The 144,179-nt window shown below is 36.7% G+C and overlaps 3 protein-coding genes and 1 long non-coding RNA gene across 12 annotated transcripts; 1 reads left to right on the top strand and 3 right to left on the bottom strand.

Moving 5' to 3' along the window:
• Window positions 1-61,009: 61,009 nt before the first annotated feature.
• LOC114310190 (zinc finger protein 7) lies at window positions 61,010-61,606 on the bottom strand. Its single transcript, XM_028256133.2, has one exon. It carries the CDS (start codon window positions 61,604-61,606, stop codon window positions 61,010-61,012), a length of 597 nt encoding a protein of 198 aa, XP_028111934.1.
• An 18,623-nt stretch (window positions 61,607-80,229) lies between these two features.
• LOC114310201 (uncharacterized) lies at window positions 80,230-99,400 on the bottom strand. Its single transcript, XR_014328199.1, has 3 exons — window positions 99,063-99,400; window positions 98,794-98,912; window positions 80,230-80,439 (listed from the first exon to the last, which is right to left on the bottom strand). It is a non-coding gene; the product is annotated as an uncharacterized LOC114310201 (long non-coding RNA).
• Window positions 99,401-102,342: 2,942 nt separating this feature from the next.
• Window positions 102,343-134,784, bottom strand: LOC114310206 (uncharacterized). 4 transcript variants are annotated; one of them, XM_082867287.1, is made up of 3 exons: window positions 134,602-134,784; window positions 103,247-103,617; window positions 102,343-103,143 (listed from the first exon to the last, which is right to left on the bottom strand). In XM_082867287.1, the coding sequence occupies exons 1-3, from the start codon at window positions 134,660-134,662 to the stop codon at window positions 102,547-102,549; spliced, it is 1,029 nt and encodes a 342-aa protein (XP_082723413.1). In that variant the 5' UTR covers window positions 134,663-134,784; the 3' UTR covers window positions 102,343-102,546. The 4 variants fall into 4 exon arrangements, 1 of the variants encoding a protein (XP_082723413.1); XR_014328198.1 differs by lacking the exons at window positions 102,343-103,143; window positions 103,247-103,617 and adding exons at window positions 118,722-119,699; window positions 119,812-119,953 and having other exon boundaries at window positions 134,602-134,780; XR_014328197.1 differs by lacking the exons at window positions 102,343-103,143; window positions 103,247-103,617 and adding exons at window positions 118,725-119,707; window positions 119,817-119,953 and having other exon boundaries at window positions 134,602-134,780.
• On the top strand, window positions 127,030-132,805 carry LOC114272360 (protein ILITYHIA). 6 transcript variants are annotated; one of them, XM_082867291.1, is made up of 16 exons: window positions 127,031-127,344; window positions 128,064-128,149; window positions 128,408-128,558; window positions 128,681-128,781; window positions 128,903-128,938; window positions 129,488-129,610; window positions 129,708-129,764; window positions 129,861-129,971; window positions 130,074-130,265; window positions 130,420-130,593; window positions 131,303-131,413; window positions 131,511-131,580; window positions 131,725-131,803; window positions 132,065-132,128; window positions 132,243-132,324; window positions 132,573-132,805. In XM_082867291.1, exons 9-15 carry the CDS (start codon window positions 130,224-130,226, stop codon window positions 132,267-132,269), a joined length of 567 nt encoding a protein of 188 aa, XP_082723417.1. In that variant the 5' UTR covers window positions 127,031-127,344; window positions 128,064-128,149; window positions 128,408-128,558; window positions 128,681-128,781; window positions 128,903-128,938; window positions 129,488-129,610; window positions 129,708-129,764; window positions 129,861-129,971; window positions 130,074-130,223; the 3' UTR covers window positions 132,270-132,324; window positions 132,573-132,805. The 6 variants fall into 6 exon arrangements, with proteins under 6 accessions (XP_082723415.1, XP_082723416.1, XP_082723417.1 ...); XM_082867289.1 differs by having other exon boundaries at window positions 127,030-127,344; window positions 132,065-132,324; window positions 132,573-132,741; XM_082867290.1 differs by having other exon boundaries at window positions 127,030-127,344; window positions 128,050-128,149; window positions 132,065-132,324; window positions 132,573-132,741.
• Window positions 134,785-144,179: the final 9,395 nt, after the last annotated feature.

The raw sequence follows: 144,179 nt of genomic DNA, 5'->3' as shown, positions 1-144,179 counted from the left end.
CTTCAGCTGGTTTCACCGCTGTAGTCCATCTTGTCAGATTGGGCCGTTTGTTCAGAATTTGCTGTGTGCAGAATGAAACGAATGCTGTGTTATGGGCTGTATGCAGATTAATCCCCAACAGAGTAAGGGCTGTGTGTCCAAGAATCAGGCAGTGGGTTGCTTGGGTTATTTTGCTGTTGGTTGTTTAATTATCTGATTATTACAGTGCAAGTGTTCAATTTTCAGATAACCAATCAATTTCATTTACATTGAGGTGTAACATGATGGAATGCGATGCAATGCATGAGATATGTAAATATAACACTTTTTAAGCAAAAATCTGTTCATTTCATAATCTTTTTCAAGTACAAAGTTTTGAGGAAAACAAAATCTGCCTGCGGCAGTACAAGGTAATCTAACTACCAAAGAAAAAAGGAAAAGTACAAGAAAGAAGAAAAACAACAAAAATCCGCATCTGTGTCGAGCACTCCAAGGGCCATCAGTCTATCCTGGTCCTCTTCCTGGACGAGGGTCCAGGAGCATCATCAGCATCGTCGTCAGAGCCCGAGCTAGAACCGCCTCCGGTCTCCTCCTCCGATGACTCGGACTCCGCCTCTGACTCCTCGTCATCATCATCATCCGGGACTGGAGCTCGCGAGCTGCTCCCGACATGAGCACGCCCCGCCTTGGAGCGGGGGAATACTCGGCCCTCCTCATCTCTCCCCCGGGCAGGGACGGAAGGTCCAGCTGGAGCACCTCCTGCCATGGGAATCTGGAAAGGGGGCTGAAAAAGTACATAAAAGGGAAATGCATCAGTATACTGTAGACAGTTTATCAGTGCAGAATGCAATGCAGAGTACAGTGTATGAATACCGTGAGCAGTCTATCAGTGCAGAATGCAGTGTATGAGTACAGTATGAGAATGCCGTGAGCAGTCTATCAGTGCAGAATGCAGTATATGAGTACATTATAAGAATGCCGTGAGCAGTTTATCATCGCAGAGTGCGGTGCAGAATGCAGTGTATGCAGTGTATCAGATACTGTGAGATCAGTGTATCAGGTGTTGTGCCGTGCATCAGATTATGTAAAGCAGTGTATGAATGGTTTGAGGCCAGTGTCAGAAGGACATACCGGTATGCTGTAGAGGGCTAGGAGGTCAAATGTCCGCTGAAGCATCCCCATCATCGAGGCATTCATCGCCAACGACTGACGGGTGTACTCAGAAGAAGCCTGCAAAAGTATTAGATGCATTAATATTCTGTGGAATATCAAATAAACTGAAATGACATGACTATACAAAGTGCAGTAATACATACCGGAGGTAAGTCGGGGACACCGACGAACTCGTGATCAGCTGGCGGAGGGGCGAAGGGGATCTGATAGGTCGCCCCACCCTGCCCTTGGAAAGTCAGTACAGCCGGCAGGGCGGGCCAGCCAGTCCCCCGTCCTTCTTGAGCTTCGCCCCTGCCATGGACTCGGGCCCTCCTCGCAGCCCCTACTCCAACTCCCGCTCCGGCCTCAGCCGCGGATGCCACAGGCCTGGCCCCCTCTGCTCGATGGCCGCCGCTCAGAGGTTGCATCAGGTACGTCTGCACGTACTCCCGATAGTCTCCGGTGCCTCTGAAGCCGGCCTCCTCCCAACCAATGGTGTAGTCATCCATCTGCTCGCTGGTGAGCCTCTCGGTCTCCCTCATATGCGCAGGAGGGTGAACCGGGACTATCTGCTCAGGTAACCCCAGGGTCTGGCGTAGGAAACGCTCCCCTAGGTACCAAGCCCGACAGACCGGGCCCTCTAGCAAGATCCAGAAACGTGAGGTCTCATCGGCACCGGCAAACCGATCTCGAGTCACAGCTGGCAACGGAGCCCACGGCCGCCAAGTGATCTGAAAGTGACAGACAGTTTGTTATCTACTGTTATTGAAATATACAGTGGGAAAGCGAAGCTTAAATGAACTGCAAGTAAAACATACCTCGGTCGGGGTAATGGTGTCGAAGTATCGGCGGAAAAAGCCGAAAGTCTCTCGCGGCCGCCGGGTGCATCTCCCGTCAAAGCGCCGTGAGAAGGGGACGACCAGGGGAGTCTCTGTGACTGGTACGGGGGCAAGCCTAGGAAAGTAGGCGTAAACCCACAACTGCAAAACAGATGTCAGTATGACTATCGAATAAAGCAGAATACAGAATAAAGCAGAAATGGCAGAGCCGTGTGTTGTGCAGTGTATTGTGTGCAGTGTACAGTGTGAGCAGTGTACAGTCAGTGTGAAGCAGAATGTATGTGTGTGCCATGTGTACAGTATACAGCAAGTATAAAGCAGACTACAGTGTGTGCAGTGTACAGAGTACAGACAATATCGGACAGAAATGAAAAGCGGAGAAGGAATGTACCTCCCAAGCTCGCCAGTAGCCCCCGAGCAACTGGCTGCTGCTGCGCGAAGCCGAGCTCATGTACCCGTAGAGAGTGGCTAGAGCGGCGCCACCCCAGTCATAATGCAAAATGTCCCGGACGTCCACCAGTGCGCTGAGTAAGCAGAGAGGCACGGTGTTCGCCCGGTCGGCGAAGATGGTCGTCCCGAATAAGAACATCAGGAAGCCGCGGGCGTACCTCTCCATGTCCTCCTGAGTCATCTGCGCCTCCTCCTCCAACACGGGCTGGACCCTAAACTGTACCTCGAACCAGGAGTACCGCACGAAGCCTGGACGAGCAAGAGGTGGGGCCTCCCCCAGTAGATGGACCTGAGCGGCGGTCCACTCATCCATGTCGATATCGAATGGGATCGGATCACCCCCTACCCCGATGCCAGTGAGCATCGAGAAATCGTAAGGGGTCATCGTCATGTCCCCTGCAGCGGAAAAGTGAAACGAATCAGTGGTGTCCCACCATCTCTCCGCCAGAGCGGCAAGGAGAGGTCTGCATGTGGAAAGCCTGGAGAGTCCTCGGCAGAAGGCGCCAAAGCCCGCCCGGTCCACTATGCGTCGGACCGCGTCAGGGAGCTCATCGTACCACTCCCGAGCGCCAGTGTTCCCATACCCGCGGATGGTATGGGAACCCTCCTGTAAACAGAAAATAACAATTGCAAGACAACATTCAAAATGCAGTTTTGAAAAAGCAGATGAAGCATGTGTGCAAGTTTGTCAGATTCAGACAAATACCGGGTGCCGGTGTGCTTACAGTGAACTACAACGTGTGATGTGTCAGCGTGTTTGGGTGTTTCAGAACAGATATAGCATGTGTGCAAATTTAACAGATTCAGACAAATACTGGGTGCCAGTGTGTATGCAGTGAAATACAGTGAGTGCAGTGTGTTTGAGTGATTCAGGGCTAGTGCAGTGTGTGTGCATGTGTCAGTCTCGAGCAGATGTCAGTTGTATGTATGTTTACAGTCAACTACAGTCTACGGTATATCAAATTCAAGCAGTTAAAGAGTACAGCTAACTATGACAGTTTTGTATCCTACATTGCGGAAAGTAAAGCAGAAGAAAGAAAGTTACCTCGGAAACGCTGAAGGAAAGGTGGGAGGTAGGCTCACGCAGTAGTAGCTCAGGCGTCACGTGCCTCTCGAAGCTCCGGAACTGACGCAGGCCGTCGGGGGGCAGAACATGGATCGCCGGTCGGTAGGTCGCCGGGTCGAACGGGCGCTCGCTCAACGGTAGGAGCTCGACCTCGGGATCCATCTCGTGGTCCGGAAGAGTCCCGCCACGTGGAATGTCGTCCGCCATATCGAAAATGATGAGAAAATGGCCGGAGGAAGGAAAACCGGGCCGGAATACGAAGAGTCAACCGGAAAGTCAACTCCCGAGAAGGTCGAAAATGGCCGGGAAGGCCGGAATGTGAAAAGGCACGGGAATGAAGAGGAAAACAAGGGGAACAAACCCCGAAAAGGCGGGAACGCCAAACGAGGCACCGAAACAAAAATGTGATCGGTTGAAAATGTCCGAAACGCGAAGAAAATCGCGAATCCGACGACGAAACGGGCGTAGAACGCGAAGAAACGGAGAAACGGGGAAGGAAAAACGCTCTAGAGAGAGAAAGTGAAGGTTTTCGGCGGTGAAGGAAGTGAGGATTAGGGTTTGGGAACCCTATTTTATAACACCCGTGGTGAATTGTCAAAACTGCCCCGACTCAGCAACTTTTTGCCGGTCGGCAACATTTTGTGCCGGCCGGCAGTATTTTGTGCCGATGGATTTATTTTTCAGCCGGTGGACAGCCGGTGGCCTCCCCTTCCGGCCGGTGGTGTTCCCACAACCTTGTTTAGGCCATATGAAAAGTTTTTGGTCTTCATAGCTCAGGAAAGTGCAAGAAAGAGCATCTCCGATGCTCAACCGGCCTCCGTTTTGACCTCGGACTGCGGCTTCCGTGCGTGGCACTCCAATTCATACAAGGTGTATCCTTTTCGTATCCTTTTGACTTTTACAAGATCCAAAAGTTGCCCCATGTGTATCGCATATCAATCGCACTGTTTTGTGCATTTCAAACTGGCGCACTGTTTTGTGCATTTCAAATCGTCGCACTGTTTTGTGCATTTCAAACCTGCGCACTGTTTTGTGCATTTCAAACCGTCGCACTGTTTTGTGCATTTCAAACCGGCACACTGTTTTGTGCATTTCAAATCGTCGCACTGTTTTGTGCATTTCAAACCTGCGCACTGTTTTGTGCATTTCAAACCGTCGCACTGTTTTGTGCAATTCGAATCATCGCACTGTTTTGTGCATTTCAAACCGTCACGCTGTTTTGTGCATTGCATTCCGTTGTGCGGTTTTGCGCATGTTAATTACATTACCTGCGTAGACCGCATGTTTGTAATCATTTCTTTACTTGCGTAGACCGCATGTTAATTACATTACCTACGTAGACCGCATGTTTGTAATCATTTCTTTCTTTGCGTAGACCGCATATTTATTGTTCAATTTCTTTACCTGCGTAGACCGCATGTATTGCTTGCGTAGACCGCATAATTGTTCAATTTCTTTCTTTGCGTAGACCGCATATTTATTGTTCAATTTCTTTACCTGCGTAGACAGCATGTATTGCTTGCGTAGACCGCATAATTGATCAATTTCTTTACCTGCGTAGACCGCATGTATTGCTTGCGTAGACCGCATAATTGTTCAATTTCTTTCTTTGCGTAGACCGCATATTTATTGTTCAATTTTTTTACCTGCGTAGACCGCATGTATTGCTTGCGTAGACCGCATAATTGATCAATTTCTTTACCTGCGTAGACCGCATCTTTATTAATTTCATCACCTGCGTAGACCGCATGTTTTGATTGCGTAGACCGCATGTTTTGATTGCGTAGACCGCATCCATATTAATTTCATTACCTGCGTAGACCGCATGCTTTGATTGCGTAGACCGCATATTTATCAATTTCTTTACCTGCGTAGACCGCATGTTTTGATTGCATAGACCGCATCCATATTAATTTCATTACCTGCGTAGACCGCATGTTTTGATTGCGTAGACCGCATATTTATTAACTTTCATTACCTGCGTAGACCGCATGTTTTGATTGCGTAGACCGCATCTTTATTAATCTCATTACCTGCGTAGACCGCATGTTTTGATTGCGTAGACCGCATATTAATTTCATTACCTGCGTAGACCGCATGTATTGCTTGCGTAGACCGCATATTAATTGTTCAATTTCACTACCTGCGTAGACCGCATGTTTTACTTGCGTAGACCGCATATTTATCGTTCAATTTCTTTACCTGCGTAGATCGCATGTATTGCTTGCGTAGACCGCATCATTGTTCAAATCCATTGCTTGCGTAGACCGCATTATATCATTACCTGCGCAGACCGCATGTTTCGTTTGGGTAGACCCCGTATTAATTTCATTGCTTGCGTAGACCGCATGTATTGCTTGCGTAGACCGCATAATTTGTTGATTTCATTACCTGCGTAGATCGCATGCTTATGATCAAATTCGTTGCCGGCGTAGACCGCATGCTCCACTTACATGTTTGTATTTCCACAGCATTGTTATGCTCCCCACTTGCTTTGCGCTGTCACGCATTTCGAGTATACTACTATGCATGTTGCTAACGATATTGTACCTGTTAAGTTTGTTTTCTTTTCAGGTACGATATTGTATGTACGGTTCATTTGAGGCTGGTGCAACCAGACGAGCCGCACAGGTATTGTATCTTCCGAGTGAGACGTATTGAGAATTGCATAATTCTCTTACATCCTTTCTGCATTGTAGTGTAGTTCGGTGTACGCTAGCTTAAAACTGTCGTATGTTTGCTTCATTACAGCTTTTTTTGCATGATCATAAGTTATGCTCGGCTCTGTGCATTGTCTTGCATTTTGCCCCTGCCTTCGGGCGCATATCTTGTCTGTTTTTCATGTTTGTCTGAGTCTTCGGCCTTGTCAAAAATGGGTCGTCTCTGGGCTTTGACATTCACTCCCGTCATTGTTATGACTTTCGAGTTCTGTCAAAGAAGGGCAACTGTAGACACCCCATTTTTTACCGTCCTCAAGATTTGGACGTCACCGCTTGGAACACTCGGTGATTATCCATGTTTGTGTTCGTTTGGAGTTCCCGGAAGTCTCGGCTCGCGCGCCTTGCCTTAGGATCTCCGAACTTGACTGTTTAGTGTCTGGTTTTACACCAAACACTTGTGTTTTGCCTTGGAGAGGCAGGGTAGGGCTTGTAGACCATCCCCACCCACCACCGGCAGTGGCTAGAGGCCACCGACTGATTTTTGCTTCCATCGGCACTTTTTATTGCCGGCCGGCACTTTTTGTTGCCGGTCAGCACTATTTAGTGCCGGTCGGCACTACTTTTGGCCAAGATGGCATTTTTGGCCGGCCGACTACTTTGCATCTGCTTTTGCAGATATTTTAAGACAGTTGTCTTGCTTTTTGCTCCCCTCCATTGTATGGAGGGATCTCCCTCTTATGAAGCTTGTCTTGTAAGCTTTACAAGACAAGAAGTTCCATAAAGGGAGGGGCTTGTCTCTTGGCTTGGGAGGTTAGACACTTGAGATATTTTGAGAGCTTAGACAGCCATTGTTAAGCTCTGGTTTTAGGGTTAGGGTTAGATACACATCCTACCTCTCTTTCCCTCTCTTTTGTGCTCTAGGTGTTTTGTGTCTTACTATTGCACATAAACACCTAGTGTTTCACCTTTGTCTAGCTACTGAGGTTCTAAGGGACTAATTTTGAAGTTTTGGTGTTGGATTTAAGCCAAGGGAGGCCATTGGAGCACCATTGTTGAAGGGGTCATCAAGGGTAAGAAACTAACACCTTTATTTCCCATTTTTGCATTGATTTTCTACCTATCTTAGAGCTATTTTCGTGCTTATTGTATAACACAAAAAAGTTCTGTTTTTAGGCCCTCTTGATTGTTTATTAAGAGTGTTTTGTGGTTTGAGGGTGTTTGACCCCTCTTAGGCCTTGAAAGGCCTCATTTTGTGCTATTTTATGCTAGTTTCGGGACTTTGGTGTTTGGGCCTCTTCACCACCGAAATCTTGAGGGATTTCAGTGGTGGAGATGGTGCCTTGAAGTCTCTAGAAGGAGAGGGCTACCCCCTCTCCTTGTTGTCCTTGAAAAGGGCATGTTTTGGCCTCTAAAGGGAGCCTATGTTTGAGTGTGTGTTGAGCATGTATAGACTGTTTTTCATGCTTATTTTTCCATAATATAACATGATTTTAAATTGGTTTTGGTACTCCATGCATGCTTAGCATAGTTGCCATGAAATGCCTTGTGATCCCTTAACATGTCTTAGGTTGTGTGCCTTTGTTTCTAGCATGTTTTAGGCTTACATTTGTGAAGATTTTGTGCTTATCTTGACATGTTTTAGGTCTGTCCATAAGTGTTTGGGTTGATTTTGGCATGCATCATACATCCCCTTTGCATTTTGGCTTGTTGGCCTTAAGTGTGTGCGTGTGTAGCATGCCATTCTTGCATTGATTTGGTGATTTGGGACCATCCACCATGTCATTTCAGACCTCATAGTATGCTTGCATGCTTGCTTTAGTTGTCCCTTTAACGCCTTGTAAGGTTGTCATCTCATGCTCCATGTTTTGGTGATTATGCATGCCTTTGTTTTTGAGTCATTTGGATGCCATCTAAGTGATCCTTAGGCCTTGTATTAATGTCCTAAAACTCTGTTTTTGGTCAATGAGTTCATGCCATGTTTGGTCTTGCTAAGTGTAGTTCAATACTCCATTGGTTTGTTTTGAGCACTTAGGCCATTTGTTGCATGCTTGGCTTGATTTATTGCTTGGTTTGGCACCATGTTTTAGCATGATTTTAGAGCTCATGTTGCATGCTAATCGTCCATGAAATCTCTTGTCAAGTGTGCGTGAATGTTGCTTGCTTAATGCTTGAGGTTTGGACCATAACATGTGTATGTGTGCATGTGTGTTTAGCCTCCATTTTTGGGCATTTTGGCTACTGTTTTGGGCCTTATTAGAGCTGCCCAAGTCTTGTATAAGTCCATCTTTACATCCATTTGCATGGTCCCATGTTTGCTTGTATGTTTGCATAAGCTTGTTGCCATGTCATGTTGCATCCTTAGCTTGCATGCTTAGGTTGCATTGCATCTTGCATGCATGCCTTGTTCCTTGACTTGATGATAGGAATTGGGCCTTAATTTGTTTGATTGGTTTGCATTTCATTTGACATGAAAGTTGCATACTTGATTCCTTGGGCCATCATGCATGGAAATGCGTGATTGGTGGTCCGAGAATCGAGGCACATGCCCCTTTGAGTCATTACCATGATAAGGGACATGGTTGGTGCATATATGCCTTGAAATGTGCTGCCATGCTTTGCCTTGCCCTCTGTTGCTGTCATTTGCAGATTCTGCAGGAACACTCTGCCGACCGGCAGTGTAAAGTGCCGACCGGCAATCATTTCTCTGCCGACAGCTCCACTTTGTGCCGGTGGCCACATCCCACTGCCGGTGGCAATTCCATGCAGCCGGTGATGTCTCCCAGCATCCAAGGAAGCAGTCCTGAGGTTTTGGCAACCTCCAGAGGAGTGAAGGAAGGAAAACAGAGGCAGCTCACGCATGGCGGCGCATTTCCCAAGGCGATTTACTGTTTTCTTAGTTTAATTAAATTTGCTTAGTTGATTAGGCAATTTGTAATATTTAATTAGCTTGCGTAGTTAATTAATTTGTAATATTTATTTGATCCCTCCGAGTGAGGGTAAATCTGTAATAAGTGTGTGTGGGTGGTGTGTATGTCTTCCAATCCCCACTTCTTTCTTCCCTTTTATTTACCTGCTTATGATGGTAGATTAGGGCATCTTTAAAATTAGCATACCTTATGCTATGCATGCGTGCATCCATACATTTGTATTACATACATTAGGCTCGGTACATCACGCTAACTGCATCTGTACTTCAATTCACAAATTGAATATGTGGTAGTTGATCACATTTCACATGCCACGTTTAGGGTTAGCCGAGCCTGCCTAGATTGCATTTTTGCATGTGATGCATTAGCCATTTTTAACATGAACTAGGACATGCGTGTTTGCTGACTAGTTTACTGTTTTGGCACGGAGTACGACGTAAGTATTTATGCTTTAGCATGCCGCATGTGTGTGAGTGTTGCCATGACAGTATGCCTGCCATGCGGCTAAGTGCTTATGTGTTAAAATGTTTTAATGCCTGTGGGTGGAGGTTGGATTGTTTGAGTTGGAAAAACTCGTTGAAATCCGTATTTTAGCCTACTTGCGAGTAGCAAATTTCAAAGCGCTTTTCAAAACAAACGGATATGCAATGCTTATTTCCAAATTAGGCAATCTAGTCTATACTTGTTTGCTGCGCGCATAACATAGTAATTCTAGGCTAATAAATGGAATAAGAACACGTAACGTTTTCAAAATCGGATATCATGGTTAGTAGAGGCCGGTCTTCGGACTGGGCGAAAGGGGGTGCTCATAGCTGACCTTCCCGATCGTACCCAAGCTCCCGAGCCGAGACAACTCCGGTGATGACGGACATGTGGCCTTCGGCACCGAGTCAGGGTTTCCTAAATTTCCCCATTTCAAAATATTTAGGTGACGACTCTGTATCTGGCAAAGCAGTCCATGTTTGGCACTACTTTTTCAAAAAAATCTGTTTCTCAAAACGATTTGTCAGATTTGGACTCTTTGGTTCAGATTAAGAACCGCGACAACAAAATCGCGAGTCCGAACTGTAGTAGCATAAGGCCCCCCCTCTGCGGGCGCGTCTACAGTTTGGTTTTCTGTGATAGAAACCAAAGTTTTAGCTTTGGCTAAAGAGTAGTTCTTATTTGTTCAGAAATGACAACTAAGATGGATTTGGTTTCAAACCTTTGGAGTTTGAGGAAGTCTTTGGGTTTAATCATTTTATTCCCAAAGTGTTGGAAAACCAAATTTGGAGAAAGTCTTTGGTTATAATCTGATTATGTCCAAAGTGTTTTGGTTTTGAGAAAGGAAACCAAATTTTAGCATTAGCTAAAATATTTTTGATTTTATTCAGAAATAATGGGCTTAGTTCCGGGAGTACCGGTTAACTTTTATGAGTGGTGTAATTCTGGTAGCAAATTTTATTTGCTTGGGAATCGGTTTGTTATAACTTGGTTTATCTTCTGGGAATCTTAATTTTTAAATTGTTTCCTATGGACTAGGAGTCAACATACTCTTGAATATTTTGTCAAAAGGTTAACTGGGTTTTAAGTGGGACCGATGTGGCCCCTCCAGTCTTCCTGGGAACATTCCTGACCATGTTCGATTCTAGGTTAAATGGTGAGACTAGTTTTGAATTAAATTTCTATCTAAGGGATTTTCTAAGGGTTAAGTTTATTTTCTGGAATCACAGAAGTGAAATTCTGTTGTGATGTTTCAGAAATGGCTTCAAAAGGTGACAAACAGAAATGTTGTTCCACCTGACAACCTTAGCCTCGCGAGATTCTTAAAGAAAGATCTTAAGAGATCAAGTATGATTAAAGGAAATCATAAGATTGTATTAAAAATTTCTCTGATTTGATCAGAGGCAATTAGTTTGGTATCCTTGTGATTGCTATGTGACTCTGCTTGAAAGCAAAGATGAGACAACCTGTTATAGTGGGTGAATATTTTTTTTGGATTTTTAAATTCCAAATATATTCTTAAATTGGTGGTTCCTAGTGAGTACAAGATCACTGATCACAGAGATAGAAAACTGGTGGTTCCTAGGAGGTGTTAGACCACTGGCTACACAGTTTTGAGATTGTGGTTCCTAGTAGTGAACAGATTACTGATCACATGTCAAGACATCATGATTCCTAGTAGTGGAGAGGCTACTGGTCATATGTCAAGACATGATGATTCCTAGTAATGAAACAGTCTATTGACCCTATGTCAGGACGTTGTGATTCCTAGTAGTAAAGTGACTACTGATCACAGGTTAAGACATTGTGATTCCTACTAGTAGAAAGTCTACTGACCAGATGCTGAGAAATTAGTGATTCCTAGTGATAAGACTACTGGCCATGTTATGAAGTTCTGAATAGTAGACTATTGAACACTGGATTTGTGTTTCCTAATAGTAAGACTATTAGCTTCAGAGTGATAGGTTGGACCAAATATATTTAGGTGCCTAATTCGGTTGATGACATTCTGGGAATGTATTTACTGTGATATGATTTTGAGAGTTTCATAATCATTGTGACATAAGGATTTGTTTAAAACTTTGTATAAATTCTACAAAGAAGACCTGATTATCCGACTCCATAATGAGGAGGATAATAGAAAGAAAGGAGGAAGTACCTCCTCAGTGAAGGCCAATGTCTTTGAGCATGGCAAATTTTCTGGGATGAGGAAGAAGCCCCCCCTTGAACAAGGGCTCTTAGCTGGGGCCAAGGGGTGGTGTTGCAAAGAAGCTGGCATACAAGCCGCGGGAACCTGGTTCTCGGTTCTTTGGGAAGTGCTACAATTGTGGTAGCGAGGCTTTTAGTTTTACTAGGGCACATCTGTTCCGAGAAGGAACTATTTACAACTTTCAAACCGGTTACAAACGGTGAGAAGTTGTTTATGGGAAACTCTACTACCTCATTTGTTGAGGGAAATGTGGTCCTGATGTTAACCTCAGGAAAAGAGCTAACCTTGAACGAAGTCCTGTATGTTCCGGACATTCGTTAGAATCTTGTCTCAAGGTCTTTTCTCAGTAAACATGTTTTTCGCATGGTTTTTTTTGAGTCCGACAAGGTTGTTCTGACGAAACACAAGTGTGAAACTTGTGTTGAAGCGAAGTGGACAAGATCCCGTATGAGTTATGGAAAGGCGTTAAGCCTTCTTATAAATTCTTACGAATGTGGGGGTGTCTTGCAAAAGTGGCGATTCCTACACCCAAACGGGTTAAGATAGGCCCGAAATCTGTGGATTGTATATTCATTGGTTATGCACATAATAGTAGTGCATATCGGTTTCTTGTTCATAAGTCTGAAATTCTAGACATACACAGGAATACCATTATGGAGTCAAGGAATGCATGTTTCTTTGAAGACATTTTTCCTTGCCGAACCCATGCAGGGGTTCCAAGGTCTTTGGAGCAATTTGATGAGCTTGCTAGTGAGGATGATCATGTTGATGATCAAGGTGATGAACAAATTGAGGTTTTAGATGAGCCTAGACGGAGTAAAAGGGCTAGGACATCCAAATCTTTTGGTCCAGACTTCTTGACTTATATGGTTGAGAACGAACCTCAAACTTTCCACGAAGCTGTGACTTCTCCTGAGAGTCCTTTATGGAAAGAAGCGATCAAAAGTGAGATTGACTCCATCTTATAGAACCACACCTGGGAGTTGGTAGATTTACCTCCAGGTTGTAAGCCTTTAGGCTGCAAATGGATTTTTAAACGAAAGATGAAGGCCGATGGGTCTATTGACAAGTATAAGGCGAGGCTCATTATCAAAGGGTACAGGCAATGAGAAAGCCTGGATTACTTTGATACGTACTCACCTGTAACTAGGATAACATCCATTCGCATAGTGATTGCGATAGCAGCTTTGCGCAATCTTGAGATACACCAGATGGATGTAAAGATAGCTTTCTTAAATGAGGATTTGAATGAAGAAATCTACATGGAGCAACCTGAAGGGTTTTCAGCTCTAGGACAAAGCAAGAAAGTCTGTAAACTTGTCAAATCTTTGTATGGTTTGAAGCAAGCGCCTAAACAATGGCATGAGAAGTTTGACAATGTAATGTTGTCAAATGCGTTTCGAATCAACGAATGTGACAAGTATATTTATGTCAAAGACACTGACAGAGGCTATGTCATTTTGTGTCTATATGTTGATGATATGCTCATTATAGGTAGTAACGATGAAATGATCAAAACTACCAAGAAGTTGTTAAACTCTAAATTTGACATGAAGGATATGGGCATTGCAGATGTTATTCTGGGAATTAAGATTACCAGAATCTCTGGCGGAATTGTACTTTCTCAGTCTCATTATGTTGATAAGATACTTGAGAAGTTTAGTGGATCAGATACGAGTGTGTTATCGACACCTGTAGACTTAAGTCTACACTTTACCAAGAATAATAAAGAGAGTGTCTCTCAGTTAGAATATTCTCGGGTAATTGGAAGTTTAATGTATCTGATGAGTTGTACTAGGCCTGATATAGTTTACTCGGTTAGCAGGTTTAGTAGATACACAAGTAATCCTGATGCTTCTCATTGGAAGGGCATTGTGCGGGTGTTAAGGTATTTACGCTACACTCGGGATTATGGGCTGCATTATACTCGATATCCAGCGGTGCTTGAAGGATATAGTGACGCGAATTGGATATCAGATATAAAGGACTCAAAGTCCACTAGTGGATATGTGTTCACTCTTGGTGGGGGCAGCCGTGTCTTGGAAATCTTCCAAGCAAACGTGTATATCTAGATCAACGATGGAATCAGAGTTTATTGCTTTGGATAAAGCAACGGAAGAAGCAGAATGGCTTCGCCATTTCATTGAAGATATTCCACGTCGGTCTAAACCTGTGCCAGCTATTTGTATTCATTGTGATTGTCAATCTGCAATTGGTAGGGCACAAAGTAATATGTATAATGGAAAGTCTAGACATATCCGTCGTAGACATAATTTCATACGACAACTACTCTCGAATGGAGTTGCCTCTTTAGACTATGTAAAGTCTAAGGACAACATTGCGGACCCGCTAACCAAAGGGTTAAGTCGAGTGTTAGTCGAAACGTCGTCAAAAGGAATGGGGTTAAGGCCTTTGGAAGTTACCGGAATGGAAACTCAACTTAGTTGACTGGAGATCCCAAGATCTAGGTTCAATGGGACAACCTAATTGCGTGTAACGGTGGTATGTCACTGAGGAGGTTAAACCTCCAGCCATTCCTTCTATTAGTGATACCTGCAAGTGTAGAGGATAAGCTGAGCTTTTAATGACTCTTATGTGTTAAGCTGTTGAGCTAAGTATTGCTGGATACTTTAGTAGAGTCACCTATGTGAGTTTGAAGTGGGGCCGCTTCTAGAAGAATTGGGCAGGCCAAGATTCTTTGAAACCACTCGCTGAACCAGGCTAGTGTCCAGGGCCACACAGGGCACACCAGTGAGAACATAATGGTGGTAGGAGTAATTCCCGTGTGAGATCTATTGTCTCAGTTTACATAAATGGTAGAGCAGTTCAAGATGTCTTATTCATTGATCTGCCAGTAAACTCGATAGGTTTTCACTGGGAGAGGTTCAAAGCCAAAAGCTACCTTCTCTGATGTCGGGGTTAGTCCGTTGTACTCTCTCTCAGAGTCTTTATTGTTGAACGATGTCCGTTTGTTGAGTCATTCGGTCAATTTTTATTCATGTGGGGGATTGTTGGAAAAAAAATGATTTTTGGGGACTTTAATTTAATATTAAAGTGTGGTGACTTTAATTAAATATTAAAGTGGGTTCTAACCATTTTTTGTGTTGGGTCCAAGTGAGCCAAAAATCATTGGGTTTTGAATAAGAAATTGCCAAGAAATTGCTTCATGATGTTAGATTCATGAATAGGATTTTAAAGAGTATTTAAATTTTTTTTCTTGGCTAAAGGGTGTGAATCCTTTGGGTATCCATACTTTTCATTTTGTGGAAAGGGGCTATGGATGCTTGGTGTTTTAATGACTAGCTTTAAAGGCTGGAGGCTTTTCCTCTCTCCCCTATACATGTATAAATTGAGACCCTCCTGTCAAGTTTCAATATAGAAATTTTTGCTTCCATTTTACAAGTTAGTTTGCTTGATAGTTCCTATTGTGAGAGAGTGCTGCCATTGTTTTGTTCGCTAAGCTAGACAGATAGTGCTTCTGCCGTAGCTGGTTTTGACCGTTGTATCCTGGGAGACAGACGCCAGGTTTCCTCAAGCACTCGACCCGTGAGGCGGCGAAATCTGTTTTAAGGAAACTGCTTTCGTGCAGGCTTCGGTTTTGTCTCTTTACCCTTTATTGTTTTTTGTGTATTTCTGTTGAAATTTAGTTGTAATTATCAGCATATGTTCTTGGTATATAATTTGTTTTCTTCATAAATCTATTTATTTAATTTCACAATTTTGAATAACAGGTTGTTCACTATTGGGAGTACGGCGAAGAGTGGTTGTAGGCTTGCGTAATTCCAGTTCATTAAAATAATAATCATAATAAAATATAAAAAAATTACACCACTAACTCGTGTGCTTTGATTCTTATGTCATTTTGATTTTTATTAGTTTTATTTGCTCGATTTTGACTTTGTTTTTGACTTTATCTCAAATCAGTCCAATTGATTCTAATTGTTAGCAATTTTTTTAATGATAAATGTGCACGTGAATTGCATGTGTTACATTTTTAATGACAAAATTATAAATTTGATCAATATATTAAATTAATCTCAACCAACTCATTGAATATATTTTCTACTAAAAATCCTAACAACGCTATCAATTGGACAAAATTAAAAAATTAAGCCAATAAAAACTGTAGGGATTTAAATGATATAAGTGAAAAAATATAAGAGTTAGGAGTGCAATTTGTCCTAAAGAGAAAAAGAAGTTCTTGATATTATGGTTGAGAGATAATAATCTATTGATACCATATTCCTAGACTATCTTTTAATTTTAAATTTGTAAATAAAAAATATTTCGTTTGTTTCAATATAAAATATGTGATACCCAAAAAATATTTTGAGTGTAAATTGATTTTGCACCCAAAAAAAAAAAAAAAGTCATTTATTTTCCTTGTGTTTGATTGACACTTGAAACAAATCTTTCTAATGTATGCATTGGACAGAAGCCACTGAAGAACCACCCTTCACCTTTAGAAAGATTAATATGTTGAACGGGTCAAGCTAAAAGTAAATGTTAAAAAAATTGACTTACAAAATTTTTAATATAAGTTATTTTTTGGCACTATAACGAAAAGTATTTTTTTAACAAATGTTTTATTTACTTTTTATTTAACCTAACAATGAAAAATGCTTAAAATATTTTCAAATTAAACTTAGCCTAAATGAAAAGATAGAAGAAAAAATAATGTATAAACTATATATATGCTATGTATAGAGTCAATTGGCCATTGATCTCTAAAAATATATATGATATGTGTCATTTTAGTTATCAATATTTTAATTTTATCAATTAAGCCCTCAATTATGCTGTAAAATTTAGATGAAAATAACATTTGAAACCATTTGCAAAAGTTAATGAAGAAATCAGCACAACTAAAATATTACGGACCAAAAATAAAATACAATGTATATTTTAGAGAGTGACAATGTATTTAACCCAAATGAATGTATACTTGCCAAAAAATTTTCTTTAATTATCCAAAAAAAATAAAAATAAATAAATAAATAAATAAGCATGCATGAGTGATTATATATTAATTTTATTTTTGTCCCCTCAACCACTTCAAAATATAAACATAACTTTAGTTATTTCCAATGAATTATAACTTTTGATTTGTCATATATTCAATTATATATAACAAATTCTTTTGCCACACATCATTGTGAATGAAATTAAAAAATATAAATTAAAAAACCTCTAACATTTGATATATTTATATATTTTGGGAGCCAGAAATTTTGTATACAAGTCAACACGAGTATCCTCTTTCTTTTCATGGCCATGACAAAAGGCTTCAAACTAAATTGTAAATAGTAAATTGTTTCACGAGTCCTTAGAAAAATTTACAAAGGACTCCACTTTTAGATCACTAATTCTAGAAACATATAATTTATTTACAAAATTAGATGCACAAACTCACATGCCTATGTCTGGGTGGGTGACGCGCACATGTATATGCGAGTATTTGTATCTAATTTTGTAATAATAATTTTTTAATTGTTTTGACAGAAAATAGTATTCATTGTTTATAGTATGTAGTATGAGGAGGAATGGAAATCAATTAAAAACATTTTTCCTAATCTATAGAAAATGAGCTTATTTTTATAAATTAAAATTTAAAAATATTTTCAAATTAAAATCTCACTAGTACAATCATCTTACAATTGTCTATCCACTGTCACCAGCAAACCACTAATACTAATGCCACACAACCTCCACTCACACCACCGCTGCCATACTATCAACACTAATAACTATTGTCACTGCTATTGTCATTGCTATGGCTACTGTTAACATCAACACCATAATTGTCAATTACAACTAGCTCAATAACCGCAACCAAGAAAAACATATTTTTTTAAAAAAAAAAGAAGATTTGTTTAAAAAAGAAACTTTTTTTCTAAAAACAATATTTCTATTAAAATAATGGAGGGTTAAATTGTAACTGAACAAGGCTAGTACGTACTTGGGTTAACCTTCAATCCAATGTCTCCTCCTTTCTTGATAACCTCAAATTCCTTGGTTTATTAGTGTTCATATTAGAGAACCACTGTTGTTAATTCAAAACCAAAACAGAAGATTTATGATTTTTATCCACAAGATGATAGATGAAGAAATTTCGATGCATTTTCGCCTCATATTTGCCCTCACCATTGGTCATGACAGTGATGATTGGGTTTTTTTGGATGTCGAAATTTTTGAATGTCGACCTCCCAACAACTACTACTACCGAAAGTGACTATTAATGTCCCCATCAAACACAGAGTACGTAAAGCTGAAAACACTTCAAATGTACTCATGCTACTTTATGTGGTGCTATATCTTAAACATGTGCATGCATGTATGTACTCTTTTGGTAATTATAAGGGCTTTTGTCAATCTATGTCGGTATTGTTTGGTATAATTTATTACAAGTTAAAAATTAGCCTTCGTTTAGAAAGTGGGTTGGCTTTTTGGCTTTTTTGACTATTTTAGCTTGGGTTAAAAAGCTTGGTTTGGGAAGGGCTTTTTGACTTTTTGGCTTTTTTGACTTTTTTTGTGAGAGAAGAATGTAATGATTATAGGTTGGATGTGATGTTTTGTTTGTTATGGCTAAAATAGCCTATTTTGTTTTTTGTGGCTAAAATAGCCAAAAAAGCCTGAAAAAGCCCTTGCCAAACACAGGCTTAATTGTCAGAAAGTAGAAATTAAAAGTATTCATTTTCTAACTTTTAAATAATCAACTTTTCTCAACTTATTGTAATTTGGAATGTTTTAAATAAGTACACTTGTTAACTTTTTATATAAAAAAAATATGTAAAAAATTAGAAAAAAGTGAGTAGAAAAGTAGAGAGGAGATGCTCATAGATGTTAATTGATGTGATCTAAATAAGTGTATGTATGTAAAAAAAAATATAATTTTTTAATACATACCAAACACCTACTTAAGTTATATCTGCCTAAAAAATTATAAATAGAAATTTCACTAAATAATCTAACACAAATTCTCAAATTAAAATGAGTTATCTCACCGTCTATAATTCACAACAAAGACTTCCCTCATAAGGGCACATTTTAAAAAAGTATTAAATTAATGCAACGGAGGCAGAAGCCCAAGCAAGGAAAGCAAAAAAACAAGACTGAAAAGGACAAGAAACTTAAGCAACAGCAGAACTGGCAGACCCGACACGCTGCCCAGCTCACTATTACAAGAAATTGTAAAAACTTAAATGTTGTGTAAATTAAATAACGATCATGCTACGTAACTCGAATGTCGCGGTTTGAAACGCGGCTCGATACTAAAACGACGTCGTTTTGGTGTCGATTTTGTTTTTTTGTTTTTTTTTTTCCCTGGTTTTGCAAAACGAAGAAGAAGAAGAAGAAGAAGAAGAAGGGAGAAGAAGAGAAGGGAGGAGGAGGAGGAGGAGGAGGAGGGAGGGAAGGGGGCCATAAAAATCGGTTTGAGGAGAAGGGGAGGCTGGGCTGCGACGGAGGCGGGGCTGCGACGGAGGAGGAAGCAGAGGCGGCGGCGGGAGCTGCGACGACGGCGGAGCGGGGCGGGGAGCTGCGACGCCGACCTTCTTCCTCTCCCTCCCTTCTCTTTCTCCTCTCCCTCTCTTTCTCTCCCTCTCCCTCTCCCTCTCTTCCTCTCGAGCCATTTCGAGCCTGGTAGCTTCGAGCTACCAGGCATTTTCCATTAAATAATTGCTTTTTATAATAAGACCAAATCACCTTTGTTGTTTTTCTTTTTATTTATTTATTTATTTATTGGTATAAAAATAATTTTTAAAAATCTGAAAACATTTTTTTAATATTTATTTTTATTAAATTAATTTCTAATTTTTCATTTTTTTTTTTAAAATTCAACCAAACAAAAATAATTTCCAACTAAAGTTCTTTTTAATTTGGATTAACTTGTTATAAAAATAATGAAAGATACCGTACATAAAATTAAAAATAAAAAATAAAAGGGAAAATAAATGGTGAACAATTGAATAACCATTTATTGTGAAAGCTTGTTGGGCTCTCACATGACGATTTTAGTTTTTTTTTTAATTTTTTTTTTAGTTTTAACTAATTTTTATTATATTTAACATTACACTGTTAAAAACTTACCATCAATTTTATACCGCAAAAATGCGGTATTTTGGACCGTGCTATGTAGCTCGAAAATGCATTCCCCCGAATCCCCTTAATTTTTTTTTTTTTTTTTTTTTTTTTTTTTTTTTTTTTCAGAAGCAGGGGAAGGAGGAGGGAGGAGGAGGAGGCGGGGCCGGAGGTGACGGCGGTGGTGCTGCGACGATCGGCGGTGGTGAGCAGACGATCGGCGGCGGCGAGACGACGGCGGTGGTGAGCAGACGATTCTCTCCTCCTCTCTCCCTCTCCCTCTCCCTCTTTCTCTTTCTCTCCCTCTCACTCTCCCTCTGCTCAGACTCGACGAAGAAGAAGAAGAAAAAAATAAAAATAAAAATAATGCCCAAAACGACGTCGTTTTGGGCATTAGGGAGATTGGGGGATATTTTCGAGCTCTCAAACATTATCCCAGTATTTTTGTCCACATAAAAGAAAATATCAAATTTATTAACTTTTTTAAAAAACATTAAATTTATTAATATTTTTGTTCAACATTCCCCATACTAGTGGAAGTTATTACTTTCTTAACAAGACTCATTAATGAGTCTTTTTCTTTTTTTTTTTGAATTAAAAAAAAAATAAGACTCATTATTAAGTAGTTTCAAATTATTATGCGGTTCTGTTTGTTTGGAGAAATTAGTAAGGTTTAGACTATGGGATAAGTGTGGCTCATGATTTAAAATTTCTCTCTTTAAATCCTTCTAATCTAAGCATTTATTTCGCCAAATTTATAGCCCAATCCGAATTGTTAATCTCTCAATGTGGGAGACTATTGAATCCCACCCAACAAATACCAACCTCATTCAAATCTTGTATCAAATTTTTATTTTTATTTTTATCTCATTCTAATCAAACAATTGTTTAAATCTGATTATATATTTTATCTCACTCGAGTCAAACAATCTCATAGAATATATAACATCATCTAGTACTGCCATAGTATTAAACAAAAGCTTGTAGGGTTTGTGTTATTTTCCATCCTTAATTCAATACTTCCAAACAAACATAGCCTTACTATTCTAAACTACTGACATAATGAAAATTTTTATGAGTATTTAAATCATGACTCATTTTTATTAAGCAGTTGAGAAACAAAAGAGAAAATATTATTCCATCATAATTTATATATAGAATTTTGAATCAGAATGATATAACAGTGATATTTGTACAATAAAAGACATCTTAATGGACTCTTTGTTCAAGAGTGGTAAGCTCAAAAACTAGTCAAGTCATTGTGTATGATTTTTTTTGTATAAATTTTTTATTTGTATATAAGCAACACAGTGCGTTGTGTGATTCTTTATTTATCGATGATATCAAATAAACAAAACAACCTCATATTTCAAAACTATCTAATAATTTTTGCTATACTTCACCCACCTTAATCCAGAAGCTTCAAATCAAATATATTTCAATTTGATATAAATATATAGATATGTATGACTTTTTTACCTTATTGTTTGGGTGTAAAGGAGCATCGTCAACCTTGTTTGTCTGGGTCTGAATTGGACTATAAAGACAGGTAATCCTATGGTTTTTTAATTTAGTCTAATTCACCAAATTCAAGTTCTTGCCTTGTAATCAACAAATTTGAAATTTTTGCACGATGTAGACTTTTTGGCATTAGGCTACAATTTTGCAGTGACAATTCGTGTAATCCATTAGTCATTTTGTTTTTCTTTTTTTGGCGAATAAACAAATTTTCAGAAAAATAAAAGAATAATTTAGCAAAGAGAAAAACTTTTTCAAGAAATTTTATTTATTAAAAACAACTGATTTGACTCAAAGTCTTATGGTTAATTTATAATAAATGTGGGTTGAGTTTAATTAACAAAAGGGTGATGTAAAAAACTTTTGTCAATTACTAATATATATTTTTTACACGCAATTAAGTTCATAACTATATGTCACAATTACGAGTAAAAAACTTTTTGTGGCTTGGACAACAATTTATATACCCAAGCAGTATTAAAAATTTAGAAAGAAAGAAAAAAAAAAAAAAAAAAACCCAAAATTTCAAATCTATGATCAAGATGAGGTGGCCACGCAACAAGAACTTCAAATGTATTCAATGTAGATTGTCTAATTAAAAAATTTCTGGTGAGTATTCTGATTCCCTACGTGTTCTTATGATTAATTTAGTTAAGCACATATGTATTCAATGTAGATTGTCTAATTAATTTAATAATTCATACAAACAAAAGTGACTTTAAACAAAGAATATGAAAGGACAAATTCATATATTTGAGTAATTCTTGTACCACTCGATAAAGTTTTAGTGGCAGTCCTGACAAGTACGAGTAGTAGTGGACACATGCACGATTGCTTTGCTGGACCCCCTCAATAGGTATCTTTTTTCACAGGCGTGATACAGGTATGAATCTTGGAATGGTGAAAAATGGTTATTTTTTTATCCGCTTACTTTTGAGATTTTGCCTATACTCTGATCGAAATCTGAGCTCATTTATGGTGCATGGTTGAGCTTTGTTGGTGTCTCGGTGGTAGATTATTCCTATGGGTTGAATTAAATCAGGCCGACAACCGATTATCTCGAGACCTAAGCCCACAGATGCTGTGACGACATCTCAAAACATCTTTTTTTACTCGTTCAAAAAAAAAAAAAAAAAAAAAAAAAAAGGTTACAAACCATATATCACCAAATATATATATATATAACCCATGAAAAATTAAACATTACAAACTTTATATAATTAAACATTACAGAAATATATAATTAAAGTATATATTCCCTACGTGTTCTAAAATACAAACTACAAACTTTATATATATATATATATATACCAAGGATTCTTGTATAAAGAAGTAAAAGAAAAATGTGAAAGTTCTTGTCAATGGAAAATAATGAGGTGTAAAGTTAACACATAAATTATCGTATAGTTTAAAATGGATTAAAAAAGGGATTTTATTCACTCAGTACAATATTCAAATAACCGGAATGAATTTGGACAACAAGAGAATATATACAAAATAATGGCTGCTTTGCAGCTATATGGGTTCATTTTGGGACTCATTTTGATGATCTGAATCATTTACATTTTAGAATATATTATTGAGTAGAATATACTTATAAAAAATTAAGTTAATCGGATATCGTTAACCATTTTATTGAATTAAATTTGTATTTACAAAAATAAATGACGATTGTGATTTAGAATATAAAAATAAATACAAATGTGAATGGATGAATACAGATAAGTTCTACCCAATATATTTTAAAATGCGAACGGTTCAAATTATCGAAACATATTTCAAAAAAATGAGCTTATATTGTCAGACAATCACATCTCCATTTAGATCAAATTTCGCTTGTAATTAATTATGTCAATGATATACATTGAAAAACTGAAACATATCTACAAATAGATACAATCTACAAAAAAAAAAAAAAAAAAAAAAAAAAAGAAAGAAAAAAAGGGTGAACTATTTCTGCAACTACTTTCGATATTGTTTGATTAGCTGAAAACCTTTTGCCGACAAAAATGAAAATTTTGATTAGACGGCCAACTTGGTGAACGATTCTCCACTTTAGAGCGATTTTCGTTTACGGGTACCCGCATAAATGTGAGAAATGAAAGTTCAGTCATGTGGTTGTCTGGTTATTTTTGTTAGTAACATATACCAATATATATATATATATATATTTGTTTTTAATTTTATTTTGATGGTACCTCCCTGACTGCCCAAGGTGCATAAAGAAACGCGTATTTTTCAAGTAAAATTTTAATTTTGATAAATTAAACTCTAAAGTTTCATTCGTGTTTTAATCTGGCTTCTTTGTCCATTTCCGTCATATTAAATTAACAAAAATCTAGACAAAATTTTAGATTCAAACTCACATGTTTAAATATTTGTATTTCCCCTTGTAGTAACTCCATTTCACTTTATTTTTGCGTCGCTGGTTTCACCTCTTGGATTAATTTTCATTCCACATCTTTTTACTTGCCGTCGCAATTCCGAAAGTTGGCCAAAAATAAGATTTTTCTCTCTTTGGACAAAATGTTCAAATTCAAATTCACATATTCAAGCACTTGTATCTCATTTGTCGTAACTCCATTTCACCTTATTTTTGCGTCGTTAAATTCAGCTCATGGCCTAGTTTTAATTTTACTCCTTATATATCTTGTTTCACTTCTTTTTGCATGCCGTCAGATCTTCGACAGTTGGCCAAAAATAAGTTTTTTTTTCCCTCCACGGCTTCTCCTGGCTTGCTTCTACTACTGCTGCTGTTGCTTCATCATCATTATTTGCAAGATGAGGTGACGGTGGTAATGGTGGCGGTGTCGTCAAGTAGTGATAGGTATACAGCTACATATAAAAATCAAAAATCAAAAACCAAAAATCAAAAACCAAAAACCAAAAATCAAATGAGTTGGTGAGCATATTAGGGCGTGTTGGTTTCCAATCAAGCATTATCTATTGTATCTCCATTGCCAAGAATAATGTTGCGATAGCAGTAAGAAAAAAATAAAAATAAAATAACATAATATATAAAAAAAATCTTATTTGTGGTCAACTTTCAAAACTTCAACAGTATGTAAAAAGAGGTGAAACAAGGTATATGAGTATTAAAGAAAAAAAATTAAGAAATTTTCAAAAAATTTATCCAAAATAAATATTATATAATTAAAATTTATTTCAAGTGTGAATCCTACCTATATGAATCTGACACAATAAACACTTTTAATATGGCTCATAGATCTCACATTCTATATTTTCTATGTTTAGAGACTTCCTTATCCAATTTCTTTGGACAGAATAATACTTGAGCCTTTGGCTTCCACCTATCAGTATGGATTTCAGTTTATCATCGACATACCTTTGTGCCGTACAAGAATTTTTGCTTATGGCGATTAAATTTTTAACCGTCAAAAGTTAATTTTTAGTTGTCGAAGGGTTTAAGCGACTAAATTTTTTGGTCGCAAAATTAGTAGTCAAAGAGTGGTCGGGAAAGTTAATTGTTGACTAAAATGATTTTAGTCGCAAAATATATTCATTTGACGACTAAATATTTAGTTGCCAAAAGGTTGGACATTAAATTAAATTAGACCCTTTTAAGCAACCAAAATTTTAGTCGCCTAAAGTCCCACCTTTTTAGCTACTAAAATTTTAGTCTCCGAAAGTCCCCATCTTTGGCTACTAAATGTTTAGTGGGCAAAGAATTCCTCTTTTGGCTACTAAATATTTGGTCGCCTAAAGTTCTACATTTTTGGCTACAAAAATTTTAGTCGGCAAAAGTGTTTTTATAATTTAGTTTTTTGTTTTTAGCTACGAAATATTTTAGTCGTCAAATGTTTGATTTTCTTTTGGCTAGTAAAATTTTAGTCTCCAAATGTCTTCTTTTTTTTTTTGGCTACAAAACTTTTAGTTGTCAAATATCTTTTCCCAATTTCTTTTTAGCTACTAATTGTTTAGTCATCAAAAACATGATATTATGTTTTATTGCGAAATTATAATTTCTCCACAACTTGTTTATATACAATGCAACCCGTAATACGTATAAAAACAAAATGATACATACAATCAATCATTCCACAATCTGCATCCATACACAAAAAATAAATAACATTAAATATCAAAATCCATACAAATCAACTATTGTCCAAACTAAAATAATAATTCCATACAAAATATGTCATACAAAAATCAAAACCCTTCGTATACAAAAAAAAATACATTACTACCAAGCGAAATTACCATTTGGCATGGTATGAATTACCATCGTAATCGGTACCACAACAAAAGGTGATATATGTACCACAATAAAAGTTTTCTATGGACCATGACAAAACGTCCTATATGTACGCTGACAAATGGTATATATGCACTACGACAGAAGGTGATCTATGTACTACGACAGTCATTATCTTTTGATTGTCAAAAGTTTTCTGTATCAGTAATACTGAACTACACAAAAGCTGAGGACGACAAAAGTATTATATTAGTTCTACACAAAAGTGAAAATTCTTCTCCATACACCAATATGAATTATCCACAAGTCCACGCAACAAAAACATTTACAAAGAAAAATAAAAAACGAAACATTAGAATTGGTTACAAAATATCAATTCAGTCAGTCATATGGAACATGTTCTAACATGCATTTAAGGTAGAACAATCAAGAAATGTCTTCTTGGAAATAAAAGAAAGTATATATATATATATGTATCATGCAATATTTATTCCAACTAACTGCACAAACAATGTAATATGTAATTTCTTCATCCTATAAATATATAAATGCAATTATTAGAATATGTAGATATTATTTTAATAAAGTTGTTGCTTTTTTTAACTAAGTGTTGCAAGTTTTTCGACTAAGTGTAAATCGTATTCGGGGGCTGTTATGAATTTTCGCCCTCGGAAAGCCCCTTTTTGAGTAAGTTTAGGGCGTATTCGGCTCTAACTCCCAACCTACGGGTCCGAATTACGTTCCATCAGATCTCACAAGTCCTATTTGTCATGGCAAAGCTATCCGTGTGAGCCACCCGGTCGTTCGGGGGCTGTTTTGAATTTTTAACCCCAAAACGCCCCTTTTCGACTAAGTTTTAGACGTATTCGGCTTTAACTCTCTACCTACGGGTCCGAATTATGTTCCGTCAGTTGTCACAAGTCTTATTTGTCATGGCGATGCTATCCGTGTGAGCCACACGATCATTTGGGGGCTATTTTGATTTTTCGCCCTCGAAATGCCCTTTTTTGACTAAGTTTAGAGTGTATTCGGCTCTAACTCCCAACTTACGGGTCCGAATTATGTTCCGTCAATTCTAACAAGTCTTATTTTCCATGGCGAAGCTATCTGTGTGAGCCACGCGGTTGTTCGGGGGCAGTTTTGATTTTTCGCCCCCCCCGAAACGTCTTTTTTCGACTAAGTTTAGGGGGTATTTGGCTCTAACTCTTAACTTACGGGTCCGAATTACGTTCTGTCAGATCTTGCAAGTCCTACTTGTCATGGCAAAGCTATTCGTGTGAGCCACTCGGTCGTTCGGGGGTTGTTTTGATTTTCGCCCCCGAAACGCCATTTTTCGGCTAAGTTTTGGACGTATTCGGCTCTAAATCTCTACCTACGGGTCCAAATTACGTTCCATTGTCAAAAGTCCTATTTGTCATGGCGAAACTATCTGTGTGAGTCACATGGTCGTTTGGGGGTGGTTTTGAATTTTCGGCCCTGAAATGTCCCTTTTTCGACTAAGTTTAGGGCGTATTTGGCTCTAACTCCTAACCTATGGGTCCGAACTACGTTTCGTCAATTCTAACAAGTCCTATTTTTCATGGCAAAGCTATTCGTGTGAGCCACCCAGTCGTTTGGGGCTGTTTTGAATTTTTGCCCTGAAACGCCCTTTTTCAACTAATTCTTGGACGTATTCGGCTCTAACTCTCTACCTACGGGTCCGAATTACGTTCTGTCAGTTGTCACAAGTCTTATTTTTCATAAAGAAGCTATCCATGTGAGCCACACGGTCATTCGGGGGCTGTTTTGAATTTTGGCCCCCGAAATACCCTTTTTCAACTAAGTTTTGGACCTATTCGGCTTTAACTCTCTACCTACGGGTCCGAATTACGTTTCGTCAGTTGTTACAAGTTCTATTTGTCATGGAGAAGCTATCTATATGAGCCACCCGGTCGTTCGGGGGCTGTTTTGAATTTTCGCCCCCGAAACGCCATTTTTCAACCAAGTCTTGGACGTATTCGGCTCTAACTCTCGACCTACAGGTCCGAATTACATTCCGTCAGTTGTCACAAGTCCTATTTGTCATGGAGAAGTTATCCGTGTGAGCCATAAGATCGTTCGGGGGCTTTTTGATTTTTTGCCCCCGAAACGCCCTTTTTCGACTAAGTTTAAGGTATATTCGGCTCTAGTTTCCAACCTACAGGTCCGAATTACATTCCGTCAGTTGTCATTGGTCCTATTTGTCTAGGGAAAGCTTTCCGTGAGAGCCACACGGTGGTTCGGGGGCTGTTTTAAATTTTCACCCTCGGAACGCCCTTTTTCGACTAAATTTAGTGCATATTCGGCTCTAACTCCCAACTTACGGGTCCGAATTACATTCCGTCAGTTGTAAAAATTCCTATTTGCCATGGGGAAGCTGTCCGTGAGAGTCACACGGTGGTTCAGGGGCTGTTTTGAATTTTCGCACCAGAAACGCCCTTTTTCGACTAAGTTTAAGGCATATTTGGCTCTAACTTCCAACCTACAGGTCCGAATTACATTTCGTCAGTTGCCACAAGTCCTATTTGTCATGAGAAAACTGTTTGTGGGAGCCACATGGTGGTTTGGGGGCTGTTTTGAATTTTAGCCTCCGGAATGCCCTTTTTAAACAAAGTTTAAGGCGTTTTCGGGTCTAACTCCCAACCTATAGGTCCAAATTATATTCCGTCAGTTGTCACATGTCCTATTTATCAAACGGAAAATGTCCATGAGAGCCACACAGTGGTTCGAGGGCTGTTTTAAATTTTTACCCCCGGAACACCTTTTTTCGACTAAGTTTAGCGCGTATTAGGCTCTAACTCCCAACCTATGGGTCCGAATTACATTCCGTCAGTTGTCATAAGTCCTATTTGTCAAGGGGAAGCTATCCGTGAGAGCCACATGGTGGTTCGGGGGTTGTTTTGAATTTTCACTCCTGGAACGCCCTTTTTTGACTAAGTTTAGGGCCTATTCGGCTCTAACTCCCTACCTACGGGTCCGAATTACATTTCGTCAGTTGCCACAAATCCTATTTGTCATGGGGAAGCTGTCCGTGAGAGTCACACGATGGTTCATGGGCTGTTTTGAATTTTTGCCCCCAAAATGCCCTTTTTCGACTACACAAATTCAATTTATTATCCTTTTAAGGCAGCAACTAAAAGGTATAATTGGGAAAATAGAAAGAAAAAGAAAATTAAATCTATCAATTGAAATAAAAATAACAATAAAAAATGAAACATAATATCATTCATGGCTAAATAAACTAGAGCCTAACAAATAATTTGAACAATGGCATGATGAGGCATGATGAGGTTGTCAATTGAAAGAAAAATGTTGATTCAATCGATGTCATAGCCTCCTCTGCAGTCTGCACATATTCCAAGAGCTTCAGTCCTAAGATCATTCTATTAACAATGACAATAGACAAAGCACATGCAGATATAGTTACAAAAGCCAGGATTTCCTGAAATCAATCCATGTAGAGCGACACCTTATAATAAGACATAAGACCTATGATATTGTGGGACACTAACTGAAATTGAATTGTTATGAATTAACAAGGGCAGCAAGTAACAGTATGAGCACAATTTCAATAAGAGATAAAACTAGATTTAGACAAAATAGAAATATCATACCATGCCCATGATCATAACCCTTCTAACTTCTAAGTTTGACTAGTACCAAATGAAACATTTAAGTAAACCATAAATTGTTGTGCTATAAAGTACCTAAATTCAGTCCTTAGGCCTATTTTCCAGAGGTAAGATCAGAACAAACTTCTTCAGCAAAACAAACTAATCACATTCCCAAACACCCAACTCAAACTCATCTACCTAACCCAATGGACTTCTTCACCTATTGTAGATTTGCCACAAAGTTATGCACAGAGTAGAACCTGCCCAGGAAGAGAGTCTTCATCCATATTGCCACCTCTGTCTTCATCCAAATTGATCCAAAGAACAGCACAAGGCAGAGTTTTCCATATCTAGCAAGTAGTAGCAGCAGCAGCAGCTGCTAGCAATACTCCATTTCTGCAGCAGCAACTAACCATTTCTCCAGCACCAACTAGCAACTAACAGAAGCAACAACAACACTCATTTTCTACAGTAGCAGCACTCCAAAAACAGCATCAACACTCTTTTTTTCTCATTGTGACCTTTCAATTTACCAAAAATATTGTTTAGACTATGGTTTAAACTCCTTAATCAAGTCTTCTTCCACTTGTTCAATTGATTATTTTTTATAAAATAATTAAAAATGTTCATATGTAATATAAGCTTTTGTTCAAGATGATTAATAGGGAACTTTATTAACAAGTATATCATACCTGAGCTTCAGCATGACAACGTTGTCTCTCACGTTCAATCTTTCTTTCCTCTCATTCTTTGTGCAACTTCTCATACTTCCTACGGTGTTCCTCAATTTTTTGTGCATTGGGTTCAACCTGTGCAGAAAAACTTAAGTGAGATGCTAAAACAGGAAATGCTAATACAATGGTTTCACTCCTCTTTTAGCATGTTCTCATGTCTTTCACAATAATGTGTATGCTTGTTACTTGTAAGTATCTTTATCATAGCTCAGAATGCATCCTCCAAAATCTCACCCAAAAGAAAAAAATAAAAATAAAAATAAAGAAACAAAGAAAGAAAAGACAACATCAGTTGCAAAGAAACATCATGGAAAGATTACCCTTAATAATGTAAAAGATACATAGTATTTCAAAACATTAAAAAAGAAGGCAAACCATCTTTAGTACAACACTTATTTCCTCAAGATGCATAGTCTAGTTTTGATGCCATTAACCAAGATTTATACTTCGAACTTAACCTATTGCTAAATTAACTCTAGACAACAATGTAAATCACTCTATAATTTCCAAACTCTTAACATGCTAGGTTTTGAACACATGTAGCTCTCTACTTAGGATCAATTCTTGACCAGTTTATAATTGTACATTCCTCTTCTAGATGGGGCATCATGACTTGCAGTATCATTTATCTTTGGCTTTCACTCATTTATGTTGCTTTATTGATGCCTTGATGTCACATAATTCCACCTAATTAGGTAATTGAGGCTCCAACTGCAACCTGCAGGAAAAATTCAATTCCAGCTACTGCCCATTTTTCAGTCATAATATCTAAACATCTTATTTAGAATTGGAAGCCTATAAATTTTGGATTGCTTATAGTTATATATCCCTCTTTTTTTTTTCCTAATTTAAAAAAAAATGGAGTTGTCAAAAGGAAGTTGATTAAGAATTATACAACTACTCGATCATGTTCAATATTTCAAGATTGAAAATTGAAATCCCTTCTAGCTACTATAAATGAAGGGCAATTGTTCCTTGTAGCTAGTTAATTGTTAGAAATTGGACACCCATGTGGCTTGACCCTTCTTTGAACCTTTTGAACCTTATCCAAATAAGTTTGAATTTGAATTCAAAACTTATTTGGATAACCACTCAGGATATCCATATCTATCACAACTGATATGGATAGATGTGATATTATCCTATATATCTGATATGATATGGGATATGGGTGATTAATAGAAAAATAACGTATGTCGTATGTTTTTTCCATATACTGACTCTCTCCCAAAATACAACGATCAAGAGCCATTTTGCACTGTGACTTGTGTGGGTGATATTCATTCTGTAATATCACTCCATTGCTAGGTTGATTGATCAGATTTAGGAAGCACGTGATTTACTCACGAGATCTTTCAATTCAGACTCTGTAGAAAAAGGTATGACCATAATTTTTCATCCGCTGCATTTACCTTAGATTTACATTGGTATCAGAGCATGAATGTGTATTTTCGTGTTTTCTCTAATCATGTGTATATTTTTATATATATATATATATATGTACACATTATATACATGAATGTTTATAAAGGAGGAAAATTTCAACTCTCATTAGATTAAGAGCATAAAAAACCCTATTTTTATGTTCATTAATGTCTTTTTAATACCATAAATGATTTTATTTTGAAAAATGGAGTTCGGCAGTACCGAAATTGGACCAAATAACACCCTGGAAGGCGACGCGTGGTCCGCACGCGCCACCTGACGAAGTGAGATGCTTCCACGCGCTACCATGCGCCAGACGCGCTTCCGACGTGCCTCTACGCGCCATCACGCGCGTATCAGCGGCGCTGTCCACGCGCGCGCCCTCCGCGACACACACGCGCGCCGCGTGCTGAGCCGCGCACGCTGAGCCGTGCTGTTTTTCCTCCGCCGGATTGGCTGGCTTGGCTGCTGATGCATAAGGCACTGTTTGTTTTGTTTTTAATTTTGAATTGCATTAAATGGTTATAATTAATTCGTTATAGATTTATTTTATGCGTGGTTAGTACTGTTAGACCCAGAATTAAATGTTCCATGTTCTGTAAAATTATGAAAATTTTATGAAAATAAAAAATATTTTTCCTGAAATAATAATTCATTATTTCTGATTTAAAATGCATCTGGTGTTGCATGATTAAGTTTCTGGGGCTGAATTTTTTATTGTAGACTACTGTTGTAGTTTACTATTCACTGGTATAGTTATAGCATTTTACCAGATTCTGGAATATTTTTTTTCTAATTTTGTGTATGTTTATTAGTTATTTAAAATTTCAAAAAATACCAAAAAATTTCAGAAGTGATATAGTTTCTGTTATGACATAATTTGAATATTAAATATAGCATATTGTTATTTTTTGCCTAGAGTTTCTAATATGTTGTAATTAGAATATCATGATTAATTGTCATTTGTTTAAATTCCATTATTAATTGTGACATAGCATGAGTTGGTTGTGAATCTACATTATGATGCTATTGTATGGAATTAGAATTTTTTATCATGCTTTTAGACATGCCATAGTCAGTGGGAGATTATTCGGTTGAGAGAAATCTTTGTAGATTAACTCCTGAAAACCAATATTTTGCGCATAAATTAAATTAAAATTTTGGATAATTATCACCTGTGGCGTAAGAGATGATTACGAGCATAGCAGATTTTCGATCTTGCGATTTGTGTAATATTGTCACTATTTAAATTAGATTTTTGTGGCAAAATTATATTATGCTAATCAAATTAATCCCAATGTGAATTTCTCTCTAAATTGACTTAGCTTATGGAAGTTAATTGGTTGACCTAGACTTAGTAAAGATGTTCAAATGTGAACAATGTAATCTCATTCTTTAGATGAGCAAAAGCCTTGGAGACTTTAGGTCAAGCCTTAATTGAGCCAAAGTAAGGAAACATGACTCAAAGTCGCTGTGGTTTTGTTGCCTTGTTTGGGATAATAAAAACTAATATGTGCGCTATGGTTAGCGGCACGCCACGTAGTTTTGGAGTTATGAAATTAGTAAGCCTTCAATAGATCTGTATATGATCTTGACTATTGAGCTGTGCGGATTGACTTTGTAATTTGACTTGTAAATAATGTTACATTATTAGATGAAGTAACATTCAAGAGTCACGTCATCCAAGAAATGCGAGCTTAAATAAATTAGTAATTAAGTGTAAGACGAGTAGCCAGTATGAGCAGTGTTTTGCTCTCTACCCAATTATTGGGAGTGGATGGAGCAAAATTTCATGCACTATAATAGTGTGCGTTGAAATATCCCGTGAATTTAAAAGATTAGCGCTTAAAAGCTACAAAATCTATTAACACTAAGTGAAAAGATTAGTGCTTAGAAGCTGCAAAATCTATTAACACTATGTGAAAAGATTAGCGCTTAGAAGCTGTAAAATCTTTTAATACTGAGTGAAAAGATTAGCGCTTAGTGGCTGCAAAATCTATTAATACTGAGTGAAAAGATTAGCGCTTAGTGGCTACAAAATCTATTAGCATTGCCAACTTGTCTAAGTCTGGACACTTACTGTTTCCACACTTGAGTGTGAGACATGAGAATGGGCTTCTTTGTATGATTCCTTAGCTAGGCTAACGTTTTTTGAATAACGTTTACCACTAAGCGCAAACGTTACAGCATAGTAATGAAAAGGTCAAGGCCGACAAGGTTGTTATGACTCTAAGAATTTGACGCATGGCTCGTGGGAGTATTGTGTTGAATTAGACTCTTTAGCCTAATTCGCGCTTATGTTACTTCAGGAGCTGTCATAGTTGATAGCTTATTCTCTCCTTCTTGTGGATAGTAGAATTAATTGCAAGTAACTATGAAATGAGAAATAGATATGGCAAGAGGAGTATCGTCATCTTTCAACTAGATGCAGTAAAGTGTATAGAGAATAAAATTGACTTGAAGGTGCAGGGGATTAGCACTTACTAGTTAAATTTGTAACTTAGGCACACTTGATATCTTCATGACATCCTTTTATGATCTAGTGAATATGAATTAGTCGTGAGTTATTACCTAGTTGGGCCTAAACCTTTAAAACTTGTCTTCGAGAACTCACACATTAAGATGATTAGAATTAGTTTATGACATTGGTCATGAACCAGTGGCTTATTATACTTAATTACATTAATGAAATGATGACACGATGGTTTGAGTAGGCCTTCTCGGGCCCACTCGCTTATGACATCCTGCTCTCATGTGAATGTGTAACTTTGTTCGCAATGGTTGCGCACAAGTAAGTAGGAAAGCCGTAGAAGGTCATTTGTATTGGCGCATTTAGTCCACTATGATTTTTGTGACTAGATATGTGTAAGGGTATGATAGCTAAGCCTCAATCTCGACACATTTATAGATTACGATACGCATCTGAGTCAAGACTATTTGATCTCCCATAAGTCAAAAGTTTTGAGATGATTTTTGACATTGCACATATGAGGCCGAGATCAATTAGATAAGAGCTTTTGTGCTTTTAGTTTTGACCAAGGCGGTGAGTATCTATTTGAGTTTTTTTTTAGAAAGCTCTGTGAAGAGAAATGGATGCTTGGAAAATTGATTATTCCTAATACTAGGGATGAAATCGGTTCGGTTCGGTTCGGTTGGTTTTTTTCACTAGTTTTGTGTCGAACCGATAACTTTGGTTTTTCATATTTGTGAACTGAACCGCCCAGAAAAATGACATAAACCAGCGCAGTTCGGTTTATTACGGTGCAGTGCGGTTTTTTCGATTTTTTGGCCTTTTTTTTTTTCCTGGTTGGGCCTCACATTTTGGGCCTATATTTCTATCCATTTTGCATAAAATTTGGGCTTAGGCCATGTAATTCCTACATAGGTTTGGGGCCTCACATTTTGGGCCTATTAATATTATATAAGTCGGTTCGGTTCGGTGCGGTTTGGTTCAAAAAATCAAAAATCGTAAGAACCGAATGTACAGAAAAACATAAATCGAACCGAACCGAAAGATTGAAAACTTAAAACACCGACCGAAAATCGATCGGTTCGGTCGGTTTGGTCGGTTTGGTCGGTCCTTTTAGTTATTCTTTCACCCCTACCTAGTACTCAACAACACAATGGTGTAGTAGAGATAAGGAATTAAGTATTGTTAATGTTAGGTGGATGATGGCGCAAAAAAATGTTTCCTAATTGGGAATTGCACTTTAGTTTGTTGCCTATTTCCCTAACTAAGTGCCCTTCATATCAAATTTTACACTCCATTTATGTAATGGGTTAGTGGAGAGCCATCTATGGGCGATCTGTAACCATTAAGCAGCTTATTTGTATTTTTATTTCTCATAAGGTTGCGAAGTTAAGACCTAGAGTTCTATGGCGCATTATTGTATGCTGTCTTGTAAACACATAGGGTCATGAAGCGTATTATTGTATGCTGTCATGTAAACTCTCCGGGTCATGTGTATATAGGTAAGCAGCTTTGTGGGAGTGTAACTAAGTCACATAAAATTTTATTAGTAAAGGTGATGTGAATAGAGTTTTTGGAACTCTATAAGATAGAGAATTCTAAGCATAACGCTCTATATAGCCTAGTTGAGAATGGAAAGAAATTTCCAATATCCTAGGGACAGTGGGAGCGATGTGCTTACTAATGGATTACTTCATTAGAGAAGAATAATCTACATTCTTAGTTGCGTGGTAGCGAATGTGAAAATTTTTCACGTCATCACTGGGTGATTGAGAGGGAAACATTCATGATTGCTCCGCAAGATGATAAAGAGCCTAGGATAATGCCAAAGGCTCTAGTTCTCTGTTTTTAGAAAGTGGATTAATGTTGCGCAGTTTAAGACAAAGTCTTTGAGGATTAACCATTTCTATAATTTGGTTGACTTTCCATTATGACGTGAAACTGTTATAAAGTTATGCGTAATTTGGATAGTCATTGTTGAGGCATAAGGCTCGCTAGATACCGAAAAGTTGCACCATCGAGGAAAGTGTAGACCATTAGAAGACTTCCTCCTGGGGAGTGAGGTTATTTTAATTTAGACTATGATTGACATAAGTTCGAAACATTAATTTGTGGACATTGTGACCCAACTTTCTCGTTAGAGAATTTGATAAGTAGATCCGTAGGAATTTACCTTCTGCTTTTATGGTGAAAAGTTAGGAGCGCAAAAAGGTTACTAGTTCCAATAAATCTTTTACAGCCTAAAACAGTTATCCAAATAGTGGTTCTTAGATTTCGTCAAGCCATGATAGGCCAACGATGATCGATGAAGACCACTGAGGCATGATCAATGGTCCAAAAAAAGTTTTTCCTTACTTAGTCATTATGAGTCAGGAATTTATAAGGTTGTCGCCACCTAGGGTAGGCAGTCCTCTATTTTAGATATGATGGACATGGGTGATGTAATTTATATGCTCGGATGTACGATCCTTAGGGATTGTTTTTGAAAAAATTTCGGTTTGTCTTCGATGACTTACATAAGGAATATCCTAGAATGATTCTAGATGCAAAATTACAAACCCATTGACTTACCTATCGGTAAAAGCCAGAGCCTTAGCTATTGAGTGTATCCTCAAATTGTCTTTGGGAGAAACAGATGCCCTATATTCCTTGATCTTTTCTTTGTTGTGGGACCTAAAGTACGCTTTGTGGGCGTATTCGGCATGATAAGTATTATCTTTGGTAAATGGTCAACTGAGTTGCTTAGACATTGACCTTGCTCATTAGACTGTGGATAGAATGCTTTACTAGTAGTATATTAATTTGCTCCTTGTAAGATTCAATGCTCTAGTTGGGCGCATATGCGCTAGTTAGGCGCATCAAGAATGAACGCAAATTGGTTACCAAAATATCTTTAGAGAGGTTATTGCACAAGAGGTAGTGATCTTAAATCACTTCATGTGAGGCGCACATGGTAGATTCCGTTATATATATACTTATCGCAAGAGGTGCTGATAAGGCCTATGTTTGGAATCTAGAATTGTGATCTTGAATCACTTCATGTGAGGCGCACATGGTGGATTCCGTTGTATATACTTATCGCAAGAGGTGTTGATAAGGCTTATGTTTGAAATCTAGAATTGTGATCTTGAATCACTTCATGTGAGGCACACATGGTGGATTTCGTTGTATATACTTATCGCAAGAGGTGCTGATAAGGTTTATGTTTAGAATCTAGAATTGCGCAAGCTGTGGTCAATTTTTTTTTTAAAACCAATCACTTATTTGGAGATAATGGGATGTTGACACTATTATGGTTTGTCATAATGATTAGCAGATGATGATGTCAGCAGGCAAGATTGGCTCACTCACACGAGCAATCGCCCTTGGCGCTTGGGAGCGAGCAAGAATGAGACTAGTGGTTTATTTTTATTTGGAGTCAAGAGAGGCTTAAATAATCCACTATGTATGTTGCCTTGGTTACAACCAAGATGAGGTCGTGTTAAGGATCAAACATGGATATTAGTACCCATTTTCCATGTTGTGCCTGTTATGATTAGCCAGATACGAAATCTCATTTGGCGCCTAGAAGGCAAGCAAATAGAGAATTCGGGTTAGGCGCTAAAAAGCGACTAGACTAATATCTGTACAGTGTATCGAGGATGACGTCACTCTTTTGGAAGAGTTATTCCACCGTAATATGTATTCATACTATATGTGCTTGGCGACTGAGTAATGAGGTGAGAGAATGGATTCCTGTTTCTTCACCGTGTGAGTCTTACGTGTCATTATTGATATGACTTTCATTTATGTACCCTTTTGTGATTTTTTGACTATGTCATAAGGTAAGGGGTTGATGTTCTGCTACTTTGATATGTTGCTTGCGGTCATGTATGATTCGACCTTAAGGGATATCACTAGGAAAACGGTCAATCCTAAACTAAATGGCATGAGGGCAAAGGGAAGATCATCTACTATTACACCACCTTTGTATATTCACTGTCGGCAACTCACATCGCTCTGTATGAGAGGCGGATTGAGTGTGAATATATTGCAAGAATTAAGAGGGTTAAGCATGCTCTTTTTGAGGGGTTTTTTTTGGACCAGTGTAATTAGATGGGTCTAGGGTATATGAGACACTATTTCTGTTCTTTTTGGGTTGATGTCTCTATGCTGGCTCATTTTGAGTTTCTAGTATAGAGCTCCCACATGCAGGTGTTCTCAGCAGTCGCACGGTGCATTGGCTAGTATGAGATTGTTCATTTTTGGGGAGATTGAGATAGAGATGTGGCAGTGTCATGCCAACTCATGTGTGAGTGAGAGATGTTAGAAATTGGGCGCCCATGTGGCTTGACCCTTCTTTGAACCTTTTGAACCTTATCCAAATAAGTTTGAATTCGAATTCAAAACCTATTTGGATAACCACTCAGGATATCCAAATCTATCATATCAACTGATATGGATAGATGTGATATTGTCCTATATATCTAATATGATATGTGTCACGACCCCATTCTGCTCCTAGTAGAATGGTGCTGTGATGGCCAGTAATCCGAGATTACCGAAGGCCAACTTTCAAAATTCACACACAATCATAGTATTACATATGGGGCTAACATGTGCGGAAGCAATATATACAAATCTAATTAGTCCATAAAAGCTGTACATAAGTCAAATGAAATGGCATGCATCTTTACATAGCTTTATAACTTGATTACAAGCAAAATAAAATACATATTACATCTTGACTAAAAGGCTTCTCAAGCCGACATATACAAAATACATGAAATACAACTAAGAAGCATAATCTTCAAGATTGCCGACATAACATGGATCAAACATCATCTTGCAAATAACACATCTCGGCGTCACCGCCTTCATGCTTGTTACCTACATATATATAAGGAGATGGTGAACTTGGATACTCAGTGAATGGTATAAGTAATAAAGGGGTTAAATGAATGATTCCCGAGGTCCTTGTCAAAACAATACATATAGCATAGCTTGTTCAAAACATGGGATGAATCAAGTTCATCAATCAAATCTTGGTCTTTCAAATCTTCTTGGGATGTTTAATAACATCTACATAATACATGGGGTGATGACATTCCTAACAAAACAAACCCACCCGTTCATAGACCGTCGGTGGCAAAACAAGACAAAACAAGGGAATAATCGACCCAAAATCGACTAGACAAATTCACCCGTACACCAGACCGTCGGTGGGGCCATTCGTTCCCAGACCGTCGATGGCAGAGATCTCTCAAGCAATGGTGCAGTTGCATTATAGTTCCCTGGCACTAAGGACTTTCCAAAAATGTCATCAAAACAATATAATACTTGATATACAAAATAGGGATAATCATTCATGCTTGATCAAATACTTTTCAAAACAAGGCAAAGCAAAGCTTATCAAAAGATGATAACATAGCTTTATTAAAAATACCACTCACATAGCTCTTCGGACGTCAGGGTTAAAGCAAGGATCCAAGACCTACAAATATATGGCAAAGTCTACTAAATGCACTTCAAGAAAATAAGAAGAGATGCCCAAAGATGGATATGAAATGCATTCTTAAAACAAGCTTTACATGAATGCAAGTGATCTAGGGAAAACATGTTGGATTCTTCTAGGGAAAACATGCTGGGTACCAACCAGGTCCTAGAATGGATGCACAGAGATGATCTAGGCTAAAATGACCTAGCTGGGTGAAATCAGGAGGTCTTGGCTGAGGTCCCACACCTCTTGGCTGAGGTGTGGTTACCTAGGCTTCGGTGTGTAGCTCTCTGCCGAGGTGTTACAAGATGCCGGCAAGGGTGTACCATGGTCGGCCTAGATGATGAACATCTCGGCCTAGGAGATGCAGTGGTTAGCCTAGGTGTGCATGCAAGATAGACTAAGGTACAAGTGATCATGCAAGGTAGGCCAAGGTGAGATACGATGCTTGGCCTATGTGTGGGATCTAGGGAAGAGTGGTCTCGGTGATCACACCTAAGGAAATGAGGTCTGGAAATATGGGTTTCCTCCTTGAAGGACATAAAGAACATGAATGTTAAAATCATAACTTGTTATTACAAAATATGAGGTTTCATGCTATGAGTTAGAAAACATGGACTTGGGTACCCATACTTGAAGATCACATGAAAACAAACACGAAAACATGCATCTTAATACAAACTTTTGGATCAAAACATGGTTTTCTTCAAGAACACATGAATATCACTTTCTCCTTCTAAATCGAACTTCAAAGCAATGCATGGTTCATGAAACATACTAGATCATGCAATGCAATTAGATCAACATAAAGAATAACAAGAGTAGATCACGAATCTAACCTTAAAACACGGATTTAACGGTTCGATCTCTAGGGATCAAGCTTGGAAATCTACCTTTCTCTAGAATTCCAATTCCTCTTCCTCTTCCTAGAGCTTCTCTCTCTTCTAAGACAAGGATATAGCAAATGATATGTTTTTCTATCTCTGCCGGCTGATTTAACCCTCTGTAGGGACACGTGGCACTACCGGATTGGTTCTCCTCAAAAAGTGATAGAAAGACAAGACAAGTGTATGACAAAGTGTGTACAACAAGCTAGATGACATGGGCACTCCGGCAGGTAATGATCTCGGCTAAGGACATAGGCTTCAGCAAGTAAGGTCTTAATGATCTCGGCTAGGAAGGATAACACTTGGCCAAGCTGTGCCACACCTCGGTCTAGGTCATTCTAGTCCCGGAACAAGATCACTAGGTGCAAGGATCAAGGATCTAGGGTGCCTAGATGATAACATCTCGGCCTAGATGATGCACTTCTCGGCCTAGGTGATGCACATCTCGGCCTAGATGATGACATCTCGGCCAATATGTTTAAGTGATGGTGGAGGTCAACCAAAGTGGTTCCAAGATGGTCCTAGGGGTAAGAGGTTCAAAGGTGTGACCTAGGCTTGGCATGACCTAGGCTTGACACGACCTAGGCTTGGCATAAACTAGGCTTAACATAGCAGGGAATGAACAAAGCATGCAAGCAACACTTAAGCAAAACAAGACAAGATTCATGAATGCAAACTTAACAAGACAAAGTTATGTAAATGCACATGAACATGACTAAGACATGAATATGGGTTGTTACAATATGGGATATGGGTGATTAAGAGAAAAACAACGTATGTCGTATGTTTTTCCCATATACCGACTCTCTCCCAAAATACAACGATCAAGAGCCATTTTGCATTGTGACTTGTGTGGGTGATATTCATTCTGTAATATCACTCCATTGATGGGTTGATTGATCAGATTCAGGAAGCACGTGATTTACTCACGAGATCCTTTAATGCAGACTCTGTAGAAAAAGGTATGACCATAATTTTTCATCCACTGCGTTTACCTTAGATTTACATAATATTTCGAAAAAATTCACTTATTGGACAAGTGTACTTGTTTCTATTCAGATGTATTTTCCATCCACATTACGTGCATTATTATCTCAACAGCTAGCTTCAGATAATAATAATTCTTCAACAGTATTTTTCGTATTAATTAGTATTTTGTTTTAATTTCTCTACATATTAATCACCATCATTTAAAGCAATACCTATTTTATTTAGAGAGATGCATATTAATAATCATAAGAAAGAAAGAAAAAAGAAAAAAGAAAAAGAAGAAGTGAAAATCTTGTAGTTGAACTTGATTCCTTGCTAATCTTAGTGAATTACATTTAGGAGATAAGATTTATCATTTATCTTTGTCATTCGTCTTCTATTATTATAAGTCCTTTAGTTGGGTATATTCTATCAACTTGATTAACCATTAAGATTATTAATAAGCACTTTACTATTTTCATATTTTTGTAATTTTTTTGGGGTACTACTATGGCATTGGATACCCAATCAATTGGGTATGGACCTCCCACCACATTAGAAAAGTCTACCATATCATCATCAAAACACAAAACAAGCAAAACTATAAGACAAATTCAATTGTAAAAGTTCATCATGAATCTAACTAGGGAACAAGTATCCCCAAAAATATAAATAAATAAAAAGTACTTACATTGCTTTTGAAAACAAAAATTACTTCAACTTTTGCATTGAAAAGCAAAGTAAAAGCACTTCCAACGTAAAATTCAACTATAATTCAACCCTATAATCTAGAATAGAGTAATTCAACCCTATTATCTAGATTTAAACTTCTTTATAGGGTCAAATCAAACTAAATTTGGTCCTATAAATTTTAAATTCTAGATATTTTTTTGAATAATTTTTCTGCTTGTACAGCATTATTTAAAAATAAATAAATAAAAATAAAAAATAGAAATCCAGTGCCCAGCGATGTACCCTGACAAAACAGTCATGAAAATGCATTCTGATCAAAGGAGTAGCAAGAGTCGGAGCACGCGAAATAAATTGAGCAGTTGTCTCTTTGACAATAGCCTCAATTGATTGGCATGTTTTGTGGTAGAAGCCTAGCTTCAAACCATTTGCATTAGCAAGGCCTAATGCAAAAGGAACAAGAAGCAACAGTTGAAAGATAACAATTGAGAAAAACTTTTGAGATGTCATTTGTATAGGTTTTATCCATTACCATTGTAAGTTCCAAAATAAAGAGACTAAGTCAAATTACAATTGGCAAGCCTATCAGCATAGCATTTATTCTTTTGAAAACAAAAAACACTACTATAAATTTCTTAGCGCAATGGGTTCAAGAATGGGTTTTTATAGTGCAAGTGCACTACGTTGCTATTATGGCATGGACAAAATAGGAGGGAAAGGTACAAAACTTATACTATAGCTGCTCCACTGTACTAGAAAAATAGGAAAAGTATGGGGAGAAAATGGAAGTAAAGAACTTAGACTAACCATAGTCCAACGTTCTAGCCCTTGTTGCTTGGCTTGTTCTTCAAGACGCAGCAGTTCTCCTAAGAAAGGACTAGCATCTCCTTTCTGTTAACCCTGCTGCCTAACCTGCACCCAGCAGATTCAGCAATTGCCCACCCATAGACAACCAAAATTCGATATTAAAATAAAAAATGTATGCACAAATCAAGAGTAATATACCTTTACCCAGCCATCAGAAACAACCATCAATGCAACATTCTTATTACCAAGGAAAACAGAGCCAAATTCTCACCCAATAGATAGTACAGTATAATCCACTTTGAATGTGATATCCTATTCAAAAGCAGATTGGTTCAAATCTAAAAATATCCTACTCATTCATTAGGAAAATGATAGATTGCAATCATCATTTAAATGAGCATCTTTCCTGTACATAGTTTCCTTAAATACTTTTTGCTTTCCCACGCAAATGGCTCATCAACACCACCTTTACGGGTCTAGAAATGTAAATGGGGAAGGGTTAAATAAAGAAACATATAAGATGAACATAACGTATGAAATATGAAACAAATAATGCAGATTGAATAAACTTACCAATCTTGGAGCAATAAGGATGACAAAGTGATTGTCTTCTCAAGGGGGATTTCTGCCTTGACACTTCCCATTATCACCAAACTATCCCCAGAAGGAACAACTTTCACTTTTCCTCTCAACCATTTTTAACAGATTAAAAAAAGAAAAGAAAAATAAAAAAGAGAACAAATTAGGCTAAAAATTGTAACATACAATCAATTAGAGTAATCAAATGAGAAAAATACTCGGTTTGGTTAGTCAGAAAAGAGAATCAAACTAAGAAGAATCTCACCTCACTTGGGACTTTTGTCAAACACGTTGTCTTCAACAACCAAGCACCATATATGCACATGAAATTGAATACATCAATTAGGGTTTTGGGGCAAGGCCAGTATCAATTCCAACCAACTTAATCAAACATATATGTGTGTATACATATATACGTAAACTTTTCGAATGCAAAAACATTAATCAAATCATGTCACACCCCACTTTTATTACTCGGAATCCATTACCAAAATTCATTAAGTTTATTCAATGACAGAGATAACATGTGGAAACTCTTTACATCAACTAGTAAGAATAAATAGAGATTCTATCATTCGAATGCAAATTAAATACAACATGAGCATAAATAAGTTTGCTCGTAGGTGTAATCTTTAATAGTAAAAGAAAGGGTTTAACCCTTTTACACCAATGGCATTTCGCACACAAATAAAAGGCCCCATGGCCAACACATAACAAAGATCCTCGATCTTGAAACTCATCTTGATGTTCACTTGAAAAAGGATTAGCAACATGGGATGAACATAAAGTCCAGTAGGGATCTCAACATGGTCCTAAACAATAGCAACTTACAGATAGCTATGATCATGAATGCTTGGTCTCATACTGTATAAATAATGTGACGATTTATATAGAAATATATGGATATAAGAACTTTTCTCAAAATCATTCAATTCATTCAATAACATAAGCAATTCACCTTTCTTTCTTCTTGTTACCCCTTTTCCAAAAATTCATTTGATTATAACAAATTTCAGAAGAAAACAATTTCACCAAGCCCATTATGTTTTCTCTCACTTTCCAAACTTATATCTGATTTGTCTTTTCAAAACATGTTCACAAGTTCTCAAAGTCTTTCACATTTTTCCACCATCTCAACATAACACTTACATTCGTTTCCAACATATTTATAACTATACAAGTATGCCTTTAATACAAAAGGTAAAACAATAAGCAGTCAATAACTATCTGCTTTAACAATTTAGGCAACACGGCCTTCTAGAACATACCACCATAACCCATGACATACCCAGATACACTGAGACAATAATGATAAATAAATTCTGCTCTATCTACCTTAAGCACGATAAGTCAATAATACACCTTTTCATAACAAAATGCCAAGTCAAGGATACACCTTTTCATAACAAAATTCCAATTCAAGGATATAGTTCATCATCATCTAAACATTTCAAAATGAGACTACAACTCATTTATTAACACTTCATACATAAACATTTACTCATACACTTCCATTTCTTTGTCATTTTACGGAACTTTCATCCGAGGGATCGGCACCCATATATGCAAGGTTTCAGGACTTTCACCCAGGACACTCCGACCAACGTCATTGTAAATGGAGTCCATCCTCTATCTCTTCCCAAACTATGGAGTACACCCCATATCTCCTCCCAAACAATGGAGTACATCTCCTATCTCCTCCCAAACAAGATACATATACAATGTATTTAACACGTTGCCATATACAATGACCAACTAAAGCACATTCACAATGTTTACATCCAACCGTCATATACAATGACATATTCCAAGTGATTAGTTTCAATTCACCTAATCATCATGTAGTTTCTATAACAATCATGACTATCCTCTACCGATAGCCCAAAACATATACTTCTAAACATATATATTTATACAATTTCCAAATAGATAAACTATTCATATTTTCATAGGTGAGACATTTCAAATATCCAACCCCACCATTTAAATTCATATCCATCCATATCTACATTTCACACGAAAGGAAAACAAACCCAATTCTCACAAGACTTTCAGTCCAATAATAAAAATAATATGTGAAGAAATTCCAAAATCCAATCTCAAGTTCATCATCAATTTACAAAGGGTGATGACTTCATTTTCCTTCAAAAGACCACTTTCCGTTATTTTCTGAACCACACAACCCCTACCATTTTCTAAAAATTCATTCTCGTCATTTTACAAAATCGATTCCATAGTACCAAAGCCATAACTCAACTCAACATCACGTGATTAGTCTTAAACAATACTAACACCGTGGTTACTTCTCTTTTATTTTCTTTTGATATGAACACAATTAACCAACCCATATTAGAAGATTATTCAACTCACTCCCTTTTTAAATCCATTATATCAATAATAACAAATTAGGGCTTTCCTCCCTTTCTACATAAACATTGTAAATCATTTCCAAAATAATTCAACAACAAACAACTCAACAATACCAATCATGAGTATCAAACCCTAGATCCCCTTTCATGCCTTTCAAGAAAAACCCATAGTGAATATGGGTTTTATGTAATAGAACTACCACATGTCTATCCATAGATGAAGTAATGAAAAGAAGCAAAGAAATCCCTACCTCAAGCTATTGAGAGAAAACCATCCAAAAATCACCGGCGACGAAACCACGAACCACTCGGACCAAAAGGAAGCCCTTGGCGAGATCTACAATCCATCTCAAAGGACCATGGTGAAAAGATCACTGTAGGTGAGTAGATCTAGAGATCTTTAAGCAAAAAGTGATTTTAGAGAAGAAGAGAGTGACTCACGATTTGGAGAGGGGAGAAGAGAAGAAAAAGTGAAGAAAAGATTAAGTGAGGGACCTATTTATAGTGCTAGGTCAAAGTAAAAATAAGCCCCAAAGTCAACCCAAAATATCAAGTCAAAATCCCCCAAAGTGGACCCCCAAATCGACTAAAAATTCTGAATAAAGTCACAGGTGTCGACCCTTACAGCAGCGGTGTCGACTCTTATGAAGAAAAGCTGGAACATTTTGTTTGACAGCAACACAGGTGTCGACCCTTACAGCAGAGGTGTTGGCCTTTCAGGCAAAAAGGCAAAGAGTGCAATAGGCAAGGTGTCGACCCTTCCCAGGCTGGTGTCGACACCAAAAAGCAGTGAGCAAAATCAGTACAAGGGTCAACCCTTTCCAGATTGGTGTCGACCTTTGCGGCCAACCTAAAGAGAAGGTGTCGACACCACCAAGACCGGTGTCGACCCCAGAACATGATTTTCAAGTTTCCAAACAATTTTTCAACGTGAACGAGCGTGAACGAGCAATCCCAACAAGTTTAAATCAATTTTCACTCATCCAAAACCAAGATACCACGACACCAAAGATTCCCAAAACATAATCAAGGATTCAAATATACTTTCCAAAAGTTTTAAAAGGGCACAAGTGCTACAAATCAAATAGATGAAATAGAACACTCTAGAAAATAGAACACTAAATAGATGAAATTGACAGTTTAAAGGATAAAAATGATCAACTAAACTCTAGAAAAAAAAACATTAATCAAATCAATGAAACAATAACATCAACATAATTCAAAAAATGTTGGATAAATCAAAGATAAAATAATTTAAAACATTTATAAGAAACATTCAAAAGTAAATCACAATTTAAGGGAAATGTAGAATCCAAGGAATGATATTCATTAAAAGCTAGTGGATCTGCACTCAGTTATGATCATATAATTTAAACAATCTCGACTTCCATTATTACTTTACAGCCAATTGTGTAATGAAAATTGTAGAACGCCCATATAACATATTCTATTTCTCACAAAATGGCAAACATCCATGAACAAAATAAAATCATGGTTTACTCAAGAAAAGTAAGAACTTTAATGAAAGAAAAGAAAAGACAGAGTATTTCATCTTACTTAGCATATCCTCATGCCTTGAATTGCTTCCCATTTGTCCAGCTTCCAACACTAAAATCCCATCCTAAAGAATTACCGACAGTGAAAGTAGCTTCGTGAATTGTTTCCAAGTGAAGTGAGAGGGAAACAAGGAGAGCAGTGGCAAGAACCACAGCTCTGCTTGCACTACATCTTCCCTGGTGATATGTTTAGCCTCATCATCTTGTGCCATTTCTTCAGGATCAGAAAGTGACCCCCAAAAAACCATGGACCATCTTCAAGAATACTAGCACTTTTAGGACTCAAGTCAAATAGTAAGAATATAAAAACCATTATTAGTAGAAATTACCTCCCTCAGACCCTTTCCCCTCCATAGATTAAATGCATATGATTTCCCAAAAAAACATAAACTATCCTATAAACATATAATTTAACAATCAAGACAATGCATTGGACAATATGACAATTAAACTGTTAGACCTATCATAAAACATACCTCTTCTTCCATTTAACAACGGAAAAAAAAATTAGCCTATACAAATATACACGTCCATATTAACAACAGGAAAAAAAAATAAAAAATATAGATTTATTTAGAGTCTAAATCAGCATATACCTGCAAAATCAATTAGAAAAGGGAATTGAAAACACTTCTTTCAAACTAATAACACTTGAATCCAAAATGACAATAATTTCCATCAAAAATCCCCCACATCAATCCAAAATAATCAAATCCAACAATCAGAACAGCTTCTCTAATTTAGCCCTAGCTCAATTTCATTCTAATCACACACAAAATAATTCACTTTTGATTTTAAATCAACATATACCTGGTAATCAACAGTTGGATAAACATAACCAAAAGCGTTTCCTCTAGGTTTCCAACAACCAAATCAAACAACAATTATATACCTAATTACACACATATACAGACTTCGAATTTCCATTTCCGCCATTAGGGTTTGGAAATCGAACAATCAGATACCCAATTACACATACACCTATAGAAATCACTGAAGCTTTACACACACACACATAAATACATAACTATGAACATAGATCATGAACCAACAAAAATCGAACACAGAGAGAAGTAAAGAGTGAGGAGATTGTCATCGATCTGGTGAGGAAAAGAGAAGATGAGGAGAGAAAAAAATGTAGAGAGAAGTAAGATGCCAGAAGCGAATCAATGGGAGGCGAGGCGAGGCAATGGTGAGTTGCAGTGGCAATGTTCGACAGTGGAAGATTGACGGAAACTGTGGTCGTCTGCGACGGCGAGATGAGGGGCGGTGGTGATCGATTCTCTGTGAGAGAGAGAGAAAGAGAGAGAGGGAGAGCAAGAGAGAGATGGAACAGAACCATGTGAAGACTAACAGATTTGGGCAAAAATTTAGGCGCCAATATGAAATATTTCCCCCTAAATTTTTATACACATTCGGCAACGAAATTTTAGTCGGGAAATATTAACAAATGACGACTAAAATTATTTTAGTAGCCAAAACATGAACTAATGCCGACAAAAAAAAAATTTAGTCGCCTATTGTTACACTTTTGGCAACTAAATTTGTTTTAGTCGCCAAATTTAGTGCCAAAAGTGTAAAATTCTTTAAAATTTTTAATTACAATTGGCGACTAAACATTTTAGTCGGAAAAAGTCAGCTAAAGGCGACTAAAATAATTTTTTGTCGCTTAAAGAAGTTTTTGGCGACTAAAACTTTGGTCGCCAAAGAGAAAGAAATAATTTTTTTTATTTTCCATTCGGCGACTAAATATTTTAGTAGCCAAAAATTAATATACAGCGACTAAGTTTTTTTTTTGTCGCCAATTCTAACATTTTTAAAGACTAAATTTTTTTTAGTCGCCAATATTGAATATACCCCGACTAAAAAAAATAGTAGCTAAATATTTTACTTTTGGAGATTAAAAAAATGTTAGTCACCAATTCCATAACTTTTGGCGACTAAATTTTTTTTAGTCGTCAATTTTGGTTGCCAAAGGTGCATTTTGTTTTAGTGGTGGGACACAGTCCATTTTAACAATTTGAACCATTCACATTTTAAAGTGTATTGAGTAAAATATATTTATAAAAAATTAAGTTGATTCGGATATCGTTAATCATTTAATTCACTCACATTTATATTTAGTTTTATACATTAAATTACAATTGTTATTTATTTTTGTGGATACAAATGTAATTCGATGAATGAATTAACGATATCCAATCAACTTAATTTTTTTACAAGTATGTTCTACTCAGTGTTAAGTTGTTTAGACTTAAAAAATTTAATAAGTTTTAAAATGTGATCAAACTTAACTTTTTTACATGACGAATAGATCTTGAATGAATTTTTAGGGTTGTTTTGGAAAGTGTTAAATAAATTGATTTTTTTACTTATTACGAAAATACGTACAAAAAATAAAGAGATAATTTGATTTAAATAAATTAAAAAATCAATAAACTGACGTATAAATCAGTTCTCAAAAAAGCCTAATCAACTCATTAAGAGTTCGATTTGAGGCTTATTTTGAAAAGTTGGTTAAAAATTAATTTTTTATTTTTTTTGATTTTTTGAATCATATTATCTCTTTATTTTTTTATAATTTTTTTTTAAAAAAAATTAGTTTTTAACCCACGCCCTAAAATAGGGCTGAGTAGATTGTGGTTGGTTTTGAATATGGAAAAAGCTGTATTACTTTAAATCGTGCATAATGACATCACCATATATTTTTGAAGGATCTTTCGGACTATTATGGTTTGAAAACTTTGTACCCAAAAAATAAAAAATAAAAAATAAATTATGTGCTGATGAAATTTGTTATCAAAATTGTTTTTATTTGTTGACATTTGGAACCCAAAGTTAGGCCCAAATCAAAATTATTGGATGCTACTAAACTCGGTGATCTAAGCCATTCATTCATGCGGGGTCACACATTCATATCCCTTAGTAATATTACCATTTAAGTGTCGTGAATGGCAATGAATAATTGCTCCAAACATATGGTGGTCCTCTCACTATATGTTACCAACATCATGCAAATCTCAATTAGACTGTGTCTGTGTAGACTAGAGAAGTGCAGTTTGGGCTTGTACACCTCACTACTGGTTCATTTTGTTGAATTGAAAGAAAATTAAATTGTTTTGATAATGATAGATACATGATTTCAAAATATGTATTTTTAAAAAATGAATGGTCATGATGAAATCATATAAATATGATTATTTGATAAATTTACCTTCTTTTTTTTTTTTCATGAATGATTTATACAAAGATTTGTTCAAAATATTTAAAAAAAAAAAAAAAAGAATCTATACGAAGAGACTCGTAAGATAAGCAGTTCAAATGATGTATTAGGTGGAGTGGAGGGAGTGTGATGGAAGAGAGAAACCGTGGTAAATCTCACAAGCTCAACTAGACCTTCTAGTTCACTAGATGGAGTGGAGAGAGTGTGATGGATGCCATTTAAAATAGAGAATTTTATTATATTGATTAATGATGGAATGCATTTTGTTCAAAATACTAATAACAATCAAATAAACGTTGTCATATATGATGTGCTCTAACTGAAGTGTGATGAATCCTATTTAAAATAAAGAATTATTTTAATCAAATATTTTGTTCAATACACCAGTATGCCCTGTTTGTCAATTTGATGTGGATTAATATATGTAGGTCACAAAGGGTCCATTAAATTTTGGATTGGGCCTTGAGTTTTGGGCCCTCTTAGGAAAGTTTAAGAAATTAGGCCCATTGACCTCGGGATAATTTTATAGACACACACGTACCAATTTTTGTTTGATAAATGACACATTGAGGGTTTGTTTGGGATGTTAGTTGGTTTTTTGGCTTTTTGATTATTTTCGCCTGAGTTAAAAAGTCTCGTTTGGGATAGACTTTTTAACTTTTTTGATTTTTATGAGAAAAAATGAAATGATTATAGTTTGGATATAATATTTTGTCTTATTAGACTAAAAAACTTATTTTATTTTTTTGTGACTATTTTAACCAAAAAGCCCAATTTTAGCTAAAAGCGTCTACATCAAACACATCAAATCCCTTTCTTAGTTATTCTACCAAAAAAATTCACTAAACAAATACTCCATCAAGCTAGTCTTTCCAATTGCCAAATTTGTTGAGGCTCAAATCCTCTCCACAAGTAGCTAGCCATCAAGTCTCAACAAATATATTTAAATAATAAAATATTAGACTAGCATTACACAACTATTTTTTTGAAATTTAATTTTGTTCACATAAACCAACCAACTTTTTTATTACTTAAACTAATGAGATATTTTAAATGGTTATGTGTATGAACAAAATAGTTTTTCTTGTACAAAATTGTAAGCATACTGAAAAACAAAGAATAAATTGAAAAAAAAATATATATATATATATATATATTGAAGTGGATAAAAAATAGAGACGAAGTGATATTATTTATATTAGAAAGATATGAAAAAAAACACACATTGAAAATGTGTCGATTTAAAAATATTTGATCAAAAGTTGAACTATTGAAAAATGTTAGTTTAAAAAAATATGACTGTTAGAAAAAAGAAAAAGAAAAAGAAATAATAAAATAAAAATATTTAAATAGAATAGAAAAATAATAGAGAGTTTATTGGAGGATGTATCAAAAAAGTGATTAGCTAAAATAGAAAAGTAACTTTTTAGTTAAAATTTGACTATTTTGATAAAGATGCTCTAAACGAAGGCTGGGTAAAAATAATTCTACACCGTTAATTTAATGTGTTTGGTTTGAATTTTTTAGATTAAATTTTTTAAAAATTTAGTTTTTTTATTTTCGTATTTTTTTGTTTTTAGTCAATATTTTTAGATTTTTAAATTTTTAAACATTTTTTTTTTACTTTGTTAGATACACCTTACTTAGATGTATCTAAAAAATAAAAAATTTGTGAAAAAATATTTTAAAAAATTAATAAATACAAAAAATGTATTGAATTCTCGTATTTTTTTTTGTTGGTATTTTTGGTATATAGTGAATTTTTAAAAGGTTTTTTCACAGATTCTTTACTTTTTAGGTATATTTATGTCGGGTATGTCTAAAAAGTAAAAGGAATTGCTTAAAATATTAAAAAAAATCAATAAAAACAAAAAAGAAAAACACAAAAAATAAGAAAATAGAATTTTTTGAAAAGTATTTTTGAAAAACTGTAACCAAACAATTATATCATATTATATTTACTATCTTATTTGTGAACACAATATTAATATAATAAGTCTTACCACTAATAAAGGAGAATACCCAAATTGCATTGACATAGAAGTTCATATATTGGCTACCATGACTCTCCTATCCCAAAGGAGAGGTCATTGATTCAATTCTTCCCACGGAGAGTTCAATTAGGAGGCAAGTACTTAATGCTTTGCAATGGTAGGGAAGTTAACTTTCATATGGTATTAATCTAATAATTAACAACTGACTTTTGTCGAATTACAAAAAATTCATGTATTAAAATTTTATGTAGAATTATTATCTATAATTAAAAAGACTAGTCTAATTAGTCAGAATTTTTATGCACCTCATCTTTTAAGAAGTCACGAGTTTTGTTTTTATTTCAAACGATTAAGAATTCTCTGTGTCTAAATCTTTCAATTTTCATATTTCAAAACAGTTGCAACATTAGATTTTTGAAAATCTTAAAATGTAATATTTTAAAAATAATTTAATAAATGCGAATATTTTGAAATATAGAGACAACAACATTTGATAGGATATTAAGAACCTAGTGCATATATTATTGACAGTATGTTATCAATTATCATGCTATTACTATCAGACACACTTGTCCATTCACCTCATTGTGAAGTATAGAATCAATAAGGGTTTAACATGTTATCCTTCAAGCCTCGACTTCCAAACGAAAACAACAAAAACAACAATAATGCATTCATTGTCACCTCTTTTGTCAATCCTGCGTACAGGGTTTCATTTTGCTGCCACATATGAAAAATTCTAGGATATCAGAAAAAATTTCATCTGTAAAATACTGATGTATTATTATTGATTGATTTATCTGTATATTACAATTCCTATATATATAGAGGAGAAGATGGTAGTAGGTGTAGGTGGTAGTGGAGGTGGTAGGTGGAGTGAGTGGTAGTGGAGGTGGTAGGTGGGTGGTAGTTTACATTTTACAATTTACATTTTACATTAACAGCCCCCCTCAAACTCAAGGAGGATAGGTACTAGCCAACTTGAGTTTGGAGAGAGTAACAAAACAGAAAAATAAGCTGACAATTAAAAATGGGATAGGAGACACTGTATGGTCGTGTCGGACCGTTGTAGCAGACAGTTTACGGGGTCATGTCGGACCGTTGTAGCAGACACTGTGTGGTCGTGTCAGACGATAGGGAAGACAGTTTATGGGGTCATATCGGACCGTTGTAGCAGGACAGTTTACGGGGTCATGTCGGACCGATGTAGAAGCTGACCGGAATCAATGTCGGGACAGTTTACGGGGTCATGTCGGACCGATGTAGAAGGACAGTTTATGGGGTCATGTCGGACCGATGTAGAAGACAGTTTATGGGGTCATGTCGGACCGTTGTAGCAGAGGTTGTGGTGGTGCACCAAGGGGGAGACTTAGGGAGTGCGCCATGAGCGACTTATACATGATACTGTGTATAACCCCCCCTCAAACTCAAATTGGTGTGAAGATAGAAACCTATTTGAGGTTGAAAAGGGATTGATAAAGCTGACCGGTGTACAAGACACTGTATGAGTGTGTATATAGGCTGCCCAAAAGATATACATGGATGTAGATATCGAGCCCTCAAAAGTCGTGCCCTCAAAAGGTGTGCCCAATCTGTCAAAAGGCGTGCCATCAAAAGGCGTGCCCGATGCATCAAAAGGCGTGCCAGATATGATGGCGAGGCACGTGAGTGCCTTGGCTGGCGTGCCCATTTGTCTGGCGTCAAGAGGCACGTGATGCGCGTGGCTTCCTCTGCTATTTAACCAAGACGGAGCCTGAGGCCGAGGCAGAGGCAAAAAACCTGCGAAATCCTCTGAAAAACTCTTCGTTGTGCTGAGAGAGAGAGTCTGTAACACTCTGTTGCGAGAGATATTCTGTAACACTCTGTTGCCCAGAAAATGGCTTCGTCGTCTCGTGGTCTGCTCACTCTCTTTCCCGACCTCAACGAGTCAACAAGAGAGATAACTGGTGCGGTGGCACTGGAACCTCAACCAAGCGCCCCGGAGTTTGCTCCGTTGAACTTTCCGATGCGGTCTGTGGAGCAAAAAATGGCGGTGCAGTCGGATGTGGAGGCCAATCAGTATACGTTGAAGTCATGTGTGGAAACCATGACGGCGGTTACAAACTTGTCGCACCGGCTGCAAAGTAGGACAAATGAGGTGCAGCAGTTAAACGCCCAATTGGCTCTGCTCCAACGCATGTATAAGGATGCGCGAGCAGAGATAAGTGTGCTAAAGGCGGAAAACAAGGAGCTGAAGCGGAAGGCCACCGTGATGTTCCGATTTGGAGGTCCGCCATATGCTGCAGTGGAGGAGTATGGGGGAGTGATCGTGCCCAGTGGAGTGGGAAACACGGAGGCAACACCGGCAAGGGCCGCCCAGGACGGAGGCAAGAAGAAAAGACCGGCGGTAGAGTAGAGAAGAAAAATCTCGCCTGTGGATGAGGTTGTTTTGTGTGGGTTGTTTTTTTTTTTGTTTTTTTTATTTTTTTTTTGGTGTAAAATGGTGATCGGGGTGAGCCCCGACATGAATAAAATGAGTTTGGTGTGCAGTTCGTCTTCTGCGTTTTTTTTTTTTTTGAAAAAAATGGAGAGTGTTTGGTTTGGAAGGGTAATCAAAATATATTTGTGGGTGTGTTGATTATGAAAAACTAATGTGCTGGTGCTGTGTTGTAAAGTTCAAAAAGAGAGATAAGAAAAGAAAATAAAATAAGCACCCGGATGAGACATGCCCAGGTGGGTTGAGGAATAAAATAAAATAAAATAAAATAAAAACAAAACGAAAAGGTGAAAATATTTAAAAAAAAAAATGCGGTTGGTATGTGGGTAGTGGGAAACATGGGTGTGAAAGGGGCTCACCAACTAAGTGTTTAATAATAAAAGAAAAAGAAGCACCACACCACTACATCCCAATTAAGCAACTAGAGAGAGAGAGAGAGAGAGAGAGAGAGAAAGATAACCCGTGTATGTGTGTATGCATGTATCTGGGTGTGTGTTGGGTCTCTTTTCCCCCTTTCTCTCACCTTTCTCTCCCTAAGCCGAGAGAGAGAGATAGATGGGTTTGTATGTGTGGTGTCTCTATGTGTGTGTGCTGCCGTGTGTAGTGAGAGGGAAGAGATCAGTGCATGAGTGTATGTATTTTGCTTCAAAGAAAAGCTCTCCCCCTCCCACCCGAGAGAGAGCCTAGGTTGTTGTGGCTGTGTTGTTGCCAACTAGAGAGAGAGTCAGTCCGTTGGTCATGAGATGGGTTCGGTGTGTGCCGTGTGTGTGTGTCTCCTCGAGCTGCTGCTGTGTCTCTCTTTCTGCGTAGAGAGAGAGATACATGCCGAGAGGAAGAAGAGGTGCCGAGAGGGACTTTGAAGGAAGGACGAGGTAGATCCCGTGCTTGTGATCGACGGGGAAGGGTTTGGATCGGACGGTGGAGGCGAAGATATTCAGTCCCTTTGGATGGAAGCTGAGTCGGCTGGGGAAGAAGCGGCATCTGCTTTGGAGCAGCTCCACGAGGCTTCGGTGGTGTTCATCACCATGAGAGAGAGAAGAGATCCTCCTCCCGCAAAGTAATGGGGTGTGTTGGTAGCGGCGGCACGGTGCTTCTGCGGAGGAGGAGCACGACTTGCTGACTGAGGAGCTAGATGAGGTTGATGATTAAACTGATGAGGGTGTTTTACGGTGGCAGATGTGGGGCTTCTGCGGCTGCTGAGTGAAGGTAGGTGTAGAGGTCCGGCGGGCGGCCAAGGCGAGACTGCCGCCCGCCGGTGAAGCAGAATGACTAGGTTGTTAACCTTGCTCTGATACCATGTAAAATACTGATGTATTATTATTGATTGATTTATCTGTATATTACAATTCCTATATATATAGAGGAGAAGATGGTAGTAGGTGTAGGTGGTAGTGGAGGTGGTAGGTGGAGTGAGTGGTAATGGAGGTGGTAGGTGGGTGGTAGTTTACATTTTACAATTTACATTTTACATTAACACTGAGAGGGTAATTTTTGGTAAAAATTGGGCCGAGCTATGTGATGGGCTTCGTGGCCCAAAGCACCAAAGCCTTGGTGAAAAGGCCGCAAGGGTATTCCGGCCCAGGAGAGATAAAAGGCACTCCGGCCAAAGCTGTTAGAGTTACTCCGGTCAAGAACGATAGATTTATTCCGGTTCTGAGGAGATGTTGACTCACTCCGGCCCAAGGAGGTGAGATTACTTCGGCCCAAGGAAGAGTAAAACTACTCCGGTCTGGAGGCAACTCACAGTTAGGCCGGTCTCAGTTAGTCCGGTCGCAGTATGTTCTGGGAAGGCCGGTTTCAGAATTAAACCGGTCGTGACATACAATGGTTAGGACGGTCAGAACTTGTTACTTGGAAGTTTGATCTAAGCACATCAAGGTTGAACAGGGCAGCCGAAGTAAGGAGTTGACGCAGAAGACCGAGCTAAGGATAGTTCGGCCCTCTGTGGCTCGGTATAGCCAATTTTACTTCGGTCAAATGGAAGTTCGGCCATAAAGAAAACCATCCCACTTGGTTTAAGCAGTGGGGGAGGGTGTAAAAGGATAAGCATTATCCTTAGGAGAATGAATCCTAGGAGGACTCTGCATGGAGAAATACAAGTCCTACTAGGATTGTGCCACGGGAAACTTATAAAAGCTCACAAGCATCACCTTGGAGGAGGTAATTGAACACAATCTTTCTGAGAACTTAGAGCTTTGTCTATTTGTCAAGTTTTCTGACTTAGGCATCGGAGAGGTTTCCGGCACACACCCGCCGGCTAGCTCACGTTTGTGTTTTCAGGTGACAAAGCGACGTCGTACGGAGGAGCGTGGACTTGGTTAACATGATTATACGAGGAGAATTATTTCCTCCCCATACAAACACCATCTATGGTGTGCATGTAAGTTTGTTAGTGTGGAGTCAAATTTTAAGTAAAATCTTGACCTTTAAATTATTATTATTATTATTATTATTATTATTATTTTGAGTCTAGTAATTCTGACCACATATTTGAACAACTAACACTACTGAAAAGGACAATTTTCAATTTCTTATGTCCTTGGAAAGAAATAGCATCAATCTTAGTACGTTGAATATAAAAATTAATGTATATAGAATCTTTTTATTTTTAATATTATATATGTAGTTTATAATTGTGTCAATTACTGATTTAATATTGTTTCTTTATTTATATTGTTTTCTAAATTGTGTAATGAATCTATTGTATATGCATAATTTCTATCTTATTTACGGATAAGTCAAATAATTCTTTTAATTCTTTTTGTTATCAAAATTAGGTTAAGTACTTAGTAATTTTATTTTACCGGCAAGCGACAACTTTGCCTTGACCACCTGTCGACCTTAACTCATTCCACTACCATATTTTCTGTCAGTTTCACTTCATGGTAAACTCTTCCTTTATCCACTAGTTTATTCTTATCCCAAATATCTTTATTATATATTTTTTTACTCGCAATCCATTTTATTGTATGTTTCTGTTCCATTTTTTTTTTTGCTCTCTATTTCAACCTCAAATAGGTTTCAATCTTTAAACCTATTTGAATTTGAGAGGGATATTATACCTATATCATAGTGAGCATGGTGATATACCATGTGAACCACCTAAGGTGCCCCTCTAACGCACAACCCAAGTCGCCCCCTTAAAGCACCACATAAGTCGTCTCCCCTGGCGCACTTTCTAATAAGCCGCCACTTGACGCACCCAGTCATCTATTGCCATCATTGTTCAGCACTATATCATAAGTTATGTGTGTGCCACGCTTGTTGGCTCAACATCCAGTTCTCTACAACGGTCCAACATGGCCCCTTAAATTGTTCTGACGTTGATTCCAATTAGATCCTACAACGGTCCAACATGACCCCTTAAACTGTCCTGACATTGATTCCGGTCAGTTCCTACAATAGTCCAACATGACCTTAAACTATGCCGACCAGGGTGTTTCTTGACCATAGATGCTTTGGCAGCTCTTCTAGGGCAGTTCAGTCTTCTTCTTTTTTATTTATTTATTTATTTTATCTAGGGTGTGGTGCTGATATATTAAGCACTTTTTGACTTTTTATTTTTTTATTTTTTTATTTAGTGGACTACCAGATTTGTTCGATAGCATTTATGTAGACTAGCTGTTGAATTTTTTTCGATTTCTTTCAGTCATCCATTGACAAGTTGTGATTGTTGAATATCTTTACATCAGTTTGAGGGAGAGTGTTGAATATAAAAATTAGAGTATATATAATCTTTTTATTTTTAGTATTATATATATAATATGTGATTATATCAATTACTGATTTAGCATTATTTTCTTAGTTATATCATTTTCTAAATTGTATTATAACTGTATTATATAAGCATGATCTCTATTTCATTCATGAGTAAGTTAAATAATTTTTTTTATTATTTTATTGTATGCTTTAGTACGGAGATTTATAGTTTTGTACACAAATTTATGGTTTTTCATGGTAAGCAAAGAAAGACCTAGAAGAATAAGAAGAAAACAAAATTTGACATTTTGAAGAAACATTTACAGCATAAAAATATTTGTGCATGAAGAGACTCTTCAAAAAATTTCTGACTTTTTAACACACTCACCATAAAAAATTAAAGTTTTAGGAACTAAAATTTAGGGACAGAATTATTTTTTAGGGACTAAATAATTTTGTTACAAAAAGTGTCGTTATTATATTTTTAGCAATAAAAATTAGACATTAGTGATGAATTATTATTCTTTTAAGACCAAATTTTTTTGTCTTAAAAAATAAAATATTTGAGACTAAATTATTTTGTCCCTAAAAATCTATTTATTAGTAATATTTTCAAAATTTTGTCACTAAATGCCTTGTTTTTTACTTTTCAAAACGACTTTTTAGCGACTATTCTCATCACGATGGAAATTAGTCTCTAAATGTCTTTTATAACAAATTTTTTACTTTTAAAGACAAAAATATTTGATCTTTAAAACTCTTATATATTGTAATGACTTATCGAACATGTGGTATAATTGTATGCGAAGATGATAAGAAAGAGAATTAAACTCGAGGTAAAGACTTGAACTATAGAAGACCACACAAGATGTAACTCTGTTAGTGTGTCAAATTTTTTGAAAGCATGCAAGTGAGAATCAATTGATATTGGCTGGAGAGACATGTACACTACATGGACCAAGTTTTGGTAACTTCAATAAACAATCTGAGGCAAATATGGTATACACAAAATCAGACAAGTCATTTAAGTACTTGTGCACTAGATTATGTACCTAGAACCACCCCCCCCCCCTCAAAAAAAAAAAAAAAAAAAAAAAAAAAAAACTATTGAAAGTCTAAAACTTAAAGGCCAAGATTCATTCAAGGTGTGACCCTCACCACAAGTTTAAATATACATTTTTAATTTGAAATTCTAAATAATTTTGTAATCATTTTTCTGGGTGTAACACTCCAAGCATTATACTACACAAGTATGAGTATCTCTGTCTCATTCTCGTTTATTTATGGGATCCTAACATTATATTTTTCTATCTTGTGCCCATATTTGCTTGTCACGCTCATCAAAGTTTGTGTATTAACAACTTGATGATCAAACTCAAGACCATAGTTTTCTTTCTAGAGTTGGTAATGCCTCTCTCTCACAACTTTAATCATATCAAACTATAGTCAATGTCACCATCATGATGGATTGAAGTGAATTTAAATAATACTAGAAGGTGAAGGTAAAAAATAAATTAAATTTCTTTGTGACATGCTTAAATCATACCAAAATATTTTATGCAGCATTTCTTTGGTTGTATGTGGAAAGATCTCCTATTTCATGGATTTGAAATTTTCCAGCAGCCGCATGCACTGAGGTTATCATATAGTAAAAATAAGCAAATGAAAATTTTAGCACAGAGAACACCAAATTAGAACAACTCCAAATCTACTTTGATCTAAGCTAAGAGTAATGCTATGTGCACGAAAAAAATAACAGAAAAGTATGTGCAAAAATTAATGTGTTCTGTACATATAGCATTGCTGATAAGAAAAAAGCTTCTCATGGTTGGAGATTTAAGTTGAGATTTTCCGATCTAATACTTAATTTGATCTACTTTGAATAATAAGACGAGAATAATGTTACATGCACTGAAAAAAATTACAAAAAACATACACAGAAAAATCAATGTGTTCTGTGCAGTAGCATGACTGACAAGATATACATATCACAATCGGAGATTTAAGTTGATATTTTGCCGATCTAACCCATGATGTGATCTACTTTGAACAACAGGACCAGAGTAGTCCTATGTGCACTCAAAAAATTACAGAAAAATCAATGTGATTTGGGTTGATAAGATAAACGTATTATAGCCAGAGATTCAAGTCAAGATTTTGCCGATCTACCCTTTGATTTGGTATACTTTTATCAATAAGATTAGGGTAGTGCTATGTATATTGAAAAATAAAGTACAAAAAAATAATGTATTCTGTAACATCACTGATAAGATAAACGCATCACAACCAAAGATTGAAGTCGAAATTTTTCTGATCCGACCTTAGATTTGATCTACTTTGACCAACAAGATGAGAGTAGTGCTACGCTCGAAAAAATAAAATTACATAGAAGTACACGGAAAAATTAGTTCTGTGCAAAGCATTATTGATAAGATAAACGTATCACAACCGGAGATTCAAATCGAGATGTTGCTGATCCGACCCTTGATTGGGAAATTTCTCCATCCGAAAGCTTCCTGGCCATATCACATCCATTGATTCTTCAACCATGAAGGGTGGTGTCCATGACACCCCCACCCCTGTGGTGGTGGCATCACTAAACCTAGCCACCACGGCAGACCCTTCTCTGCTTGGCTTGTGCACAAGTGAGTGGGCTTGGACACCAAGAGACCGAGCCGTTGTCATCGGAGAATTGGAGGGTAACCCCATGGTTGTCATCATCATCATCCTCTGAGGATGATGGTACTTTTTAGTTGCTCCTCTCTCTCTTTTATGGGCATTTTGGTGACCACCCAAAGCTTGGGAGCTAAAGAACTTCCTCATGCAGAAATTGCATGAGAAGACCTTGTTTTTGGGAGGTTTTGATTTGGAAATGGAACCATACTCTAAAGCATTGGAGGGCTCAGTGGTGTTGAGGCCTAGACTCAACCAATCACCCAACTTATGATCATCACGGTCAGTGTCACATTTTTTTGATTCATCATGATCTTGGTGGTTGACTAGTAATATCTCATTCACTTCTTGATCTTGGATGACCATTGCACCACCACTCTCTCTCAAAGTAAGGTTTATAGTATTTGATTGTATGAAGGTACATATAGAGGCTTAAATAAATGGAAGTCCTTGGCTTTACATAGGGATAGATCAAGTTGGAGTTCAATGGATGGAGGGATGTCTTAAGTGAAAGGAAGTGGAAGATATTTATTATTTAAATTTATCTCATTTTTATGTGGTGTTCTCATAAAAGGTTTTTATAAATTATTGGATGAAATATTGTCAAGTGGTACATTATAATGTGGTCAATTTATACATGTGGGGTTCAATATTTTTTTATTAGTTATTTTGTCTAATTATAGAATTGTTCGGTATAAGTTCTGGAGATATTTATATATTTTTTATTTAAAAAATTCGTGCAAAAATGCTTGATATAATTTTTCCTTATAATTTATGAGTTAGAAATAACTTAATAAACTAAAAAAAAAATTATTATTATTGAAAAAAAAAATACAAGTACTTTTAACTTTTGTCTGCTGATTATTAACTTTTAATTTATTAAAAATTGCATCAAACAGACTTTCTCTTTCGGCATGTAAGTTAAAAGCCACCTTATCAATTTTTTTAATTTTTTTGAGTCACATTACATTTATATTTTTTTACACATTTAAAAAAAAAAAAAAATCAACTTCTTCTTTTCAAAATAAACCTCAATATATTACATACGAAGTGTAGCATAAATGTTATGTATAAAAAATATACTAAGAAAAATACTTAAAATTTATTAAAACATATAGATTGGACTCAAGTTTATTGTGACTCACATCACTCAAATTCAAATTTAAATAATTTTCCAGATTTTTAATTTATTTTATTTTTTAATAGGTATATAGCATCTGAAATATGTTTTCCTTTTCTAAAGTTGCAATTCTTATGTCATGTTCTACTGTTGGGCATGTCTAGCTTGGGATTCTCTGCTTATCATCATCATCTGTATTCTCTCTTATAAACTTTCTATGAGCATTTTTAACGATGTTTCAAATTTTTATTAAATTTAAGTAAAAATTTAATATTATGTGCTTTAATGAAAGTTTTTAAAGTTAATTTCATCAGAAAATTGGTCGATTGGGCGGTCAACCGACTAGTGTAAATTTTGCACAAATTTTTACTTTGAGGTGGTCATCTGGGGGTCAACCAGGAGGATGTCTGGCCAGTCGACCGGCCAGTGTAAATTTTTTACAAATTTTTGTCTTGGGATGGTCATCCGGAGGAACATCTGGGGGATATTCAGTGGTGAAAATCCAATAACTATGAACAGTGATTTGATGAAAGGTGCATCCATCCTCAATCTGATGAAAGAATTGAGAAATCATGAATTTGCTAAAAGATTTGATGAACTATTGAAGTAGGAAAAAGTAAGTTTTTTTTATCGAATTTAAATTTGATGAAATATTTAGTGATCTGTTAGATATGGTCTAACAGTATTATTCACTTTTAGTGGCGTCTAATTGATTTTATATATATATATATATATATTTTTTAAATGTACAAAATAATAGAGAAGTAATTAATTTGCTTGGTTTTGGTTTTTAGAAAATTTTACTTTTTTATTTTTCATTTTTTTTTGTTTTCACTGAATTTTTAAAAATATTTTAAGCAATTTTTTTTTAATTTTTAGACACACCTAACATAAATACACTTTAAAAGTATAATATTTGTGATTTTTTTTTAAAAAAAATCACTAAATACCAAAAATATAAAAAAAATATATGAAAATTCAGTATTTTTATTTTTATTTTTGTGTATTTATTAATTTTTAAAATATTTTTTTACAATTATTTTACTAGTTAGATAATCTAAGTAAGATGCATCTAAAAAAATTTTAAAAATATTTATTAAAAATAAAAAACAAAAAACTTTAATTTCTAAAACACTGAATCAAAAAAACTGAAACCAAACACATTAAATATAATTTAAAAAATTAAAAAATTAACTTTTAATCAAGGGAACTTTTTTTTTTAAGGTCCCTGGTATTAAAATTTTATAACATAAAGAACATTCATTATTTTCATAATGTCCAAGGTCTCTCAATATTAATCCAGAGAAAATTCAATCCAGAGAATTTCTCTGGACACATCACAGAGAAAATTCCAAATTTCTCTGGACATATCATAGAGAAAATCTAAACTTCTCTGGATAGTACTCTGCTTCTTAATATTAGTCCTCCGAGGATAGTGATATAATCCAGAGATCCAGTACCTATTAATTCAGTACCTATTAATTCAATCTACACTCTGTAATTCATGGACTAAAACACTACAACATTTTCTTAGTTTAGTGACATTTGAAAGTGCCACAAAACTATTCTTCTAATGACATTTTTTGGTCTTGTGGCATTTTGAATAAGTGCCACTTCTATCGGTGCCACGGTAGATACGAGTGCCACGGTAGACACTTGCAAGTGCCACTGCACCATCATGGCTAAAAACTTTCAATGACATTTTAATGTCATGGTAGATATTATTTGTGGCACTATCAAGCGCCATTAAAAAAAGAGTTAGTGACACTTGTAAGTGTCATTACACCATCAAGACTAAAACCTTTCAGTGACATTTTAATGTCATGGTAGGCACTATTCGTGACGCTATCAAGTGCCATTCATGACGATAATTCGTTGTAGAACAATTTGATCCGCTCTTGCGGAGACTTGAACCGCCAACCTTCCGCACCATAAACCTTATACACCACACTCTCCCACTACACCTCTATAGCACCACATGATTATATATGCAACATATATTATTTATATAGTACATACATCTATATTAATATAAAAGTATATGTATAAACATAATTATTTTATTGAACATAATTTATGTAAAATAAACTATTTACTACCAAAATAAAAAAAAGACCACTTTTGGCAACTAAAAATATTTTTTAGTCGCCAATTCTATACTTTTGACTACTAATTGTTTTTTAGTTGCTAAAAAACTTAACTTTTGTTGACCAAAATCGGATTTGGTCGCCGAAGATGCACTTTCAGCTACCAAAATTTTAGTTACCAAAAAATTTTATTCCCGCCTTAGGATTTTAGTTCTCCCGCGCTAAAAATGACCACTTTTGGCGACTAAACTTATTTTTTAGTCGCCAATTGTAGACTTTTGGCTACTAAAATTTTTTTTGGCACCAAAAAGCTTTACTTTTGGCGACTAAAATTTTTTAGTCAGTAAAACCCATATAATCAGCGACCAAACTTAGTTTTAGTCGCCAATTGTAGACTTTTGGCTGCTAAAATTGTTTAGTCGCCAAACAGCTTTACTTTTGGCAACTAATGCTGTTTTGGTCGCTGAAAGCTATAATTTCAGCGACCAAATTTTTTTTGTCAGGAAATTTAGTCGCCGAATATGCTTTTTCCTGTAGTGTATGTTGAGTTTAATTCATTTATTTTTAATCATTTACTGCATTTTAAAATTTTAGAAAATATATTGGCATTTTTTATTTTTTCAAAAATGTCATTATAAGCTTAGAAAGTTTTTGGCTTAGTGGCATTTCTTAAAATGCTATAAAATATTTGTTTATGACACTTTTCACCTAAGTGCTATAAAAAGTAATTTGCACCTACCTAGTGTCCTGACATTTTTTAAAAAATGTCATTGCAACTAAAGTTTAGTGGCATCTGTTGGTAAATGTCACGAACATAAATTTTTGTGTCATTATTTTATAAAATGTCATAAAATTGATGTGATATTTCTTTATTGAAATGCCACTAGAGCCGTATATGTTTTGTGGTTCTGTGGTATTTTTCTAAAACATTTAATGCCAATTTTTATATATGTGGCATTTTCTAAAAACATGCTACTAGTGTAGTGTCACTAAGGTGTAAATTTGTTGTAGTGACATTTTTGTTGTAGTGAAGTGACACTTTTTTAATTGAAATGCCACTAGAGCCTTATATGTTTGTGGCTCTATGACAATTTTCTAAAAAATGCCACCAAATATTCTTTTTGTGACATTTTTTAAGAACATGCCACTAGTATGGTGTCACTAAAATATGTTTTTGTTGTAGTGTTGTGACACTTGTTCATTGAAATGTCACTAGATCCTTTTATGTTTGTCGTTTTGTGGCATTTTTCAAAAACATGCCACTAAATATCATTTTTGTGACATTTTCTAAAAATATGCCACTAGTGTAGTGCCCCTAAAGTATGTTTTTGTTGTAGTTTTGTGACACTTGTTCATTGAAATGTCACTAGAGCCTTTTATGTTTGTCGTTTTGTGGCATTTTTCAAAAACGTGCCACTAAATATCATTTTTTGTGGCATTTTCTAAAAATATGCCACTAGTGTAGTGCCACTAAAGTATGTTTTTGTTGTAGTTTTGTGACACTTGTTCATTGAAATGTCACTAGAGCCTTTTATGTTTATCGTTTTGTGGCATTTTTCAAAAACGTGCCACTAAATATCATTTTTTTGTGGCATTTTCTAAAAATATGCCACTAGTGTAGTGCCACTAAAGTATGTTTTTGTTGTAGTGAAACATGGATTCCAAATTTCAATTTAGAGAAAATTGAATGAACACCCCGAGAAAATTGAACATTTCAATCTAGAGATCAGTACCTACCAAAGATCCAGTACCTATTAGTTCCAGCTACACTCTATGATTCATGGACTAAAACATGGATTCCAAATTTCAATTCAGAAAAAATTGAATGAACAACTAAAGAAAATTTCAATCCAGAGAAATTTGAACACTCAGAGAAAATTGAAAATTTCAATCTAAAGATCAGTACCTATTAATTTCAATCTACACTCTGTAATTCATGAGGGTAGTGATATAATCCAAAGATCCAGTACCTATTAATTCAATCTATACTCTGTAATTTATGGACTAAAATATGGACTAAAACATGGATTCCAAATTTCAATCCAAAGAAAATTGAATGAACACCCAGAGAAAACTTCAATCCAGAGAAATTTGAACACCTAGAAAAAATTTTAGTCCAAAGAAAATTGAACATTTTAATCTAAAGATCAGTACCTATTAATTTCAATCTACACTCTGTAATTCATGAGGGTAGTGATATAAGCCAAAGATCTAGTACCTATTAATTCAGTACCTATTAATTCAATCTACACTATGTAATTCATGGACTAAATATGTACTAAAACATGGATTCCAAATTTCAATCCAGAGAAAATTGAATTAACACCCAGAGAAAATTTCAATTCAGAAAAAATTGAAAATGTCCAGTAAATATCAGATGGGCTATTTCAAGATGATAAAATAATTATTAACTCAGTTAATGTTGTTTAGTTAAACCTGAGAAATCTAATACCAGAGAAATTTGAACAACCAGAGAAATTCAATACAAGAGAAATTCTAATGCAGAGAAATTTGAACAAATTAGATACTTTTCAGGTTTGCAAAAATGGTTCATTTCATTTGCGGGGGAACATGTACATATATTATATGTCATTGGATTCAGCTGTGCTTACTTATCAATCTATAAATGGTCACTATTTTGCACGCAAACTGGTATTACATTTTCTTTCCATTGAAGTTAACGCTTTTCTTGTTGTTAAGAATGAATTTTGACAATTTTTCTGCATTCTGCTAATTTAGCTAATGAATTGGGTTCAATGATGAGAAAGAGAGACGAAATAGAGAAGGTAGAGAGAGAAATGAAGTTTGATAGAATGAAGATCAGAAAGAGAGATAGTCAAATTTCTCTGATATAATATATATGTGTGAATTTAGGGACCTTAGATATCAAAAACTAATATTATGAATTTTTTTTATTACTAAAAATAATAAAGGGACTTTAAACTAATTTCCTCTTTAATCAATCCTCCAAAATAAACTAAAGTAGCCACACAAGGCCATGACTGGTCAAATCATGCTTTTTAATCTTTTGTCTTTTATTTAGTAGGGTCTGTTTAGTAACTATTCTGTTTTTAGTTTATATTTATAAAAATTTAAAAAGTTATCATAAAAATTTATTGGATAATTTTTTTAGTTTATAAATGGTTGTCTTAGTTTATAAATTTGAGAAAAAATACGTAAACTCAAAAAATGAGTTTACATTTTCAGTTTTCAATTTTTTTTAAATAATTTATTTTCAATAATTTTTTTCAATTAATTTTTTTTCAATTGATCTTTTTTTTCAATTAATCTTTTTTTTCAATTATTTTTTTTTCAAACAATTTTTTTTTTCAATTAATCTTTTTTTTCAATTATTTTTTTTTTCAAATATTTTTTTTTCAATTAATCTTTTTTTTCAATCAATTATTTTTTCAATTAATCTTTTTTCCAATTAAATTTTTTTTTCAATTATTTTTTTAATTAATTTTTTTTCAAATAATTTCTTTTTTCAAATATTTTTTTCTCAATTATTTTTTAAATTAATTTTTTTCAATTATCATGTGTGTGATTCCATTGTCATAAATAATATAAATATTTTAGGCCTGAACAAACATATTTTTTAGTTTATGTTTTAAATTTTTTTAAAATATTTTGTTCAAACCAAACGCGTTTGTAATTTATGTTTTCTGAAAATAAACAAAAATCAGTTTATAAAATTTTTGTAAACATAAACAAAAAACGTAAACGTTACCAAACGCTACCTAAGTGTTTGGGATAAATTAAAAATATATATAGTTTTTACTTACATACACTTATTTGTGTCACATTAATTAACATTTATCAATATCTCCTCTCTATTTTTCTAATTACTTTTTCTACTTTTTTTACATATTTTTTTTATAAAAAATCAAAAAATAAACTTATTAAAACATCTCAAATCACCCCCTTAATGTCATATGATTTGAATTTGAATGGTTTGTTTTTATTTTAAATTCAATCAACACTTCTAACGCAAATTGGAGGGCGGTCCAATCTTTAAAAATAGATGAGAAAAAATAATATATGAAATGTGACAAATGATTTCATGACAAAAATAATTATAAATTTATATCTCGATTGGAGTGAAAGGTTTGACTTACGAACCATTCTCTATGATACCAAATAAATTTGTAATTGTGAAGTCCTAAATAAATATGTTTTTTATCTTTTTAAATTAAAAAATTAAAGAAAAAAGATGGATGTTTAGATTAATTTTTTAATTTTTTATGAAAAATATGTATTAAAAAATTATATAAATAAGTGTATAGGAGAAGTGATTGAGTAGCCTGTACAGTACTTAGGCAGTGCAGTCGGCTATTAGGAGATGGAAAATGGTTGCCTCCTTTTCGGGTTTGAATTAGACGGTGTTGTTCGGCCAATGTGGGCCCACCACGGGTCCCGTTTTACTAATCGGAACCGTTCAATATGTAAAACTCGTCGAGTACTATATGCTTGTAAAAAATCACATTGATCAGATATCAATAGCTATCTGATCGTGTTAGTTTTTTGTCAATCGTTAATTATAATACCATCTATTATTTATACAAAACTGATTTAATCATGTAGCTATCTATATCCGATTAACGTGATTTTTTATAGATATATAGTACTCGACGAGTTCTACACATTGGCAGTTTGGATTAACAAAATGAGACCCGTGGTGGGCCCCCACTGGCCCAACATTACCCTCAAATTTAAAAAATATATATGCCTATTTTTTTTTTTCCCCTTTGACAGCCTTTCCATCAATTCTCAGTACACCATCAATTCTCAGTACCAATCACGTCTTTGTAATTTTTAACTTTTTTAGTAACTTTTTGACTTTTTAAATTTTTTTAGAGATGCCAAACTAGGCCTCATAAGACTTGTCTCTAATTTTATTTTAATAATTTAAATTGTTTATTTTGTATGATTTTTTAAGTATATCATTTATAAAAAAAATTAAGTCGATTTGATAATTATAACATATTTTAATTTATCATGTTTGTCTCTAAAAGATGAACGATAAGTGTATTTTTAAAATAGATCGTTTATTTTTTTGTGACAAACGTAATAAATTGAATAAGTTACGATTATTATATTGATGTAACTTTTTTTAAATGATATATATAAAATTGTTTAAAAAATAAAAAATTCAAACTATCAAAACAAAATTCGTGGCAATTTTCACGAGGCTAGATAGTATCCTCCAATCTGGAGAGGAGTCCAGCCCTTTTTTTGTTTTTGTTTTTGTTTTTTTTTTTTGTGTGAATATAACACAAGTATGAGATAGAAGGGATAACATATCAGTTGTGCTCTCCTCCACCTTTGGATGTGTCATAGTAATTGAACAAATTATTGATCATGCAAAAGATTATGTCTACATGAGAGAGAGAGAGAGAGAGAGAGAGAGAGAGAGAGAGAGGGTTCCCCTGCATTATAGGAGCATAACATGGTACAGTTGGGGACATAAATATATTTTGACAGCATCCAAAGACATTGTTCGGTAGAGATTGATGCAAAGGGGTGGACCCTAGGTACTCTTATTCTCCTGTACTTTATTTTGCAGTCTTGTGGTCGTGTGATCTATTTTTAAAATTATATTTATTATCTTTTTTTTTTTTTTTAAGACAATTATAATCAATTATATGGTTATAAATATCTGATTAATTTAATTTTTTTTTATAAATAATTTACTCAATAAACATTTGGAGTTAAACGATTCAAAAAAACCAATGAAGTGTTAGTGGACTAAAGATAAGAGCATCCACAATGGGTGTGTTAAAAATGTGTGTTAAAGTATGTTATATAATAAAAAATGATAAAAGTGAAACATAAAAATATGAGTTTGTTAATTTAGTGAGTAAATAGTGATACAATCAATATGTTAAAGTGTGTGTTAAGAATATATATATATATATATATAAATAATAAATAAAATATAAAATAATCGAAAAGTGTAGTGGGCCCCAACCCCACTGCACTGTTAGTGCCTATCTCTCTTTCTGTCAGTTAACACATTTGCTTGGTAATAGCCGGCCGGTCGGCCATAAAATCATTCGGCCGGCCAAAAAAAACTTTGCAATTTTATTTTATTTTTCTTGAAGGATCAGACGTCGGGAGGAACAACCAGCTGGACATCCTGCCGGACGATCCCACAGCACTTCCCTCTCTCTCCCTCGCTGGCTAAAACGTTGTCTACAATTAACATGCTATTTATCTAACACTAACTTTGACCACTAATGAACAATTTAGCAACTCTATTGTATGAACAAAATAGAACTAAGTTGGTCAAAAATTTAACATCTAACACTAGTGGAAGGTTAACAGTTCCACTGTAGCTGCTCTAAACAAAACACGGTGTTTAGGTAGACTAATGGCCAGTATCCACCCCCAGTAATAGGGACAACAACAAAAAAAAATATGAGGAAAAATTGATGAGTTCCATATTGTAAGTGACTGCATTACAAAATTTACTTAGTCTAAAATTTTGGGCCTTCAGTTTTAAAAAGTGTATTGATCCATTTAAGATTATAAAATCATATTATTTTAAAATATTCAAAAACATTCATATTTTCACGTCTCATAAACATAAAATCTATCTACTACATACAAAATTCAATACAACAATAATATTGTATTATTACTAACACATGAAATCAGCATCTAGTAACAAGCTACCATGTGCGCAGTATCATCCTCTTTGGTTAAAAATGTATACAGTAGGAAAAATGATGCTAACAACAATTTAATGGATTGTTGTTAAGGTAAGAGAAAATGCTGAAAAGATTAAAATCTCAATGTATTTTACATATTTGAAGTACTTTTCACATATTTTCAACTTTTCTCACGTCGCATTTGGAGAATTTTACTTGTTAGTCTATAACTCTCACATTAACTATCAATCAAGTAACAAAAGGTGAGAGTAGATATCACATTTTCACCTTCTCAAAAGAGATGAGATTTATAGTTTTAAATTTTTTTTTAGGGTAAATTATAAATACACTTATTGAGATTTGATTAAAATACGAATCACTCTCTATAATTTTAGAAATTACATTTTACTTCCTGAGGTTTCTAATTTCATAACAAATTACCCTTTTATTAATAAATTATGAAGTCAATTAGCAGTTTTTAATAATATTAGAAATATGTTTCAATTAATAAATTAGATAATTTTATTATTATATAGGAGAGCAATTATGAATTTTATTTTTTTAATTAATTCTATTAAATAAAAAATTCTGACCAAGGGATATTTATAATTTTTTAAATCATAGGAGGTAATCTGTATTTTAAACAAATTTTAAGAGATGTAGTTGTAATTTATCATTTTTTTTTATCAATCATTCTGACCCAATGGGAGTTGACCCCCCAGCAGCCCTACCTCCACGTGGGGGGCTGCAAGTAGAAGACAAAAATATATATATATATATGAACCAATCAAAAAACAGTAGGGATGGTGGGAGTCATCCCCACCGGGAGTCTGGGCCATTTTCCTTTTTTTATATGACCGACTATAAATAGATGTTATAATCCAGGAACACCAAATTATTATTTAAAAAGTAGGGTCGAAATGATCTCAAAAGTTAGGGCTGAGCAAGGAATCCGTGAAATCCGTAATCCGATCCAGTCCAGTCCAATCCGATAGGTTTGGATTGGTTTTTTGAATCCGTGGTTCGGTTTCGGATTGAAAAATTAAAAATCCGTAGTACACGGATTGGTTCTGGATTGAACCCCATGGTTCCGGATTGGAACCGATCCGGACTGTATACAAATAGTATATATTTTTATTATACATCCTCCCTCATAGTATCTTCTTTTATTCTATATAAAATCTAAATTCAAATCTAAAACCGTATAATATCTTTTTTTTATTACTTTTTTTTGTTAGTTTTTAGTTTTAATTTGTAATGGTCTAAATATTTATGCTGAAATAAGTTTTCTCATGGTTGTTTAAATTCTAGCACAGTATGTCGCTATTATAGAAATAGATGTTGCTATTGTGGAACTAATATAGTGCTATGTTTATATTTTTATGAAATTAAAGTGTTATATATATTTTTTTGTTATTTAATTATGTGAATCCGTGGTTCTAAACCGATCCAATCCGTATTTAAATGGATTGGTTCGGATTGGTTCCATGATTTAAACGGATTGGATTGGTTCCAATTTTTCAGGAACCGTAGATAACGGATTGGTCCTAATTTTACCCCAATCCGGTCCAATCCGAACCATGCTCACCCCTATCAAAAGTTATCGATGACATTGAGGAGACCTTCCAATTTCCCCTCTTTCCTAATAAAGAGTGTTTAAGGCTAATTAAGGGGTGTTTTGGCAACTTAGTAAAAAGTCAATTTTTAGCTTTTTTACCTATTTTGCATTGCATTACATCACTTCTCACATTTTTTACTCATAAAAAAATAAAATAGATTAAAAAAGTTAAAAAACTAATTTTTTAGCAACTTTTCAAAACGCAATAAGTTGTATTTTCTATTTGTAGGTAGCGAACTGACTTGATTCGACACGTGAACACCCTTGTCACCACCAATGATGTTTATGAGAAAACCCTCCAATTTATCTTGTATTTCTTTCTCTCTCTCTTTTTTTTTTTTTTTTTTTTAATTATGTTTTATTTGAACTTTCCTTTGAATTAAAAATAATTTTAAAAAAAATGGGCCAATAATAATGTTGATGAATAAGTAGGCAAATCGGGGCCTAATTGGGGGGTGTGGAAGGGTGGTCCCCTTTTTTTCCTTTTCTATATATAAACAAGAAGCCATGTTGGATGTATAAGCATACATGTAGTGGCGTATTTATATATGTACAGTGCATGAGAATTGCATTCAGAACCACTTGGACTTATTCTCGGAATCTTGTTCTCAAACTTATGAAGATTGCAGTCCCAAGTAAGTGTCCCCATAATAAAAGACTTCCCTTTGTGGGATTGAGGGGCCGTGCTGTGAGGAGGGGTGAGGCTGGTCTCAATGGTCTATTTTATAAGATTTGTTGAGAAATTTATTCATGCAAAATATTAAATCGGGCAAATATTGATAGACGCATACTAGATAAAAGTTTATTCTTAAAATTACGTTCTTGTCAAGGGTTTTTTTTCCCAAACAAATATGAACAAATTATGAAAATGTTAGAGTTTGATCGTTTTAAATGAATGTCCTAAACAAAATAAATAGTCAAGATCATCTTGATAAATCCAAAATAGGCCCCCACCCTTACTCACAACAAGTCCAGTTATACCTGACACAGTAGGCACCTCAATTCATCTTGTATTTCTCTCTCTCTCTCTCTCTCTCTCTCTCTCTCTCTCTCTCATAACGGTGTCAAATAAAGGTGCTTTATTTATGAAAGCTTCTTGTACATAGATAATATTACAATTAAAAAAAAGTATATAAAATGATATGCCTGTTTTGTGAGCTTATTACTTCAAATCAAATATTAAGATGATAGTTAATTGTAAAACAACAATGCTAGAGGGCCACAATTTTTGGCATTTTTTGCACCAAAAACGACGTCGTTTTGACAGTTTTGAGCCATTGTGGCCACAAAAAATGTGACCCTCAAACATTTTCCATTGTAAAAATGTTACTACAATATCATTATAATTAAAAACAATTGTATAATTTTTTTTTTTATAAGAATAGATTTTTCGTAAAATAATTGAGTTTTTGAATTGATGACTCAGAGCTTCAACATTACACATGTCTCAGCACTTGGTTTATTTTGCCACCACCCAAAAAGTTGTAACCACTGCAGATAAAAAGCAATAAACAGGTTGGGACTTGGGATGCTACAACTCAAGAGTTGGTTTATTGTTTACCAGGAACAAAAATTTTAAAATTTTATTGCCAAATGCCAAAGCAATAATGACTATTGTTAAAACTATACAAATTGTTGTAATTCTACCAATAATTAAGTGAATTGCTAAGGTGATATTTGATAAAATTGAAAATCAAAACTTACGTACTAAAAAATTAATACTGAATTTTTAAATTAAAAATTTATTTAAAAAAATATTTCAGTGCTAAACTAATATAAATTGTTTAACATGTACATGATGAAATTTGAAATTTATTATTTTTAAAATTTTCTTTCCTAATTTTTTTTGCTGTGGTGATGAGATGGAGGTGATGGTGTCTATGGGGATTGTGGTGGAGATGAAGGAAATGTGGTTGGGGTGATGTACTGGAGATAGAGGACTAGTAGTGGTAGTTATGGTGGTATAGTGGCCATGACGATGGTGGTGGAGGTGAAAGGTTGTAGTAATTTTATTTTTATTTATTTATTTTATTTTTTCCTGTGAGGTTTTGATAGAAGTAATGAAATGATCTTGGTGGTGGTAGTAATGAAATGATGGTGGTGTCGGTGACAACAATGACAATAGTGGTAGAGATGGTGGTATAATGGTAGTGGTAGTGGTAGTGGAAGTGATGGTGAAGGGGTGGTGATTGTGGCAATAGCGGTAGTCATATGGTGGAGTGGCAGTGGCAGTGATGGTGGCAGAGGTAGGGGCGGTGGTAGTGGTAGGGATAGGTGGGAAGATAACATGGAGAGGGTACTAATCGTTCCGAGAGGTGGGATTTGATGGAGATTAAGGGCTTGTTTGGTTTGTATCTCAAGATATAATTTTTGAGAAATTTTTTTAAAATTTTGTTTGATTCAAATTTTTTTAAATTTTTTTTCAAAATCACTTTCTCTCTTCTACACATCAATCAATCATTTTTCTCAATTCTCTCTTTTTTTCAATCACTTTTTCTCTCTCACACACATCTACTCAATTACAACAAAATATCAAATCATCCCAAACTCCCAAACTTCAAACTATTTTCAAGATGGGAATGGCTTCTCTCCAATCCAATCACGGACTAGAGGGTACTGTTGGGCCCCACAAGTTCCGTTTCAATAATCCGAACCGTTCAATGTGTAGAATTCGTCGAGCACTATATATTTGTAAAAATTATGTTGATCGGATATCAATGTCTATGTGATCAAATCAGTTTTGTATGAAAAAAAGCGGATAGTGAAAAATAAACGGCTTACAAAAATTTGATTTGATCACATAGCTATCGATATCCGATCAATGTGATTTTTTACTGGCATATAGTACTCGACGAGTTCTACACATTCAACGGTTCGGATTATCGAAACAGGACCCGTGGTGGGCCCCCACAGGCCCAACAGTACCCTCCAGTCTGATCACGGATTGGAGGATTCCCTTTCAGAATATACAACCAAACAAACCAAAAAAATTTCTAAACTTTCTCTCCAATTTTTTTTTTGAAAATTTATCTCAAAATACAAATCCAACACATAATAATGTCTAAACAATCTTGCCAAACAAATATTGGATGAAGGGGATTGAGAAACAAAATATGACAACATGGACCCACATATTCTTTAGTCCAAACTCTCTCTCAATCCCTCAAAACAAACATAACACTGATCGACCTTGTGATGGCAAAAAAAAAAGAAATATATATATATATATATATATATGCAAAACAAAACAAAAGGTAACAAAGAGTTTAACATGGCATGAGACCCATCACAAGTTTTTGTTAAGATCGTACTTGATATTTATTCTTGTGTTTCTTTCTATTTTGTTGATTGCTATGTGAGGAAGTGTAGTGAGCTCTCCTTCTCCCTACCTCTTTCAAGAAAATGATTGAACAACTATCATTCCCATGGATCAGGTTCCCAAAACCCCCCACTTGCCCATCACTTTAAGTAGTTTATTATTACTATTATCTATTATTTAGTATAAATTTGAAATGGTTCATAGATTTCTATACTACATACTATATTTTAAAAAAGCATGTCCTCTTCATTTATTATCGCTAATGTTAACCAATCCTCTTAACAGCACTTGTTAACATTGAAATTGGGGTGTTAACATATGAAATAAGTGGAATATAAAAATTGTTCTCTTTTTTCTCAAGCAAGATGTGTTTGTTTAGACGGACTGAATAAAGAGAGATTAGTATCTATCGGATTGTAATCCTAAGATTCATAATCTTGAGACTATTTAGTTGAATATGATATGTATTCCATTTTAGTTTAATCATGGGATTAGATGCTAGAAAATAACTATTTAGTTGGATAAGATATAAATCATATGTTTGTTTGGAATATTATGGAGAAGGATAAATGTTCAAATGACTATTTTATCCTTTTCAATTATTTACTAAGTAATAGCAATATTAAACATACGTTTAATATTTTAATTATTTTTAGCTAGATTAAATAAAAATTTATTTTATTTTATTTTTTACACAATTAAATAAATTAATTTTTAAAAAATTAAATAAATAAAATATCAATAAAAATATATGTTATTTTTTTAATTAAAATTTTAAATAAATTTATTTTAAAAAATAATAATAATTAAATAAAACATCTATTAAAATTTAAATAATGAAATTAAATAAAATATAAACAAAATTTTAAAATAAAACATTAATAAAATATATATAAAAGTTTTTTTTAAAAAAAATTAAACAAATAAAACATCAATAAAAATTATTTTATTTTTAAATTGAGACATTTAAATTTTATTAAATTTTACTAAATATAATACATAATTAAATAATAGAGAGTCAAAATAGTGATTTCACCACCTAATTCCATATCTCCCTTATCCTCCATTTGCGTCCCACCCCTCTCATATGGGACACAATAGTCCAACACATTTGAGACTAATAGTCTGAAGCAAAATTAAAAAACCAAATAACGGATATAAATCTTATTCCACTTTCTAATTCTATCCCACTCTCCCATCCCTCCAAACAAACAACATACATAAAATGAATCTCACTTTGGACATAAACAAAGACCGGCATTCAGCTCAACTCGCTTTCAGCGGTGTTCCACTCAAAATTTAAAGCTACTTTAAATAACCCCAAAAAAGTGCCAAAACTCAATTTGAATGGCCAAAAACAAAAACAAAAACAAAAACAAAAACAAAATAACAAAACTGCTGTTACAGTAGAAAAATTATTAGGTGCCCATCGGACACAACGGGCCTATCTTACACACCAAATTTTAATAGTCATCTATTATGTTGTCTCTCTAATACTGTGTTTGGTTGGGAGATTTGAGGAAAAATTTAGAAAAGAAAAGAAAAAAAAATATATAAAATTAAGTGAAATGTGAATAAAATATTTCACTTACATTTTTCTTTTTCCATTTTAAATCTCTTCACAAGCACCCCAACCAACATAAATACTAACATATAAAGTGATGGTCCCATTGTATACACTACGGTTGTGTTTGTTTGGAGAGACAAGGTCACGGGACTTTCTAATTACACTAGTTCATATTGGATCACACATCTAAATACAAAAATGGGCATCTGAATTGAAAATCTCTCCTGAAAGATCAAAATATCACCAAACTATGATTATTACATGATATTATAATCCATGTCTAGTGATTCCAAACAAATAAGTGACGTGATCCTCGGCTAATCTAGGGGCACTCCAAATGTAAAATAAGATACATAATTCTAAAGAATTGACGAGTCCAAAACTATTGGTCTCGAAATTATTAATCTCATATAATTCAGTTCATCAAAACAAACATAGCCCAAAGCATGGAATAACTTCTCGTTGCACTAACTTCCAACTTAAACTTTATTGCAGAAATCAACAACTGATCCAGCATTACGTTGCAACACGTGTCAAAAAGATGGAAGAAAGGACAAGGGGTCTGGCCAGGTATGGGATTGTGTGTGTGGCTTGGTCCTAACATGTACACGTGATGAAAACAACATATAGCACTCGAATGGGGAATTAAAGCAAGATAGGTATGACCACTAAGCAGTACCTGGAGTTATAATAATTTCATCCTCTAACGTTTTGATTAACCACAACAATTAACACACTGGTTGTGTTTGTTGGGGGGACTATGAATTCTTCCAATCTCATGTTTAGATACCAAAAATTGATTGTCCATCCACAGACTGTATATTGCACATATAGGCTATGCTTGTTTAGACAAACTGGATTAGATGAAATTAGTATTCTTATAGCTAATAGTTCTAGAATTATCAATTCATTTGGATTGTGTATCTTACCTCATGTTTGGGTTAACTTAGGATTTACCAGGAGGGATTGACAAAATCCTATCAATTTTACAATTTAACTAATTAGTCAGAACCTCTCTTTAGTCCTCCTGGGATTCAATAGTTCCACAAATAGGGAATACTATGTCCGAATGGGCTATTAGTATGAACTCCAATTTTCTTAGCCAAATATGGAATTATGTTTTTTGTTGGATTATTAATCCAATAAGACCATGTCCGCCCAAACAAATATGGCGTATGGATTAAGAGATTAAAAGACCAAAATATCATCAAACTCTAGTCATTACATCATGTAGTCCATATCTAGTGATTCCAAACAAACATGGAACATGATATGATTCTACTAAACCTCTATCCTGATCTTGATCCAGGAACATTCTAAATGTGAGATGGGATACATAGTGGGTGTTTGGGAAGTAGGTTTTTTTGTAAGTTTTTTTAGTTGTAGGATATTATTGGAGAAATTTTTTTTTTATATTTGGAAAGATAGTTGAGTTTTTTTTTTTATTAGATGTGATGTTTGTGAGAGAAAAAATGAAATGATTATGGGGTTTGATGAGATATTTTGTTTGGATTTTTTTTTTTTTTTAGTGAAAAAAAACCAAAAAACAAACTTCCCAAACACCGTCGTAATCTTAAAGGATTGATAATCCTAAACTAACAGTCTCATGCAATCCAATCCAATGAAATAAACAAGACCACTATGTAATACCGACTCCGCAATTCACTGCCTGGTATAGAGGAAGAGTGATACCGGGTATTGAATCCCACTGGGGTAAGATGCAAAATGGGAGGATTAAATAAGTCCAAATTAAAGGATTAAAAAGACTAAAATATTCTCAAGGCTTGGTTTGGTTATTCTCAAACTATGGTCATTACCTCATGCAGTCCATATCTAGTGATTCCAAACAAACTTAGATATGATGATTCCGCTAAAGCCCTCTCTTGATCCAGGACATTCCAAAAGTAGGATAGGATACATAATTGTAACTAATAAAAATTTCTTTTGAAAAACGGCCCCAAACTTTTCTTTTGGGTGTATAAACCCCAAACTAATAGTCCTGTGCAAACCAATCCAGCAAACACGACTATATAAATACCGGCTAGGAGATCCACTGCCCAGTGTACAGGAACATAAAACATTTTTTGCTTCATCTTATGACTACATCAAAGAATGCTGCTTGTGTGATGTTTAATTTTCATGTGTATTTCAAGAATGTCAAAATCATTCTTCTCATGGATAAGTAAAACTTAGATTTAGTTGACCATATTGACTCCAAATATGAATTACTTCATAAGAACCAACTCATTCCAGGCGCATAAGCATCCCTCATGATTCATGAACATGCAGGATGGATGTTTTTGATTTGATTGATTATGTTGACCTCAACATAAATCAACATCATACAAACTTAAAATCTCACCGTCCTAGAGTCACTTCTATCTCGCTTATCCAAAACAGGAGAGGGACAGAGACAGACACACACATACACAGTCCTTAAGGTGTTGGTAATAGTTACTCTAAATAGGACCAATTTAAAAGCCAATTCAACTAGTGAACTACTTTCTATTTGAGTCTAGGTTTTGGAGCAGCTCCTAATCCCACTTAGCTAAGCGATGAAGTTCAAGAAAAGTATGACGTATGAACAACAAACTATCAATTGCAAATAAGAAGCAAGAGCACGAGTTTTAGATGAAAAGCATGAATAATAAGTAAAATCATGATTTAAAAATTTACACAAGTTAATAAAGGTTTTTAAATTATCACCTCAAAACAATTAAGTACCAAGGTTTTCTCCAAAACATAAAAATAAAGCTTACACCGCGTCGGCGAAATACTTCTAGCCCTCAGAGAATTAGCACTAGGCTCGGTGATCGAAATAGTCAATTCAAGTACCTACAACACACACACAAGAGGATCAGTTTAGATTAAAAACAGAGTTTTATTCTAGTTCACGAAACCATCACATGCAATCCGGACTCCCAAGCCACTTACATGCAAGATAATTCATAAAAAAGAGAAGTGTGTGTTTGGTTTGATTTTTTTGGATTAAGTTTTTTGAAACTGAGTCTTTTATTTTTCATATTTTTTTTTTTTTTTAGTGAATATTTTTAAAATTTTAAATTTTTTTTTTTTACTTTTTTAGATACACCTTACTTAGATGTATCTAAAAAATAAAAAATTTGTGAAAAAACATTTCAAAAGATTAATAAATACATATAAATATGAAAAATATACTAAATTCTCGTTTTTTTTTTTTTTTTTTTTTTTTTTTTTTTTTTTTTTTGGTATTTAGTGAATTTTTAAAAGATTTTTTTCACAAAAATTATACTTTTTATGTATATTTGATTTAGGTGTGCCTAATAATTAAAAAAAATTGCCTAAAATATTAAAAAAATTCAATAAAAACAAAAAAAATACGAAAAACAAAAAAGTAGAATTTTTTAGAAAGTATTTTTGGAAACCAAAAACAAGCAAAGTGAATAGTTTTTTTTTCTCCAAAAAAAAAAAAAAAAAAAAAAAAAATCATATTAAGAATGGTTACATATCTTTGGGTCAAGTTATGAAGCACAAAAATGGATACAATTCGATATCGATACAAATACAATACTGATATGGCAATATGAAAAAAACCTTTAAAACAAGATAATGATACGATAAAATACTTGAATAAAAATGTATATATCATATTTATAATAATAAATTTTAACAAATTCTAAGCGTTCTTCCCAAAATAAGAAGCCTTCGTGCAGAAGGATCATGTTCAATTTAGGGCTTAGTTGAGTTCAACTAGGCTTTGTTTGAGGGTCTGTCACACTTGAGCTTCAGTTCAATAGGGTTCAGTTGTAAGTTTGATTATATGAATTTTTCCCAGCTATGATTCAGATAGAGCGAGAAAGTTGAGAGCAATTGAGCAATACACAAAGATGTGGAAAGGGGGCCAATTGATCAGCCTTTAAATATGCTTACATTTTTTAAAACTAAATAGAGCCAAATGTTACAGATTGTTTTATGCTTTACAACCAAAGAAGCACAACACTTCTAAGAAGGCGGCATACACGTGTCGTGTCTGTGGACACCAACACTCGTCAAAACGTGTCCTATTTTTTAAAAAGGTTTTTAGATCTAGACACTCTTCGGACACTCTAGTCCATCGCTTCAACATACGTGTCTAGCGATTTAGACACACATGAAACTACTTAGAAGTTTGAAAACTTAGGATATAACAATAAAAGAAAAAACAATATAAATTTATAAAATAAGTATTATAGTACATTTTTTTATTATCTTTGAATGATATATTCATATATATGACATATAATAAATATCTTAGCTTATATCAAAAGTTCATCTTGTTTATCTATTGCCCTTGTTTCAAAAATTTAAAATTGAAAAACTTACCCTGCCACATTGCAGAAGTATTTGAGCACATTCAAATTGTATCCAAATCCTTAAAATTAATTTAATATTTTTCAGATATGTATGGCATGTATCCAATACATACTGGGCTATAACCAATGTGTATCGATGTCCGATATCCAATACAAAAACTAAAACCTTAGGGATGTATCTTAACTTTATAGTTCAAAGCACATTAATGCAGATGCAGTACATGCCTTTTAGTCTCTCTTTCTCTCTCCACATAATGATGGCATTGAATTTGTCGAAGAGAAAAAAAGACAAACATCCACTGGATTGAAGTTCAAAAACTCTGGAAGACTTGCAAAATTCATGAAACATGAATTGCATACCAGTCATCTTAAAAAAGAATAAGATAATTGATTGAAGTTCAAAAACTCTGGAAGACTTGCAAAATTCATGAAACATGAATTGCACACTAGTCATCTTAAAAAAGAATAAGATAATTAAAAAGGGACACATGCACGGAAAAATTATAGACAAGGGAACAGCCTCACAAATAATAAAAAAAAAAATTACAAAAATAAGTACTTAGGCAAAGAAATTATGGAAATTGATTTTCCATTTTTCCATTACCTGCATATTGTAGCTCCACATACAAACTAGCAAGATGACATGTAACATATGGAAGTAGACACTAATTTTGTGACTATAGAAAGCAAAAATACAATGTTCAATGATATTACTACTAGGGAAGTCAAAATAACGAGACCACAAAGCCATGAAGACCTCTACTATTGATCTCTTGACTCGGGCCATCTTGCCGAACTTCTCAAATCTCCAGTGAGGCTATTCTCATGTAACTAAGTTCCTCTCTCTCTCTCTCTAGGGGACTGCAAAAGTGATTGTGGTATGCAAAATGTCTCTCTAATGGCAATCTCAAATTGACTTTTTCATAGATGCTCTGCAATTCATTTTTGGTACTAGTGAAGGCCTTTAGCATATTGTTCCCACATGATTTTTCATCTTCGCTGTTAAGTTGCTAGCACTCTTCTCACATGCATTTTGGGGCCTTGAATTTTTCAGTAAGGTTTCAGCTATCCCAAATGCAATCTGCTCCCTCCCCCCATTTCGTTGCAATTTATTCAGCTCCTCAAAAGAAGCTATTTGAAAATAAGAAACATAAATGATAGGCTAAGTTAGTACCTTGTTTATGGAGGAGCCTTAGCAGCATGTAAAAACCTTAAATTTGTGGTTTCCATTAATTCTCCAAACTAGGTTTTTATTATCTCACTTTGAACTCCATTTAATGGAATTAGTTAACTGTACATGGCGATAGTCCCCGGATTGGATCTCCCAAGATGAACAATCTCAAGGCATCATATCACCCACTAAAAACAGTCTGGCAATCAAACAAGGCCATAGGGTATAGTTCATAGTCTCCCTTAATAACTCTGGTCCAGCTCCATGGCACTGAAAATGTATCAGGGCACAAGTGATTCAACAGAGTGACAAGACTAAGTTGCCTTTAATTTCCTCACCAAAGCCTAGCCTACCAACCAGTCAATTATAAACTTTTCGTCTTTCGCTTTTTAGTAAAATGTTGTCTCTCTCATGAAAAGACAGCAGAGTTGTGGATCTAAATAGGATGCTCCGAGATTTTAGGAAAGATTAATGTTACCTGTGGCGTCAGAGGTTGGGCCATGCCGGCGAATCCTTTTTCTAGGCGGTCGGTCTTTTGAACTAGAGGAGGCAGCGGTGGATGCGATTGGGCGCAGGAGTTCGTCGATTGTGGAAAGGGATCAGGGGCTCAGAGGGCGGTCCTGCTTGTTGGCTTCGAAGTACGTTGGCTGGTGGCGAAAATGTGGAAGGCTTCGTTCGTTGGATCTCGGGACCCTTAGATTTATGAGGCAGCTTACTGGCGGCTGCCGTAGTGTAGCAGTTTGGGTTCGCGGTGAGGAAGAGGGTGGGTCATCCATCCAAATAGTGGTGACGGAGAGGAAGCGAAGGGCTCAGCTTTTCTTTCCGATGTCTGCCTTTGGCGATGGGTGGGGGGGGGGGGAGGGGGATTTGGCTTTGGTTATTGAAGGGTTTGGATTAGCAGATGGTTGGGTAAAGCATCCTGGTGGTGTGCGGGGGATGGGGCTACCTATTTCTACGCCTATGGCAATGGGAAATCGTGGTATGGCTGCAGTGGTTCAGGAGGTACACATAGCAATGGAAGGTGAGTGGTTTCAACTAGTGGATAGGGCTTTAGTGGGCCATCTGAGGGGCGTGGGTGGTAAAGGCTTGAGTTTTGCGGCTATGTCAGACTAGGTCCGTCAAAGGTGGAAGGCGTCGGGGCAGGTGGAGGTGCGGCCACTTGGTGATCAGGCTTTTTTGTTTGTTTTCTCTTCCAGACGCGAGGCAGAAACTTTGTTGTGTCGGCGATGGACTCTTGATGGTCGAGATTTGCTGTTGGAATGGTGGACACCCTTGGCCCTCTGCACTTTGGGGACGGAATCACCACCAGGACCAAGAGAATGGATCCGTGTGACGGGCTTGCTGCTTCATCTTCATGGAGAGGAGGTTTATCGTGTGATTAGCGACCAGTGTAGTGGCTTTGTGGAGGCGGATGAGTCGTCGGCGAATCCCAGCTCTCTTTGACTGTGTGTGAGGGGTTTGGAGAAGATGCCAACGACTGTCTCGCTCTGGTGGGGATCGTGGTCATATTCCTTACCAATATGGGTGGAGGTCCGGCCGCTTGTTAAGCCTGTGGCGCCGTTCGCCGGCGAGGGGGGTGGTTCTGGTTTGGGTATGGAAGGGCGTGATCTGCGGCGGAAGAATCGGCGTTTTGCGAAAATCGTGGAGGTCAACGAATATAAACAGAGATTTGGGCGATCCACTGATTTTAAGGGTAAACGGGTTAGGGTTATTCCTAATACCCAAGGTGGCTTTGTAGTGGGCTCAATAAGGGATTTACAAGGTTAACAGTTGGGCCATTCTGAGGCCCAAAAGGTTGTTGGTGTTTCTTTGGGCCAACAAAGGTGGGCTCCGGTCCATCACCATCCAGAAGTAGGCTTAGATTGGGAAAGGTTATTTTTAGCCCCCCTGGGTGTGGTTTAGGCCTAGTGGAGAAAGATCTGGCCCTACCCAACCCAGGTCAATCCAATCCAGACCTTAGTCGGGTTTGTGCTTCCCTTCGCGACGGATTGGAGCTTCATCGAACCTTTACTGCCATGGAAGCGTCGCCGAAGTTTGTGCGACCTCAGGCGAAGGCTGCTGAGGAGGGTTTCGGAGGCTCCTCACACTCGCCTAGCTCATGTTGAGGTTTCTCCGAAACACTTTGCTGATCTTGTGGCGGAAGAACAGCGTTTGCAGGAGTTGAGTTGCGGGGAAGGATGCGACATAGAGGGAACTGATGATGAAGGTCGTTGGGCCACACGAGTAGATCAGTTGGCATTAGTGGTCTGACCTGAGGTGGTGAATGCTGAGGTAGACGTGGGTGATGTTGCAGTTGAGGAGGGAATTCCTAGCCCGGTAGTGGACTTGCACAAGGATGTGATTCCGAGCTTCGAAGAGGTATCGACGTGGGTCCTTTCTCGCATTACTGAGGTTAGCCATTTTTGGGGGTGTCTTTTAAAGGTCATGAGCATGAGGCTTTTGCTTTATTTTCTGCCATTGAGGGCTCCTGGAGGGAGAGTGCCCCGAACTGCCAAGTGGTGACGCCAATGAAACAGAATGAGAAGAGTGTTCGGAGTTACGAAGATTGGAGTGCTCTATCAATTATGATCAGAGTGAAGATGGGGATGGACGGGCTGCTAGGAAGGGTCATGGTACTCCATTGTTGTTGCAATGCGGTTAAAAATGTTGTCTTGGAATGTGCATGGTTTACATGATAGGGGAAAACGGGTGATGGTGAAATCTTTGTTAAAAAGCGCGCGTGCGGACGTGGTTTGTCTACAGGAAACCAAGTTGGAGAGTTTGGGGGCAGAGATGGTTCGGGAATTGTGGGGTGGTCGGTTTGTGGATTCGACGTTTTTACCTGCCTAAGGGGTGGCTGGGGGAGTTCTCATTTGTTGGGATGGGAGGGTGTTAGTTAAGGAGGAGGAGGAGGTGGGGACTTTTTCCATTTCTTGCCTTTTTCGATGTATTGAGGATGACTTCCCCTGGGCCTTTACAGGTGTTTATGGGCCAGTTTATGGAGGAGAGCGGATTGGTTTTTGGGAGGAGCTTCACTATATTGCCTTTTGGTGGGGGGTTCCATGGTGTGTCGGTGGTGACTTTAATGTGGTGCGGAGTTTGGAGGAGAAGAGGGGGGCAAGCTTGGTAACGGCTTCTATGCGAATGTTTTCGTCATTCATTGATGAGGTGGAGTTAGTAGATCTTCCAATGTAGGGTGGTGCATTTACATGGTCTGGAGGTGGAGTGATGTCTCGGCTTGATAGCTTTTTGGTCACAGGGGACTGGGAGGAGCATTTTCAAACGTGACCCAAACACGTTTGCACCGTCCAGTTATCGATCATTAGCCAGTTTTATTGGATAGTGGGGGTATCCGAAGTGGGCCGACACCGTTTCGGTTTGAGAACATGTGGTTGTTGTCTGAGGGTTTTCTGGAGCAGGTAAAGGGCTGGTGGGATAGTTATGTGATCTCCGGCTTGCCTAGTTCTTGTCTGGCACAGAAATTGAAACTTCTTAAGTCCGATTTGAAGAGATGGGACAGGGAAGTGTTTGGACGCTTAGAGGTCCAGAAGGCCGATGTGCTCGCTGTGTTGCAGAAGTTGGACGTCATAGAGTCCGAGGGGGTATTGCCTGCGGCGGATCTTCGTCGTTGAGATGATGTCCGCAAGGAGTTAGGCCAGATTGCTCGTATAGAGGAGATTAGCTTTCGGCAAAAATATAGATGTCTGTGGTTAAAGGATGGGGATCAAAATACAAAGTTTTTTCATCGAATGGCGAATGCCCATTGGAGGGTGAATCAGATAGGTCGTATGCATGTAGATGGTGTGGAGTTGTCTTCTTCAGATGCGGTCAGGGCCGGTATTGTGGGCTTCTATGAGCACCTTTTTCAGGATGAGGGGGAGGTGTGGAGGCCAAGCCTGGATGGTGTTTCTTTCGATGTTATTTCGGACACGGTTAGTTGTAGGTTGGAGCACCTGTTCGCAGAAGATGAGGTGTTGGAGGCTTTGCGCAGTATGCCTGGGGATAAGGCGCTGGGTCTAGATGGTTTTACATTAGCATTTTTCCAGCATTGTTGGGAGGTGGTGAAGGCCGATATGATGGCAATGTTTGAGCAGTTTCATCAGACTGGTGAGTTTGAGCGTAGTCTTAATGCGACGTTTATTGCTTTGATCCCAAAGAAGGGTGGGGCGGAGGATATTCGAGACTTCCGTCCTATCAGTCTGTTGGGTAGTATGTATAAGCTTTTGGCGAAAGCGCTGGCTAATAGGTTACGAGATGTGTTGGAAGGGGTCGTTTCTGAGTCTCAGAATGCTTTTGTGGGCGGGCGGCAAATTCTAGATACGGTCTTAGTGGCAAATGAATGTGTGGATTCTCGACTCCGCCAAGGGCAGGCGGGACTTATTTGCAAACTTGATATTGAGAAGGCTTATGATAATATTAATTGGAAGTTTTTACTATATATGTTGGACAGACTCGGTTTTGGAATTAGGTGGAGGCTTTGGATCCAATTCTGTATTTCCATAGTGCGGATGTCAATTCTTGTGAATGAATCTCCAGCGGGTTTCTTTCCTACTTTTAGGGGGCTCCGGCAAGGAGATCCTTTATCTCCTTTATTGTTTATATTGGTGATGGAAGCGCTGGGGCAGTTGTTCACTAGGGTGGTGCAGGGAGGACGGTTGCAGGGGTTTACGATGGGAAAGGCTCCTGCAATTTTGTCGGTTTCTCATTTGTTCTATGCAGATGATGCTCTTATTTTCTGCGATGCGAATGTGGATCAAATTGGGTATTTGAGATGTGTGTTATTGTGTTTTGAGGCTGTCTCAGGTCTTCGGGTGAACTTAGCAAAGTCAGAATGGATTCCAGTGGGGGAGATGGCTACAATTTCGGTGTTGGTTGCTATTATGGGGTGTAGGGTGGCGACTTTGCCAGTTACGTATTTGGGATTACCTTTGGGGGTGTCTTTTAAGTCTAAAGGTGTGTGGGATAGGGTAGTGGACCGTGTGCAACGGCAGTTGGCAGGATGGAAACGACAGTATTTATCCAAAGGAGGAAGACTTACGTTGATTAAGAGTGTTCTCTCTTCCATCCCGACATATTTTGTCTGTCTATGTAATCCCGGTGTCAGTGGCCAAGCGTATAGAGTAGTTGCAGAGGGATTTCTTGTGGGGTACGGGGGGGAGGGTTACCGTTATCGCTTGGTGGCCTGGATCGGATTTGTCGTCCCAAGGTGCAAGGGGGTTTGGGGATTCGAAGGTTGGTCTTGTTCAATGTGGCCCTGTTGGGGAAATGGTTGTGGCGGTTTGTGGCAGAGCCTGACTGTTTCTGGTAGGGGTGGGCGCGGGTCGGTTGCGGCCACAGAACCTCTAATCCGCCATCCGTCCGCCAATCTGGCGGATGTGGATTGAGCGGATTGGCGGTTGGCTGCGAATCGGTTTGGTGGTTTAAAATTTTATAAATTTTCAACATAATTCAACTTGTGCACTTCCTCAAAAAAAAAAAAAAAAAAAAAAAAAGAAAGAAAGTATTACAATCAATGACTTAAAAAAGTATTACAATCACTGTATGCCTTATCCAAAGAAAGAAAGAAAGTTTAAAACTTTAAAATATCACGATCACTGCATGCTTCATCCACATATTACAATCACAGCATGATTCATCCACATGAAGCATTACAATCTGTGATTCTTAAAATATAATAATAATTCAAACCACAAAAACCATGAACAGAGCAGTAGTAAAGATTGTATGTCTTTGTATTGTTACATCTACATATGTTTTTGAAAACAAAAACCAACCAACATATTAGCATATTTTCTATTTATTATTTTTAGAGTTAGATTTAAAAACCAAAAAATATAGATAAATAATACGTTTATTTTTTTTAATTCAAAAAATATATTCAAGTTGAAAACTTTTTTTCAACAGAATATTTAAACTCTTTTTCAATTGAAAACACAAACATAATTTTTAAACAAATTGAAAATACAAAGTCTTGTAAATTACTAGGGGTGCTCGCGATTTGGCAGTTTGGCGATTCGGTTGCGGCTAAAGAAATCTCAAATCCGCCATCCGTCCGCGAAATTGATGAATTGGAGAAAATCAATCCACAACCGTCCGCTCGTCATCACGCATCTGTCCAAAATGCGGCGGATCGATTCGGTTCGGTCGGTTTTGGCGGATCGGTATATCCGTTGCTCACCTCTAAGGGTGGTGGTAGCAAAGTTTGGTGTGGGGCATGGCGGGTGGTGTTTGGGGCGGTGTAGACACCCCATTTTTGACCGACCTTAAGACTCAGACGTCACCGATTGAGCGCTTGGTGATGTTGCATATCGTGCTCGTTCAAAGGTTTCAGAGTCTCGGCTGCGAGCCTTGCCTCCGGACTTCCGGACTCTTTCATGCTTTGCCTCAGTTTGCGAACCAGACTCTGTTTTCTCTGTTTTCTCTTCCCGAAGGGAGGGAGAGGTCTCGTAGATCCTCTCTCAGTGGCCGTAGGCTACGTTTCGTGGTCGTAGGCCATTTTGCCCGTTTGGAGTCCGGTTTCCGATTTTTCGAAGCCGTTGGCCGTGTGCCTCGGTTCGGGACCGCTTAACCACCTCCGTTTGCTCCGATTTTTGGCATACATCTTATTTGCTCCCTTTTGAGGGACACTGGAGTCTGAGAAACCAACTTCGTGGTCGAACACCACTTCCGGTGCCTAACAGTCAGTTTTCGGGGCCTCGGGCTGCGCGTTTCGGCCCCCGAACCTTCATTTTGCATCGGTTTGAGTTCATTTTTGGCAGGGACCTCTGCTTCATTGTTAAGAAGGTCGTAGAGGGGTGGGAGGCCAGCAATTGTTCTGACAACCAGTTTTATTCCTCCGTCGCCCTCTGTCGCCCGTTTTTTCTCACTTGAAAGCCAATGTTGACCACCCTAAGGCCACTTTTTCTTGCCCCAAACCACATATTTGTGTTGTACACACCTGGGAGGCCACCAATATCATATAGCCGACCAGTAATTCTGGTTGACCCTTTTGAACCCCTCATAAAAGTGGCATTTTCTCTCTCTTGGTTCACTTTCTCCAGTTTTTGGCTACATGGTTGTGTTGTGCACACATGGGAGGCCCTCTTTCTGGGGTGGCCGGCCACTAATCATGATTGACCCTTTTGACCCTTGGCCGGCCGGCCATGGGGAGAGCCGGCCGGCCACCTGCAACTTCAATAACCGGCCGGCCATGATCCCCTCCACTGGTACATTTTAAATGTGTATTCTGTTTCCCCCCAGATTGTGTATCCAGAGGGCTGCACTTTTGGGGGGAAACTTGAATTCTTTCCCCCCCATTTTTCCCCCCTCTTCTCCCCTTCTTTTGCCTATATAACAACAGCTCCAGCTCCCATCTGAGGGTTACAAAAAATTGCTTAGAGGCTTCCATATTGTATCTCTCTTCTTCTCTTCCAAGAACCCTCAAACCCTAAGCCCCTTTACACCATTTCCATACCACCACATAGCACCACACCACCATCATCCATTCCAGTAGCTTCACGGCCACTTCCAGAGGTTGAGAGCCACCAAACTTGGTCCAAGAATTGTTGAAGACATAGTCTACAAGGGTGAGTCCCTATTCTCCCTCTTTTGTGCTTTATTTTGCTCAATATATTAGCCATACTTGCTTGCATATTTGGGCTCCGACCCTAACTGAAAATAGCATTATTTTGAAGTCTTTTTCATGTTTGTTTAAGGGCCTCTCCCTGTTTGAGGCTTCCTTCTTGCACTTTCTTCTTTACCTCTCTTGTATGCCTCTTTCTTGCATAGTATTTTTGGCCTATTTATAAACTGTTTTGAGCTTGGTTATAAACTGTGAAGTGGCTTATTTTGAGCCCTTCTTCAACATTGTTGAAGGGCTCTTCATTGTTTGAGGCTTCCTTTTGGCACTTGCCTCTTTATCCCTCTTTTGGCCTCATTTTTGCATGTTTTGTTAGCCCCTTGTGCTTATATTTTTGGCTCTGGTCCGAGCTGTAAATAGCCTTATTTTGACCCCCTCTTCATGTTTGATCAAGGGTCATTTGCTGTTTGAGGCTCCCTTTTTGCACTTTGTGTTTAAACCTCTTTTTAGGCCTTATTTCGCATAGTATTTTAGGCTTGCATGTGCACTGTTTTGGGTTTGGTCATTAACTGAAAAATACCATGTTTTTGGCCCCTCTTCAACTTTGTTGAAGGGCCCTTCTTTGTTTGAGGCCAGCAACCATCAATTGCTTCTTTGTCTCCCTTTTGGCCCATTTCTTGTGCAATGTTTTAGGCCTGTTTGTGTTTAGATCCGTGGTTTGTTGTGAACTGTAAGGTGCATCATTTTGAGCCCCTCTTCAACTTTGTTGAAGGGCTCTTGGCCATTTGGGGCCAGCAGCTGTTACTTGCTTCATTACCTCTCTTACGGGGCCATTTTTGCATGCTAGCTTAGTCCTATTTGTGTTCATTGTTTGGCCTTGCTTAAAACTGTAAATATGCTTGTTTTGGGACTGCCTTGAATCTGTCTTCACACTTCATGTTCAAATAATGTATGCTTTATATAGTTGTAGGCCAATGCATATGCCTAGTTTTGTATTTCGGGTTGATTCCATGCATCTAGTGCCATGTTTTCATGTTTTGGGGCTGTTTTGCATCATATTTTGCTACTGAAATTTGCATGTTTGCATACCATGTTCCATGCCTTGCCATGCTTTGGTAGAGTGGCATTTGTGCCTTAGGTTTGGTCCTCGGTTTGCGTGCATGTGTGCACGCATTTCGAGTGTCTCATTTTCATCTCATGGCCTCCTATGCGAGTGTGGCTGAGGTCCACTCATATTGGTGTAAGTCCCTTATGCATTGTGTATGCCATTTCATTTCATAGCATTGTGTATACTAGCTTGTATGTTAGCGCATTGTGTATGCCATGTTACCTCGTGCATCGTGTACGCCATTTCATAGCATTGTGCATGCTAGGTTGTATCTTAGTTGCATTCATGCATGTCATGCATACTGCATTATGCTTGGGATAGGAGTTAGCCCGAGCATGGGAAACGAGGTACGTTTCGTACTCCGAGTGACGGAACGTGTCTCAATTCCCAGTCACCGACACTCCGGATTACCCATGATGGAGTCTTGGTCTCGTTGTGTTTATATGTGCATTTATTTCATATTGAGTTGTGCAATTCGACTCCTTGGCCATCATGCATCGAGATGCGTGATTGGTGGCACGAGGATCGAAACATGCATACATTTGTGAAAATACATTGCCATGCCCCTTTCCTGCTCTCTGTTGCAGCAAATCAAGAATTAGCAGTCTTTCGGGGCTTGGCGCGCTTTCCAAAAAATTATTGCAAAATAGAGGCTCATTGGGGCATCGCAGTGGATTTCCGTGCCAAGCAACCCGAGCATGCATCATCCATCATTCGGAATAGAGTCGAGGCAGTCCCTAGCTTGCATGCTAGTTTACAGCTTATCCTAGTTTAATTTGTTAATTAATTAGGATCTTGTAATTATTTGGACTGTAATATTTATTCGGGACTGTATATTATTTATTCGGACCCTCTGCGCGAGGGCAATGTTGTAATAAGTGTGCGTGTGTGTGATGTATGTCTTCCAACCCCACGTCTTTCTCCCTTTTATTTACCCGCTTATGATGGTTAGATTAGGGCATGTTTCAATTAGCATACAGTATGATAGTATGTTTGCATTCATTCATCTGTCCACCGGGCTCGGCGCATCATACTAACTGCATTGAATTTTCAATTCCAAGTTGAATACATGTTAGCTGTAGCATTTCATATGCCATGTCTAAAATAGTTGAGCCTGCTATAGTTGCACTTTTGCATGTGTTGTATTAGGCATTTCTGTATAGTTAGGATCATGCATAAATTTCTAATTAGTTTCTGTTTTGACTTGGAGTACTCGGTAAGTTTTATGCTTTAGCATCCTTGCATGCGTGTGAGTGACTGCCATGAATAGCATGCTTACCATGAGGCTATGTGCTTATGTGATATAAACTGCCTGAATGTCTGTGGGTGAAGGTTGGATTATTTGGATTGGAACAATTCATCAAATGTGTGTTTTAAGCCCACTAGATAGTGGCAAAATCATGTTTTCTAAGCCCACCTGAGGGTGGCAAATCCACGTCTTAGCCTACTTGCGGGTAGCACCATCAAACCACTTTCAAATAAACAAACATGAAATGTTTTGTTTTAATTCAGGCGATCTAGTCTATACTTGTATGCTGTGCGCATCACATAGTAAATCTAGGCTAATAACCGGAATAAGAACGCATAATGTCTTCAAAAATAGATATCATAGTTAGTAGAGGCCGATCTTTGATCGGGCGAGCAGGGGTGCTCACGAAGTGACCTTCCCCAATCGTACCCAAGTTCTCGAGTCGAGGCAACTTTGGTGATGACAGACACGTGGCCTTAGGCAAACGAGTCAGGGTTTCTTAAATTTCTCCAAAATAAAACATTTAAGTGGCGACTCTGTATCTGGCAAAGCAGTCCATGTTTGGCACTTCTTTCAAAATCTGTTTTCTCAAAGTGATTTGCCAGATTTAGACTCTTTGGTTCAGATTTGGAACCATGACAATTTTAGAGTCCTGAACTGTAGTGAGCCTAATATCGAACGGAACGGGGGGACTCGTTCCTCCCCGGGGCATTCGGGGGACGTCAACAGGCGGGTAGGGCATTCTCATGGTTATGGTCTATAGAAGGGGATTTGGTTGGGGTGAGAGGAGTTTTGGAAGCGGGTAAAGCTCAAGGTTGGGTTAGGGGATAGGGTTCGATTTTGGCGAGATCGGTGGTGTGATGACCTCACTTTAGAAGAGCGATTCCTTTTGGTTTTTGATATTGCCATTGATGCTGAGGTTTTGGTGGGTACTGTGTGGTCTGGCCAGGGGGTTTCGACTTTTTGGAATGTGGCCCTGCGCCGTGCTGTTCAGGATTGGGAGCAAGGTCAGTTGGTGAAGTTGTTGGCTTTTTTATATGAGTTGAGAGTGGGGGAGGTTGGACAGGACTCTTTGGTTTGGGAATGTCCTGGGCAAGGTTCTGAAAAGCGGTTGCGGTCGCCGTAACGATGGCGGTGGTGCGGTTGCGGTTGCAGTTACGGTAACCGGAACTGTGAATTTTTTTATTTTTTGCACAATTTGAAAAAAACTTACCGATATACATATTTTTTTTTCCATGATCATATTTATTGGATTTAAAATAAATATTGATCAATTTTTGTAAATTTTTAAGTATGATCCAATATATTTTATATTTTAAAATCACGATAAACTGAGTTTTTTACATTTTATTTTAATAATTAATGACTTTATATTATACAAAAAATCAATCACTAACTATTGTATATAAGATAAATAATGACAAAAGTAAGAGAATAAATAAGAGCCTAAATATATATATATATATATATATACATATTTTAATCAAGCCAAATAGATAATGACCACATTTATTATTATTATTTTCAAACAATATATAGAAAGACACACACAAACAAAATGGTTAAGTGATAGCAATTTTATAGAATAGCATAGATCTTATAGCTTCAACAAATCAATAACATGTTCGTTATCTTCCTTCTTCTCTCTCTCTATCTCTTGCTCCTCCATCGTCTCTCTTTATCTTCACTCTTCTCTCTATCCCTCTTTCCCCATTTTCATCCTTTTTTTTGTGTGGTTTTTTTCGAAAGAAGCAGTTCGGAACCGTTACGTAATGATGCATAACAGGCCGTTACGGCTTGTTAGACTTATTTATTTTGATGATTTATCTAATTATGTTTTAATTTATTTGAAAGAGAAAAACAGAATTCAAAATTTATTTTGATGATTTATTTAATTATATTTTAATCAAAATTTATTTTGATGATTTATTTGAAAGAGAAAAATAGAATCAAAAATTATTTTGTCCCATTATTTCTCACATAAACCTTTATCCTAAATGTTGTCAGAATGTATTTAATATTTGATTAAATCAGGAGTTCAAACAGCCCAAAATAAAGGTTCAAACAGCCTAGCACAGCAGCAGGCCAAAAGGTTCAAGTGGAAGATATTCAAATTAGTAATGATGGAAGTACAACGGCTATAAACGGCAATAAAAGTTCAAAAGGCCAAAAGGTTCAAGTGAAAGATATTCAGATTTTGTAATGATGGAATGGAAGATATTCAAATTGGTAATGATGGAAGTACAACGGCCATAAATTCGAATGACTACAACGGCAATAAACGGCTATAATTTTCATTATATATATCAAAGCCTCTAATGTGAACAAGTCACAAAAAACTAGAAAAAATTCTTTGATCTATAATCACTCACATCTATTCTCAGAAATTATACACTTTAAGCCCATCTTTCCTGTGTGAGATTTACAAAAAAATCAAAATTTCATTTTATATATCTATCTTTGAGAGATATTTATTGTAAACTTTATTTGAAAACAAAAATACCATTTCATCTTGTAAAAGTGTTACAAATACAGTGTTCTTGAAATCTTGAGAGTGATTGTGAATCACCTAAGATTTGCAAGGGTTTGGGCTTGTGAAGTCTGTGTAAAATCCGTAGAGGATTGCTCTATTTGTAAAGAGGTTGCTAGCACCCCTGTGAAGCTAGAAGATAGTGAAAAATCTCAAGTGAAGCTTGAGGAGTGGACGTAGGCCGAGTTGAAACCGAACCACTATAAATTTGTTTGCCTCTCTCCCTTATCTCTTTATTTTATTTTAAATTACCATAGCTATATTTCAGATTTTTACTGTACTAAAGTCATTAACTGACATAGTTGTTAAGACACTTGTTTTAATTATTATTATTTCATTAATTATATTTACCTATTGTACTATTATTAATTTTAATAGTAAAAACCTAATTCACCCCCCTCTTAGGTTGTCTGTTGGGTAACACAACTGTTATGGCACCGTTACGATTGCTACGGCCGACACACCTGTGAATCTCAATCACATTGCAAAAGCGGCCGTAACGGGGTGGCCATAACTACCACAACCGTTACGTAACGGTGTTACGTAATAGTTGCGGCTGCTTTTTAAAACCTTGGTCCTAGGGCTAAGTGCACTTTTTCCGTATCTTCTTATTATCGTGTGCTTGCTCACGTGGAGGAGGCTGCTTTTCCTTGGAGTGTGCCTGTGTTCCGGGTACACCATCTAAGGTGGCCTTTTTTGTGTGGACAGCTATGTTGGGGCGTGCTTTGACTTTGGATAATTTAATTCGTCGTGGCCACATATTGGTTAATTGGTGTTGTTTGTGTTGTGGTGCTGCGGAGTCGGTGGATCATTTGTTCATTCATTGTCCGGTATCTTCTCGCCTTTGGATGTTAGTTGTTGCGACTTTCGGTTTGGCTTGTGTGCAGCCGGCGTCGGTTCAGGCAGTTCTGCATAACTGGGGAGGGGGTCGAGTTGGGAGGAGATGTTGGAAGGCGTGGATGCTTGTTTCTCATTGTATTCTATGGTTGGTTTGGTTGGAGCGAAATAGGCGCATTTTTCAAGGGCTGTCTCATTCAGTCCTTTGGTTAGAACGGCGGCTTCTTACGATATTGTATGGTTGGGTAACTAGATCGGTTGATCCGGATGTTTTGGCTTTCGTCGAGTTCGTGGAAGATTTGATTTGTTAGTTCATTAGTTTGTGAAGTCTCTATGGCTTCCTTTGTTGTATTTTTTGCGTCGTCTTGATGCTTTTCAATAAAAATTGGTTACTTATAAAAAAAAAAAAAAATGTTGTCTCAAAATCCAGAAATTTGATAGAAATATAGAATCAGTTAGAATGCCTTCCTTCTACAAATCCTGCAACTTTTGTGTATAAAATGAACCATAACGCTGCAAGCTTATGACAACCTTAGCCCACCATAAGCCCAATTACACGCAGCATCTATGTTACACGGGACACGACACGGACACGTAAAAACGCAAATTTTTAAAAAATAGAGGACACGACACGCTGGGAACACGTTTAATATATATAATTTTTTATATATATTATGTGTAAAATTAAAAAATATATACTATATTTATTTATTTATATTTATTTATTATATGTAAAATTAAAAAATATATACTATTTTTATTCATTTATTTTATTTATTATATGTAAAATTAAAAAATAAATATATTATTTGTATTTATTTATATTATTTATTTACAAAAAAAAAAGGTATAAAAAAGAAAAAAGAATAAAAGAATAAAAGAGGGAGTGACGGTGATAAAGGAAGAGGGGAGAAAAAGTGAAGAGAGTCAAACAAAAAAAATGGGAGAGAGGAAGAGGTGAGAACAGAGAGCGAGGAGATGGGAGACGAGAGGAAGAGGACTCGATCAGAGACGACGATCAGAGACCGAGAGGCGAGAACAGAGAGAGAGGAGATGAAGACGATGAGAGACGAACACAAAGAGAGAGGAGACGAACAGAGATGCGAAAGAAATACCTCGATCAGAGACGAAGAGGCCTCGATCTAGGCTTCAACAGGCTCTTCCTCTTTCTCTTTCTCTCTCTCTCTCTCTCTATATCTTCAATGGGTTAGGGTTTCTCTGTCTCCTGGTTAGGGCATATTTCTGTTTCCAATGTGTCCACGACGTGTCAAGCGTGTCTGAAAGAGTGTCCACCTGTAAAAATTCAAAAAAAAAAAAACAGGGACACGTTAGGTCGAATGTCGGACACGTGTCTACCGCGTGTCCGTGTCCAACACGTGTCCAACACCCATACGCTGCCTCCAGAGACGTGTCCGTGCTTCATAGCGCAACATTATCTGAGTTTTCTAATTTTCCATGTATCAAACCCCCAAACCAAAATCAAATCATCATATGCAGGAAATGGCAGGTTGGCAGGCAGTTCCAGGTCAAGCATTGCTACCTATGGTTCAAGGAATATTTTCAAGAGACAAAAGAGGCTAAATTTATGAGATTATTGACTAGAAATTTGTGGCATAGAAAGATACAAGTAGAGGTAACAAAGAAATGGGGACTAAGAACATTTTAGAAAAGGACTAGTTTTCTAGGCTTTGATTGTTGAAGAGCCAGTTTCCTATTATTTGGGAAACATAACTGTAACTGCGGTGTTGTGTGGTTTGGTTGGTTGTTTAGATTGTGTTTTCCCTATTTGGTTCATTAGAATGGAATGAAATGGTGATTTCTTATGCTGTGTTTGGTTGGGAGATTTGAAGAGGGATTTGGAAGGGAAAGGGAAAGAGAAAATGTGTGTGAAATTAGGTGAAATGTAAGCATATTTTATTCATATTTCGCTTACATTTTTCTTTTCCTTTTCTAAATCCCTCCTCAAATCCTCCAACCAAACACGGCGTTAGGCTTTCCCATGAAATAACCAAACCAAACACAGGGTTAGGCTTTCCCATGGAATAACCATTCCCTTCAAATAGTAAAAGATGATTCCATTTATAATTCATTTGTCATTGTTTTTTCAGTCTAATCAAACATGAGAATGAATATTTGGATAGAATGATCGTTCCATTCCACTTCATTCCAATTAACCAAAAAAACAATTTAGGATTTTTTTTTTTAGCTGCTTTTTTTAAATGGATTTTCTGGAATGAATTTCAATTTACCAAAAAAAATTCTATGCAAGAAAATATGAATGAAATTAAAAACTGCCCAAGAGAACTAGTAGGTAAGAGCAAGTGCTTCCAATACGATCAACACGGTAATAATAATAAGACAGACTCACAAAGAGATGAGAAAAACTAATCGAGCCTGAAAAGAACGACAGAAGAAGAAGAAGGTACCCTGAGATAACTCGCACCAAGCGCGAGCCTGGACGGCAATGTGGGAAGTGAGGCGAGTGGCGGCCACCACGCTGTGCAGCGGCAGTAGCGATTCACAGCACCCTACCACTCCGGTAGTCCTTGTAATTTATTAAAAAAATAAAAAAATAAAACAAACACACACACACACACACAACACAAAAACAAACATTATGAATTGAATCAGAGGTGATGATGATAAACGAAGATTTTAGGTGAGAGAACCCTAGAAATGGAGGCGGCGGAACAACCTGGTGAGGGAGGAGAGGAGGCGGCGAGATTGGGGGCGGTGGCCGTGAAGTGGTGGGCGGAGGCGCGGAAGAGAGGAGGTGGTGGAGCGGACAGTTGACATTCTGGCGGTGGAGATCAACGACCTCGAAAGCGATCCGCAGCGCCAAGCCATCTTCTCTGTTTTCTCTTCTCTGGATTCGACAAAGTTCTTATCAAGGGTTCTAGGAGGTTTTGAGTCCTATATTGGACTTCACGACGCCGTTTCAATTGAAGTTTGCTTAAAATTATTACTTAAAAGAAAAATGCTTAGTGCTCCCACTAATTAGGTGACAGTGGGTTCCGCCATTAATGATGTGATGTTTTGGTCTTGGAGTTGTATTTTTTTTTTTTAATGCATTAGTGCTATTAGTGGTGATGTTTTTAGTGGGATGAATCATTGTTGTTACTTAAAATACTGATAAATTATAAATACATCAATATAATTTACTTAAAGTGCGAATTATATTTTATAGTGCTAAAAATTATATTATGCCCTCCAAATTCTAACCTCATAACAAATGTGTTTTTTTTTAGAGACCTTGATATTAAGATTTTATAGTATAGAGGACATTCAATATTTCCATAATGTCTAAAATTCCTCAATATTGATCCAAAGAAATTTCAATTCAAAAAAATTCTTTCCAGAGAAATTTTGGATTTTTCAAAGAATTTCTCTGGGTTCAAACTAGAGAAAATTCAAATTCTCTAAGTTCAAACCAAAGAAAATTGAACAATATAGAGAAGATTAAACCTAAAAATCCAAAACCGGTAATACAAAACTAGAAATCCAGAGAAAGTTCACACAATTTCTACATTCAGAGAAAATTTTGATCCAGAGAAATTTTGGAAAAACTAGAGAATTCCTCTGATGTTTTGGTACTAGGTTCAATATTGTTTATTAATGTAGTTGAAAGAATTTTCTCTATATCAGAGTTTTCTCTGTATTTTTGGCCGAACAAGAGAAGATCCCTTTAAAACCCACATTAAATCCATTTCAATACAACCACTGCAATTCAATTCAAGCTCCTTTAATAGCAACAATGGTACACAGTTAAACTGTAATACAAAATCAGAAATCTAGAGAAAATTCAGATAATTTCCACATCCAAAGAAAATTTTGATCTAGAGAAATTCTGGAAAGACTAAAAAATTTCTCTGATGTTTTGATTCTAGGTTTAATGTTGTTTGTTAATGTGGTTGAGAAAATTTTCTCTGGATCAAAATTTTCTCTGTATTTTCGACCGAATTAGAGAAAATCTCTTTAAAACCCACATTAAATCCATTTCAATACAACTACTGCAATTCAATTCAAGCTCCTTCAATAGGAACAATGGCTGCCACAACCACCAAACCCATCTTGATCATTGCAATTGGCATTTACATACATTTAATCACAAATAAATTAAATGCTTACATTTGCTTTTGTGATGAAATCTCTATTTTTATATTTCTGATTTCAATTACCCATAACAATTGAAGAATGAAAAAGTGGTGTAGATCTTTGTTGGCAACATCGAGAGAAACTGATTAACAAATCGCTATCTCTATCGTACATATAACATAGAGATAGAAAGAAAAATACGTATAAAAGTTGTGTATTTTTTCAATGAATCATTTCTTCAAACAAAACAAGATTATGGAATATATACATTTGGGGGAGGGGGTGGTTATCATCGTATCTGGAGTTTAAGAAATTTAGCAGTGTACTACAGGCCTCATGGCCAAGGGTGTGCTTTTTGCGAGAACTCTCAAGTTTGAGGGTGGGAGTTTTAGCTATGTTGTGCTTGGGGTAAGAGAGTCGTTGTTTTAGACTCACGTGCACTTCATTGTATAGAGGTTTCGTGTAACAACCACCCCCACCTCAAAACAGAAGGCAAAAAAATCTGTTGGTGTATGTGTCTAGGGTTGCAACTTGTTTCACTTAATTAGTCTGTTGCCTTCTTAAATCTCTATCATATAATAAATTGAAAAATATGGAATTGAACCAAATCAAATTGTGTATATATCAAGTTGGTGGGTTGGTTTTGGTTTTTAATTAAAGTTAATATTAACCGTTAATTTATTATAACATTATATACAATATGATATATGTTAGAATTTATTTTGTAAATATGTGAACCACAGTGAGGAGGCCCAAACAAACCAACTCCAATGATCCTGATCAAGGCTGTCCAAGTAATTCTCATCTGCCATTACTCTTGGCCAAGTTAAACCCCAACTACTGTCGCAATTTGTATGGTGGAAGGGTGGCCCTAGTAGAGGTGGATTGGAAATCATTGTGCTGAAGTGGTGGTGGGCGGCTGTGCAAGAGTTGGTGGTGGAGGCAATAATACTTTTTTTTTGCTTTCGCTGAATGAGCAGAGCCAGCATTCTTCTTCGTATAGTGAAAATTTATTATGGCAAAATGTTAATGGTGCTAGGGAACTGAAGGTAGAAGGTCAAAAAACAAAATAGGCCTATAGAAAGTGTTGAACTCCTTCAATCAAACTTTTCTTCCTAGAAACCTTATACTTCTATCTTTTTCTGGAACGAATCAATGGAATGTTCACAACACGATGGAACCTCCTAAGGATGCCATTTAGGCCATGTTTGTTTGAGCGGACTGGATTAGGTTGGATTAGTATTCCAATGACTAATAATCCTAGGACTATGAATCCTTTGATTGTGTATCCTATCCTATGTTTGGATTGAGTTAGGATTATAAGGGGGGATTAATAAAATATTATCCAATCCAATGTTTGTTTAAGGGGATTTGAATGAATAGGACATGACAAGATATGAGACATCCAATATATTGACCATAATACCCATATTATAATTAATGTAAAATTTTGCACTAAAATGAGCTATAATTTTTAAAAAGCAAATTTTCATATTGTTGCTCCACATCCATTTCGATTCATTTGAACAAAATTTAACCCATTTTTTTTTAATAGAAAAAATAAAAAATAATTCAACTATAAAATTTATATATACCTTAAGGAGCCATTTTAAAAAATACACTGCTATTTTAATCATCTAATCATTCATTGCTTAAATTCAAAAAAGTATTTATTTGAACAAAATTTAACCCCCACTTATTTTTTAATAGAAAAAATCAAAAACCATTCAACTATAAAATTTATATATAAACAAACAATCATTAAAAAATATACCCTGTTATTTTAATCATCCAACCATTCATTGCCCAAATTCAAAAAGGCATTTATTTAAACAAAATTTAACTCTCTTTTTTTTCGAACAAAAAAATATAAAAAATCATTCAACTATGAAATTGTAGAAATATAAATCTACCATTCATCATTTCAAAATAACCATTCCAAGTAGCATATTGCAATATGAAGTAGCAAAATATGAGTAGTTCAACAAAAAAAAAAAAAGGCCAAAAGTCAAGTCCTTATTACATGCATTAGAGTAATAAAAAAAACTAAGTACGTAGAAGGACATAAAAGAGCCACGAGTCTATCATGGAGCACTCCTACGTAGCAACCTCATCACCCACCTTAGTTTGTCATCATGTGTCAAGCTGAAGAACATGTCAAGCTTTTGAGCACTTTGTGATATGATCTCACAAGCATCTAGTCTTTCATCAAGAGCAATTGGCAACTTAATGAGTTCATCATTCAAACTTGCCCGTTTAGATGCGAGATCATGTTCATAGCCCATTCTTCGACCAATGAAATCTAGCTTTTCATTGGTGGCAGAAAATACCTCACCCAACTTGTTAGCAATCATGGACAACCCTTCCACTACATCATCATTGCCTCTAGGCCTCTTCTTGTTGTCATTCTTTTTTGTAGAACTTTCAGGTGGTCGTTGACTTGATGAGCTGGAGCAATTTATTCCATCGCCGATATGACTACTAATACCCATATGTTCAAGAAATGTGCCATCATCTGCAAGATTGTTGAACAACAATTCTTCCTCAGCATTTATAGCATCAACTGCATCAACAGGCCCTTCAGCAAACTCCCCCGTAGCTCGATCCTTACCAAATATGTGGATCCATGAGTCGAAATACGGAAAACTTTTGTTTCGTAAGTTTTTCGCATCGCTCTCCCTCTACAATAACCAATTTCAATTAATATCTCCAACTTAAGATTAAAGAAAAATGAATTAAAAAATTAATAAATTATACAAAGTAACTTAAAAGAAAGTATTTTACCCGAACATATGCTTCCCAGACACTATCACTCTCAACATCAATTCTTTTTTCGGTGTCATTCCATCCAAAACCACTAGTACCAAGCATTCCTGCTACACAGTTGTAGTGCTTCTTCCATATCTTTATCTTTGATTCGATGTGGGGAGTGCCGCGAAGATTTGTCCCGGGTAGCATCTCCAACAATTTCTCCTCTAATTTCATAAGGTAGCTGGCCTTGAAGGCATTGTCCTGTTTCATTCCATTGTTGACAATGTGCATCAAGGCATTAATAAGACATTGCTCTTCTCGTGGGCTCCATAATCGCCATGGTTTTGATGGATCAACTTTCTCCTTTACTTTTTTACGAGAACTAGACACTTCACTATCCATGCCTAGCAAAGAAGAAAAAAGAAAAGTGTGCATGTTAGTCTCCATTATATAATTATCAACCTGTTAATGTGCCAAAACAAGTCAATACATAAATGGATTTCAATAATCAAAAAATTTCAAACCCATACATGCATGTAACAAATCCATGAGAAAAAAAAATATCGTCACTTAAAGAATATGCAATCACCAACAAAAACCATACAATTTTTGCAAAACATGGTTCAACATCCACAAGCTAATACAAGTTCCAATTACAAATCAAATGAAACTACATCATACTTGTAGCAAGTACTTTTACAAATATTGAAACTATCCTTGTCATGCCTTCCTACTAGCCAACCAATTGTTATATAGTTGCATTACAAGTGTATCCCGCCACCCAGTCCACTCATTAGATGTCTCAACGGTGTCAACAAAATCATCTCCCAATTGAGGTTGATCTTCTATGTCATTATTTAGCCTCTCTTCTATTGGGTCAACCGGCATCTCTCGACGAATAAGGTTGTGTAACAAACAACATGCTGTGATTATACGATTTTGAGTTCTAATGGGGTAGTATGATGCACAACGAAGTATTGCCCATCTTATTTTCAACAAACCAAAACACCTTTCTATGACATTTCGGGCTGATGCATGTTTCATATTAAAAAATTCTTGATAATTAGTTGGAGTGGCCCCTGCTCTCCAAACAGACAAATGGTAGCGTTGGCCCCGATAAGGTGCTAGGAATCCTTGTCCATTTGTATACCCGGCATCTACTAGGTAGTAGTACCCTGTATGAGATGTTATATGTTAGAATCTATTATTAAATAAAACTTAGTAATTCCATCAAGCAAAGTTAATTATTTATTAATTACCAGTTGGAATTCTTAACCCATTGGGTCGATTAATTGCATCCCTCAAAACCCTAGAGTCTGCAGCTGACCCTTCCCACCCCGGCAACACATATATGAAGTTCATGTCCTAAGAGCAAACTCCTAGAACATTGGTAGCAATCTCCCCCTTCCGCGTTCTATATCGTGCTTGGTAAACCACTGGTACACGAACTTTAATATAGGTTCCATCAAGTGCTCCAAGACAATTCTAGTACATAAAAGACATTGTAATAATTATGAGTTGTAAAAAAAAATGTGTAATGTATTTTATTAAATGTTTTACAAACTACATTTACCTGGAAGCAATTCCACCTTGGATCAGTGCATGCTTGTGTTATGGGATTTGGTGTCCTAAGTAAGCGGCCTTGAAGGCACAATATAACTTTTAGGACATCATTGAAATGTCGACTTACAGTCTCTCCGGACCTAAAGAAATTGAACTTAAGTTTTCGTACTTTCAGGTCATGTGCCAAGACATAGAGGAACAAGGCCATCTTTTCTTCTAAGGTAAAAATATATATATAAATAAAAAATTCCACGTCTTTGGCCCGTGCGAGGGCTATATCTGGTTTTAGCAAAATAAATCCTGATTCTGGTGAGCTTGATTCAATTGTGTTGGAAGATAGAGATATACCGAGGGGAATTCAACTGCTTGAAAAGTTGCAGGGAAGTGGCTCAATCGTGGAGGAGGTATTTTTAGCAGCAGCGGAGACTGTGAAGACAGCAATGCATAATTTGTTGATTAAAAAGCAATATTCTGTGGAAAAGCGAGAGTTCAGAAAGAGGGGCAGAAATGATAGAAAAACGAAACATTAACAAGATTTTGTCAACAGTTGCAGTTTTTATTCTTTCCCATTCTATGTGCAATTCTTAGAGCAACTCTGTATGTGTTGTTCTGTAGTTTTCTTTTGGTGTTTCGTAATCATAGTTATTGGATTTGTAGAAGGGAAAAAAATTGGGAAAATGATAAAAACATTCAAGAGTTGTTTGATGAAATTTATTGTTTTCCGTTACATAAAATATTAAATATATTTATCTTTATTTTTAGTGAAAAATGAAAAACAGAAAGTATGCTGGTACATGTGTATTTGATAAACTAAGATTTGGAGGTTTTTCTCATTTCTTTTTCCCCAGTGATGAAGTTGATTTAGATAAAGCAGCAATTTTGGTATTTGAATTTTAACTTCTTGTCAAAAGTGGTCAATCTAATACTGCACTCTTTCTTTTTTTAGCATTTCTTTATTTTTTAATCCTCCACCTTCATCATATTCTTCTCATTTATATAAGTTCATTTCTTCTAGTTTCTTTTTTCTTTTCAATTGGTGTATCTATTAGTCTAGTAGCATGCTGTTGGCCTTGGGATTTAAACCATGGCTTTTGCGAAGAGATAGATGAAATAAAGTTCTGTTTGATGGCACTCCTATTTTGAATGATTCTAGCACTATGAAATTTCAACTAATTTAGAATACAAACACACACACACACACACACACACATTATGAACCTGTTACTCTAATTTCCGAATACTTAATAAAATTGATTGCAGGCCAATGACAAGAGGTTTAATTCTTTCTTGATCAAACTTCCAAATGTACAGAAACATGCTACATTTCTTTTCTGTAAGTCCTAAATAAATGCATGCACATCATATATATAAGATTTCAGCTCATGAGAAGACAAGAAACCTCTGAACATTTTTAGAGAATGTCCTTTCTCTCATATCTGACCTGAAACTTTTCACTCTCACCATATCTGTAATAAGATATTTCAGGAAAATATCTTATTACATCATGAATTCACAAAAAAAGCTATTTTAATTCTTTAAAATTTGTTTGATACCTCTAAATGGGAGGAAGAGAAGACACATACAAATCGTTCTGCTGAATCGGAAAATGAGTAAATCGTATGATTCAGCGCGATTCAGAAAAGATTAGAAAACATATTCTGAAATCAAAATCCACTAGAGTAATTGGATTTTAAAAATTACAAATACAATTATACATCTTTCTATGTTTGTCTTTTCTTAGAGTTAACAAAAAAAAAATATATATATATATATGTATCAACCCAAAATCACCTAACTACCCTATTCTCCTTCCAGAAGATGAGAATTACAGGATTACATGTACAGATCGTAAATAGCTTTTAAAGAGTTCGTGAATTGAAGTGCAAACCATAACGAAGCAGGCAATTATTGATCAATCAAAAAAAAATTAAACAAGTCACAAAACACAAACCCAACTTGAAGAGACGAACCTGATTCAACACGACAATACGACGACTAAAAGAGAGTGCAATTGAGGAAGGGACGTAGCTACAAAGCAGGGATCGGAGCTTTTCATTTGCTGGAAAAACTTGGAGATGGTAGTATCGTATAATCGTATTGAAGATAAATTAATCTATTTATGAACACAATCAACAAATCTGCGATTTCAATGTGAGTGAAAAACTCATAACCCTAGATATGGATCTATGAAGATGAAGAGAGAGAAAGAGCAATCACTATAACAACACCAATGTAAAACAAAGATTCATAGCAAATCAAACCACGTAATAGCACCTTAATTCAAACCGAACATCAATGGAACAAAAAAAAAAGAATTACTCACTGAAATTTGTTGAGATCAGTGAATCAACAAATAGTGGATCCAAATCGATGAACAGTTGCCTTGTTGAGATCAACGAATCAACAAATGGTGGATCCAAATCGATGAACAGTTGCTCCAGATCTCCAAATCAGTGATTAGTGGCTCAAGCTCGGCGATGAACTTTGAAGACTCTCATCTCATCACAGCAATGTGGAAGAAGTGAAGGTTGTAGAATAAAATAATCAACAAATATGATATATAGTGAGGGTTAATTTGGTCATTTGATGAGTTAGTCCTGATTTTGGCTAATCTCCTAATTTATATCCCACACTTTTTTGTGGGATTGAATAGTCCATCAAATGGGGGACATCATATCCGAAAGGATTGTTAATCCGTATTTTAATTTTTTAACCAAACAACGGATTAATAATTTTCTTAGACTATTAGTCCAATCCTAAGCTCATGTCCATCCAAACAAACATGGCCTTAGTTCCTTAGAACATCAAGAGGGCGGGACAAAGACCTAAAGTTCATCAAGGTAACAAACATAACAAGCAGGACGGTGGTTTTTTTTTTTTTTTTTTTAAGCAGGCAATCATGGTAGGATGGTGATTGTGTGTATCAATTTCCAATCACACTGCCAAATAGGTACTTAGCTGGAGAACACTGGCAGAATAGATTAAGCCCGAACGACCTGTCAAAAAGAAAAGATTCCGGCGGTGGTTCGTCCACCCGGGGGCACTCCGACGATCAAGTCAGTTATCTCTCAAAGATAGCAAAAGTGCGTAACTCACTATTCAGAATACAAAAGCGTACCTTAGACCCATGAGGGTGCCTCTCTTTTATAGCCAACACTGACCTAATCCCAATAGAAGCCTGATTTCAATGGTTTTTGGATTACTGCTAATCTTGGACTCCCGGTAGGATTGGGATAAACTCTCTAAGAGTCTTATCTTTATCCAAACTGAAGTCCTCGCTTATTCTAGGACTCTTGTCCCTTATCCACTTATCTTGGATTCCGGTATCTTCACAAATAACCTCAGCCTATCTGAGATCTTCTCGGCGTCATGACCAGGACACGTGGCACCTCGGCTGGTACTTTGGTGCCACCTCGGCCACGTGTTGTCACTCAAAAATTATGTCCCCACAACTGCCCCCTAGGTTTTATTACCTCGGCATCCTGAGGTGATGGAACCTTTATCGTTTCTTCCATTTAGTATGTCGGCTAAGCTTGCCTTGTCCTCCATTACCGAGGTCACCATTCATCGGCTCAATACGACCAAGACTTAGTCTGTTTTCATCAATACTTCAGAACCAATAACCAAGTTTGTTCAAGTTTCCTAGCCGAGATCGCCCTCCTAGCCGAGGTCCTGTTCCATTAAATCAAGAACTCCAAGAGTTTTAACATGCGTATGAGCTATTACGCACAGTATTTCAATTGTTTCTGCCACGCGTCTTTCCCCCACTGAGCCGTGCCTGACACGCGCCATTAAGTCGCATTGCTCGTGCATGCGCCGTCTGACAAGCATGTCGTCCTAGGCACCATAATTGTTTTTTTGTTGCCATTCCGCATTTCAACAAAATTACTTCCCTCTCTCTCCGTCTTTTCACTTTTGTATCTTCGTTCTCATTCAAACTTTCTCTCTCAATCCTTTATTGCTGCTTTCGCGAAGCTTTCTGCAACCAGTTTCACTCTCCCCCTTCAGCGAGGCTTTCATTGCACTTCTTTGCTTATTGCCACCGTCTGACACCGGCGTATTTCACACCGGCCATTTTCTTCCTAGTAAGCCACTACTTCTCTTATTTCAATTTTTTGTTTTACTCCAAAGAACTCCACTGTTGTATCCACTGCCTTTGTGTACTTGTTCATGTCTCTGATCATTAATTTGTATCTTGAATTCCACCATGTATTGAGCATGTTTGTTTCATGATTCCGTTTCTGCCCAATCCATTCTTGAGTATACACACACTGCTTATACATTTGTTGATTTTTGCCACTGTGCTCTTGATAGCTCATCATCATTCTTGATTCTGAATCACCGTTCTTGTTTTTGTTTTCTGTGCCTTTTTTCTAGATTCTTGCATTTAGTCCTTGTTTACATAGACTTAGGTTTGGGATTTGTTGTAGAACCCACGAATTTTAGGAAAAACTGAAACAAACTTCACTTAGATCCTCAAAATTTCTTGACCCCATCATTCTTCTAGGTTTCACCGAGGTCCCTCCAACCTCTACAAAACACACCCTTCTGAAATCCAAAACGTTCCCCTAAGCCGACATCATGGGTATGTGGAGGCATATGGTAGACACCCCAACTAAATTAGAATACTTTAGGTAGGAGTTTTCTATCCCGGCTGACGTTCATCTTAGGTTAGCGGGAGAGGATGATTCCATTATGCCCACAGTTGACTCCATACCCTTCCCAGTTGTAGCTTTCATAGAGTGTGGACTTAGGTTTCCACTTGACATCCTTTTCCGAGAAATCCTCCATTACTACAAATTGAACCCAATACAGCTCGCCATAAACTCTTACCGAGTTATCAACGACAAAATAGCCTTAGCCAAAAAAGAGAACGCTAGGGTAACTTTAGCCGGCATCTAATACTGCTACACCATGTGTGGCCTCAAGTTAGAAAAAGGCTACATCTACTACCTCAAACTGAGGTCCACCGAATACAAACTTGTTGCCAACCTCCCAGACTCCAACAAGGGAGCCGAGAATGATTACTTCATTGCCTCGGGCAATTGGGAGTTCACTCCAGAGGAGGACCTTCACCTCTATCCTCTTAGCCAAACAGTATTCGTAGAGGGTAATGGTAAGAGCCAAGTGTTACATTTTTTCCAAGTTTTTAATACTTTGTTCTTTCTATATGTTCTAACGTTTGTTTTTTGTGCAGCTCTTCCACAACCACCAAATGACTTTCGTAAGTCCTTTTTCCCCAGCAAGGACTTGAAGAAGCTGTTGGATTTGCCAGTTCAGAGGCGGAGAGCTCCTTTGTTACTCAACTACATCCCGACTTACAAGTTGGTTCTTCCTGACACCCCGAAGAAGAAGAGCAAGTCTCCTCCTTCCGCCATAACTCCACCAGCAACTTTATCCCCTCGGCCAGATCAGGGATCAACTTCTGATCTAGTTGAGTAGCCATCAAACTCGGCTCCATATCTGATCCCTCCATATCAACGTAAATGCCGACGCCGAACTGAAATTACTGTCAAGATGGGTCGCAAGAAAGTAGTTGCAGACGATCTTCTAGCCGACATCCCTGATACTATCAACGTTCAACCATCACAATCCCAGCCTCAACCAAAGCCAAAGTCCAAAAGACTGAAGAAGGCCCAGCCTAAGGCAACGGTGACTCAGATTGACACTGAGGATCCTTTGCCCATTTTAAAATTGGCTGAGAGCGAGAAGACCCCCTCCGCTGCTGAGAAGAGGCCTGCCGAGGCCGAACCATCCCAATCAACTCGGTCGAAGAGGCCAAGGTCTGAATCAGCAACAACCTCGGGCTCTATGAAATCTAATGTCCCCTGGGCTCCCCGCATTACAATTAAGGACAAACCGGTCAGAGTTGGCGACAGCGCGACTAACCTCGAAGTCGGCATTGCCCTCTCTACGGCTTTGCTCCTTCCCAACGATCTCAACCGTAACACCGAAATGAGCGAATACGAAAATTTCGCTCTAAAGCTGTAGCATTCCGTACAAGTAAGCCCCTAATACTTGGTACTTTACTTTCTTTATTTCTCATACTTAGAAAATGTTACTGACTTTTGTCCTGTCCATTTCTTCTAGGCGATCCAGCACGTCCACTCCTTCGTAATGCAAGCCTTTGCCATCAACAAGGAGTTAGCAAATAAAACCAAGGAGGCTACAAGCTTGCAGAAGGCCCTTAACAAGGCTGAGGGCAAACTGAAGGGCTTGACAGATCAGGCCGAGGCAGCCAAGAAGGCTTAGGACAATGCCGAGGGAAAGGCTGACGCTGCAGAGGCCATTGCCAAGGTCTTTGCAGTTGAAAAGAAAAAGGCCGAAGCAAAGATGGTTGAGGCTCAAAAAGAGCTTCAAGATGCCCTGGCCAAAAAAGAGGCCAAGATCAAGGCCATCGATGAAAAGGTGTACGCTGGGGGGGCGGCCGACATCAAGGAGGACTAGAAAAAACAAGTGAAGCAGGCATGCAACAAGGTTTTCACCCTTGGTTGGATGGCTGCCCTCAAAAAGCTAGATGTCCCCGAGGACTCCCCCCTCAAGAATGCTAGCGACCTCCCCCTACCATTCCCCCCAACTTTGAGCCAATCTGAAGACGATTCTGAATCCGAGGAGAAAGCTTTGGTCAGGAAGAAGAAGGAAGCTGCTGGGGCCAAGTCCCCTACTCTGAATAAGCAACTCGTGGACTTGTCTCAGGATGAGGAGAGTGAGGTCGCCAAGGATGCCACTCCTGAAAGGACAACATCGGACGCGCCTATCACTGACAAGAGTGTCGACCAGACTCTTAAAGAGATCGACGCCAAGCTCGCGGCTGAGAAGGCCGCCGAGAAGAATTCCCAAATGTCCTCTGAGCTCCAAACCCAACCAGCTAATGATGTCGAATAGTCTAGTTTATTTACTTCTTGTACTTTTTCATACTTTTGAAACAATGTAAGCTTTATTTCGGCCGACGTGCTACTTTTGTAATCTGAACAATTTACTCTTTAATGTCAGGCCGACGTGTATTTTTTCCTTATCTAAATGCATTCTCTAATTTCTTTTTTCAATGCGATTGAATATTTGTCTTCCTTTTGCTGTCTTGTATGTTACTTTACTTAGAATCATTTACATGTCTTCAACGTACACCTTAACTGTGTAATCTTCTCGGTGTGAAATACTTCGGCTATACCCACTAACAATTTGCCTCGGTTTTGACCTAACACTTGAAAATATTTCTCATAATTTCAACGAGTGTTAAACCAACCTCTTCTAACATGACCTCGACTTAACTTCAACTTGTAAATTTTTCTTAAAATTTCAACAAGTGTTAAACCAACTCCTACGCATCATTCTCTAGCCCTCTGCCCCCTAATGTGAACTTAAGTTCCACTTAGGTTCTCATTAAGTATGTGACTTTGACCTTGTCGCCAAGGTTAGATTCAAAACAAGATTGGCCGAGGTTGTCGACCTCGGCCTTTTTGTTAATCTGACTGACATGCACTTAACTTTAATCTGTGTCTGATTCTGCTGATATGACCAGTTCAGGTTAATGCAACTTAGTTCAACTCTATTATATGCAAGTTCAACTCTGCCATATAATAATTCTAAGTTATTCGTCATGTTTCAATCAGAAACATCACCAACTTAGTTCAACTCTATTATATGCAAGTAGAAACTCTGTCATATAATAAACCTAAGTTATTCGTCATATTTCAATGAGAAATATTGCTAACTTAGTTCAACTCTATTATATGCAAGTAGAAACTCTGCCATATAATAAGTTTAAGTTATTCGTCATGTTTCAGTCAGAAACATCGTCAAGTATCTTATCAGTCATACTGCACAAGTTAAAAAATCAAGCTTAAAACTTTATTATTACTTCGGCTAATAACAAAACAAAAGAAAGCTTAAAAAAACAAGAAAATCTAATGATAGAAAAACTTCAGATTGCAAGTATTCCAGGGTCTTGGCAACTCTTTGCCTTCACTATCCTCAAGCCGATATTCCCCGTTGCCCAAGATCGAGATGATTTTATAGGGTCCCTTCAAATTCAGGCCAAACTTTCCCTCTCTGGGATCCTTCTTGTTGCCGACGACCTTTCTCAGGACGAGGTCACCAACTTGGAACTCTCTTGGGTTGATCTTCTTATTATAAGCCCTGGCAAGCTGTTTCTGGTATGCTCCCAGCTGAATTGTTATTTTCTCTCTTCTTTCTTCTAGCAAGTCTAGATCTCGGGCCAAGAATGCCTTATTGGTCCAATTTTCTACTCTTTGGGTTCTGATCCTTGGGATGCCGACTTCCAGTGGAATGACTGCTTCTGTGCCATAAGCCATGGCAAATGAGGACTCCCTAGTTGATCTTCTCGGTGTAGTCCAATATGCCCAGAGTACACTGGGCAACTCATTCACCCACTTTCCCTTTGCTGCTTGCAGCCTCTTCTTGATCCCATCCAATATAACTTTATTGAAGGCTTCTACTTAACCATTACTCTAGGGAAACTTGGGGTAGAGTAATAGTTCTTGATTTTGTACTTTGCACAGAAGCTCTTGATTAGTTTACCATCAAACTGTGTACCATTGTCAGCTATTATTGTTCTTGAAATCCCAAACCTGGTGATGATGTTCTTCTAGATGAAGTTCTTCACATCAACGTCTCGAATCTTTGCAAGGGGTTCCGCTTCTACCCACTTGGTGAAGTAATCTGTTGCTACCAGCAGGTACTTCCTTTGTCCAGTTGCTTGGGGGCAGTTTTCCAACAAGATCCATGCCCCATTGGGTGAATGGCCAAGGACTGGACACTGGGTTCAAGTCTGCTGCTGGTTGATGTATCAAAGGTGCAAACCTCTGGCACTTCTCACACTTCTTGACATAGGCTTCAGCATCTTTCTGCATGTAAGGCCACTAGTACCCCTGAGTAATGGCCCTATGAGCAAGTGACCTGCCCCCAGCGTGGCTTCCATATACCCCTTCATGTATCTCGTACATAAAATCTTCAACCTGTGCAGGATGCACACACCTCAGAAGGGGTCCAGTAAAAGATCTTTTGTAGACATGTCCTTCTGCTGTCAAACTGAATCTTGTCGACTTCAGTCTAATCTTGTGTGCTTCTTTACGGTCATCTGGTAGCTTTCCATCTCTAAGGAATACTATTATTGCATCCATCCAACTTGGTCCTATCTCCATACACATTGCTTCACGCTCTGTGTTCAGTGGTTCTATGCTTGGACCTGACAAGTAATCAACCATTATCATTCTTGCCTCTCTAGGCTTCATTGCACTAGCCAAGTTGGCCAGAGCATAAGCATGGCTATTGTCATCTCGGTTAACCTGCTGTAATCGGCAATTTTGAAAAAAGGCTACCAGTCTGCCCACTTCCTTTACATAGGCTAACATCCTCTCATCTCGGGCTACATATTCCCCTGTTGCCTGGTAGACTATAAGCTGGAAGTCACAGAAAACCATTACCTCGTCAGCTTCCATTGCTACTGTCAACTTTAATCCTGCGATTAGTGTTTCATACTTTGCTTCATTGTTTGAGGTCTTGAACCCCAAACAAATGGATTGTTCTAGTATCTGCCCATCTGGAGATACTAGCACTACTCCTGCCCCGCTCCTTGTCGGTTTGAACTCCCATCAACAAACAGCTGGAATCAGTCGCCGATGTAAATACTGCAAGGCCTGAGTTTTTCTTCCTTCCTTTGTTTTGCTGTCCCATACTGGGTTTTTCCTTGATCACTTGGACGTTGTATACCTTGGCTCAATGGAGCCCGATGTATGATGGTGTCTGGTGTGAATTCGGCCACAAATTCGGCTAAGACTTGGCCTTTGATTGCTGTCCTGGGTCTAAATTCCAGGTCATATTGGTCCAAGGCCACTACCCATCTGGCTATTCTTTCTGTCAGATCTCTCTGCTGTAATAGGGACATCAAAGGATGTTCAGTTAACACCACAATTTTGTGGGCTTGAAAGTAATGATTCAGTTTCTTAGAAGCCATTACTAAAGCCAGTGTTAACTTCTCCAAGGGTAGGTATCTGGTCTCTGCATCTGCCAGGGTTTACTTACGTAGTAAACTGCCCTTTGCTCTCTATTTTCTTCTTTGATTATTATTGCACTCACTGCATGCTCCGAAACTGCCAAGTATAAGAACAGCTCTTCTCCAGGTATTGGATTTGAGAGGACTGGAGCTATGGTCAAATACTTCTTCAAGTCACCAAGGCAGCTTCACATTCTTCTGTCCACAAGAAGTCTGTGGCTTTCTTCACTAAGTTGAAGAAAGGTTTGCACTTGTCAGAGCTTCTGCTTATAAATCTATTCAGGGTTGCAGCCCTTCCAGTCAACATTTGCACTTGTTTTGCCGATGTTAGGCTCTTCAGCTCTAAGATGGCTTTGATCTGATCCGGGCTTGCCTCAATGCCCCTTCTAGTTACCAAGTATCCCAAGAACTTACCAGATCTAACTCCAAATGCACACTTCGATGCATTGAGTCGGAGCCGATATGTTCTAAGGATGTCAAAAACTGCCTTTAGGTCTTCCAGATGACCCTCAGGTTCTTTGGTTTTCACAACCATGTCATCTATGTATACCTCCACAGTTTTTCCAATTAGATGTCTGAACATCATAGTCACTAATCGCTGGTAAGTTGCTCCTGCATTTTTCAATCCAAAAGACATCACTCCGTAGCAATACAACCCTTTTGGGGTGATAAATGCAGTCTTCTCCTCATCTGGGGGGTACATGGCTATCTGATGGTACCCCCTGTAGGCATCCATGAAGCTCATCCTTCCGTGCCCTGAAGTGGCATCCACCAATTGGTCAATCTTGGGTAATGGGAAACTGTCTTTGGGACAAGCTTTGTTTAGGCTGGTAAAGTCCACACAGACCCTCCACTTACCATTCTTTTTCTTCACAACCACTGTGTTTGATAACCATGTTGGGTAATTTACCTCTCGAATGGCTCTGGCCTCTAGAAGTCTGTCCACCTCCTCTTCTACTGCCTCAACATGCATTGATGTCGGCCTCCTTGCTCGTTGGATGACAGGTTTGGCCGACCTGTCTACATTTAGTTTATGGCAAGTGACCTCGGGGTTAATGCCAGGCATCTCGTACGGCGTCCAGGCAAACACTTCAATGTTTGCTCTCAAGAACGCCTTTAGCTCTTTTTTCTCTTCTTCAGCCAAGCCCAAGCCAAGAAGGAAGAAGCGTTCTTTATCCCCTTGCTGGACAAGGATTTTTTTCAGGGCTTCTTCACTCTTCTCGGCTAGCTCTTTGTCGATATCCTCCAGGATTTCCATGTCCTCGTCTTCAATCTCTGTTGGTTCTACTTTGTGTATGTTGTAGGTGGATTTCATTGCTGCCACGGAGCAATTCTTTGCTTGTACTTGATCCCCTCTGACCTCCTCAATTGCATGCTTTGTTAGGAACCACAATAACTGGTGCGATGTTGAGGGCATAGCCCCCATTGCATGCAACCATGGCCTTTCCATGATAGCATTGTAAGGGGAGGGAGTGTCAATTACTGTGAACTCAGTTTTTATCTTCTTGGTGCCAGCTTGCATCTCCAAGCTAACTGTTCCCAGGGGCCATGTCAGCGTTCCATTGAACCCTACCATTGGACCATTGGATTGTTCCAAATCATCTTGGTGGAGGCCAAGCTCCTTGTAACACCTAACATATATTATGTCACAAGAGCTGCTTTGGTCAATTAAGATGCGCTTCACTTGGCATTCTCTAATCTAGAAGGATATTACTAAGGCATCGTTGTGGGGATGCTGCACCATCTCTAAGTCGTCTTCAGTAAAGGACACCACTGGTCCTTGGCACTCGTCTACCCTAGGTCTTTTTTGCCGGACCTGGTACACATGTTGCAAGTGTTTTACCTTCTAAGTCTCGCCACGTATTTTGTTCTCATTGACCTTCGAATGAATCACACTGATCACTCGAGGTCCGCCTACCTGCGGTTAGGGTGCTGGAGGAGGCGGTGCTGCCGGTGCCGGTGGCAGTCTTGCTTGCTTTTCTCTTGTCCTGGCCTCGTCTACAAGGTCCCTTAAATGACCTTGCCTTACCAGGTCTTCAAGATGTGCCTCCAAGGCTCTGCACCCCTGAGTTAGATGCCCATCTTCGTTGTGGTAAGCACAATGCTTGCCAAGGTTTCATCCCATAAATTCACCAGGGGCCCTTACTGGTGCTCTGTAAAAAGGCTGATTTCGGATTTTCTCCAAGACTTTGTAAATTGGGATTCGGAATACGGTTGTGACTGCCTGTGCAGCCCTTAGTCTTGTTTTTGGCTTATTGTATCCGCATTACCTCGGCCTCGCTTTAGCGAGCCGTTCCCCTTCTCTTGTTTCGACGCCTTTGTCCTCAGTGTGTCTTCCTCGGCCCTTGCATATTTCTCAATTCTCGCCATCAGTTCCTCCATACTTTTTGGCAGTGTTTTTGCCAATGATTTTCGAAGCAATCAAACATCTTTCAGGCCGTTCTTAAAAGACACGACCGCCACCTCTTGGTTGCATCCTAGTATCCAGTTGAATACCTCATAGTACCTCTTGGCATAGGCCTTAAGGCTTTCATCATCGCTGATTCTCAGAGCCATCAGGGAGTCCAACCTTAATGGTTGTAGCTTGTTTGTCACAAACCTAGCTACAAACATCTTAGCCAGGCCTTCTCAGGTCTTCACAGTTCCTTTCGGCAACTTGTGAAACCAGTCTAATGCAAGTTCCTCGAAGGACGAGGGTAACACCTTGCAAAGTAATGACTCGTTCCCTGTGTATAATGCCATCGAGTTCATGTATAAGCCGAGGTGAAAGTTGGGGTCTGACTTATCGTCGTGTATCTAGAATCTCAGCATACTGAACCTTTTCAGGGCCTCAAATTTGTCCAACTCTACCGAGAACGGCGTTCTCGGCTTAACCGGGGAGGTTACCTCGACATCTTGTTGCTTCCTCTGGAGGTAATCCCTTAGATCTTCCTTGGTCTGCCCAGGAGCTCGGCTATCTCCAGATTTCAATCTTTTCGGTGCACTACTTGAGGTGTCATTGTGAGTCCTCTTGGACCTCTCTTTGTTAGTTGTGTCGAAACAGAGCTCATTCCCTTGAACATGCCGATGTTCTTTAGGGTCATCCTCCTTGGTACAATGCGTCCTCCATGAATCTCTTTTTATTGACTCTCTTCGCCCGACCTCCTTTGAAGGCCGGTGAGAGTGTTCCTTGGTTCTGACGTGCTGGGGGGCTACAGGAACTGTTTTCTGCCCTCCCTTCTGAGCATTGTTCTTGGCCGCTAGAATCGGCGTGTCTTGTAATGGGAACGATGGCTACATGACGTTGTTCTGCATCATGAAATTGACGACCTTTGTAGGTCCGCCAATTTGTCTGCCATTTCCTTCATCTCTTCGTCCCTCCGTAGGCATCTATCTTTCCATACCTGGAGGTCGTCCTCGTTATAATACCCACTTCGGTCTGATTTCTTTGGTACGTCGCCCTCCTGGCTGACATCTTTATCCCCGTGATTCTTATTACGAGTCTCTTCGTTGCAGTTGTCTTCTTCAACATTAAGGTTAATGAACTTACTGCTCTCAGTAGGGATGTCGTCCCCAACCTTTTCTTTTTGTCCGTTGTTGGCCATCTATTTCTCTTTCTTTTCCACAAACGGCGCCAAATTGTGTGTGTCAATTTCCGACCACACTACCAAACAGGTACTCAGTTGGAGAACACCGATAGAATAGATTAAGCCCAAACAACCTGTCAAAAAGAAAAGATTCCGGCGATGGTTCATCCACCCAGGGGCACTCTGACGATCAAGCCAGTTATCTCTTAAAGATAGCAAAAGTGCTTAACTCACTATTCAAAATACAAAAGCGTACCTTAGACCCACGAGGGTGCCTCTCTTTTATAGCCAACACTGATCTAATCCCAATAAAAGCCTGACTTCAATGGTCTCTGGATTACTGCTAATCTTGGACTCCGAGTAGGATTGGGATAAACTCTCTAAGAGTCTTATCTTTATCCAAATTGAAATCCTCGCTTATTCTAGGACTCTTGTCCCTTATCCGCTTATCCTGGATTCCGGTATCTTTGCAGATAACCTCGGCCTATCCGAGATCATCTCGGCGTCATGACCAGGACACGTGGCACCTCGGCTGGCACTTTGGTGCCACCTGGGCCACGTGTGGTCACTAAAAAATTATGTCCCCACAGTGATCTTGTTCTAATTTGAATTATTTTTTATTTTTATTTTATTGGTATTATTTTTAGGGGAAGGCAATGGCTCTCTCATATTATCGATTGAGAAATTTGCATGAAGACAATGAAGTAATAGAGCTTCAAAGATAACCAAATATATAACCAAGATTGAATAATTAACATCCTTTGCAAGCTAAACAACGCCCAGAGATATGATTTCATTCAGTATATCCCAATTGGCTGTTCTTTTCCCTTTTGTTCCCTAGAGATACCAGATCTTTAATATTAATTTTGATATTCATTTAATGGTACAAGATTCACAGCCTCACTGGTTTCTCAATTTTGATAACTACTGATTCCATGTTTAACAGTGCAAATAATTAAACCTAAAACAAAATAGTTAAGCATGCCCTAGTATCCTTTTCTCCCTTGTAAAAGTAAAACATTCAACAAATATCAATTATACATTTATACTAATACAAAAAAATGAAAAGCACAACAGGGAATTTTTTTTAAATGGATGTACCTCCAGAAATCCCATTCTCTTCGTTATTTACATTGACTATCTTACTTATTTGTAACCATTTCTCTATTAGTGTGATCCTTATGCTGTTTCTCTCTCTTCCTGTCCTCTGTCAAATTCTTTATCTCTACCTTTCTGCTAATTTTTCTATCTCTCTTTTGTCATTTGCCGCAGTTCATGGACATCCTTTGTAATGAGATCTAAGGGTTGTAAAAATGAGAAATCTGCATCCATTATCTGTTTCACTCTGGCAAGCTTGAAAACAAACATTGATCAACATATGTATAAGGTACACAAAAATAAATAAATAAATTGATTAAAAGTAGATATAAATTTGCAACAGAATGAAGCATGCTAACATTACTCGTGTTTGCTTCCATCTCTAGATACTAGAGTCCTTTCTGTACAAATGTGATGAGAGCTCCGGGTGGAACCAAATTGCCATCAACAGGGCATTTATTAATGCCTGCCTCATATCCTAAAATGTTGAATGCATAAAACCTGCAACACAGTATGTTGGACCTTTTTAATATCTTTTATTTATTTATTTTGTTTGTAAATCTTCTTTTGTTTTGCTCATGAATCTCATTTTGTTTGGTGAATGGAGATTCATTATTTTTGGTGACCTTTTGTCTTATTCATGAATGGAGATTAATTAGAATTTCATGGACTTGGTGGTGAGTTAATGGTCATTATTATTTTTTGGTATAAATTGTAAGGTCCTAGTGGCCTATAAATAGTTTCTCTCATAAACTCTTTTCTACATCAACTATTGTTTATACTTGAGAGATTACTAGCAAAGAAGCGTGTTTTTCTTGGTGGAGCTTTGGGTTCACCATCTTGTGTAAAGTTGGCCTGAATCATACGACAAGTGGTCAGGTTGTTGTATCTTGGAGGAGACAAGCCATAGTTCCGTGACTACTGCATCAGTATTTGGGTTCTTCTTACCACAGTGAGCTTGATCTCCTTAAAGAAAACGAGATATCTGTGCCTCAGCCTGATCTATTTGTATCTCAATTTCTTTGCATTATTTATCAATAAAATATATTTTTTTTGGTATTTTCACCAATAATTTTAAGAAGATCAACCATGAAACAAGTACCAGAAATAACCAATGATGGAATTGGAGATCTCAACAAGCCTTTCAAGTTCAAGGGAGTTCATTTTAAGAGGTAGAAAAGAAAAGTTCTTTTTTACATCAGCCTTTTGAAAGTTGCATCTTTTCCTTTTTTACCTTAGCCTTTTGAAAGTTACATATGTTCTTATCGAGAAAAATCCAAACAAAATCTCAACCGAGGAGATGAATGATGAAGATTACGAGGCACATGAAGCAAAAGTGGCTTCTTACAATACAAATGAGTATAAATGTCATTTTTATCTCTTAAATTGCCTTCTGATCAATTTTATGATTACTATGACACCACTTATACTTCTGCAAAGAAAATTTGAAAAGCTTTACAGACTAAGTATGATACTGAAGAGGCAGGAGCAAAAAAGTATGCAGCTAGCCATTTTTTTCGCTTCCAAATGGTGGATGGAAAATTTGTTGTGGAGCAAGCACAAGATTTCCAAATGATAGTTGTAGAAGTAAAATCTGAAGGCATCAAGATTGGTGACTACTTGGTAGTTATAGGACTTGTTGACAAGCTACCGCCATCTTAGATAGAATTTCAAAAGAGCATGCACCACAAACAAAAGAAGACTTCCTTAGAAGTGTTGATCACTCGCATCTGAGTCGAAAAGGAGGCTAGAGGCCAAGATACATTAATAACACAAGAGGGTAATGACAATTCTAAGGTAAACTTTGTTTCAGCAAATAATAACTTACCCAAATGTCATAATTCCAAGAATGCTTATTTGAAGCCTTATAAAAAGAATATGAAGAATTATGAAAAACCTCACAATAAATGGATTAATCCAAATAAAAACCAAGGTCCATCACCTCTACAAATTTTACATGCTTTGTCTGTGGCAAAAGTGGGCATATTGCTCGAACTTGCAAATTTTGAAAACGTGCACTTGCCCCAAAGGCTAACGTTATTGAGGAGCCATTTGTGGCGATGATTAGAGACATTTGCACGGTTAATTATGTGGACGGCTGGTGGGCAGATTCTAGCGCTAATAGATGTGTTTGTTATGATCAAGCTTAGTTCAAGGTGTATACTCCCTTTGATGATGAGAAAACAATTATGTTTGGTGACTCTAGTCAAACCAAGATACTTGGGAGTGGTGAGGTTGACCTTAAGTTCACCTCTGGACGTGTGCTTACTTTAAAAATGTGCTTTATATACCGTCCATAAGAAAGAATTTGATGTCAAGTTATTTGTTGAATAGGCTAGTTTTAAGCAAATTATGGAATCTGATTAATATGTGATTACCAAGAAGGGTATTTTTGTGGGTAAGGGTTATGCTTTTGATGGGATGTTCAAATTGAATGTTGAGATTAATAAACCATCTACAAATTCGGTTTATATGTTATCTTCTATTAATTTTTGGCATGCTCACTTATGTCATATTAACAGTAAATATGTAGGAATTATGAGTAGTTTAGGATTAATTCCTAAAGTGACAAAAAATTTTGAGAAATGTGAAGTTTGCAGTAAAGCAAAAATTACCAAGAGGCCTCATAAAAGTGTTGAAAAAAATACCGAATTGCTAAAATTATTTCATATTGATTTGTGTGAGTTTGAAGAAATTTTAACTCGGGGTGGTAACCGATATTTTATCACTTTTATTGATGATTTTTCAAAATATACAAACGTATATTTATTAAAAAATAAAAGTGATGCTTTTGAGAAATTTAAAGAATTCCTTCTTAAAGTGGAAAATCAATTCGGTAAAAAGATTAAGAGAATTAGAAGTGATAGAGGCCAGGAATATGAATCTCTTGGATTCAACTCTTTTGTTCAGTCATTGGGAATTATTCATGAGACTATTTTACCATATTCACCTTCATCTAATAGCGTAGCTGAAAGAAAAAATAGAACGTTAATTGACTTGATGAATGTTATGCTTATTGATTCAGGTGCTCCCTCAAATTTTTAGGGCGATGCTATTTTGACTACTTGCCATGTGATAAATAGAGTGCCACACAAAAAGACTAAAATTGTACCTTATGAGTTGTGAGAAGGGCATAAACCAAATCTAGGTTATTTGAGGGCTTGGGATTATTTAGCTTTTGTGAGGCTTGTAGATCCTAAATGACTTAAATTAGGTGAACGAGCTACCACTTGTGCTTTCTTGAGTATGCATTGCACAGTACAGCCTATAGATTTTTTGATATAGAAAATAATATTATTTTTGAATTAGGTGATGCTATTTTTCATGAAAAAAAATTTCCTTTCAAATCTAGAAATAGTGTGGGTCAAATAATTTCTGAAAATATTTTATCCATGCCTAGCTCTTCTACTCCATTTCAAGTTTTTCAAGAACAAGAAAATTCTCAAATCAAACCAAGGAGGAGTAAACGAGCTAAAGTTGAAAAAGATTTTAGCTCTGACTATTATCTTTACAATGTGGAAGAAATTCCTCTTACGGTACAAGAAGCTTTATCATCACCTAATGTTATTTTTTGGGGAGAAGATGTAAATGATGAGATAGATTTACTACTTTCAAATAAAACATGGAAGCTAGTAGATTTACCTCCAGGTTGTAAAACTATTGGGTGTAAATGGGTCATTTGTAAAAAACTTAAACCGGATGGAACTACAGATAAATATAAAGTGAGGTTTGTCACTAAAGGTTTTAAGCAACAAGTTGATCTTGATTTCTTTGATACTTTTTCTCTAGTTACTAGAGTTACATCTATTAGACTGTTGATAGCAGTGGCTGCAACTCATGATTTAAAAATTCATCAAATGGATGTTAAAATAGCATTTTTAAATGGAGATCTAGATGAGAAGATTTACATGGACCAACCCAAAGGCTTTGTGGAGCCTGGCCAAGAAAGCAAGGTGTGTAAGCTAATTAAATCCCTTTATGGTTTAAAATAAGCTCCTAAACAATGGTATGTGAAATTTGATTCCTAAATGCTTGAGAATGACTATCAGACTAATGAATGTGATAAGTGCATTTATTATAAAACTTGTGAGAATGTACAAGTGATTATTAGCCTATACGTGAATGATCTACTTATCTTTGGCTTTAATTTACATATTATAAATTAGACTAAAAATATGTTTAATAGTCACTTTGATATGAAAGATCTTGGTGAAGCCAATTTTATTTTGGGAATTAAAATTACTAAGACTAATGATGCCGTTTTTCTTGATCAATTGCATTATGTTGAGAAAATTTTAAAGAAATATAACTTTCTAGACTGTAAACATGTTGTTACTCCTTTTGTTGCAAGCATACATTTATCTATTGTAACAAATGAAAAAGAAGTGATTAATCAAATGGAATATGCTAGCATGATTGGTAGTTTGAGATACGTTACTGACTGTACTAGACCTGACATTTCATATGCTGTTGGAGTACTTAGCAGGTTTACTAGCAAGCCAAGTCAAGATCATTGGCTAGCCATGGGAAGAATTATGAGATATTTATTTGGTACAAAAAATTATGGTTTGTTTTATACCAAGTATCCTGCGGTACTTGAGGGATATAGTGATACCAATTGGAACACTTTGTCAGGTGATTCTCTCTCTACCTCAGGTTTTATTTTTACCTTGGGTGGTGGTGCTATATGTTGGAAGTTTAAAAACAGACTATAATTGCTAATTCTACAATGGAAGCTAAGCTTATAGCGTTAGCTTTAGCATGTGAGGAAGCGAATTGGTTAAGAGATTTGTTACATGAAATCCCTTTTTGGGAAAAACCAATTCCTCACGTGTTAATTCGTTGTGATAGCACTACTGCTATTGGTAGATTGAACAACCATTCTTATAATGGTAAATCCAGACCTATTCAAAGGAAACACAGTAATATGAGATCCTATTTGAGTAATGGCATCATAACTGTGAATTATGTAAAATCTTGTGATAAGCTTGTGGATCCGTTAACCAAGGCCTTGGCGAGAGATAGGGTCTGGAATACATCGAAGGGGATGGGTTTGAAGCCTATAAAATCATAAACCATGTATGAGGACACCCAACCTGGGGACCGAAGATCCTGTGACTAGGTTCAATGGGAATAATGAATCATATGGTGGTTGTAAAAAATGCACTCCTTAATATTTTGTTATTCATTCATATGATGTAAGTGCATTTGTTCTGTAATGTTGAAGGGTTGAGTTTTTATATTCTTAATGAAATTCTGTAGCTCTTGTGTAGTGGGGTGTGTAAATTACAGGAACATTCTTGATAGATTTCACCTATGTGAGCATGAAAGCGGGGCCGCTTTCTATGAGAACAAGGCTTATTCTCAAATATGCTCATGAAAACTGGGATAGACACAAGGCCGTAATGTGCTGGCTATTAAAAGCTCATGTCAACACCTGGATTATTATATGTGAGCAGTAATACTTTATTTCCCCTAAGTAGCCATAGTTCAAGTCTAAGACTACTATCGACTCTGGAGTAGAGGTCGTTGTTTCACAAATGAAGGTTCAATGCAAAACACATCGCCATGATGCGTACTAGTCTATCTTTGTTTGGTAATCTCTCTTGTCCTTGTTGATATTAAAATAAGTGGGGGACTGTTGAACCATTTTAATATCTTTTATTTATTTATTTATTTTGTTAATGAATCTTCTTTTGTCTTGTTCATAAATCTCATTTTGTTTGACGAATAGAGATTCATTGTTTTTGGTGACCTTTTGTCTTGTTCATGAATGGAGATTAATTGGAAGTTCATGAACTTGGTGGTGAGTTAATATTTGGAGACTCTCCCTTGTCTCTAGTTTAATGGTCATTATTATTTTTTGGTGTAAATTGTAAGGTCCTAGTGGCCTATAAATAGTTCATCTCATCTACTCTTTTCTACACCAACTATTATTTATACTTGAGAGATTACTAGCAAAGAATGATGTTTTTCTTGGTGGAGCTTTGAGTTCACCATCTTGTGCCGAGTTGGGCTGAACCATATGACAAGTGGTCGGGCTGTTATATCCTGGAGGGGACAAGTCATAGTTTCGTGACTGTTGCATCGGTATTTGGGTTCTTCCTACCGCAGTGGGCTTGATCTCCTTAAAAAAAATGAGATATCCGTGCCTCAGTTTGATCTATTTGTATCTCATTTTCTTTGCATTATTTATCAATAAAACATGATTTTTCTGTTATTTTCACCAATACAGTATAACAAGGAACACATTAAAACATCAAATTGTTTCCCTTTTTCCTAAAATTTAGAGGCAAATGGAAACTAAAATCCCAAAAGTTCTCTCAAACTATAAACCATGGGTAAACTTGTGGCCTGTCTAATGAATTCTTTAAAAACAAATAATGTTCATTTCAATAGTGAACCTTAGGAATGATAACATTAAAAGAAAGTGCAAGAAAGCCATAAAATAAAATTTATTACACATTAGAGAAAGTTTGTAAAAGCACTTATGCTTGCCATTAACTCCTTCGGTACTTACACACGCATCCTTTTTCCAATTTTTGGTCAAAGGCTTGATTGTAACTAGGGCAAAATTTAATTTATTTCCTTGTGGTTTAGTTTAGAAGCCCATTGAGTTTCAAAAATAACCAATTACCCGTCATGTGGTTTTGGCCATTTTGTATTTTACATATTTGCGTTTAATAATTCCGTTCAAATTGATGGAATTTGTTCCACAAGAACCTAAGATAAGAGTTGACATGGAACGAAAACTCTGTCAAGAGTCAAAATACAATATAAAAGGACAAATATTCCCTTATCCTTCATATTCTTCTCCAAAGGCCATAACCCTAACCATCTTCTTCCAAAAAAATTAACCCTAAAAGGAACCCAGCCAACCCCCTACCTACAACCGTGTTACCTCTCCATCGCCATCAGCCACACTAACTAGCCAAGCAACTGTTCTTGGTAATTTATAGGCCTTGCTTAGGCTAAGCCCATAAGAACATCCCCAACCAAACCTTCAAATTTAGGGAAGTCATATTCATTCGAAGTCTATGTGGCAATTTGGCATCTCTAAAAATAAAAACTCCACTCGATGTGCCAAATTTATTATTTTTTAAAATTTGGCTTCTTTCTCATGTCCTTTCCTCAATTTGAAAATAAAAGTTATTACTTTATTGTGGCACCTACCTCATAGAATAATAAAAAAAAAAAAGAAAAATTAAAGACATGTTTCCTTTGGGCATGTCATATTTGACATATTACACCAAATGCCACATGAGATTATGGCATTTTAGCTGGAATGCAAAAAGATGGTTATTTTTATCATTTGAAGTGCCAAACGGGAATCGACATACTGGAGTATGAAATAGAGATAAGGTAACCCCAACTAGGTATAAGTATACCCACGTAAGGAAATAGTTAAACTAACACTACAGGAAATAAGACAATTAACGGCGTTTAATTAACGGCGTTTTATTAAACGTCACGTTTGCTAATTTTTAACGGCGTTTTGTAACCGTCGCATATTTTTTAAAACCAAAACGGCACCGTTTCCAATTGAAGGCGCTTAAAAGCGCCTCCGAATGCTGTAGCTACACGCGCCCCTTTATGAAACCCTTATTTTTTAATCTGAGTGCGAAGTGTAATACAATTTCGCGCACATCTCTCTCTCTCTCTCAGCGACGAAGAAGACGGAGGAGATCAATCGGCTGTTCTTGAAGCTTGAATACGCACACATCTCTCTCTCTCTCAATCCGTATACGCACACATTTCTTCATCGAAGCTCCATCTGCACCTGCGATTTCAAAGATTCAGAGCGATTTCGAAGCGATTTCGAAGATTCAGATGGATTTCGAGATTCAGAGCGATTTCGAAGCTCCATCGCCACCGTCATCTGCACCGGCGAGGTAGCCAGCTCCACCGTCTCTCTCTCTCTCTCTAGATCTATGAAATCAATGTTTTGAAGGCATTCTTACTTGAACCTCATTTGCAGAGATTCAGAGAGAGGCATTCTGACTTGATCCTCATTTACTGAACTTTAATCGATACTCTCTCTCTCTCTCTCTCTATCGAATTTTACTGCATGTATAACATTTGTATACATCAATATTTGTTGAATTGTTGAATTGTTGAATTGATCTGTTAGGTTCTTTTTTGATCTCTCTATATACATATACATACAGCACACCCTATCTCTCTCTCTCTCTCTCTCTCTCTTTTCTGGAAGTTCATTTTGATGGCGTCTGAAACCCTAGAAGACAAGAAACAAGAAGAAATAGCTAACGTCGAAGACAAAGGTGAAGTGAAAGAAGAAGGGAAAACAGAGGAGGGTGAAGAAGAGAAGGAAGCGGAATTACTGAAACCCTGCTCTATTTCTATTAATTTAATCGCAAACATCCTAATCTCTTTTGCTTTATGTTTGATTTTAAACCTATGAATTACTGGTTTGGCTTCTTTGTTTACTTCATTTCTATATCCACTGCAAAGTCTCTGTATGGTTCCATGTGGAAGAATTTGCAAAATAAGCTGTGTAAATTGCATTCTTAATTAACCACAATTAACTAACACTTCACTTTTTTGGTTTCTCTCTCTGTGTCAACCCTCTCTAAAAGCTTATCATTCACAGAGATTCAGATCGATCTCAGTGATTTCATCTCAGAGCGGTTTCGATTTCGAAGCTCCAAAACACCATCTGCACCATCGTCTACTAAGGTGAGCTCCATCGTCTCTCTGTCTCTCTCTGAAACTCTTCATTTCGAAGCCTATTTCAGTGCTGTAATGGAAACATATCTCTCAATTCATTATTATCGTTCGTTCTCTCTCTCTCGCTCTCTCTGTCTCTCTCAATTCACTATTTGTGCTTGGAATGCATGAGAATGGCAGTGGAGAACTTAACTAGGTGACCTGCCCCAACCCAACACATATCTATTTACATATATAGTTATGGTCTGGTTAATATTACTTTTTCAGAACCAGGATTGGCTCATGGTCTGGGCTGTGATGTGGATGCTTTTCAATATGATCAAGTTTCGTAAGCCTTGCACGACTTGAGATAACATGATGGTAGCAAAGCAAAGCAACAACTTTGATCCTCGTGCTGCTGCTGCTAATTTCCCTTCAGGTAATGGACTTTCTAATTTTACCATCAGATTCTCAAGTATTCATCACTGTTGTTTAGCTGGCTCTCGGATGTGCTTACAGCTTGAAAGTGCAAATAACATTTTAAAAAATTGGACATGTCAGGTGTGCAAGCATATTTGGCTGGGCTTACATTCGCATTAGCCGTTTCACCTTGCAGCACTGCTGTGCTGGCAACCCTGCTTGGATATGTAGCTGCATCCAAGGTACTTTTAAATGTTTATTGATTTCAATTTCCATCTGAATTATTACCTTTTCAGAATGCTTTATACTGATCGTCTAATCCAATTTTTTCTATCATCTCTTTTTGTTGATGTGGTCATCTAGGGTGATGCTTGATGGTGGTAGACTCTCCATTAGCAGGTAGTAATAACTCTTAAGGTGCATGGTTCTTTTGTGATGCGCTTGTTTTATTAATAACTCTGCGAGTGCATGGTTATTTTGTTGATGCAATTGTTGCAGTAAGATATTTATGATAAAGATGTGCTGATGTTTTTGTAATTTTAAAAAAAAGAGTATAAATGGGAATATTAGGATGCATAATTTACAAATTTCATTTCCAGTTTTCTTTGGTTTTGTGGTAGTAAAATTGGAACATAATATGTAACTCTGAATCATATGATATCCTACTATATTGCCACTCAATTTCGACAGATATCTACTAATCTTGCAAGAAATAGTTGAGTTTTTGTAATGTTGATTGTTGTGAAATTTTCTATTTCATTGTGTACTTTTGTACTAATAGATAAATTGCAATGACTAAAATCATTGTGTTGGGTCTAAAATTTTTGTACCTTTTCTGAAAAATTGGATAATTTTGCTGAGGTCTAATTTCTTTTCATCTTTTTAAAGTTAAGGTGGTTGTATAGCATATTGTCTGATTGCCAATTTTGACTGTGGTTACTACCATAGGGCCTTGAAGATAAAGCTTGGCGAACAAAGCAAAGTAGTGTTCAACTTCTTGGTGCTATGGCTTACTGCGCTCCACAGCAACTTTCTCAATGCCTTCCTAAGATTGTGCCAAAATTGACAGAGGTATATCTTAATGAATTATGACCTTATGGCTTCCTAGTTTTGATTTGACTGGTAACTTCATCGTCTTTGAGGAGACATAAATTCTCTATGATTGCAGGTGCTAACAGACACCCATCCTAAAGTTCAGTCAGCGGGGCAAACAGCCCTTCAGCAGGTCGTACTTTGTGTTATTAGTTTAGTGCTCATTCACTTTTGCGTACTTGTGTAGTTTTTTTGTGCTCTTGTAATCACGTCTTTGTTTTATTTCTAGGTTGGGAATGTGATTAAAAATCCAGAAATTGCTGCTCTTGTCCCAACACTTCTAATGGGCCTTACAGACCCCAATGACTACACGAAGCATTCCCTTGATATTCTTCTCCAAGTAAGGATGTGAACTTTACTATTAATTGTTATGATTTATGCATCTGTTCCTTTTTTTCCCCCTTAAAATAAAATAGCTTTAAATGTGTTTCATTGGTTGCAGACAACATTTATCAATTCGATTGATGCTCCTTCACTCGCACTGTTGGTACCAATAGTTCATAGAGGGCTAAGAGAGAGGAGTGCTGAAACTAAAAAGAAAGCTGCCCAGATAGTTGGAAACATGTGCTCTTGAGTGACTGAACCGAAGGATATGATTCCTTACATAGGTTTACTCCTTCCTGAAGTAAAAAAGGTACCATTTTACACTCTAGAATCTTACATGTTGACCCAACGGATATATATCTTATAGGCATTTTGCTTCCTGTACATGGTTTTCTATCTGTAAGACATTTTTTTTTATAGAAGAATGGCAAATTTACTATCTTTCCATGTTCCTGATGAAACAGGTTCTTGTGGATCCAATCCCTGAAGTTCGGTCTGTTGCTGCAAGGGCCCTTGGTTCTCTCATAAGAGGAATGGGAGAAGAAAACTTCCCAGATCTTGTTTCATGGTTGTTAGAGACACTCAAGTCTGATGGTAGTAACGTTGAACGCTCTGGAGCTGCTCAAGGACTAAGTGAGGTTAGAGTTTACTATTTGTGTTTGATTTTTCTTTTCGTTGTTTTTCTTTTTATTCTAACTCTTTTTTGATTTTTTTTATATTAATCATCAGCATCTAATTGGTTCATGTCTAAGTTTTTCATATAATTTCGCATCATCCACCAACTTGAGTGACCTTGATTTTGTTCGAATAATAGCAGTCGTATTTTCAAAATCGAATTGTCTTTTAGGAAATAACAGAAATATATAATTCAATATGAACGACGAATATGAGAACAAAAAACTACTATAACCTGTCTATATTATATAATCAATGGAAACAAGGCCGGAATTTTGGGTCTGAATTAAGTAATTGATTACACTGTTATGCAGTCTTGGGATCAAAGCTTGTATTTTCAGCAGAATGATGCGAGTTATCTGTGTTGCTATGACTTGACATAGACACTGTGCACCCAAACACTTGTGCTATTGGCCTGCCAAATACAATCTAGGATTTTAATTTCTGAATCTGAAAACAGCACGTGTGTAGAGACCCAGACCCCCCTTCTAGGCATTACTGTTAAAACATTTGTTTAGTTGCTGCATAAATGCCTGGACTTTAGTTGCATTTTGTGTTTTGTCATTACAACACTAGTACTTCGATGATGTCTGTTTTTTGTTTGTGTCATTTTTGAGACCTGTGTTTATTTGAATGTAGTTTTTGAGAGGCTGTTGTCTTTTTCTTCTCTAGATTTTGGCTGCACTAGGAAAGGATTATTTTGAGCAGATACTTCCTGATATCATTCGGAACTGTTCTCATCAAAAAGCATCCGTGCGTGATGGTTATTTGACACTTTTCAAGGTGAGGAGAAGAAATTGATTATTTGGTGTATGTTCTGGTAGTATTTGTTTTATAGGAAGTCTTTTATTATTGCCTTCTAATTGAATTTCTTTTGCAGTATTTCCCAAGGTCATTAGGTGTCCAATTCCAGAACTATTTGCAGCAGGTGTTGCCTGCAATCCTAGATGGTAAGTATTGTTTTTCTCATGTTTTGTTTTTCTGTGTCTGTATATGTTTGATATTATGTCTTTTTTACATGTTATATACTCACTGTCTCCACCTATTTCTTGGCCCTATAATTTGAGTCTGTTGTCTCCTTCTACCATATGCAGGCCTTGCTGATGAGAATGAATCTGTTCGTGAAGCTGCACTTAGTGCTGGGCATGTTCTGGTTGAGCATTATGCAACAACGTATGTTCTTTTTGGTTGTGCATTTATTGTTCTGATCCATTACACTATAGATTATTTATCTAAATCTGAATTTGATTGAGGTGATTATATTAATAAGTTGTAGGGAATAAGAAATGAGTTGTTGAAGGGAAATCGTACCATTGGCAGCTTTAGTTTGTAATAACATTGTAGTTTTTCTGTGTCTGTATATGTTTGATTGAGGTGATTATATTAATAAGTGAGTATCATCAGTCAGGCCCTAATATTTGTGACACGTTCTAGGAGTTGGTCTTTCGTTGAACGTCCTGGCCTTTTGCTAGTGGTGGCTTTTGTTGTTGCTCAGTTGGTAAGTGAACTGCTATTTTCTATTCTTTTCTTTATTTTTTCCAGGCAAGTGCATCCTAAGTCCTAGTTACTTGAAGAATGACCTTTAGAATAAACTTTCCGTTTGTGTGAGCAGGTTGCTACACTGACAATAGAGGATTGATTTCAATTCCTTTTTGTGAAATCAAGAGATTAGTTGGCTGATGTTTTCAATGAAGGTTTTTGTAGTAGGATTTTTTACCATTGTTTATGCTTAGTGTTGGTTAGTAGTATTTTGAGGCATAATTGTGTACTTTGGATCACTTCAATATAAATGCTTTTGTTTATGGTAGGGAACCTTAATTTTGGGTCTCTTATTAGCCATGTTTACATTTACCATTGTGATTCCCCCTTACTTATTTTGCATCCCTTTTTTATTTCCATTGATTTTGTGGCTTGATTTTCATTGTTGTTGGTTCTGTTTCAGTAACCTATGGAGGACTACATCTGAAGAAAAGAGAGAGTTGGAGCGTCTGGAAAAACCCATGATTTTTGGATATATGTTAGTTTGTGGTTAATGTTAAGACATAATTTTTGGATATATGTTAGTTTGTGGCTAACGTTAAAACATGATTTTTAGATTTTGGATATGTTAATTTTGTGGGTAATGGTGATTGGATATTAATTGAATGAGAAAGTGAATTAATGCTTCATTACAACTATTTGAATGGGAGTTGTTATTTTATATTAGTGCTATTGCAGATATTTTTTTAGCTCAATCAAATAAAATTAGTACAATTTTCAAAAAAAAAAAAAAAAGGATATGACGGCGTTTCTACAAACGCCTCTTAAATCTTACCGGCTAACGGTCATATTTGTTTAAAAAAGATATGACGGCGTTTTTCCAAAAACGTCGCTAAATGTCGCGAGACATTTGGCGCGTGGTTAGGAGGACATTTGGCGGCGTTTTTTAAAACGCCGCCTATACTAATATCACGACGTTTTTAAAACGCCATAAAGTTATAGCGACGGCCGCGTCCTCGACGTTTGGTGCTAAGCGTCACAAAAAGAATTGGCGGCGTTTTTGACACTTTTAGCGGCGTTTTTTAAACGCCACTAAAAACTGAATTTCCTGCAGTGTAACTAATTTCTATTCCATTCATGTTTCTAAGGAAAGTTAAACCTCTTATCCAAAGACTACAGAAATTATAACAGTGGCACTTTTGAGAAGCCAAAATTTCTCTATGAAATCAATTATGGACTCATATCATCGACAGTAACACAAAAGTGTCAACCCATTTCATGACTATTTTCTCATCACTGAATGCCAAAGAAATCTTTCCATTTTTAATCTATTTGGATATCTCCCCAACATTTCCACCACATCACCCAAATTGAAACCACCTTCCGAAGAACCAAGGCAATTCAGCTGTATAAAATAATCATTCCTAATTTCCCATTGCTTTGTTGAAAAACTCACTCTGAATTATTATTAACTTAAGTCAACAATAGCCAATACACTAGATAAATACGATAAGAAAGTTGGAATATTGAATAGGGTGCCTTGTGTCCAAGCAAGTTTTTGTAGGAATTGACAAAAATGACAAACCAAAATGCCATCATGTAGTAAGTCAAGCATCTTGACTGTGGTATTTTTGTCATTTTACTAAAAACTTACCCTTAACAAAAGCCAAGTCATCGGGAGCTTCTATTTCCACACAACATTCGACCTCATTTCACACACTCAGTCCTTTTTTTAATTACAATTTTGACCTACAATAAAACTACTACAATACCCTTATCTTCTCTATCCTAAAACCTAATCTTCTCCATCCCCTCCCATCGCAGCCTCCTCTCCCTGTTGTCTCTTCCCCTTTCACCACCTCTTATCATATGCTACCCTCTCCCCAGCCCCTATCATTCTTCTTCATTCTTTTCTTCCTCAATTTAGGGTTTAAAGATGCAGCAAGAATGGAGTGTTTTCTAAGATGCAGGTTTGAAGGTGCTATGAGGGTGGGGAAGGGGGCTGGGTCATGGTAGTGAAGGCTGGGGTGGCAGACATGAGAGGATGGTGGCTAAGGAACGGGCGACGATGGGAGGGAATGAGACTAGTGAGGGGACTACGATGTGTTTAGGGTTAAGGTTTGGAGGTGGTGGTTAGGGTTAGGGTTAGGATTTGAAGGTTGAAAAAGATGTGCACTAAGAATTTTTGATACGTGGAAATAGAAGCTCCCCAAATTGCCCCCACCCCACTAAATATGCACAATTGCAAGATATAAACCCTATTGGTCAACAACTTAGTACTCTTTATAGCCATTATTAAAAATTTATTCTCAAACAAGTTAAACTCTAAACTAAAAAGCAAGGAACATAATATAAAATAAAAAAACGAGCTCAGAAATCCTACTTACCACAATCCGTATCAAGAAATTTAGAAGAATCCTAAATATGCCAATTTCATATACAACAAACTGTGAATCATAATGTATATCAGAAAGAAAGAGTATGAGAGAAACCTGATACTTGAAGGTAACAAAAGACGAGATAATTGAGTTCGATGGACGAGATGGGGGTCATATTGTCGTAGAATCACCAAAAGCTGCAATGAAATTCTAGAGGATCATGCTATCGAGCTCAGAGGTCGAGACAAGATAATGAGAAAGAGAAGGATTACAGGGGACTTCGGATTCCTTGGGTAAATTGCAACCACAGCCCCGGATTTGTAAAATCACATCATTTTATAATTTTATTTATTTATTTATTTATTTATTTTTTGTCAAGGGAAAAAAGAAAATTTGGGGATGAAAAATTACATTCACCATGATAAGATGGTTACATGATTTTATTCAATCGTTAAAAATAAATATTTTTTCTTTATGTTCTAAACTAATCAAATTTAAGGGCTGTTTAGGAAGTAAAATTTTAGCCTAATTTAGGCTAAAATTCACAAAAAGACAAAACAGACTAAAATAGCCAAAAGATAAAATGTCACATCAAACCTATAATCATTTCATTTTTTCTTTCACAAACATCACATCTAACTACAAAAAAAATATAATTATCTTCCCAAATGCAAAAATTTTAGCCTACTAAAATAACCTACTAAAATAAAAACTTCCTAAACACCCACTAAATATGCAATAAGGTTTGTGGACAATGTTGCGCTCTAAAAGAATTTCTTTAATGGAGCATCTCTAGCAACCTCTTCATTTCACCAAAAACTCTACAATAGCAAGCTAAAGGCTTAAATTTCTTCTCTAGCAGCCTAGCTAATGTGAAGCTAAACTAACATTTTGTTACAGTACTTTGCTAGGAAAGACAAGGCACTGTGCACTAGCTTTTAATTTTTTTTTATCCTTTTTTTAATTCAAACTTTTGTTTCTAAGAATATTTTAATAGAAGATATCTAAAGTATAAGAATATTTTAATAAAAGATACCTAAAGTAGATAGCCTTAGTGGAGTGTATATTAAAAAAATGACTAGCTAAAATAGTAAAGTGAAATTTTGAATAGCTATTTTGACTATCCTTGCTAGAGATGCTCTTATTATAGGCTCGCCATATACACAAAATATTTGACTTTATTTGGAATACACAAGGATCACATTTTTATTCAGAAAAGTTCAGACATCCAAAGAATTCAAAACAGAGGTAGAAGGCTGTATGGTCACGATTGTTAGATGGTATGTTGACTTGACAAAGAAAATCCGCACTCGGTGTAATGCCAGATTATTTTATCAGCTAGAAGTCTTGGACAAAAGGAAATCTGGCTAATAATTTTCGCTTCGAAAATAACAAAAAGTTGGTTGAGTACATCTGTGTTTCATCCGCCAATTGCCTAGTCTTTGAAAATAACAAAAAAATTGATGGAGTACCTCTGTGTTCCATCTGCCAATTGCTTAGTCAATGAGGAAATCGACAGTTACATCCGCCATGTTATGCACTACAAGACTTATCACCCAAAAAGAAGATGAGTTGAGAATCCATTTTATCACACCAAATATAAATATATTTCCCACATCCCACTTTCTATTTGATTTCTAGCTGCAAAAGATCTCGACTTTCCCAAATAATACGCCACGTAAAAAAATGGATTTGATTCCAAAAGGGCTTGAAAGAAATAACAGTATGGGAATTTCTACTCATTTTTTTAGTAATAACAAAGAGAGCTACTGCATTTTAGCAAATTTTTTATTATGTTTAATGCGTTTTCTCATGTGTCACGTCATATAGTTTGTCTCATTAGCTTTTAAGTAGGTGTTTGCCATAGCTTAAAAAGGACAAAAAGTCAAAAAGTCACTGAAAAAGAAAAAAAGTTAACACTATTCACGTTTTTGGGCGGAAAAAAAAAGGAATCTAAGATAGAGGGGAAAAAGACATAAAGGTCCTTCATTTTGTCCTTTTCTTTGAGAAAACACAAATTGACAGCTAGGGATTTGGAAGAATACACCTCAAAATTATTCGGCTTCTCCCCTCAACAATTCCTCTCCATCTTCACACACACGCGTGAACATTTCTCCTTTAAGGCGTTGACAGTCTCATGGTCACACTGTCAACTACCAGAGCTCCATTACAACCTCTCCTTACAGCATCACGTAAGCCATCCAGCCATGCGAGCGCATCAAACCAGTAGCGGACGGAAAGGAGCTACCGGTATCCAAATATACACCACCGCTGACCAGATCTTCACCATTTCAGCTTGTACCCCCCACAGTAGAAGGTAACATGTCTTACACTCCAATAATTTTGCCAACGTCTACAAAATCGTACGTTTCCCCAATTTGCAGAAATTGTTTACCTTTGTTTTCGGTTCCACATTTTGGGTATTGCCATTGGCAGGTGTAACAAAATTGTTTGCATTGTTATGGCTTGTACATTTTTTTTTTCATTTCTTACTGTCTCTGTTTTGTTGTGTCTCCGCTTACCCCCTGCTTTGTTGGTTTGATTGATGATTTTTACAACTATGTAAATTGTGTAGGTTTATAAGTTCACATGAGTTTGAAAACACGAAGAACAAGTCATAGTTTATTTTGCAGTTGAGGATTTTGTGAGGGAGTTGGGTTCTGTTTACATACCACAGAAAATTTGAGAAGTTTGTTTTAATTTTTTTAGCTATTTTACATTTCCCGCATGACTGCAGTGATTTGTGTTGGTAAAACAAATTTGTTAATTGTGATTTACGATACGAACAATTACAAACTAAAATATGCAAGAAAATAAAGAGTTTCATTTTGTTTGTGCATCTTCAAAACAAGTGTGTGCTTAACATTACCAATGGAAATGTTTTTATTATCTTCAATTACGATCTCCCTTGCAAAAAACCAATGTACTGATACGGTCTTTATTTCTTAATTTAAGAACACAACTTTATTGTTTTTGTTTTTTACTGCTACTGTCTTACTTCTTCCTAGTCTTTAGCTAGGGTATCCTACAATGTGCTTGGAAAATCAATAGCTTAGAAGGCCTAGTCTGTCCCATTTTGGTACATGAACTGTGCAGGAAATGCAATAGATTAGATTAATGACATCATTAATTCATACAACATATCACAAATGAGAATTTGAATTGTGAGTTTCATATGAAATGCATGGGAATTGGACACGTAATGCATTCCAATTTTTAACAAAGTAGTGGTCCAAGAATGCCAGTTTGCTTGTCAAACCATTTTTAGTTTCTTACCTCTTACTGCTTGGTTAATTTTGTTTATTACAAAAACGGTTACGCTCTACTTAAACCACGTGATAACATGCTTGCTAATGGTTAGTAATTACCATTTACCTACAAAATGTATTGGAACATTAAAATGTAACTTCTCCAAACACTAGGTCCATAAAGTAGGTCCACACAATGCCATAATTTTGTAACGATAACTTGTAAACCATGTCCGTGGTATGCCATTTCACTGTTTACATGTATGGTTGTTCCCAACACTAACCATGGCTTCGTTTCTGTCCTCTGTCACGTCAGTGCATACATCGTTCTTCTATGCCTGTGGCTTTGAGATGTGTATTGTGAAGATTTGAAGATCTTTAAGAAATCCAGGTCGTGCCTACTACCAATGCCCTCGTGCAGTGGTGAGTATTCACATGCACAAGTGTATTTACATGTTTTAGAACTACACTAATACATGTGTCTATTCAGCCATGTTGTTCTTAGATTGGCTGGTGTGACGAATATGGCCAAACATCCGTACCTAACACTCAACATTCAGTTAAAAACATGGTCTTGTATGTTGTCGTTGTAATTTTGTTGTTTAGTACTTGATTTGCTTCGGTTCGTAGGTTGTATGTATTTGCTACGTGATACTTTATTTCTTTTCCAACTTAGTAGAATGTGTAGTATGCTATTTTCTTACGATGACAATGCAATCTTCTCTTGTTTGCTCAGCTGTTATTTGCTTGTCCTTCATGTTCCCATGTTGTGAATGTGCATGTTATGTTTTACATTATTTTTTGCACATATGCCACAATTATTGCTCCGATGTTGTAGCCATATGGATCAATCCCGAACCCTATCTACGCCATCAAAAAATTTGCGTAAGCGGGGTTGTAGTTAGCCTCACCCATATTCTGCATATGTGCACAAAGCAATTTGGGACTTGGACGCAATCAGGCTGTTCTTGGAACTTGTTGTGAAGGAGTTGGAATCCGGTTACAAGGGTTGTGTCCATGCGATGACAATGCACGACTACAGGGCTGTGTCCAAGGCCTTCTAAGAGCATATGGGTAGGTTCCATGAGGTGAAGCAACTCCAAAACAAGTACAACTTGTTGAAAAAGAACTGGCAGTCGTGGGCACACCTTATGGACACAAGGCACGGCCCAACTGACTTAAGTTGCAACGGAGAAATTGGGTTGATACAAGCATCAGATGAATGGTGGGCCAAATATGAGAAGATAATGTTTCCAAGTCTTGTTATTTTCTTAGAAGCACTATTCCATGTCAAATTATCTACACTTCAGGTTGAATCATGAACTATTATTATACCATAGGAAAAATGTTCATACAACTAGGGATTTTTTTAATTTTTTTTAAGAAGTTTTTAATGTTTATAAAATGTTCATTGGTACTAGTTCAAAGATGCAACATGTATACTCTTCATTTTGATGTTGTTAGGTGTTTGGATGTAGCCCAATTTTAATTTATTATATAATTATTAGTTAACAATTTCATGTAGTTGGAGATTAAGATACATAGTACCATAACTTATACATTATAAATGTTCATCGACCATGAATGTTTTACCCCTCTGTTTAGGAAACAGGATGCCACTCTATATGGGGAAATATGGTAAAGGTAGATTGACATTGCTTTGTCTAACCATGACTTGTCTAATCATCAAAGGTTTAAAAAAAAAAAAAGAAGGATAGGAGCAACGAGTACTTTAAACCTGGAATTCTTAAGAAGTGAAAATGGCTTCAGCTATAGGTATAAAACCTTATTGTTAATTTCGCAGAAGCTGTGATGAGCCCATCAATAATATAAAGTCTTAGAATCTAGTTTATTGAATTGAGATTTTAGTATTCTTGGGATATTTTCCAAACTAGAAAGCTCTTATTTCTAAACAACTGCACTTTATTTGTATAATATTTACTGAACTCTTTTGACTTTGGGAGATATATATATCGCAACATGATCCCTAGATTTTATTTATTTGTTTGTTTGTTTAATTGGTGATGTTCTTGTAATTTTTTTGTTAATTCCAGAGTATAGTGATTCAAATGATTCTATAGCAACCTGTTTGCCCTAATTTCACCAATTTAACATCTACTATTGCTTAACGGTATTTGTACTTTATGTATGGTGAACCTGCAATCAGAAACAACTATTACTTTCATATTGATGCTTCGAAGTTTGACAACAAAATATTGGTTGCCTTCACTAACCAAATTTAGAGACCATAATAGTGCTCATTGGGCATTGTTTTCTTTTACCATAATAATATGAAATAAAAAAAAGTAACATTTTGTTCTTAAAGAAGAAAATAAACTGGAGCTGTTTTACGCAACATTTTCAAGTCTGAACTTGACTAGGCAATTGGATCAAAATCATTGTTTGGTTAGCCTTTTCAATAAAAGGCCTTAAGGTCTGATATTGGCAACATCAAAGTTTTCGGCATGCAGTTTGAAGTGTTCATTTTTTCTTGTTTATAGAATATTTGTAATTCCATCCGTAAGGGGACCAGAGCATGCTATAGTGACAAATATCTTCTTTGTAGATGCAATTCAAAACTATCAGATCAAAAGCTCAGTGTGCAATTTGAATGAAATAGATTTTGAAATTCAAATTAGTTTTACATGAGTTTCAAACTTGAATTTAGATTATTATTGGTATTTGATTAGTGACATTATTGTTTGGTGCTAAAATCTGTTAGGTGAGCCAATAGTTGGATCTTTCAACTCTTTCTTCCTCCGTCATGGTTAGTCTTTAGACAAGGGCTATTTCTTACACTTGTATATGCTTGTTGTTAAGGGATATAAATTATTTGTTTTGAATCCAGCCAATAAGTTGGCTTACATAGTGGATAAACTTGTTCAACTCTGTCTACTAACTACAATGTAACAATATATGATATATCCATTAATATTTTCCCCCTCTAGTATTATTAATACTTCCATGTGTGTATTTGTTTTTTTTTTTCTTCAGATTGACAAGAATGTTGTCAAGTTCAAAATGAAGTCATTGGAGCACGTGGAACTTATGCGAAGAGTGTACGAAGGTGCCACGGCAACAAGGAAATTTTGCATGGACACCCGACGTTGATTTCGACTCGATCCCAATAGATGACGTGTCTTCCCCTATGGATGAAGAAGATTACGCAGACAACAGTGGGCCGCCACCTTTCCAACCTGCCGCCAACAGTGTGGACATAGTTGAAGACTATGACGCGTCAGTGGAATAGACTCCTATGGCTGGACTGACGAAACAAAAATTCGGAGGCACCAATCAGGGGCAGCGAAAAAAAGAGTAGAGCGAGAGAGCTTCAAAGTTAGCGAGTAGCATGGAAAACCTTGTGTTGTCAGTGAAATCACAATAACGTGAGGTCCGAGTGCATCATAATTACGGAAATTCGACGTAGGAGGTGATTGGCAAGTGCCTGGAAAGGTTATACTTCCTGCACGGTGTTGGCCTGGAAGATCCGCTCATACCTTTCACTCTTTCACTAATGGATAACCCGGCAAATCAAGCCATATTGTTGCAGCTTCTAACGGATGATGCGGTAATTAGTGGGCTGCAAATCAAGCAGTCCCAGATTTTGGGAGGCCCATTTGACCCAACGCATGGATCCAGAATGGAGGGCTGGTGTTGAGGAGTTGTTCCATCTCATAGTTGCTGTAGTTTTAAAAAACCTCAAACAGAAATTATGCTGAATTTTTTTTTTGTTAATTCTTTTTTTTTTTCCTCCCTAAATTGTTCGACGTTCACGAATATTTTCGTTTTGTTATTGGATTTCGATTAATAGTATGCATGTTTATATTTTAACTTTCCTACCAAATCATACAGAAACCATATTTCTCCATTGAAGTTGTTGACAATTTCGCCGGGAAAAAATAAATTATGTTTTACGTTTAAACAAAAGGTTAATGACACACGAAGTAAACCTATTTTGTGAAATAAATTTCAAAAACACAATCAATTTTTTTTTTTTCAAAAAAACACAACAAGTTAAAAAACTCAATTACAACTTTTTTTTCTCACTGTGTGATTAGAATGGATTGTCAAAAAACACAATCGGTTTAAAAATATAATCATTATGTGATCAAAACAGAATGTAAAAAACTACAATCACAGTTTCTATGATGACCTAATTTTTTTTTTTCAAATTAGTCGGTGCATAAATTAATTTAGCAAATTTTCCAATTTGGACTGTTGTGTAAATTCTGTGTGAAAACAGTAAGGTTTTGTTTTTTTTAAAAATAGTTTCCATTCGCAGAAAAGATTTGAAATTTTATAATTTAGTGATGAATTTTTATTTTATGAAAATTCATGGACTGATTAGTGTTCAGTTTAATTTGTAACAGAATTTGAAAATGAGTTTTGGGTGTTTGGACCATGAGTTGAGATAAATTTGTTATAACAATTTTGGTATATAATTGGACTATGTCTGACCTATGGGTGAGATTTTAATTCAAGTTCCATGACTTTGATTCAATTTTAATTATTTGTTTGTTTTTGACTCATGTGTAACTGTTTAGTCTTTTTTAATTATGTGATTGGTAGTGACTAGCTTGGGGGTTGTTATTATTTATTATATAGGATTATAATATATATGCGCAAGTTGAATTTATGGTGTGTACGATATGGTGTAATAAATTATATATTATTGTAGTGAATGAAAATGTGTATATTTCGAAGTGAACAAAATATTATATTTTGTGGTGAGAAAAATTATATCTTTTCATAATTTATGTAAAAAAAAATTGGATATATTAGTACAAAAATTAGATTGTATTATTTTGAGAATTCAAATCCTTGGCAAGGCAACCCACGTGAGGTTTCCATGTTATTGTCCTTGCCCATCTTTTGCTTCATTTTTGCTTTTTTTTTTTGGCAAAGGGCTTCTTTCCCTCACTCTCCCTATTTCTTCCCCCATTCTTGGTCACCCTTTGAGCTTCGTATAGGTAACATGGTGGATGAAGCCAGTCCTAGTAACATCTACGGAAATGTACTGTTACAGGAAGCAATCGATGAAATTGTGAGGGAAATGGTGTTAGAAACTTATCACAATTTGGTAGAAGCGTGGAACATTGCGGCAACGTATTATTACAACAATTACTACAAAGTCTCGCAAAATACATCAATCTTGTCGGGACGATTATGGATGTACGAGTTGTTTAATGGCCACCCGAGCCGGTTTCAAGATGCCGTCACTATGCCTTGAGTAGTGTTCTTGTTGTTGTGCAGCGTTTTGCACGATTTTGGAATGATAGTGCCGTAACGGGAGCATGGGGTGCCGCTCAAAGAGAAGGTAACAATTTTCATTTCTGTTTTGTAGGGAATTTTATGGAGAAATTTGCAAGAACGGTTCCAACACTCAAAGGAGACATTATCACGATATTTCCACGAGATTTTACGAGTTATGGTACCATTTACGTCAATTCATAGTAGGAGTCTTGAGTCGGATCAAGTCCAACAAGGGGGCCATCCACATTTACGGTCCAAGCGGCAGTACCACCCATTTAAGGTGACGCCGTGTAAAAATTTTTGTGCGACAAAGTCATTCATAACATATGCAATAGAACAGTTACATTTTGCAATTTGTACTTGATTAGGATTGCATTGGTGCACTGGACGGCACACACGTGATGGCCCGTGTCTCCAACGAATATACCTCTTCATACTATGGTCAGAAAGGCGTGCCAACGTAAAATATTATTGTCATTTTTTGACTTTGATTTGTGCTTCACATTTGTGTCCGCTGGTTGGGATGAGAGCACGCATGATGGCAGGGTGTTGCATTATGTCACAACCGAGCCTAAACATCGATTCCCACACCCTGCGCCAGGTAACAAATTCCCGCTTCATAATGAACTTGAAAAAATGTAAAAAAATATTCATAGAAGTGATTATAACAGAAGGTGTTTTGGTACAATAAAAACTAGATTATATCGATTTTCAAATAAGAACTACAAAAATGTAAGAGTACATGGTAACAACAAAAAAAATTAGGGGGTAAACAAGTACGAACAATACGGTAGCGTTTAGTAATGTTTACATTTTTGGTTTATGTTTACAAATATTTTATAAACGGGCTTTTATTTATTTTTAGAAAAACATAAATAATAAACGCGTTTGGTTTGAACAAAATGTTTGAAATTTTTTGAAAACATAAACTAAAAAACATGTTTGTTAAGGCCTAAATTTTTTATTTTATTTTTTATTTTTGACAATGGGATCATACACACTGTAATACGCATCCATAATAACTATATTGATACAATACCAACCATAGATAAATTTAATAACCATATTAGTGTAATGTTCATAACAACTTACAAACCATAATAATATCATCTCAATTCTTCCACAAACCATAAAAAAACATCTTCCACAATCTATTATACGTATAAAAAATATTTCAATTGTTTCTAACAG

The sequence above is a fragment of the Camellia sinensis genome, chromosome 4, assembly GCF_055761805.1.
Source record: "Camellia sinensis isolate YWXY chromosome 4, ASM5576180v1, whole genome shotgun sequence".
Classification (NCBI taxonomy): Eukaryota; Viridiplantae; Streptophyta; class Magnoliopsida; order Ericales; family Theaceae; genus Camellia; species Camellia sinensis.
This window is presented reverse-complemented; position numbering and strand designations above follow the sequence as displayed.

Coding starts and splice junctions, on each gene's coding strand:
- LOC114310190 (XM_028256133.2), bottom strand. CDS start 61,606: ATGGTCATCCAAGATCAAGAAGTGAATGAGATATTACTAGTCAACCAC.
- LOC114310206 (XM_082867287.1), bottom strand. CDS start 134,662: ATGACCCCCATCTCGTCCATCGAACTCAATTATCTCGTCTTTTGTTAC. Junction 103,618..134,601: donor TTGTTACCTTCAAGTATCAG/GTTTCTCTCATA, acceptor CTTCTTTGCTAG/GCATGGATAGTGAAGTGTCT. Junction 103,144..103,246: donor TCTGGGAAGCATATGTTCGG/GTAAAATACTTT, acceptor TGGTTATTGTAG/AGGGAGAGCGATGCGAAAAA.
- LOC114272360 (XM_082867289.1), top strand. CDS start 130,224: ATGATTCCTTACATAGGTTTACTCCTTCCTGAAGTAAAAAAG. Junction 130,266..130,419: donor TCCTTCCTGAAGTAAAAAAG/GTACCATTTTAC, acceptor CTGATGAAACAG/GTTCTTGTGGATCCAATCCC. Junction 130,594..131,302: donor CTGCTCAAGGACTAAGTGAG/GTTAGAGTTTAC, acceptor TTTCTTCTCTAG/ATTTTGGCTGCACTAGGAAA.